We start from the raw sequence: 144,179 nt of genomic DNA, 5'->3' as shown, positions 1-144,179 counted from the left end.
ATATCGCAAAAATGAAAATGGATTATCAAAGCTGGTACTAAGCTCTATTTTTTTGGCGCAAAAACAATTTTTGTGAAATTTAGTTGATTTTCCGAATGTATAAGGTCCCTTGTCCCCTTAAGAGGTTTTCCATCTCCAGCTCAGTCACTTTCCTATGCCGGGCTGATGAGTGCTAATAAGCACGAAACTACAGTCCTCGACTGGAAATGACTGAGCTGCAGTGTATTTCATGTATTTCTGCTTTAGCCCTGGTTAATGGGCGGTAATTTACTGAACATGTACACTGTGCAAACTCGAGGTAAAAACTCGTGTCACGACGTATTGTCGAAGACAAAAAAACAGTATATACAGTGATCTCGCGCGACAACGCGATTCGATTTACGCGAAATGGCTATAACACGACTTTGAATATTAGAGCTGACGCGAATTCCTCGCCCGCAACACGAAAGATCTCGGAAGAAAATCGCTGGGCTTAAGTGAAGCGTGTACGGTAAAGTAGGTACCTCCATTAGCAATATTTGAGCAAATGTGTTTTTTTTTCTGTGCAATACTAAGGTATCCAAAAACATGCATTTCATTATTATTTCTGCGCACTGTACGGACAGAATTATATTATAAGTCTCTTTCTCCTATCAAGGGCGCCCCGAAGTAAAATGTTTGAGAGGGGGAATTTCCCGCTATATTGACATGTTCCATGCTATGATAATTTCGTTAAAAAGTTTATTTGAACTGAAAATAAACCGCAAAATGAATAAACGAGCCATATTAAAATGGATAATAATAAAAAGTAAAATAAAAGCTCTGTTAACAGCTTTGTCAATCTCGCCAAGCGACCATGTAGAGTTTCCTTGACTTTGCTTTGAATAATGTGGCGAAAAGCCTCGGGGAAATGCGCCAAGTGCCTCCAGGGGCGTGCATAGAAATTTCCATTTTGTTTACTCCTATATTTCAAACCTAGTTTTAAAAATATTGGACCCCCTTCATGCTCGGGCCCAGGTCAACAGGTGTCACTTCTCTCCCCCCCCCCCCCCCCTCCTTTTCTCTGTGCACGCCCCTGAGTGCCTAACTTTACAGTAATTTTCCCAGAGAATATGTAATTTTTCATATTTTTACAAGTTTTCGAAACCTTTTAGGTGGAGGTATTGGCAAATTTTCGGCTGTAACACGTAGCATTCCAGGCCTAATAAATGAACTAGCTTCGCTTTGACTCAATGAAAGAGGAAATCTATTTTAATAGACATCATTTACAAATTTCTCTGAATTGATAATTTTTGGTAATGAGTTCCTAAGTATTGCACTTTGCGATTGGAGGCAATTTCTTTGGAGGTAAATCTTCAGTTCTTTTCGGGATATTTGTCTCGTCTGATGATTTCGGATTTAAATAAACTGAAAGATCATTTTCAAAACCCCAATCCTCTGACAGACTTTCGCCTTCCAAATGGTGAAATTCCATGTTGTTCCATTCAGCATCTGAGTAGATGGACTTTGATTTTATGAACTTGATTTTGTCAAAAATAGATTGCTTTCTCTTGCCACCAATCCTCAATTTATCCTCTTGAGTCACGGCAATACGGTCAGACAGGTAGTGATCTCTTGTAATTAAAATATCTTTAGCATTTTTTCTTTGTAAACAGTCTACGCTCTCCCGTAGGCATGAAACTGTAACACCCATAGTATAAATCTGCTCTGAAAAACTGTTGTGCATATGAAAATTGAAACCATCAAAATGACAAGACACCAACTTGAAGATGAAATTTTGAACAATCATTCTGAAACTCAGCTTGGAAAACTCCATGCTTTTTAAAATGGCTTACCTTCATTTGAAAAGAAACAGGTGTGCGACATAAATATTTAATGAGAGAAAGGAAAATGTCATCTTTACTAATAATAAAGCTGAAAGTCTCTCTGTCCGGAGGATGTCTGGATGTCTAGGATATCTGTAGGATGTCTGTAGGATGTCTGTGACGCGCATAGCGCCTAGACCGTTCGGCCGATTTTCATGAAATTTGGCACAAAGTTAGTATGTAGCATGGGGGTGTGCACCTCGAAGCGATTTTTCGAAAATTCGATTTTGTTCTTTTTCTATTCCAATTTTAAGAACATTTTCCGGAGCAAAATTATCACAAGATGGAGGCGTAAATTACTAAGTTATCATAACGTGGAACCGTAACATGGGAAAGCCAATTGGCGAGAAATTCACCATACATTATTTGTAAATATACAGGCGAACCAAAAGACCTTTTAATTTTCTACTACGGGTGAAGCCGTATGGGTGCCACTAGTTGAGAAATATTTGCTAAGAGTACTTTTATCCACGCATGTCAATTCATTCGTATAAGTGTGTTCCAATTTCTGCAACGTTTAGATACAAGCAGGGTTGCTAGACGTCCCGGATTGCAAGGGACAGTCCTATATTTTGAAAAATTTTCTCGCGTCCCGGGGAACTTCCATACGGGACGACTAAAGTTCCGTATTCTAGTTAATAACGATATTTAACAAAACGAGACATTATTTTAAGGGGAAAAAATAAAGTAAAACGGCAAACTTGAAACAAAGAGCAATAAGAAAATCATGTGGCAGCAAACATAAAAATTATTTTGTTTAAATTTAGTTTTTCTTTTGGTGGCAGACCATGAGGAGCCGAATGATTGCTTCCTCTTTGCTCATTGACTAATGTTAGAAATATATCGTCAATCGCAATGAAAACAATTTTTATACTTTGAACGGCGACATTTTGTAAGATTTGATGCTTTATTACGAACACGACTGAATATTTCAGATTTATCATGAAGAGACGTTCTGCGTCGGAAAGCACCCCTTAAAAAATACACAATAACATATCCAGTAATTGCCCTCAACCTCCAAAATATCCCCCCCCCCCCTTCACACCTAGAAGTCTGTCCCGTATTTACTGTTCTTAAATCTGGCAACCCTGGATACAAGCCTTAGTCTATGCCCTTTCACCGCGCGTACCAAAAGGTCTTTGCATAGACTAATCATAAGAGCATAGATCTATGCATAGACTAATCATAAGAGCATAGATCTATGCATAGACTAATCATAAGAGCATAGATCTATGCATAGACTAATCATAAGAGCATAGATCTATGCATAGACTAATCATAAGAGCATAGATCTATGCGTAAACTAATAGTAATAAGACTCAATGGGGATGACGGAAATAGCATTATGAAGCTGTATTATGAATTAGAGTGTAGATGTCTTGGTTAACGAATTTTTATTTGGTCAAAAAAGGTCAAGTTAAATTACATATGACAGCTTTAACTCAAAAAGCATTTTTTTTTTTAAAGAAAAAGTGTTTTGAAACCAATTTATATCAACGTTGCATTTTTTGAGACATCACGAAATGCTTATCGAAGTTGATGTTGTACTGATTCTTCAGATTGCTATAACGACAAGAATAAGCTAACTCGTCGTCTTAATATTTATTAAGAGGATAAATTTTCGTCGCTATGGTTATAAACCGCTTGTTTTCATTCAAGGCTTAACTTACGTAGATTTTACTTTTAAAGGGGGGGGTACATTTTTTCAGGAAAAGCTTCAACATACAGGGTTTGTCCGGAAAGTAATAGGACTGATTTTTTTCCGCCGTGACTGTACTTCGGAGCGTGCACGCGCCGGCTGGATTCGGCAGAGGACGTTCCTAGCTAACGAACGAGCGGCTAGTCGATTGTCTCCGAGCACCTGGAGAGTCAGGACAGGCATTTTCGCGCGACGTGTTTCTGTGAGTGGTGCAAGCCGAAAATGCAGCGTTCGTTAGAGCAGATTAAATTCTGTGTCAAACTCGGTAAATCTGCGACAGAGACGTTTGATATGATCAAGCAGGCTTTCCCAGATGTTGCTTTAGCAAGAAGTGGTGTGTTTCGGTGGCACCAGATCTTTTTGGCAGGCCGGGAAGAGGTCGCCGATGAAGACCGTGCTGGAAAACTCTCGACTTCGACAAACACCGACAATGTGACTCGTGTGCGCAAAGTTTTGAACTGAGACCGTCGACTAAGTATTCGTTTAATTGCCCAAATGTTAAATTTACCAAAAGCTGAGGTTCATGGTTGTGACAGTGCATTTGAACATGCTCAAGGTGTGCGCGAAGTTGGTCCCAAAAGTGCTCACTGACGACGAACAGCTACCTGACCAAGGCCGGCGTCCCAACGCTTCCGTAGCCGCCCTACAGCCTAGATGTGGTCCCCCGGACTTTTTTTTGTTTCCTCGCCTGAAAAGGCCGATGAAAGGCAAGCATTTTGAGACGACAGAGGGGATCCAAGCAGCATGCACCGCGGCTCTCAAGGCTATTCCGGAGAATGCCTACCGTGACGCCTTTAATGCTTGGAAATCACGCTGGCAGCGCTGCATCCGCGCAGAAGGAGCCTATTTTGAAAGTTTTTAAAGAATTGTAACAATTGCCTCAATAATTTTTTTTTAATCGACTCAGTCCTATTACTTTTCGGACAAACCCTGTAGATCAACTTTTAAGGGGGAAACCAGTTTAGACCGGTAATGCCCACCAGCAACAAGCTCTGATGGCGATCGCCCATGGACTGCAACTTCTTAACTCCACTAATTGTGGTGGAAAATACTTCAAAAAATTACAAGGTGTACTTCAAAAGATGAATGAAATATCCTAGAAGTTTAAAGAAATTATGATTATTTATTTCCTATTTAATAAAATCACAAAAACCCTAAAATTTCGGCCTCCTAAACTAGTCCCCCCCCCCCTTAAATAGCAAAACTGCATCTCAATACAAAATTTTCAGATTACTATTCCATATCATTTACAGTTAATAAGAAAAAAAAACCATTTAGGTATGCACTATAAATTTATCTTTATAATGAGTATGGGTATACGAGTGTAAATTTGCCATAATAACCAGATCTTCATTACCGCATCCTAATGACATTTTTTTTCCTTCTTTTTTAATGGATATTCCTCGTATTACCTAATCTAGAAAATCACCTGAAAAAAAAAAGGACGGGTGCAGATCTCTTCACCATTTCCGTTTCAGTTCATTTTTGTAGAAACTCAACCAGTAGGGTCCTATCGCAATGCTTGATTGCGATAACATTATACAATTCAAGACATCAAAATTCAAATGAATGCTCGATATTTTTGATTTAAGGTTGCTTTTCTTCTCCTCAATTTAAAAATTTTTGTCTGCTTGATTCTTCCAAATTCTTATTCAAATATTGTAATTATGAAATATTTCTTTTTTTCTTTTTTTCATTCCATTAGCATAATTGAGTAGTAAAATTATCTACATAAAAATATATTTTTCTGCGAAATTGATGAAAATACATTTTCAAAAGCACATGCATGCGATCCCAAAAAGATTAATATGTATCATCAATAACTCAATGTTAATTCAATGTTTAAACCCATTTTTAACTATGTTAAACGCTATTTTTTATCCATTTATCTTTGAAAACATCATATTTTGAGACATTTCAAAAAATTACATATGTTCCTGAAACATAACAAATGAACTAGCGCCTGCTGCAAAACACAAGCTAATGATATTTCTTTCCAGGTGCTAGTTCGAACTTTTTTGCACAAGCGTTCGAGTTTTTGCAGGTGTACTTCTCATCTGCCCCACCTCACACCAACCCTGTTCTGCTGTAAGTAGCTGGCTTTAAGATGTTCTTGTTATTGATATGATAACTAGCAGCCACCGCATTTTCAGGTTCAAGTTTAATTCGGAGGTCTTTCACCTACATGAATAGCTTTTTGAAATATGTAAAAGACTACCGCTCGTTCATGCACAAAAAGGAAAGCTTAATAAGTAAACCATTAATTTAAGGGTATAAACAGATTTTTTTTTTAAAAAGAAGAATCAGTAATGTGTCTGCAACATGCCCCTCTAATAAGTCTAGGATGCAGGGGCGTAGTGGGGAGAAGTCAATTCCGTCCAGAAAATATATACTACCAATAACAATACGTTAGTTCAAATACTGTAGAAACACTGGTTTTCGCGAGTCTTCACAAGTACGTCATAACAGCAAAATGTTTTTAAATAAATTTAATTATTTTTATTATTATTATTATTATTACTATTACTATTTTTTAATACAAATTCGCGAAATTTTAAGTGTAAATTTTATGTAAAGGGAAATTCACACTTAAAATTTCGCGATGGAAATTTTAAGTAAAAATTCGGGAAATCAATGACTTCTTTATTTGACAAAAAATTAAAAATAATGCTATTATAGTACCGTATATTTACCTCCCCCCCTCCTGTGCATAATATGGCTATGCTAGTGTACGGATTATAACAATACGGATTGTACAATATTAAATTTTGCTGGACGAGCATGTAACGAGCAACATTATAATTGTAAAGAAATTTTAAAAGACTATAGTTGAGGTCTTAAAAGTTTTTTTTAATTTTTTTACCCCCCTGTGCATAATATGGCTATGCTAGTGTACGGATTATAACAATACGGATTGTACAATATTAAATTTTGCTGGACGAGCATGTAACGAGCAACATTATAATTGTAAAGAAATTTTAAAAGACTATAGTTGAGGTCTTAAAAGTTTTTACTATATTAAAATGTAAGCAAAGAAACATCATAGTCCATTGCACTCGCAAATTCCCTATCAATTTGTTATACGCACTTCACTTTTTAGAAAAATGCAGCTCTTAGAGATAATGAGTGCGCAATTTTACTTCCTTTTACAAAAAAGGAAGTATTGCATTCGCAAAAACATTTTCACTCAAAAATCGGTCTTAATTTCCATTTTTCTCACCCCCGAATGAATGTTGAGTTTTTTTCGACCCGACCACACGTGAATATATGCCTAGAAATCTACAGACACCCGAAATATCCATTTTGATGACCCCCGAGTTAATTACAACGAATTTTCCCGTGACGTCCGTATGTACGTATGTATCTGCGCATGTGTGTATGTATCAAGCATAACTAAAAAACGGTATGTCTTAGAAAGTTGAAATTTGGTACGTAGATTCCTAGTGGGGCCTAGTTGTGCACCTTTACTTTTGGTTGCATTTAGAATTTCCTAAGGGGATCTTTTGCCCCTTTTTGGGGAGAAATCATTGTTAATTTCGATGTAAACTCAAGTGGTGTTATAATTTGTCGAACACTTGGCAATATATCGCCGGTCTTTTGGTCGCCAAGTTTTGTCGCCAACTTGGCGACAAATTTGGTGGTTTATTTATTTATTTTTTTTTTTTTTAATTTTTAAATTTGGTTTCAATTTGGCCACTGTTGGTGATATTTAGAGAGTAAACAATTGAATCACATTAAAACTGCCAATAATAGGGAATTAAATTGGAGTAAAAGGAAGTCATGTGATGCACACACATCAGCTCGTTTGCACAGAAATACTTACCAAAAACGTGCTAAAATTTCCATCTGAAACTTCTAAAATTAATGATAATAATAACCTGATCACTAGGGCCTAATTTCTGCCAAAAAAAAGTGCATCCACAACTTATTTTTACGCGTGAATAGCCTGAATTTCATATAAAGTGCTAAAATTTCTATAAAATCGAAAAGTGCGGGAGCTGTGAGCTCCTATGCACAGGGGCGTGTACAGGGGGAGAGAAGGGATACCTGTTGGCATGGGCCGAACTTGAAGAGGGCCCAATATTTTTAAAACTAGGTGTGAAATATATCGATTAACAATAGGGGGCCCGGAAAAGTCATTTGTTACGGGCCCCAAAATTTCTGTGCACGCCCCTGCCTATGCACATTATGTTCTACTGATCACTAGTGGAATTATTTTTAACTAGCGGTGCCTGCGCGGCTTTGTCCGTAGTAGAAAATTAAAAGGTCATTTGGTTTGCCTGTATATTTAGAAGTAATGGATGATGAATTTCTCGCCAGTATGGCTACTTTATTTCGCTCGCCCACGTTATGATAATTTACTCGTTCACTTTATGATAATTTGCACTGTAATATTTTCTAAAAATTGGAATAGAAAAAGAACAAAATCGAATTTTTGAAAAATCTCTTCGAGGTGCTTCCCCCTATGCTACGAACTAATTTTGTGCCAAATTTCATGAAAATCGGCCGAACGGTCTAGGAGCTATGGCGCGTAACAGACATCCAAACAGAGATCCAGAGAGACATATCCAGACTTTCAGCTTTATTATTAGTGAAAAATACTATACTTAGAAACACATATTTACAGACACAGAATGGTGCTTGTATTTACAGATTATAATTACGTACACTGCCGTGGAAAGGTAAAAGGTAACCGCAAATTTTTCCTTTTCTGTTATCAATGGGGCTGTTAAAAGCTTTTATTTTCCCGACAGTTTTTTTTTTTTTTTTTTTTTTTAGATCCGCTTTTGGAAATGAGGCATGGTCTTTATGACGTCACAAGTGATGTACTTTGGCACGTTACTCCGTTGGCATCCTGAATGTTCACATATTGTTAAAAGCAAAAACAAAAAAGTTACAATCAAACAGTAATATTAATAACAATCATAATGAGAATTTTTAATGGAGGCTTTTCTGAAGCAAACATGACATTCATTGCTATTCCACTGCGATATAGTATTTTTATCTTTATCTAATGCCAAAATATTGCACTCTGAGCTAATGACATCAGTGAATGGCATTTAATCACTCGTGATGTCATGTACAGAAGCGTAAAAAATAAAATTGAAACTTCACAGCGATTATTATTTTTTTTAAATTATTTTTTTAAATATTAAACTTTGTCAAATTATTTCAAAATTGTTAAATCCCATATCTTTCAGAAAAAAAAATACTTTTAAATTTTCAGAAACAACCCAATTGTACTGTAGCTTTATTGTACTAGCTTGCTTATTTGGTTCCCGCTGAAAATAAAGCGCGAAAGAAAAGTCAAATTCCAACATTTACCTATTATTAGTTGGAATCCGAAAAACGCGTTTTTTAAAATATCTCAAAAACTCATTTCTGCAGATACTGCCCTTTACCTTCCCACGACAGTACATGCTTGTGATTTTTGCAGTTATGAAAACAAAAATTTCCTTTCCCTCTATTTTTTTCAAAATTGCGAGGGGTCAGTGGCACAGCGAGAAGTTTTTCATGGGAGGTTCACGGGGGATCCTCTATCGATCCCCCCCCCCCCGGCTTTGCTACTGCTTACACAATTAATTGCCAGAAACGAAATGTGTTGAAGAAGTTGATGAGTGGATGACTTATAATGTCTGGAGGAAATTACACTTATGAAGTCCTAGCAACGGATGGAGAAAACAAAATGTATGACAATGGAAACAAGGTTAAACAATTACGATAACGAAGAAAAGCTACTATTAAACCAAGCACGCCACTTGCACGAATCAACAGCCGATAAGCGGGCTCTAATGAACCAATATCCTCTGTGCATCAAGAGATAATCTAATTGTTTATTTCCTCTGGAACATCCTGTGGAGTTCAGGAGGACACTAATGGACTGGATGTTTCTCATTTGCACGCCACAGAACGAAAGAAAACCAAGTGAGTGTGACAAGTCTACAGAGGAGTCATGGGCCAGTTGGCCTTCACCAAGCTTTCAGAAGCCTTTGTCGGGATCCGAAAGAATATGGAGGGGGGCAAGAGGGAAGGTGAAAAGAGCTAACAATGGACGCCACGCGACCTGTATTAGAGGATGAATGGCCCATTCAATGGCCCCGAATTCAAGCAGTCTCCTATTGTTGTTCAAAGCTTGTAGGCTCGGACGGCTCAGGGGATCCTAGGTTAAGGCCTGCCGCTATCCTTATATTCTTAATACATTTTTTTTTCCTCTCATGCTCCATCTTTGGAACGAAATCTGTTTTCTTCTATAGCTAACAATGGGTGCTCGCACCTATTCCCTCTCTCTACACAGGCGAGTTGCTAGACAATTGCTTAAAGAATGGTAAATGATTCAATAGGTAGGTCAACGACGTATATGTTTAATATATTATATGTAATGAAAGTTACTGTAAATCGCTCCATCGGAAATTCGTACATATGACAAGTAATGAAATCATTGCAAGATTGCCAGTCTAACTGCAGCAGAATTTTATTTCCCTACAAAAGAATATAATAATCAGAGACCTTAATTGATGCAAAAATACTTTAGAAATTTGTAAATAAGATGATCTTTTAAAAAGAGAATAAATATAAAACATAAACTGTAAATTATTAATGAACTTCAACTTTCTCAATTAACTCAAGCGCCAATGTTAGATTGCGCAGAGCCAGAGGGGGAAAAATGCTGCCCGAATTTGCTCAACATGCTGGAGATATTTCGATATTGATGATGTTGGCTCTATCGTCTAATTTTGGGCATTAATCGTTATTTTTGGCAGTATCAGCAAGGACGAAATAGATAGCGCCAAATGTTTTGGCATTGAAGAATTTCTCGACTATTGAAAAGTTGGCAAGAATCTCAGAAGTGGAAAACTTCTCCCGGAGGAGATACAGCTTCCCTTTGTTACGGATGTAGAAATGTTTTATGTGACTTTGTTTCATCAAAGACTACTATATCATAATTAGGGTCAATAAAGATCCATGATGTGAGAAAAGAAGCCAGTTTTATTATTACCAATTGCTGCATTTTACATTTTTATGTATAATCACCAGCTGTGGGTACTCGATTTTTGTTGCGCCAAATTTTGAGCAATAATCGTTTTACCATAGTAATATCAGACTAGCTGAATCACAGCTCTTGGAAATTGGAGTTGAAAGTTTGAAAATTGGAACAATTGCTAAGATTCCCGATTCTCTGCTCAACTACACTAACTGGCTACTAAAATGTGGCAACTTTTGAAGTTTCACCAATATCCCGGGGGGGAATTATCATAACGTGTAAGACTTGGCACGTTTTCAGAATTTTTTGCTTAACAATGCCCAACAAAGCACTTATCTGCTTATTAAGTGTTGCTTAAAGCAGTGTTGTAGAAGTTTAATGTTTAGTTATGAAACGAAACAATTAACGAAGCTGGACTAAAAGTTTGGTTTAAAATGAAAACAATGCCTCCAAGTGATCAAATTAAACCTTTAAGTAACCCACTAAATAAATAAAAACAAGTAATGAACGAAAATAAAAGGTTGCATTAAAATGAAAAACGAAAAAACGAGGAACAAAAATGGCGACAACTATTTGAGCACTGGGAAAATTTTTTCGCCAATATGGCATGTTGCAAAAAATGATAATTCCTCCAATACTCCTCAAAACCAAACACAATTTTGTCATAGGATGAAGATACGAAAAATACCGCATTTAAAACTCCTAATCTTTTATTTATTTACTCTAAATGAAACATAAGATAGTTTGAAAGATGGAAACATGTCAGCTGAAGTACAGATACAATAACTGAAGAAATGCCCATAATCAAAAAATGAGTTTCATAATCTCTCTGTACAGGGTATAGACAGCCTTGAATGTCAACATTTCTCATGTTGTCTTTATTGCACTCTGAGGAACTTACTCCAACTTTGCAACAACTAGTAGGAACCAAGTTGTGGCTAGTTCGGTTAGAAACCTCCTTCGCCCAAAGACTAGTATCCCAGTCTGTGTAATTGAAGACACCGCAGCAAAAGTATTTTGTTTGTACATCATCCAAAGCAATGAACTTGGGTGTTCCTCGCAGATTTGGGACGTACTCTTCTTGGACAAAATGTGTTAGTTCTTTTTTCAAAATGAAGCCAATCTCTTGTCTCCAAGTAAAAGATAGCGCAGCTACAATGCACTGTAAAACAAAAACCAGTGTCACTGAATATGTAAAGGCACACAATGTGAGGCTCTTCTTAAAGTAAAACCCGAAGCAGCTCAAGAATGCAAATACAACAGTCAAGCTGCCAGAAATAACAAGAATGACGTTGTTAGAGTAATATACCACAGGACCCACAATAGTATTAGCAGTCGACATGCTAAGGTTAGAGAACGTCCCTATAGAAATAATGGCAGCGCCGGTTAGCCACAGCAGCACATTAATGGCAAATAGAGCTCTTTTGTAACGAACAACTATATTTTCATTGCTGTCTTCGCATAAAATGTCTGTATCTGCTTTCCGGAAAAGTTTAATCATGATTAAAGCTACAAATAATACAAATATCACATCAATACGACTGAATTCAGTATAATGCAGAGTATATTAAGTAACTGTAGTTCGGACTTCAAAATGATCAATAATAAATGTTGCCACGAAAAATGTTCTAAACTTTCACAATATATTTGCTTAAAATATAGCATGGATGCACTTGACATGCGCTTATGCTTATCAGCGCCATCTAGTGGGGTCACGAATAGAGCTTTTCAGATATCAAAAATAGCTTCCAATTTGATTTAATTTAGTTTCAGTGCAGATAAAGCAAGACTCCACACAATTGTATGGACGTCATCATTATTTGAAGATGACACTAACAATAGTTGTTTTTTAAACTTTAGTAATTGTTGATAGCTGGTAGTGGACAGTATATGTTTAATTTCAGAAGTGAGCTGAGGATAACTCGAATTGAGTTTTACTTCATTAATTTTGGAAATTTCAAATTGAAAGCCCCATACAACCACTGGCGTAGGTAGCGTTTCTCACAGCATGGCCCCACTAGATGGCTCTGACGCTTAACGGGCCTTGACAATTTATGATTTTTCTGTGTTTAAACCGATGCAGCTCATGCATCCATCAATCAATGTCAGCGTTTCAAAGTTTGTTTATTTTTGATTGGACGTCGCTATTTTGACCGCAAGAGGCGCTGAACGGAACCCCTGCTTTCAGCAATCAATGGCAACGTAATGGAAACAGGGGTTCCCTGTAGCGCCCTCTTTGTCGCCATGAGTTTCAGCGATTGTCATGGCCTATAAGAATTAACTGGGGCCATGCTCTCAGCCATAGACTAATAATAAGAGTAGACCGAGCTTTTCCAGACTTGCTGATGAAAAAATTGGTTCATGGATACACCATGTGACTTGTGGAAGGCTTGGCGAAAACTTTGGCTGCATGGTTGCTAGATGGCAACATTATCTATAGTTTGGCACTCGACATGTATTTTAAGTAATGTGTTTTCATTATAATTTTTTTCCAGGTGCAGAGATTGAACTGCTTTTCTTTTAGTTATGAATTATTTTGACATTAGTAATTAGTTTTTGATCACAGTTTTCAGTAACTTTTATTTCATTTGGAACTGCTACGTCAGCGTTGGCGTGAATGTAATGGAGTAAACGTTTTGCGTTAACGCAAAAATGTACTAATCGGAATCTTAAATTGAGATTGTAGGTAAAAATCTTATCGTTTGCCGATTCTTTTTGGGCGCTCGCATCTTTAATTGCTTAGAGATTTATTGAAATTGACTAAAGAAAATGCAAAATACTATCTAAACGGAAAACTCACTATATTAACAAAACATTTACAACTTAGAATAACAAATTTACAAATAGGACTCCATAAATATTCCGCGTTCTATCAGTTCTATTTATTATATTTCTCACGGGCGTTGCTCGTCTACTACGATCAACGCTCGCTGTTGCTAGGATATCCATTAGTCACACGGTTTGGTTCATGAGCAGCAAAGGGTTGCCATAGCTCGGTCTATCTTATTATTAGTGTAGTCTATGCTCTCAGCTTCACGGAGTCTGCCATAGAGTAAAGAAATTTATATAGAGAGGCCCCTATGTAAAAAGAATGATGTAAAAGGAGTCTATGTAAAAAGGAGATGAAATTGGTACCGGAATTATGGGATACAGCGGTGCAATTATGGGTGGGGTCATGATAACAACCAAATAAAGTAGCTGGCGGATTGGTTTATGCTTTAATTCATGTTGTAACGCGATTTGAGAAACGTGCCTCATAAATTTGCAGCAATATCTAAGTTTAAATTAACAACCAATCGAGATTCAGTAATGGAATGTTTTGAATCAAAATGTATCTCAAGTTATTTAGCAAGAAGCTAAGGATCTTGGGATACAGCGGTGCAACTTCCGGCTTCAATTTCTTCGTATAACGGGGCCTCTGTATGTAATTTCTTTACTCTATGGAGTCTGCTCGAAAACCAATACAGTAGACGCTGCCACAGAAAAATGCAATTAGGTATGCATTAGGTATGCAAATGCAATTAACATACGCAACACTAATTAACAGTAATTTTACATTTTCTCTCTCCCAGCAGGTCTATAAATGCGAAGTAACTGGTTTCAGCTGCTTTTACGTATCATATCGAAAGTTACTAAAAGCATTTAGTTGTGAATTTCACCTCGCCATTTGTTTTTTATGTAAAAGTTAGGTCTTTCCATTTACCCCATAAATCCTATGCTCTGGAGCAAAAGGAAACAACTAAGTTTTTCGTTTTTCTAATTTTTTAGAAGATTAGAATTTGGTGTAAATTACACCTTTTTTGTGCAGTTTACATGAATTCGGCACACAATTTATTTATTTATTTATCTATTTTTTGCATGATTTTTCATTTTTAAAGATGACAAATTACATTTGGACGATTGCTGGTCGCTTGTTACTTACGGGTTTGATCATTGTTAATGTTGATTGTGTATATTACGATTCTCCACCTCCACCATTTTTATTAGGAAATAAATAGGGTGTTTCCATTAACCCCCCTTGTCTCTAGGGTAAAAAGGAAACTCAATGGAGTAAAAGGGAATATGGTTTCATTCCTAACAAACAGTCACAAAGTCACATTGTTCATACAGGGTTCCTGTCAGAGAGTGTAGTCTTGGACTCAATGCACAAAATTTTATCGCTCAATTCATCCGAAATAAAGGGAAGGATCTAAAGTTGAAGCATTGAAATTTTGTTTTGTTTTATCTCTACATACGTAAGTTCCTTTCAGCTTTGAAGATGTGGTGTATACGGAAAAAAACGTTCAAAGATGTTACACACATAATTTAAAATTCTGTTTAAAGTTATTTTAATTCAAAGAACTGTAGAAGAAATTATTCCATTTTTTAAAATTATTCTGCATATGTTTTACCTTGATTTTGTCCATAATTTTAGATATCAGGATTTTAAGTCATTAAAAAAATTCAGACACGAAAAATACTTAATGTTTCAATTTCGTATTAATTCCACAGACACTAGGTTAATAAACCGAAAGTATACCAACCCGAACTCAGTAGTTAAACCAAACGTTAATTGGTTCAAAACGAAACTACTCTCCAAATCCCAACTCCCCCGTCCCCATATGCAACCACACGACCCCTCCGTTTTCCGCACTGTCAGCTGTTTACTTCAAGAAGGTACGGGTACTTTCTACAAGGAGCAGCAGCTGACTGTTGATGGGCACTTGGCAGATGAGGGTTGCGATGAGGGATCCTTGTGGGGGTTACGGGGAGGGGGGGGCAGGAGCCCGATGGCAGCACGCCGTTTCGTGACGTCACAATGTGCGAGTTCCGCACGCGGTGTCTTTAAGGACCAGCTGTTCGTCCCTAAACTATCGCCTGTTGCATACACAATCGTTGTTACAATCTGCAGCATGCTTTTATTCACCAACATCTGCTTAGATACTGGTGAAGAGTATAAACCATTAAAAAACTACCATGCTAACAAAAATTCTGATACATGGTGATTGACAACAGAGAAATCTAAAAGAGAATTTTTTAATTTGATACTTATTTTCAATCGATGTAAATTAGAAAGGTCCCAATCAATACCTCATCGTATTTTTTTTACTATTTTTTTCATATTGTTGTTGTCTAGTGCCAACTCGACTGGCAGCTTGAGAAGCGGTGCTTCATTTTTCCAACCGTACCGTAATTTGGTGTTATGTCCGACTTCCAGAGCACACACATGCAATAAGGACATGTTTGTAGGGTGGACAATCATGCACAGCACAACACATTCACACAAAGAAAGGACATGGAGAAGAGAGAGAGAAAGTACATCCATGTCCGAGCCGGGATTCGAACCCAGAACCATCTGCAGTCAGACTTTTCTGACAACTTGACAAGGCGAGCAAAATTTTTCAAAAAGCACTGAAATTCGCATTTCGTAGGGTAACTGAAAAAAAATCATTTGCACATATATACTTGCGCCTTCGTGATTATGTCATGTCGACTCGGCAGTAACATGCAGCTAATTGCGATTTCAATAATTTAATTTACCAAAATATTTGAACAGAAAAACCATTTAGCTCAAAAATCAGACACGAAGCTAAACGAAATGTAAACAATGCATGAAGAAAATTTTGCGCATAAAACAAGCAGTTGAAAATAATGAATCAAGAACCGGAACATACCGAACTGCTACGCTAAAAAACACCATGGGATGCTTACTATATGTTATTTGACCCTTGTGCTAAGAAATAGTAGTGAACACAGTCACATTGAAAATAAAAACATCGTTACGTGGTGATGGGTGATGTTGATTTTGATTTCGTGCAGAAATTAATGGAATAAAATTGGTACTTGTGATTACAGACTGGTTCTGATAAGTTCAAGCTTGACCTTGAAAATGTAAATTTCATTTTGGAGAGATCTGTGAAAAAAAGATGTGTTATTGAAGCGGATTCGAGGTACAACCTTTCCGCAAAACTACTACAAAAGTAACCCAACTCAACTCAGAGCCAATCAGCCTTCCCCATAACCTTAAAAATAAGTAAATATTATCAAGGTCTGATCAGAACCATATTATACCAAAAGACTTTGGAGCTCTTCAAGAAAAAATTAACCATTGTATTTAATTTAAATGTCAAGGCCCATTTGCTGACGCTTTGTATGTTTTTCACTTGCGTTAAGCAAGAATTATTGATTTGAATCACTTTCCTAAATTTTCTTGATGAATACAAAGTCCAAGCAACTGAACTGTTATGTAATAGAATATAATTTCTTAGATGTGGTGAAAAGATGAAAGAACACAATGAAAGACAATTTTTGATAGAGCTAAAAGTTCGCCCTGAAGTGAACGAACTTTCCCGCATATTAACATCGAACTTGTAAAAACAACCAACTCTCCTTTAGCCATGTTGCTATCGAAACTCAAAATCATTTCATTTAACAGTTTCAAAATTAATTTTAAAAATAAATACATTTATTTTGCTTGAAAATAGAAGACTAATACTACTTAGTGGTATCCGCACGGTTTTGCTCGTAGTAGAAAATTAACGGTCATTTGGTTCGCCTGTATATTTACAAATAATGGATGATGAATTTCTCGCCAAATTGCTAGGTTAATTTGCTCGCCCATGTTATGGTAATTTGCTCGTCCACGTTATGATAACTTACTCGTCCGCATTATGATTATTTGCTAGATAAAATGTTCTTAAAACTGAAATAGAAAAAGAATAAAATCGAACTTTATAGAAAAATCACTTCGAGGTGCTCACGCCTACGCTACGAACTAAGTTTGTGCCAAATTTCATGAAAATCGGCGGAACAGTCAAAGCGCTATGCACGTAACAGACACCCAGAGATCCAGACATAGAGACTTTCAGCTTTATTATTAGTAAAGATAAAGATTAAATAAACTTTTCCTTTTATAATCAATCAGCCTGTCATCGTTGCAGTTCAGGCTAAAGTCACTACAGACCTTCTTAGAGTAAGTTTATTTGTGTAACTTTTGAATTGTAAAACTGATTTGCACCCTGAAAAGACTCTGTAAAATCTAATTCATTACAGTGTAGCTTTTTTTTTTTTTTTTTTTTTTTTTTTGTTAGACTTGATGACTTTTGCCTCAACTCTGATGAAATTACTGATCATATTTATTGAATTTACCCAATGCAATTATTGTTGTGTATTTTATCCATTGCACCTTATAACAAATAATTTCATATCAGTACTAAAATTTTATACTAAATATTTTCTCTGGGTTTCTACGTTTAAATATCGAAAACATATGCTCAGTTTTAAAAATACTCCAACTAAAAACATTAATAAATATAAATTACGGGAATATAACGCCTAACAGTTCAAGTGAATGAACGTCAGTGGCGAACTTACCGTGTCGCAATTGTGTAGAACTCTCACAACATATGGACCCCAAAAGGGATCTAAAACTGCACATGAAATTTTTTTTATGTTAGTTAGACAAAGGGGTCCCTAAAAATGCATTCCGACGGGGCCCCAATGTGTAAAACAGCCACTGCTGAATGCAATCTCTTTTAATAGAATGCACACCAGGTTAGGAATATCATAACTGAGTCCGAATACATCCCAGTGAATGAGCACTCCTTTTTTACATATATATAAAAAAAAATATGATTTTTTTTATCAGATAAATGCAAAACAGTAATTTTTTCTATGCAAATCTATTATTATTATTATTATTATTTGTATTATTATTATTATCATCATCATCGTCTTCCTTTTCTTCTTCATCACTTTCGTTGTTATTATTGTTATTGTTACTAATATAAATATTTTCATTATAATTATTACTACTATTATTATTATCAAGTACGTCTACATCAGTAAAAGTATTTTTACTTTTTTTTTTTTTTTTTGAGAACTGCTATTAACATCGAAAATATTTAATTCATTTGAAGTATTTGGTAAGAAATGCTTTTTCTAAACCAGATGCCTTATCTCCATATCTGGATCTTTCTTTCTAAAAGTCCAATGTTATAAAAATAATGGTTAAAATTTAGCTAAGATCAGGACTTAATTTGCATAGGCGCTCATGGAAGCTGCGCTCCTGCAGCTCTTTCCAATTTTATGCAAATTTGAATCGTTTTGGTTAAATTCAGGTTATTTTAAATTAGCTGTGGGAATAATAGGGTTCCTTCAGTTCTTTTGGTAGAAATTAAGAACTGGCTAAGATCTGTAATAAACTTTAAGTTTGTTCTTGAACGTTTATTGTTTTGGAAAGAAAAAAGGTTAATCATAATTAATTTATGTTTTTATTGAAAGTGATACATTTTTAAACCTTCATTTTATTTTCAAAAAACTTTGCTTATAATCATTTAGTGCGTAAACTTAAAACATTCATCATTATTATTTATTTTTACTTAATATAATTAAATCATGCATTTTATACACTGTACCCGCAACCAATGACGATAACGTTAATTTGACAAAATAAGTTAATAAAATTAAAAATAAATAAATAGATTAAATAAAATACAACACTTCGCAAATGTTCTGCATTTTAAATAGAATATAAGCCATTCTACGGAGAAGGCAGATTTTTTGTCCTGCACGTGATAGTTCTATTTTTCATTGGAAAACGTGATGTAAATAAAATATTTTTCATCAAAGAAATCATGCATGTATTGTGATTTCTTAAGCAAAAAATATTTCGAATACATCTTTTATAAATTACTTTTGAAATAAAATATAAAACTATCACATGGAAGACGAAATGATTTTCTGTTTCACAGCTCACTAGTTTAGAGTTTTTTTTTTTTGGAACAAATACTGAAAAAATAATTAGTAGTAAAACTAAGTATTTAAAAAATGTCCTGCACGTGACAGATAAACTTCATTCAAAAACTAACAATTCAAAAGACCAAAAGTATAGTAGGAAAATATTTTTGTTTAATAAATCGTGCAGTTAAAGTACTCTAACAAGAGTTCGGGCAAACCTAACCTGGGAGTATTGTGAAGGCTACGCAGATCCTAATCGCAGCAATACAAAGATGCCTTAAATTTTGCTTCGACAAATTTTTACTTTCAGCTCCAACATACCATCAGCCCCCACTGTATCATTAAAATGCAGGGAAAAATTAAGTCTATTTTGTAACAAACCTAACGGTAGAATCATCCATACATTAAGGTTGCAATATTTTATTTCATGTGGGGGAAGGGGGGGGGACAATCTTGTTATTATTTAATCCAAGAAAGAGCAGAAAACACTATTAGTGCATTAAAAATTAATAATAGCACCTCATGTTGCTCCTTGGTTGATTAAACAAGATAATATTTTATTTTCTACTGTCGGTACCCGCACGGCATTGCCCGTAGTAGAACACTAAAAGGTCAATTGGTTCGCCTGTATATTTACAAATAATGGATGATGAATTTCTCGCCAATATGCTATGTTCATTTGCTCGTCCATGTTATGGTAATTCACTCGCCCATGTTACGGTAATTCGCTCGGTATTGTTGCAGAGGAATCAAATCGACCAGTGGTGGCTTAAAATTGGAATACAAAAAGAACAAAATCGAATTTTAAAAAAAAAATCTCTTCAAGATGCACACCCCCATGCCGACAAATAATTCTGTGCCAAAATTCATGAAAATCGGCCGCACGGTCTAGGCACTATGCGCGTCACAGACATCCAAACATCCAGAGACGCAGAGTTTCAGCTTTATTATTAGTAAAGACAACGGTTAATATAAAGTCATCAATTGAATCCTTTCAGAAATATGTTGTTACTTATAAAGGTCACGGCTCCCAATGGATGAGAAACCGGTCTGACGACGAAAGCGTGACGACCGGTCATTATGCAGTCGCTGTAACTATTTATTCGAAAGCGATTATTCCAAAAGAAGTCAAATAACGAATAAAATAAACGGCACGCGTCGCCTGTCGGAGAATTTCCGGTCGGAAACTCCTCTCCCCCCACCGGCCGACATGTGCCAAAAGTTTAGAATCATCTGCGGGCCTCTCAGGGCAGATGAGTTGCATAGTTTAACAAGTTGTAAAAACCCCTTCAGCTGTCTGGGACGCAGATGCTGCTTCCCCCCAGAAGCGTTTGAAATTCGGGCTCTTCCACCCTTTCTAGGTGTTCTTCAAGAATGAAAGGAAGAAGACATCTTCCTCCAAAGGAAATGGAATAACGTCTGACGTAACCAAAATCCGCTTTTGACTGAAGAGTAACAAAAAATTCAACAAATGTAGAACATGTTTTAACTCCATTCTATGCACTGAACATTTGTCGATTAAAAGATAAGTGACGAAAAATTTGTAATGCAGTTGAAGTTTCAATGTCTATCTTTTTCCTCAATGATTTTCTTCCTCTCGAGTCATATCTGTACGGTTCTTTGCGTTTTAGAGGTCGTAACAATTAAAATCGTCTCTTCTAATTTTTTCACGTGCCACTGGTAACATTTGTGAATTTCATTTTATATTCGTTATCTTTATCTTTACTAATAATAAAGCTGAAAGTCTGGATATCTGGATGTCTGTGAAGCGCATAGCCCCTAGACCGTTTGGCCGATTTTCATGAAATTTGGCACGAAATTAGTTTATAGCATGGGGTGTGCACCTCGAAGCGATTTTTCGAATTTGTTCTTTTTTAAATTCCAATTTTAAGCCCATTTTACCAAGCAAGTTATCATACCATGGATAAGTAAGTTCCTATAACATGGACGAGCGAATTACCATAACAAGGGCGAGCAAATTACCATAACAAGGGCGAGCAAATTACCATAACAAGGGCGAGCAAATTAACATAGTATATTGGCGGGAAATTCGTCATCCATTATTTGTTAAATATACAGGCGAACCAAATGACCTTTGATTTTTCTACTATGGGGAAAGCCGTGCGGATACCACTAGTAATTCAATAAAAGGGCATACCCAGCTTCTAGCTTCTGATTTTGGAGGGGAAAATACTTTAATACGAATGCGAATAAGTGTGGATGTCATATTTGCAACAAAGGGAGAGGGGAGGGGGTTGCAATGTCTTCCAGAAAAATTGTACTAATTTTAGGCTATTTTAAGTCAAAAACTTATTTACTGTGAAAGCACTTATTTTTGTGAGACTTTAATTTTTCTCGAGGTCGTCGTTGTTGGGAAAATTTGATCCTCGCGAAAGATTTTTCGCGACGGATTTTTCAACTTTCAGTTCTTTTCATGCAAAATTTGTGAAACTTTTTTAGTTCCCGAACTTATACCGATATCTTCATTTTCGTGAAAAATGCTTTTACAGTATCCATTTTTATGGAAAACAAAAAGTTATCCTTTTCCCCTTTCAATAGTTTCCAGAAAGAAAAAAAAAAGCAATAGCAGGCACCCACTTTGAAAACACTCGGTACATGAGATACTATATGTATCATCAGGCTCAATATATGTGTGTGTATGTGTGTGTGAGAGAAAGAGAGAGAGAGTTATTACTTGCCTAAGGAGTATTATGGCTAAATAATTAGGAGTCTTTCTTCTTTTCTATTTGCAGAAAGAAAAAAAAAGTCATTTAGAATTAAAGAATTGTTTTATTTTTATTATTTGCTCACAAAAGATATTCAAATGTAAAGCTAAGTAACTATTGTACTTTTTCACACATAAAAAAAGAAAGGGAAAAGAGAGAGAGAGCTCTAATAAATGTTTCAGCTCAGCAAGTATAGTAACAAATAAAAACCTGCAAGTAGTTCATCAGAAAGTGAATGGTAAATATCATATTGTATAAAACGAGGAAGTCTGATAATCTAAACACACGTAGAAACGATAACGAATAAGACATGTGTAACATCTGTGATACATCAAAACGAAGGCTTTTGATCCGTCTTCCTCCGGTCCAGACGTAGGAAACGAAGAATAAATATTGAGCACGTATCTGCTTTTTATCAATTTGACAATCATGTGGCATTTGTAATGGTATACAGTGCGTAGATATTCGTTTTGCGCGGGGGTTACGTTCCACGGAAATGCCGCGTAAAACAGCGTAAATTGAGACCTAATAGTAGTGTTAAAATAGGGGTTTGGTTCCGTAGATAACAAAATACTTCATTCTAGTGATGACTAATTGTATAATAAGTTTAATGTGTACTTATATCGACTTTTATGCACAACATGCATAAAGAAAACATAAATTAGTTTAGTGTCCTGTTTATAATGAGGAGCTGACCAGCTGGCTATGATAGTCTTTTGGCAGTCATTAAGAATTTTTCTCTGTAGTTCTTTGCAGAGCATTAACGCATCCATGATCACTTGCGTCATTTCCATGATAGAATCTTCCTTCACTAAAAAATCAGAAAGATAATTTCTGTTGTCTAGGAATGCCTCAAAATTTTCAATGTGAACGTTTTTGGTTGTGTATCACCGATGTCGTTATCCTCGTTGGTTTTGTCCTCATTTGTCACTCCTAAAAGCTCTTCTTGCAGTGAGTTCTGAACTATGTGAGTGTAATAACTTTACTTCCGGAGAGAGCTCTGGAACCAATCGCATAAAATGTCTCCAGTGACCTAAGCTCGATTATTAGCACGCCGAAAGCAGTTTATTACGAGTGATGTACCATTTTTATGAGTTTGGATTTTGAAAGAGGGGAAAATTTTATCAGTTTGCATTGCCGCATCAGCGTAAAACCGAAACTCATCCGCGTAAAATAAAATAAAGGTTTCAAATCTTAAACCGCGTAAAATAAACCCGCGTAAAACGAGGGTCTGTACTTTGAAGCAGTATTAAATCTACTTTAACAACCTACAAGATTATTGAGTACAGCAAAAGAATGAAGAAAGTTGACGATGTAACAAAGCTACAAATCAAATCAATATTCTAATTCAACTTTCTTTATGACCAAGATATTTTAAAAAATCATGTTCTAGCATTAGTTTATTCAAAACGTATAGTACAATATATTTTTCATTTCCATGTACGAATTACAGTCGCACGCGTTTATTGCTAAGTTGATAGGACCAACTAAAAATTTCGTTATAAAAAGATAAATAATACACAGTAAAACGTGAAGCTGAATTGAAATTATTACGTTATAGCCATAAATTCACTATATTTTTATTTTTGAGGTTCTGAAATAACATAATCTGAACGAAAACTTAAATGAAATGCAATTTGACGGAATTCTATTCGACTCTTGCTCTATTTAAATGTGTATTTTCTTAATAAAATTTTTTCGTGCTTCCCAAACCTATTAAAATATATATTGATATTTGGAGCAGTTTAAAATTTCAAATGCTTTGAGAAGTTTTCAATTTTCAGAATTTCTCAGAAAAACGCATTTAAAGCACAGAATTGTAATAATCAATACTAGAAATAAGAAGTCTGATATTAAATTTAACTTGCTTTTGATTTTGATTGAAGTTCGGAAATTCAGTCAAAAGTTGCAATTTTACAGATTATTTTAAAACGTTTCCCAAGGCGTGAGCAGGCCCGACGAGAGGCAGGGCCGTCCGAAGAGCTGAAGGCGCCCGGGGCGAACGTTTCCTGGCGCCCCCCCCCCTATACTCACAGAATAATCAAGTTAGTTATAACACCAATGCATAATACATACTTAATTTTTATTTTATTTTTTATTTTTTACATATTGATGAACAGAACAATCAGAAGGCTATGCATAATACAAATTAAAACACAAGCAATGAACCTGTTTCGAATATTTATAGTCCAGTTGCATACTTAAGGAAAAAGACCCTCCGTGGGAAATTTCGTGAGGAAATTGTGAAACCAATTCTAATACATTCCTTATGGCCTATTTAACTATGCCTCACCGGGTGTTTTGCTTGAACTTGTGTCAGATGGCCTGTGTGACGTCATTAATCCAAGATGGCGGCTGCACTAGATATTGATGAAAATCTTCCGATTTTAACTGATTTTTGGGGCATATTAAGATATTTTTTCAACTTAGCTTACATATTTAATATTTTAATACTATTATATTTCAAATTTGAAAACTAATTGCCAATTTAAAATAAGTTATTCATTTAGTTTTTTTTTTTCTTTTTTTTTTTTTTAATGCAAATTTTTAGTAACCAATAACAGTTAAAAAATATTTTGGAAAGCTTGTCGATAAAACCAAATTTATTATTCCAAAAAAACTGCAAAATAATTTGCATACACGCGTTTCGGGGTTATAAGACGCATCTTTTTTTCAATGCAGAAAAAAATTACAACTTCCGTTACTTAATATTAGAGATAATGATAATTTTATTTATGTACTCAAGTAATGAATGATTGATTTCATTATCTAAACTCTGATTTTGATTCAGAATATAGATTTAAAGGTAAACAGTTTTTACTTAAAGATCTTCATCTGAAGCGTTATCAATATCGCTTTGTTGGCTATGATTTTCACATAAATCCTCATTATCTTCACACACAAAGTTCAGTGCATGAAATATTTTGAGATTTGCATTTACATGAAACAATGCATTTTCCCTTTACGCAGCTGCATCGAACTAATTTTAAAATGGACTCAGAAGCACAAAAAAGTGTACACATAACTGAAACATAGAAGTTGTCTTTCTCTTCCCATCCGAAGTCTGACAGTGATGTTAAATTCGGGTGCTGCTGATCAGCAAGATGCCGTTCCAATACCTGATAATGCGCTCTTAAAATGTAAGGGGACAAAGATGCTCTTGCAGGAGGCAAATTTTCATTTTGAGTCTCTTGCTTGGAAAACTTGAACCAAAGAAATTCTCCAATATCAGAAATCTTTGTCAGCGGCACATATACAGAATAAATAAAGCCTTCTTTCAATAACAATTTTATAATTTGCAACAAATTCTTCAGTTAACCCCCAGATGAGTCAGAGCGTCGAGAGTATCTTTGTCAGTCATCTTATAAATTTTCCAAAAAGAAGGTTTTCCCTTCTAAGCAAGTGAGCTAGTTATATTACTTCCTAACCAGAGCATAGAGTCACAATATTCCTCGTTTTATCTAGTCCTAATGTGGTCATAATGCTGGTCATTCTTCGGTTGCTACCTACCCCAGTCAAAAATGTGCATGGACAGCGAAATGATTTTAACAAGAACAATGCTAGAAAAAATAAATCGGTGTCAGGCGAATATATATGAGTACTGGTTGCTCTTTTTCTAGAAGCATGAAGATAGTCCAGTACTATTTTAACACCCGCCTTTCAATGACTGCTTTGCAGTACAGTCACATCAACTTTTAATGATGATTTAGCTTCATTTCTCCAGCTTATGATTAGGTTTTTTTCAATGCTGCGTGCGTATATTAACGCTTTATTTGCCAGATAAGCTGTTAAGTTATCCTTTGTTTTACATGAGAAAGTAAGGTCTTCATGTGTACGTTTTTAATATTAGTACAATAGGTTATTTTGAACTCAGTGGGTGTTAATGTACTTCTTTTTTCCGCATGGCAGATTGGCAGATTTTAGCGAGTTTCAAAGTATGTGTCACACACAAAGTGTGTTTCATTATAATTTAAAAGAATTTCCTTGATTTTATTATTAAATTCTGCAGCTAAATCATTACATGTTTTCACTTGCTTTTTTTTCTTCTGTGATTGTAGCTGCGCCATTCCATAAAGAACAGCAACATTGTAAGATTTTCTGTTCATTTGCTTCGATATGCTTGAGTCTTTCATGGGGTTCGGCAAAGAATCTTCGATGCTGCTGTCTACTTTTTCTAAGCTACATTCTTCTAAAACCTTCATTAACTTTGATTTGTTTTATGATAATTTTATCTACCCATCCAGATTAAACGTAGACTGTGGAACAGCCTAAAATTCATATGCTGTTTTTAAATCAATATCTGCTCGACTCCTCGATACAACTAGCAGAAGTTTAAATAACGATCGGCTTTTAACTGTAAAACAGTGCCAGCTATATTTGTTGCAACTTTCTTCGTGCTATTTTTACATAGATTTAGCTTTTCTTTTTTCATTGTGGCCCAGAAATTCGTGTTTTCAGTTTTAATTCTCTCTTGTTTGAAAGTGGCGTACATGTCACGGCCTTTGTTTAAAATGCCTTAAATACATCTGTTTGTATGGCTTCATTACGTTCAGACTTTGTTGTGTTAATAAGTTCACTTCCTTCATATATTAAAGGGCTTGTTGATACTCTGATGGCACTATATATACATTGCACATCTTCATGTATAGTCGCTTTCCTTTTGAACGTGTCAAATGATAATGTTTACTCTTTAACGCTAAACTTTTTTTTCCCTATTGAGTTATGTATTTACTATTCTACCAATTACTTTCACTCTTTTTCTCTTGCTCCAAAGCTTCGTCTGACTCTAAAGCACAAAACGGAACAAAAGACTTTTTAACAGCCCAATTGCCTTCCATGAATTCATTCCGAAGATTTTGTTGCTTTACTTTAAGCCGCTTCATATTAGTCAAGTACCATGATATCCCACTTGCATAATTTGTTAAATTCAAAGCAAAGAAATGGGGAACGGAACCTTCGAATGAAGAAATGTGTAATTCCCAATTTCCTGATCTAACAGACCGTATAAAAGTAACATGGTATCCATCATATGCATGTATAACAAAGCAAGTTCAAATGTTGGTCTTCCAATTGATTTTGTGTCTTCAAATATTTCATTTTTTCATGTATTTTAGAATCTAGTAATACTACACTATACTTGAGGAAAGTTCTTTTGTTTCATCATACATTTTTCTTAAAAGCAGTTAATTTTTGCACTCTATCATCGCATTGAAATTTCATTTCTTCATTGTGTGTATAAAAAGCATCGAGGTAACATTTAAATAGTGCAACCCTTAATATAAAATGTGCTTCTGTAGCCCGTCTAACACACTTTCCTGCAAGAATTTTTGACACTAGAGATTCACTGTATAACTCAGTCAAATTGTCGTCAAGACCTGTACAAGTTTTTGTTTGACAGGGCACAAGTTTTAAAACTGGTTTTTATAATCCAATATCCAATGTCACTCCCTGTTGATAAATTTTCCCCTAAAATATATTTAGTTACATGTACCAGTTTCTGCATGAACATAAGCTACGTTGATGAAATGAAACGAGCGTAATAAAAGATGCAAGAAAAGCTCCTAAGGCATAATTATACAGGTTATAAGGAATTCTGTTAAACGATTATACAGTCGAACCTTGTTAAAACGAACTCAAATGGACTTTAAAAGTAAATTTGTCTCTACTGTAGCTCGTTTTATTTGAAAAAAATAGTTTAAGTGTAAGTACAGTAGGACAGGGATCGCAAATATAGTTCGCTTTAGCAGTAATTCGTTATAAGCGTGTCTGAATTAACGAGGTTCGACTGTACTAATGTTTAATGATTTTATCCTGAAAATTAACAGTATTTTTTAACTGCAAAAACTCACCCGAGGTACTTTTAAACTAGCTTATTCTGAATGCCAAAGTCAAAAATGAAGACTTTAGAATTATTTTTTTTTAAATGAGCTAATGAACAAATAAATTAAGTATTTCACTTTTAACTTATAATAAGAAAAGTAATAGAATATTAATCAAACAAATTCACCAGAAAATTATCACAAAATACCCAAAACTTGAGTCATAATTGCAAAAACTCATTACAGCCGCCATCTTGGATTGATGACGTCATACAGGCCATCTGACACAAATTCAGGCAAAACACCCGGTGAGTCATAGTTACACAGGCCATAAGGAATATAATAGAATTGGTCTCACAATTTCCTCACGAAATTTCCCACGGAATGTAGTATGCCCCCCTACTATTATGAAACATGGTTGCCCCAAAAACTTTTCGAAAAATGGAAATGTTGAAAATCCAAATATTTATCTAGTAAATTTGTTATCTCACTAGATAAAAAACAAACAAATAAAACTGAGTTGGCTATTCATATTGAACAAATTAAGAACACGAATAAATAATTTGTTGATTATAAATAGAAAATGTATTTATCGAAGTAAATTATATCAAAATTAAATTTCCATCTGGACTCATCCAATGATTCAAGAGTTTTTTGGTTTTACTTGTACCTACTGAATACCAGATTTCATATATGTTATAAAAAAGATGTTATTCTTTTGCATCAAATATTTAAATTTTAGGGAGAATCCCACAAATACTCAACAACATTGAAAATCGCTCAGAATAGCGTTTTTGGAGCTCTAATTTCGAAGAATCACTGACCCTCATATTACAAAATATGGCCTTACAAATTGCATTTTAACACTTGAGTTTAAAAAAATATTCGTGCAAGGTCCCCATGCCTCCTTTCTTTAGTATCACAGGCAATATGTTTTTTTAAACGAGAATTACAAAAAAATTAAGTTGAATAGCTCCTGAATGTAAAACACTGCTTAAATTTTTTTAACCATAATTTTGAACTTTTTCCTGGGAAATGCTCCAGATCCTCCTATCCATAAAATTTTCAAAGTTTATCTAAAGTTGCGTTTTTGAAACTTCAATTTCGAAAATTTGCAGGGGATGAAGGAATAGATTTCAATCTATTTTCAAAAAAAAAAAAAAAAAAATCGATAGGAAACAGTCTTAGAGCTCCCTCCCTTACCGTAACGTCAATAAACATGGCCTATAAAACATTTACAAATAATGTATGATGAATTCTCTCGCCAATTGGCTTGTACCCATGTTATAGTTCCACGTTATGATAATTTCGTATCTCGCCAATTGGCTTGTGCCCACGTTATGGTTCCGCGTTATGATAATTTCGTAATTTCCTCGTCCATCTTATGATAATTTTGTTCTTAAAATTGGAATAGAAAAAGAACCACATCGAATTTTCGAAAAACCGCTTCAAGGTGCACACCCCCATGCTACAAACTAACTTTGTGTTAAATTTCATGAAAATCGGCCGAACGGTCTAGGCGCTATTCGCGTGACAGTGATCCAGACATCCAGACATCCTCCGGACATCCAGACAGAGAGACTTTCAGCTTTATTATTAGTAAAGATTATTTTCTAGTAAGCAGTTTTGAGATTTTCTTCTCTTTTTTACCCTTCTTTCTCTTCCTTTCTTTTCTTTTTCTTTTCCCTTTTTCTTCCTTTCTTTTCCTTTCTTCTTTTTTTTTTTGGGTCGGGGTCCCGGCGACAGAACTGACTAGGGACCCGTCTTGGCTCTCTGTGGCCCTGAGCGTGAGGTAATGTGGTTAAGTTTCCCAGTGATTCACCACACAATTTTTCAACTAACGCATCACGGATCAGTATTAATTTTAATGTTCAGAAATTCAAAATATGGTATTACATGCTCTTTTCATTTTCAAATGTGGAAATACTTTTCACGTGGAAGAATAATGTATCCAATTTTTGCACCGTATGTCAAAATAGATTTTGTACATCACATGCAAGGCTTAATTTGTATGAGAACTCACGGGAGCTCAGCTCTCGCATTTTTTGATACATTGGTAACCCTGGCAATCACCATGTGCCGTGATTAATTAAACTGAGTTAAACAATGAACCTTTATTTCAAGAGTCCTGCTATTTTAAATCGTTTTAATGAGCAGAATGAAAATTAAAAATAAATTTGTTTTAGGAAAAGCTAAGAATAGAACAAGCTGAACTGGTTTTAAACCAGTAGATGCCTTTAACAAATATAACTCTTCGTGATGTCGATTAAAACGCAAAAACATTTACTGAATCACTAGTAAATTCATTCAGTCAACTTTGCTTTAAATAATAATTATTTTAAATTCAAAACATTAATCATAAACAATTCAAAATTTCGCGTCGTTGCGTCATTGAATCAAAAAAGAGAGTAATAAGATAAATCTTTCCTAATGTTATAAAGAGAGAGGGTGGATTTTTGTGTGTTTATATGTTCGAGGTAATCTCCGGAACCACTGCACCTATTTGAAAAATTCTTTCACTATATGAAAGGTGCTTTCTTACTGAGTAACATAGGCTATATTTCGAAAAAAATCCGATAATTTGTTCTTTTTTATTCAAATTTAGGACCAAATTTCACGCAAATTGCCTATTATTGGCTATTAAAGGGGTGAAAAATTACTTGCACATATTAATATTATATATCGTTGAAAAGGGTAGAATTTTCCGCGTTCTAAGCAATTTGTTTCATTGCTCTAACGTCATTACGACGGGAGCAATTTGCGTTTTTATCTCGAACTCTTTTAGGCTTAGCTGAAATTTTAGCAATACTTTCTACATTAAATCTATCAACAAAAAGTGAAGGAATCTTCCCACAGTTTTCTTTTTGACACCGTTGGAAAAAGTGATTTTTTACTCCAGATATATCTCGACCTATGGTCGAAAAAATAACCTTCTATCTCCAAAGGAAAAAAAGTTACAAGCCGTTAAAAATAAAGTTCGAATAAATCTAATCTCCATTAAAATTACTGATATTTTGTTTCGCATTGCCATGGTTACGTCTTTTAGCTTCGCTTCATTTTAATTTCTTAAAGGTCCACAAACTTGGCACCGCGGAATTATAAGCAATGGGGAAATGTTTTCGCCAATTCTGCATATTTTACGATCTACGTTATGATAATTCCCCCAAACAATGTAGAAATTGCGGGAAGAGTTTGAAAACTAGAAGTCTTAGCAATTTTCCCAATTGTCGCCAAATTTGTGGATGCCAAAGACCAAGGGCTAATGTACTTCGACAATGGCCTTGCTGATAGTGACAAAAGCAAACAATTATAGCCCATAATTGACGATAGCGCCAAGCCCCCAGTTAATAACCATGGAAGGATTGAGGGCCATTGCCTCGAGATTTTGGACTTCTTTTATTTATTCACACATAAGACAACGTGAGAAAGATTTTCAGCGTAAAGAAAGGAAATACACCACTCACAGCATCCGAGGTTATCGAACCGACGTTTACTGGCATTTGAAGCGAAGCTTCTACCACAAAGCCACGAAGGCCCCCAACACATAATGAATGAGGCATAATGAGTGATATAGTTTACATTTTTCGTTGCCAAAGAAAAAACATCCGCTTCACTTGCAAAAGGTCTGGGTTCCGATAGCGTGGTCGCTTGGCGCGTTAGGCGCTGAGCAGTTCAGTCTAGGATTATTGCTTTAAAGCAACCGTAAATGTAATTCATTGTTTTCGCGATTTGTTTTGGAAGAAAATAAACTTTTGATTTGTTTTTATCCGAGTGAAATGTACGACATTTTCTTCTTTTTTCTGACGATGATTTTTAAATGTTCCATTGAGTGTTTTTTTCCCCCCGTTAGACGGATGTATTATGAGAGCGTGGTTGCTGGGTGAGTTTGGCGATAAACAATAGAGTTGCGGAGCTATTTTTACATTTGAAAAATATTATTTGATGTCTTTTTTGTTTATGAGGCGAAATATTTTAAATTGCATTAAAAACCGCTTCACTCGCTAAATACAGTTTTAAAGTAACTGCAAATATAATTTAATGATTTGACGAAAAGTTTTAAATTCCAAAGAAACTTTAATAGGTTTTTTTTTCCTTTGAAATGGTGTGTACGCATTTCATACAAAGAAAAATTATCATTTTACATCAGAGGGGGAGGGGGCGTCAATTTTTTTTTATTCGACGGACTTCTATTAAATTTTTAGCCCGGGCATCGCTGTGCGGGTACTGCTAGTAAAAACATAACTTCGCTTTTTTACAATATTATACATAATGTAAACGTTGTTACACAAATTATTCATGATCCTTATTTAAAAAAACAAACAAAGAAAAAATAATAGTAATATTTCCGCTTCACAAGAACAACGTAGTCGAGTGTAAAGCTATACTTAACATGGTACATATTTTACAAATCATGCAAGTAACATTAAGGAAAATTGTCATACTTTTCTGAAAAACTATTCATTTCCTTTAAAAAGTAGTTTCTAAATTCTTTCTGTATATCCTCTAGACTTCGTCCCTTCGTTTCAGGGAGACAGAAATATGTGAATACAGATGACAATATCGAAAAGGACGCGTACAGAAAATAGGTTCCATAATCATGAATGGAAGACTCAAGATTTTGAAATGTTTTGGTAATCGTAAAAGCAGACAGCCAGCAAATTGCAGTGCCTGCTCCACAAATTAGGCCTCTGTACCTGAGAGGTGTCAGTTCTGCAGCCATCATAGGTGGAATTGGTCCGAATCCAATAGAAAATGCCGAAACATATCCAATAATACAAACCAAAGGAATCGATCCATAGTTGTTTTTGTAAGTGACATTCGTTGAGCAAACATACACATGAGTTCCCAACGCAAATAGACTGATACCCATACATATTCCTGATATTATTAGCAAAGGTTTTCTCCCGGCTTTATCTATAAGAACGCAGCTGACAGCAGTCGAAAGGGCCAAAACAGCATCAACAATTATAGTTGCTATGAATGGATCAAGCGAAGTGCCAGTGGATTTTAGTATATCAACTGTGTAGAATATCACTGCATTTGATCCACAAAACTGTTGGAAGAAAAACAGAGCAAAAGACAACAACGCTGGCAGAAACGCTTCCGGGCTTTTGAAGTCTTTGAACGTGATCGCTCCTTCTGGTTGAGCTTTCAGATCTTCTTGAAGTCTTGAACATTCTAATTTTCCGTCGACGTTTCCATTCTGGAGGAATTCAATGGCAGAAGCAGCTTCCTGATGCCTACCTTTTTCAATGAGCCATCGCGGTGACTCTGGAATGAAGCAAACTAAACACGTTGCAAGGACCAGAAATGTGGCAGCTGGAATATTCAGCCATTGCCAGTTGAGAGTTGCTCCAACTGCACTAATGATGAAAACGCCGAGCATTACGAAAAGCTGAAAGGATGCTCCAAGAAGACCTCGCACTTCAGGTGTAGAAATTTCAATCAAATATGCCGGAGTCACCACGCAAATTACGCCAACACAAAATCCGATGATGAGTCTTCCGATATAAATGCTTATCAAGTTTTCGGCGTATGTTACCAAGAGCCATCCGACTAGAAAAGGCAACGCAGAAAACAGCAAGCTTCCTTTTCTACCAACTTTGTTCGACAGAAACACTATAAATAAAAGTAAAAGAAATTAGAAAAGAAGCATGAGGAAAATAAAAGACGTGCTGAACCCAGCCACATAAATATAGTTGGTTGGATTTACTTTAAAATAGCATTTTTGAAGTTTCGCAGTAGTGACTCATACAATTTTGGGCCTCCTCTAACAATATGGTAGTTATATCGTGTTTATTCTATATTTCCTGTAACGGCATAACAATATAGTAGTATTTCTCACAAAGGGAACTGGACTGGACATCTTGTCCCTTAAATAGAGGTGTCCCTTTTCGGATGTAGATGAATTGATGCATGATGTGTATTTAACTCAGTACAATTTAAACATAAACGTAAACTAAAAACATAAAGCATTGTAAATGTTTCATATATACTAAAATTCAGAATTATTCAAATAGGAGAAAAATATTTTTAAAATTTAAATTTTATCAAACTTTTTGCGGTCAAACTTTTATAACTGATTTTAATCAATTACAACTTTGAATTAATGTGTCATGTAATTTATGATGCAATACAAAGCAAAAAACTGTAAACACATTTCAAGTTTTCTATACAAAGCTTCTCATGGGCAGTGCACTATCAGCTGAGCCCATATGAAGAAATTAATGAAAGGGAAAAGCTTGAATGTAGGTCTCAGCAAGAATATGAGAATGCATATTTGTTTCTCTGTTAATGCTATGACATATTTTTATTAGTTAATTTTTGGACAAAAAGTGATCTTAGAATTTCAATAAACTCAATGTTACTAATGCATTCATGCAATATTTTTTTTTTTTTTTTTTTTTAAATGAATGCTCTTTAAGGAGAGGCAAGCACGTCGAGGTTCCTATTCTCAACACCTGGGACCAGAAAGACTGTTCCTTACATAGATGTGTCCTTAAAGGAAGTACAACTATTAATAATCAACTTAAATGTACTTCATTCTTTGTGATGATGATTTTAATAGCAACTTATGATGTTACGATAATTAGCCTTTTCTTTTTTTCTTTTCTTAAATTCAAAATCAATAACAGTTCGCTTTTAACATGCACGTTCTTTCGAAGTATTTTATAAAAGCCTGGAATCATGGAGGATAATTTTAAAGCTGGATTTCGAAGTCTTTTTTGCAGACGTAAAGAGACCAAGAAATTTCTTGAAATCACTCGTTACAATTAGCGATGCTCTAGTGAAAATCGACTGCATGATGGATACATTTAAAGGTAAAATTAGGTCTAATGATGCGATGAAAAAAATTTCATTTCAAAGACTTTTCCTGCAAACAAATTAATAAACATTTCAAGTTGTAAAAAGTGTTTCTACAGGTTGATTTTTTTTTTATTTCTGTTGAAAACATGTACAAAAAAGCTTAACACTATCCCACTACATGAGGTATAAATAAAACAATTTCCATATGTTATTCGTTAAAGAATTTACTTTAGTCATCACATTAAATGAGACCTAAAATATTAAAGCCTAAGAGTCATTTGCAAGAGTGTAAGGACGAAGAAACCCTTAATGTTTCTGTCGTATTTGAAAAGAACAGATGGAAGAAATGGTAAAATGAATTATTTGCAATAAACTTCCTAAATGCAGCAAAAATTTAAAAAGTGAATCAAGTTTGATGTAAATGCAATGCCCGATTAAATGAGAGAATTCTAACAGATGAATTATTAAAAAATAATAATAATAATTTGTCAAGATACTGCGATAGTTAGAATACATGGTAAAACCACCAGTAAAATGACACTGCACAAGTAGATGACACTTTCAAAAAATAAATAAATTGTTTAACAAAAGAAACACAGGTACTAAAAGATCAGCTAAGAATAAACCGAAAGGTAAGCATCCCAAATTCAAACACCACTTAAAATGTTTTTTATTTATTTATGTACGATATTATATAATTTCTCACTCTTTTTTTTTTTGCTTTATAAGTGTGTCAGCTACTTGTGCAGTATCAACTACAGGTTGGTTTTCCTTATACACGGTGCTATACTAAATCTATTTTGACGCCAGAAATATCTGAATGATCAATAAATTGTTTTAGGATTTGTAAGGCAACTCTAGGGGAAAAAAAGAGTTTTTACAGAGTTTATAAAAAAATACTTTTCTTTTTCCGCCACTTACGATATCATAAAATTACCTTCTTTCTTCTCCGTAATTTCTTTCCACGTCAAACAATTGAAAAACCGTTGGAAGTAGAATAAGGGAAAATCAAAATACTTTAAAGTAAGAAATAAACAATGTCAGAAAAGCACAAATTCGCAGAATTTGTGCTTTTCTGACGTTTTTTATTTTTTACTCTACATTTTCTGCACAAAGGTATTTATTTATCTCAAAATACTTTGCTTTTAAAGTAGAAGATCGGTGAATATTGTGGAAAATAAACATAACAAAAATTACATTTTAAGAATTTCTATCTCTAAAGTAGGGGAAGCTGCTGTACCCACGGACAAAATTTACATTTCAATTTTTGCTGGTCTCTGGGAATGGATAATCGATCGGAAAAAATTTCTGCCAGAATCTACAACTTATCAACTTATCATCTAATTTGGCAATTTTTGTCAGGTGAAAATCTGAAAGCCTTCAACCTCAAAATTTTTTTCTTAAAAACCATTTTTTTTTTGTCCGTGGGTAGAACAACCCGTTCACCCCGCGGACAGGTGCCTTTGTACCCATGGACATGTAAAAAAATATATATATAAATAGGTCTGAGAAACTCAATTATACTCAATACATTTTCATAAGCCATTTTACACTGAAATACTTCAAACATCCATTGAAAATAACATTAAATAAAATTTCCAACAGAAATTAAACTTTGAAAATTAATCGAAGCTTTTTTCCCCCTTTTTTAATTTTCCTTAATCTTTAACATCAGTGAACTCTTTAAAAAAGTTATTAGTCTTAAGAGAGTTAATGATGTTATAAATAATTAATATGTTTTTGATCAAAAAAATAACTAGATTCATGATAGTATGACTCTCTATGTATCTACATAATAACTTCAATTTATATGCAGATTAAAACCTTTAAGCAAAATTAACCCACCACAAAAAACTCAGTTTAGATTAAACAAACAAAAATCTAGAAAAGTTGACTTCAAATGAAAACAGGTGGGTTTGACGGCCTGTAGATCCTACAACAGGTGGGGGTTACTTCAACACTATAACTTCAAGCCCTATTTCAAATTCATCATCATTGTTGAAAGCAAATTTCGGACGTTGATGACAAGGCACTATTTTGAAGTACTTCACATTGTAAGAAGACTCATGTGTGACCCAAGGAGACTAAAAATTGCTGTCCGTGGGTACACATGGTTGTGTGTTCTTGGGTACAAAGGTATGCCATTTTGGTTTTGCAAGGCAGTCACATCGACAAGACCACAGTTTTACAACATTAAAATTCAGAAACAAAACCTTCAAAATATAGAGAAACATGATACCTACAACAAAAATGAATAATACAATCCACGACGGACGGAAAAAAAAGAAATTGCGGATGTTTTTTTTACTTAGACCCTACTAAAAACAAACAAACAAAAAAAAAGATAGAATCTTAAATGTTCGTTTGATGGCGTTGAAACTTCCTGGGGTACTGGGGAGGGCTGTGACACACACGTTGAACCCCAATTAGGATCTCTGTCGACGATACCCGGAATTTCCCGACCAACGTCCGTAGGTACAACGGTCCGTGGATACAGCATCTTCCCCTAAGATACATTTTTGAAGTTGTTAAATATTCAAATATACTCCTCTTACCTGCAACAATTCCACCAAGAATTACACCAAGGGCCAATGTACTACCAATCCACGAAATATCATCATCATCAGGATGGATAGGACTTCTGTTGCTTTTCATATCTGCTGTAGCACTGGCGGAATACCCAATTGCCATGCCAGCTATTATTGTAAAGCATAAAGAAACCAGGGTTGCAAAGTACATTTTACGAATTCCATTGGATTTAACGGGAGCACGTGATGCTCCTGTTTCATCTTTGCTATGCATTATGTTTTTCCCGTGTTTCAAGTCAGCATCCATGCATTTCAGTGCTTCTAAATACTTTTACCATGCTTTTAGAGAATGGCTATGTCATTTTATGTACACTACACATACACTTCAAATTACCAGAAGAGCAAAATCATCCAATGAATTATTATGGAAACGAACTTATCTAAAAAAACTGTTCCAAGGACACAGCACTATTTGAAACTGAAAAACTCTTCCGTAAATAAAATCAATACCATACCATTAAAACATTTGTATTAACAAACTCATTTGGAGCATTGACTGACTCGTAGTTTTAAATTTGAGTCTTTGCCAATTGTGGGAAGGTTAAATATTGTGTTTCAAATTTTTATCTTAGGTTTCATTTAGATCATATTATTTAATACATGCCACATTATCAAAGAGTGTTAATCAATTTCTCACACGTCTTATCAGATAAGGAGCTAGATAATAATTGCCATAAAAAAATTCCCTCCCCCTTATGTTTCAGTAGCATTATTTTGATTATTTTACCGGATCACAAATAATGGATGTTTTTATCAGAGGCGTAATATGGTTACGTGAAGTGGGGGGTGGGGGCAAACATTTTTTTCAAGGGAAATTTATTTGATTCACATTCTGCCATCCAACTAAAGTAATGAAAAAAATTACTTTTTCAAAAAATAAATGAATACATTTAAGAAATCATAATAACTTTTAATGCAATGTATGTTATTCAGTTTAAACAGAACCGAGCTACAGAGAGTAATGCGCATATACACCTGGAGAAGTTTTTAAAAAATGAAACTTCTCTCCCAAAAAACATGCTGACCCTCTTCAGCTGTTGTCTCTATAGTTTACACGATCAATGGCACCAAACAGTTGCGCTTATGTTTTGCAATCCTCAAGTACAGATTTCTTTTTCTACGTTGCGTTAGTTTTAATTCGCGAATAATTCCACGGACTATAGAAAGCTTAAGAAATTCTAAGTACTTAGGATATGATTTTTCTTTCTTCCGAAGTTGTTTTCTAGGATCCCAGGAATGAAGAATCTGTAGAGATGCTCTGAAGCAAAGTGATATTCTATTTTAATGACACAACCAGAAAAAAGTAAGGGGGAGGACACATCAGGAAAGAAAAGAAAAATTGAGATCTGATAGGAAAGGGAGGGTCCGGGGGCTCTCCCCCGGATAAATTTTGAAACTTGTAGCTTTAAAAACGCAATTTTAGACTTTCTTCGTTGATGTTAGGGAGAAAAAAGGTACAGGTGTCTCAGCGGAATTTCTAGAAATTGAAGCTTTAAAAACGTGATTATAGGCCATATTTATCGACGTTAAGGTAACAGATGAAACTCAAGGGCTGTCCCCGATCGAATTTTGTTTAATAAGTTGAATTCAATTCCTCCTCCTCCCCTGATTTCGACATTGAAGTTTCAAACGATATTTTAGACAACCGTTGAACATTTTACGGAAGGAGATTCTGGAGCTCTTCATTGGTAAAGTTTTCAAAACTATGGTGCTAAAAACTAAAGCAATGTTTTATATTCAGGGGCTATTCCACTTAAAACTTTGGTAAATGCAGTTTAAAAAACATAATTGCTTATGATGTTGGAGAAAGGCGGTATAGGGACCCTTGCCCGAATATTTTCTGAAATCCAAGTCTTAAAAACGCGATTGTATTGTAAGGCCATATTTTGTAATATTAGGGGCAGTAATTTTTCGAAATTAAAGCTCCAAAAACTATAATTTTAAGCGATTTTCGATGTTGTTCGGTAATTGGGGTATTTTCCCTGCAAAATGCGCGAAATTGAAGACCCGAAAATGAAATTTAATATGCTCCATAATGCTTCCAGTGTGTGAGAGGGGAGGAGGGGGGGGGGCTTCGGAGGAGCAGTATTTTGAACACTATCTTATTTTCAGACGAACAAGAATAAAAGAGAAGAAATAGGGGGGGGGGGATAGCTGATCAAGAAGCTGTTACTTTTGAATATTTTTAATTCAAAGATTTATTTTAAAAAGAAATTAAGATCTTCCCCTAACATTACTATTAATTTCTAAAAATCACTTTGATTTCCAAAGACGTGTTTCTTTTCTTCTCGTCAATAATAAAGGTTTTGAAAAACATTCAACTCAGCATTCTGGGGGAGGCTGTGAGCCCCCTTTCTGGTTGCGCTATTTTGACCTGTCTATTACATGGTTGGCTGTTCATTCATGTCAGCTCCAGTTAAAGGATTAAAAGTAAATTTCGCATTAAGAAAAACTTCGGAAATGCAAAATGTCCGCACTTTTTCGAAAACACTCATTTTTTGGGCATTTAATCCTCGTTTACTACCTAAATTTAGTAAACTAGGATCACATGCCTATATATATTGTGAGGGGGGAGGTTCATCATCACTTTGGGATCAGGTACACGAGCCTCTTCTGGGCTTCAGATTGCGCTGCTGTGGTGAAGTTTAAAAACAGATAAACTATAGGTTGAAATTACTAATTGGTGGTTGAAAACAAGAATACAACTTCGCATATAATTTATAACAATTGCATTGGTAATATGCAAATTAAATTTTATTATCGTTTGAAAATAAGGTATAGATCATTTGACAAACATTTAAAAAAAATCCTTTGCTCAAAAACTAGGGGGGCAGAGTAATAACTCTGCCCACGGCTCAAAAAAAGTAGGGGGGCACTTGCCCCCCAAGTTTACGCCAATGGTTTTTATCTAATTTAGTGATTTATTAAAGAAAATTCACTCTCATGATGCCCATCTGAAATAGTTTTGTAATTTAAGATGAGATAATAAGATAGATAAAAGATAGGAATATCTTCGATTTCATTGCATTATACGTACATGTTTTTCATCAAAAGCTTTTTCCTACAAGTTTGTTTGAAGCAAATTCGCCTCTAAGTTCGGAATTGCCTTGAATTTCCCCGTAGGCGCTAATGTTAAGTGTTTTTGAACTGTTCAAAATTGAACGAAAAATAATTCAAATCAAAAAGGGAAGTATAGGAATGAGGTGTCCACGACGAGATCTTTCGAGCAAAAAAAAAAATGTTCGAATCGGACTATTCACTCAAAAATTATTATCAAAAAAAAAACCTAATTTTTTTTTTTAATCTGTTGAAATGCCGCCCCCCCCTGGCTGCTGCGCCCCTGGCGAGAGCCACTCCTGCCAACCCCTAGGTACGATACTGCTGATACACTAGATGGTTGCACCGTATTCATGGGTCGCAGCAAACACACACAATATCAGTTTTACCCTCCTAAAGTACTTATTATTTAAATCCGAACTTCTGTTACTGAACCCTTGTCTTTTACTGGTGCCGTTACCCCCCCCCCCCCCAAAAAAAAAAAAAAAAAAAAAAAAAAAACATGCCATACATAGTGGGATTCTTTTATGATAATTTACTATTCATCTCTACATAGTATAAAATGAAGTCCCCAAAAAGCGTCTGTGTGTTTGAACTCGCAAAACTCGAGAACTACCCGGCCGATTGCGCTGAAATTTTCCCAGTTTGTTCCTTTAAGTCCTGAAAAGGTTTGCAGACCAATTCGAATAAAATTCGATGAATAGTTCCTTTTTTTATTCCAATTTACGTCTAATTTTCACATAAATACTCAAATATGGAGTGAAAAATTACTTGCACATATTAATATTACATATCGTTAGAAAGGGTAGAATTTTTCGCGTTCTACGCAATTCGTTTCAATGCTCTAACTTTATTACGGCGGGAGTTATTTGCATTTTTAGCTCGAATTTTTTTAGGCTTAGCTGAAATTTAGGCACTACTTTCTTCATTAAATAAATCAATAAAAAGTGAAGGAATTGTCCCACAGCTTTCTTTTTGACGCCATTGGAAAAAGCAACCTTTTTTACTCCAGATCTAACTCGACCTATGATCGAAAAAATAAGCTTTTATCTCGAGAGGAAAAAAAGTTACAAGCCTTTTTAAATCAAGTTTAAGAAATCTTGATTCCATTCAAATTGTGAACCATTTTCTTTCGCATTTTAATTCCTTAAACTTATTTTATTTTGTGTTTCCATGGTTACGCATTTTAAATCTATCTTTCTGGATTTAATTTCTTAAAAGTATTTTAATATCTGTCGTCACTGTTTGGAAGGGAAATCATGATGTTTTTTTTATTAATTTTTTACGCCTGATTGTTGAATATACGTCACCAGTGGCGTAGCTAACACTTTCTGCCGCCCGGGGCGGTTCCTCAATTTGCCGCCCTTTTGATGGGAAATAATTAATACATTATATCGGATCTCTCGCGACTTTCTAATTGTGTTGGTGAGCTTTTTGCGCTGACAAAGAGGCTACAGTGGCTCCCAAAAGTCTTCGTACACCTACGACTTTCAACGAAATAGTCCCAATCCATTGGTTAGAACTAATATTTCGGAATAGGTATTTAATTATAAGATCTGTGATCAATTATCAACAAAAAGGCATAAATTTTTTTAAAAAATATTAAAACTTAATTTTTTAAAAATCAAAAAACAAAAAGTGCCGGAAATTTTATCTCACAAAAGTCTTCGTACACTTTAAAAAATGTCTATATATGTCTATATATTATTGAACAATCTAACTTTTTATTAAGTTATTATTTAGTAGAATATCATGCAGTATCAATAACACCTTTTAAACGTCTGGGAATAGATTTCATTCTTTTTTCTTTCTTTTTTTGCGTAATTTCTGAGTAAGTGTTCACACTGTAACAAATTTCGGAAACGTTTCTAGATATATCGGAAACGTTTCCGAAATAGTAGGAATCCTTCATCCAATAGCGAACTCCTCAATATTCAGAAAGCTTTTTGTTATTTCAAGATATCTAAAAGCGGAAGTGATGACGCAACGCTTCAAAACCTACTTCATCCTTCCAACACAGGCGCCAATGAGTCGGAAATAACGAGAACTTCTTTTTTTCTTATCTATGGTTGCTGCAGTCAGCAACTGTTTAGCATTGGATTGCTTGTTATTTCATGTCTAGAGAGTAGTAAAATGTGTCAAAACTAATTTTACGCCTTTGCATTTTGGACTGCCCTTGATTTTTCAGACGATGTACGCAGCTATTAAGTTAGTTAATAACCATTTGCTTCTTTACAATTTCCAATGCGACCATAATTAGATATATATTGTGTGTTCAAGCGTGAATAGTTTCAACACCCGTGTTTATACTTAATGAAACGAAACCCTTTGGATTACTTATTCAGTTGTAATGGAGGTACTTAGATTTTCTTCCGCTCATGTTCACTTGTAAGTATTAATGACTATTTTAAAACATGTTGTTATATACATTTATATTTTTGTTGATTTGCATTTGATGAGGCTCCAATTGTAACTGTTTTTGGGTTTATCGAATTAATTTAAAGTTATCCTACATACCTATGTGCGCGGTGTACTATTTGTTGTAACCAACTGAAACTGATTAATTACGCAAAAGAAGTAAGATTTATATTTGAGAAGCAATCACAGAAAAGTAATTTCGAAATACTTGGATGTACATACATTTTGGTTCAAAAAGAAAAAAAAAATCAATTGTTTAATTCATTAGAAATATGGTAATTCAAATATTTTCTAGTATTGTAATATGCTTCACAAAAAATGTGGCGGTATAATTTATCTTTTTTTATTATAATTTATTCATTCATTTAAAAATATTTATACCATTAGAAAATGACCATGTTATCTATTAGTAAGAACATAGTTATGAAATTAATTCATCTGCTTATTCATTTTCTTAAATGTGGTTAACAATAAAAAAAATTCCTTGACATTAGTTCCGAAAATAACATTTCCTTCGTGGATATACTAGTTTAATGTAGGACACTCAGGAGGAATGAGTCAGTGGCAAAAATGGAACAGCTGCATTTACATTCTGAAATAAAAAGTAATATTATTTCATGTCATCGTTTTAAAAGTGATCAGTTTTTAAATACTATGTTATTAATATGCAATGCACATATGGTGAGAAGACGAGGGGCGTTCACCACGAAAACTGTGCCATTGACATTTTCAAGGGGTTGCTTTTTTTAAGGTGGGGGGCGCTTTATATCATTTTATGGGTGCACCATCACTCTTATGGTGTGTGGGGGGGGGACTCTCGTATATATGAAATGGAATAATCATGTAATAGAGTTCAATGTTTTAATAAATAAAATATATAATGCATTTTGCGCACACTAAATCAGTAACCTATTTTGATTAAGTATCTATATTTGTGATAAACTGGAAAAGGGCAAGAACAGAAGAATAAACCCGAATGGTTCCAGCAGGGGGACTTTGGTGTCATATTTAAATTCATCAATTTCTCTGTTGGTACTTTTCGGTACACTTTGTTCGTCAAAGAAATTGACTTGACGTGAACGAATTTCGGAACGCAAAGTGTAGGTAAGTTCTGTCAAATTTTATCCGAAAATAAAAGCTATCAAGTTTGATACAAGATATGTTTTTAAGTTCTGCAATAAAAATACAATAGTTGATAATTTTATCTTGAAAATATTGAGAGAAAAACTGAAGTTTAATATTGTTTAACAAACAATCCCACTTTTGAGAAAGTACTCCCCTTCCCTCCCCCGACGATTTTGTGATTATGAATGAAACTACTATATTGTTTCATAAATTTTCAAAAATTTATAACTGTGCATATGTTATGCTGTTAACCATGCTATTTGTCATTAGAAATTCAGAAAAAAAAAAAAAAAAAATCCACGAATGATTCTAAAATTGCTTGTTTCATTGCTCTTAGATATGAAAGAATTGAAACTGATATGGCATGCAATACTATAGTAAAGAATTATTTTTTAGAAAAAATCACGGAAAAAGGATTCCGAAATTCTCAGAAACGTTTTTGAAAATTGTTTGGAGAATTCCGAAATACTCGGAAACGTTTTCGAAACTTTCATGAACCACAGCTGCACGGAATACTCAGAAACATTCCTGGAAATTACGGAAAGAGGATTCCGAAATACTCAGAAACGTTTCTGAAAATTACAGAAAGAGGATTCCAAAATACTCAGAAACATTTCTGGAAATTATAGAAAGAGGATTCCGAAATACTCAGACACGTTTCTGGACATTACAGAAAGAGAATTCCGAAATACTCAGAAACGTTTTTGAAAATTTCATGAACCGCAGCTGCACGATATACTCAGAAACGTTTCCGAATTTTTTTTACAGTGCAACTACACTTCGAGTCTTATTGTTACTAGCTTTATTTTCGTTTCAAAGAAGTATTTTCGTAATCTAACCTCCAGATATCTCTAAATATGTTACATTAAGTTCAAATCTGGAGATTGAAGGGGTATTTTCTAAACTTTAGGACTATTTTGAGGCACTAGACGCAAACGTTGAAAACCGTGTGCTTCTTATCGTTGTCTTGATAAAAAAAAAAAAAAAAGTTGTTTCCGATAAACAAATTTTTGTCTAATAATTTAAAATTGGTTTTTAAAATATTTAAATGAACAGCATGATTCATTATTTCATCAAAAAATTACAAACTACCAAGTCCTGATGCTGATATGCACTCTCACACTAAAACACCTCAACCGTCCTGATTAACTGATCCAACTAAGTTCTTAAGATTAAGTTCCTATTTTTTTCTTCTACTTACAGTGATACAGCAATTTAACCAAAAATGTTGAATTAATTTTTATCTGTAAGTAAGACGTGATTCTAAAACGTTTTTAGCTTATTTATCATTGATTTTGCGACGAAAAGCGTAAGCTTTCTGTTTTCGCTCGACCAAGAAAATTTCTGCGGGAAGAGGTCCCATTTAATCCAGCTAATCGGAGAACTTGGAGAACAATTTTAGGTGAAAATTAAATGTAAAATGTTTCATTTAACTCAGCAGAAACTTTTACAGTACTCAAATGTGTATTTTTCATAAATATTTTAACTTTAAATCTACGATCACGTTTTGTCAACTTTGCCGGTTGACCTTTTCTTACCTTGTTTTCGGTCCGATTCCTTTCTTTAAAGCATTTTATCAAGCATTTTACTGTACAAACAAATAAATTAACTAATTTAGAGACATTTCAAACCAATTTACCACTACTGTGGGAAAAAAATTCAAATTTTGAATGGTGTTTTCAGTTTTTTAGGAATACCAGCCATTGTACAGTAATAAGCACAATATTAAGGAATAAATAAACAAAAAACTAAAGTTAAATGACTTATAAGGGTCAACACAATGCAAAAATATTAATAAAACGGCATATGATAATTTTAATCATGTATTTATTCGAAAATATTTGAGTGTACGATGACTTTTGAGGCGTGTTATTTCTCCGTTTCTTCGTTTTCTGACCCATTTCAAAAAGAAGATCCGTCAATATTTTGAAAAAACCAATGGGTTGTATTTAGAATGACATAGGAATGATGTGAAAAAATATTGGACTTTATATTCGAATTCAGTTTCGAGTTATTTTGTTTTTACTAAAAAATTTCAAAGTGTACGAACACTTTTGGGAGCCACTGTATATTGTAACCTTGAAAAATCTATATCCTGTATGTATTTTCTTCAGAGTTTGTGTTTATTTTACGTTGGTTTTGCACTTTAATCATAGTACATTAAAGAGTCAAAAGTATTTTAATAAGATTTTGATAAAGAAATATTTTTTTTTCTTCTTATTTTTCTTGCAGAACGAAAAAAAAAAAAGAAAAGAAAATCAGAACCCCACCGAAAAATTCCAAAAGTTAAGTCAAAATTGTCAATTTTAAGCAATTTTTAGTAACGCTTATATAAAAAAAAAGGTTGGAGCTCCTTCCATTTTTTTTTCAAAGTTAGTTAAAAAAATTAAAGCTAGTGTTATGTTTCTTTGGTATTTTTGGAGACATAGGATGAGATGGGGATTTTAAAGTTCGAAGTTGATGTCCTAATTACACATTTTAGACAGGGGAGGTTACAGGAAGGGTCAAGGCTTGACCGCTCTCAGGAATTTGTTGCCATTGAATGTTTAAAATCTCAATATTAGGCTAAAAGGGGGGTGGACGTTATCACTTGGAAATGTTTCGAGATTCAAGGCCTAAAACTGCACTTTTTGGCTGTTTGGTAACGTTAATGAATAGGATAGTTCAGTTGCTCTTCCCAAAAATTGATTGTTGAACCCTCAATAAATCCTCAATTTATTGAGGGTTTATCAACGCAGTTTTAAGCTTTTTTCGGTGGGTCAAAATTCTCCGTCGCCAAAATACATTTTAAAGCTAGCTTTGACAATGTTAGACAGCAAAAAGGAGGGAGGGGGGCGGAGTGAAAATGGAGTCCCTCAAAACGCTGTTTCAGGCTTTGTTTAGCCAAGTTAAAAAAGGAAGAGATGGTAAGTGGCTCTCCCCCATAAATTTTTCAAAATTAAAGTCCTGAAAATGCATTTTAAGCTTTGTGACCGTAGGAAGGAGCGTAAAGATCGGGGAAATTTTTCTAATTTAAAGTATTAGAAACGTAAATTTAGGGTCAGTTGTGTTTCTCAAAGGGGGTTATAACTCCCTTTTGGATCCGTTCTTAGTGTTGAAAAAACTCAGAAGTATACGAGCAAGACTCATCCCCTTCCCTAGATCCGGTACTGCTCTATTATCAAATTTGGATTATTCTCTTTTTCACTGATAGAGGACGAAAAGATAAAAAAGACCTTTACATACGATCAACCATACTGTGATTCATGAGATGAAAAAGTTGTGCATCAAAAATCATTTCTTTTGATGTAAATGTGAAAGGCTTTTCTTAGAGATCACTTTACTGATTAAAAAACTTTCCTTAAAATGAATGACTAAATATGGAAATCATACTTTAAAGGAATTTGTTAATATAAAATAGTAACACAAGTAATTATTATTCGAGTTGAGAATAAGTGTTTTTATAAAATGAACATAAAATTCATTCTGTCTCTGTGAAAATCTTGCAATCAATGACCAATCAAAGCGATTGCTGAAACAGATAATGCTATCCTGAAAATGAGAAGTCGCCCACCATTCGAGGCCTCTTTTCTCTCCTTGTTGTCACTTTCCTTAAAAAAAAAGTTTTTTTTTCCCGCCAATAAGGTGGTTTCCAAGGAACTTCCTTAAAATCAAGTGGTAACTTCATCATATAACGAAAGATTATGAAATTTATTGTTTCCTTCGCAGTATTTAACTTAACAGTAAAAAGAAAAATAAGATGGTCCCTTGACTTTACAATACCACCTCCATCATTCTGTAACTTCAGATGATTGAAGAGAAAAAACAAACAATAGTGCTGAGATGTCTTCAAGAAAAATATATGTTCTGTGTTAGAGTAATTTTACCATCATAATAGTACTAAAACCTTGTAATTCGAACACCTTTTTTCTTTTTCTTTTTTTGCCTCCAGTAATACATCAAAGGCATGATTTCCTTATTGGGAAAACGTGTTATTTTTTTCGAATCAAAAGTGTGAAATTGCCGCCCCCAAAAAAGTGCCGCCCGGGGCGGACCGCCCCCTCCGCCCCTCCCTAGCTACGCCACTGTACGTCACTTGACACAATTTTTATTTTCAAGGTAGACCGTGCAAAGCCGGGCAACACAGCTAGTTCTTTATAAAACAAGTAAAAAACAGCTTTTCCTAATACAAATACAAATGTGACGACCAGCAACAGGCTCTGGGCCCAGCTAGGCTGGTCCTAGTCAATTAATTAGTCCCCAATGAAGATCAATGGCCCTCTTAAAGCTATCCACTCCCTTGCTCATTACCGCCTCTTCCGGTAAGCTATTCCAAGTGCCCACGACCCTGATAAAGTAGTAGTTTTTCCTGATTTCCAAGTTAGCCTGAGATTTAAATAGCTTAAAACAATGACCCCTTGTCCTGCTTTCCCCGCAAAAATTTAATCCATTTACATCTTTCATTTTGATAAATTTAAATAACTGAATCATGTCCCCTCTGACTCTCCTTTGCTCCAGGCTATACATGTTAAGCCTATTAAGTCTGGTATCATAATCTAAATCTGAGAGTCCCCTTACTAATTTAGTTACCCTTCTTTGAACCCTTTCCAATACAAAAATATCTTTATGAAATATGATCTCTACCAAACCTTTCGACCGGGAGGTTTTTAATATAAAATATTGAATTGGAAAATACCACGTAAGAATGGGTTTGAGCCCCCCACCCTCTCCCAAAGTAAGGGTATGTAGAGATTTTTCTAACCTCTCCCTCGGGACCCTTACGTAATTAATGAATGGCCCCTTACGCATTGAAAGAAGAAAAAAAAAAGGTTGCCATAAAACAGTAATATTGATAGAAATATTAATATTACTGTTAAGAGATTATGACAATTTTGAATGAAGTCTTTTCTGAAGCAAACATGAAACTCATTACTATCATTTGCGCTATAATATCTTTATCTTTACCTAAAGCCAATATAATGGGGATGTTTCCTTCAGTCAAAAGTACTACTTTTAGTCACTGAAATTGATAGAATAAGCAAATAATAATAATAATAATAATAACATGAACCCAGAAAATACTTTAATTTTCCCAACAGTTATTTTTTAATTAATGTTAAATTTTTAAATTAACTAAAATGTTTTTAAATTAATTAAAATGTGCGATTCTTCAAACAAGGCGTGTCCTTAGAACGTCAAAAATGATGTACTTTTGGCTCATGTGTCTGCCGCGATCCACGTATGATAATCAAGAAGCGAATTAAATATTGCGCTCTACACTTGCTATCAACCCTATCGTTGCCAGTACACGTGAGTAAAGAAGCAAATTAAATATTACGTCCTGCGAATGGCATTTCATCATTTGTGATGTCATCGGCAGAAGTATAAACAATGAAAGCTCACTGATTAAAGTAATTTTTAAAAATATTAAACTTAGTCAAATTATTTTTTAAATGGTCAGATTCTATGTTTTTAAGCATGCACTTTCAGAAAAAAATACTTTTAAAATTTTGGAAACGACCCCATTATCTTTATATCCAAGAAATTGTGCTCCGCGCTAATGGCATTTCATCCCGTGTGATGTCATGAGCAGAAGCGTAAAAAAATAAATTGAATTGGCGTACCTATCAAAATATGTTTTTTAAATATTAAGCTTAGTCAGATTATTTAAAAAATGGATAAATGCTATGTTTTTAAGCATGTTCTTTCAGAAAAAAATGCCTTTAAAATTTCGGGAACAACCCAATTGTATTGTTACTGGTAGCATTACAATTTCTGACAGTTTTTACCGCATGAACTTCTTTTCCCTTTTGAAGTATATGTGTGGAATCACCTGCTTCTCCACATTATATTTCAGATACAAATATTTTTTAACAAAATTGCATGAGTGTGTTGATATTGTTTTTCACAGTATGTGATGACTACCCCAAGAACTGTACTGTCTTTATGAATTACTTGATCTGTTGCATTTAAAATGTAGAAAACCTGACAAGTTCATTTCAGAGAGAAAAAAAATCAATTCAGAAAACCTCAAAACGAATCGGAAACATTTTTTCTGCATTTATATAAAAAGAGGAAACTAAGAATTAACAGCACTCGAAAATACCGCCGAACGTGGGACATCTGCCTTCAACAACCCGTGCGCGCAGAACGGAAACTCTTCCGCTCCCCCCCCCCCCCCCACTCCAATGTGTAGAAACTTCTTCCCCTCAAAAGCAACAGGCCACGCGCGTATGTTTGCCGTCAGCCAACCAGAAGTTACAGCAGACGCGTGGCCTTCTGTTCCTGGGAGGGCAGCTGGCACGCGTCACATGTTACTTATGAATAGCATAAGGCAGGCCCTCAATGGGGTGGCGCGTGGCGAACACTATATATAGGAGGAGGCGAGCAGCTCCTGCCATAAACCATCAGTTTCTCTTTCCGTGCGCATCTTCCTCCTCTTCGCTCTTTGGATTATTTCACGTGTTTTATACTTTGACAATGGGTCAGTACGGCAGTTGCATACAAGGACAGCCGGTAAGTTGATTCAGAACTTGATATATCTTTCAGGATCCAAATTAATTCAGCGATTTTAAATTTAAATAATTGAAATTTATCGTAGTAAAACTTCAATTATAAATGTATTTCATCGGAATTTTAGTTAGGTAAAATAAATTTAAATCACAAGATTCTAAACCAATACAAATTATCTGTATTAAAAAATATATTTTTCTAATCTTTTAGTAGTGTTGAAGTTTCTTTAAATTTTTAGAAGTGAGATTTAAAATCACAGAAATCAAATTATTCTAAATAATTCATAACTTTCAAGAATATTTTTCACTAATTGCTTGCAATATATTATTGAGTTTTTCTAGTTCAGTGTAATTTAAAATTACAAGATAAAAAAGAACTATTTTAGAACTTGAGATTTCACAATGCTTGAATATGAAAAAGTGTCTGTTCACCCAAGATTTAAAAAGCTTGTACTGTTTACGTTTCTTTAAGATTTTAGAAATGAGATTATAAATCACAGAAATCAAACTATTTTAAGTAATTCTTGAACTTTCGAAAATATTTTTCACTAATTTCTTGAAATATATTATTGAACTTAATTGTTCAGTGAAGTTTAAAGTTACAAAAATTAAAAATAATTAGAATTTTGAATGATATTGAAACAGTTTATTCACCAAGATTTAAAAGCTTAAATTATATGCAGTAATCGCTTCCTATATATGTCAGATAACTTAACATTAAGAGCTATCTGATTTAATACACTATCCAATATATTTATAACAGTGAAATGTTACCCAATTCAAATTTGTTGATTAAATTTAATTTTATTTGGCAGGATTGGCTGGGACCTTATGAGAAAGCATCAGCTAAAAACCAAGACTCTGATACTTATGAGCAAATCAGGAAACTTGCTGTTGCAGCTTCCACTTCAAAGGATTTTAGTGAGCTAGAAAACTTTTTGAAAATTAAGATCAACCCAACTTGTCCTCAGCATGGTTCTAAATCAGATGTTTCTCCAAGAAATTTCACTCTGCCTGCCGCCAGCAAACTGGAAGATATTTTTAAGAAAGAAAGTCACTGCAAAGACATAAATTTCAACCAAACCCAAAAGGAAACAAAAATGCCAATTGTCAAGCCCATCATTGTTCCCAAGAGTTCGTGTGCAGTTCATGGACACAAAGTACCCCATCAGGCTCCAAAGCCATGCAAAGTTCACGGCTACCAAAAACAAGAAGTCCGTAAGGTTGAAGTGAAAACTACATTGCAGGAGCCCAAACTCTCATCTCCTCCGGCTTACAGATATCCTCCAGTCATCAGCTCAACACCACCTCAAGCAACAACAAACTCACCAAGTTTCAACACTTATGAAGATTTGGATCTTATTCAGGAATGTGAAAACTCCTTTGAAAGAACCTTTTCCTGTCCTGATTTTCTATTGGACCTTATACTACCCACAAAAGAATCTGAAGTAGTGGATGTACTAGCATCAGTTGGAGTTCAATCTGCAAAAGGTAACTATACACTCTATTGTAAAATTTAAACTAATCTCTAAACATGTAAAAAGCATGATAGTGGATGCATTTCTATACTTTTTTTAAAAATTAAATGTTTAGTAAAAGTTGTAAATTTTAGTTTACTAATAAAATTTTAAAATTCTATTACATGCTTAGAATAAATTCTTATTCAATTTTTATACTTTTACTGAAATTTTCCTTTAAACAAACACTAAGTTTTTAATGAATAAAGATATGTCTAGCAATTTAAATGGCACGGGAGTACCTATGGCTTTAGTACAAAATCAACTAGGAAATAAACCTATTTTTTGAATAATCTATCTTTGAAATAAGTTGTAGGAGTCTGTTTTGAATTTCCATTTACTCAAAATATCACTTATTTTGTATTTGCAGAAAACTGTTCAGAGGCTAGAAGATCGAGCTGAGAGTATCGTGGAAACCTTTAGCGTTGTGCTAAAACATTTGGAGCATGGAGACTGGTCAACATTCTGCATCAGTACTAGTCGCCTTTGTGATGATATCAGACGTGTTATGAGAGATTACCACTTGAGCTCTGAAGTTGTTGACCCCGAAGCAATTAAGGTAAATTTAAATAACATATTACATTCCTTTTTACATGCTAAAGCTCAGATATTAAAAAATATTTATCACATTCAGGTGCTTTTAAGGAAGAATTTTTTTTTCCCTCTTCTAAATTGATGTTTAAAAGCAATAAAAACTATGCATATTAAAATTATATTAGTCCATTAAAAGCTATTTATATAAATTTGTAGACTAGCACTTGAAATTCAATGAAATTAGAGTAGCATCCAACTTGCAAAACTGTAAGATTCAGATGTAGTCTGAGAAAGCCAGCAGAAATATCAAAGACTTGCAAAAGTATTTAAGACTGAATGTTTTAACATAAAAATGGCGCTGTGATACAAATTTTAATTTTAAAGAAAATGTAAGAATTCAGCATAGAACCTTATATTTAAATTAATATTATTAAATTTAAAATGTAAAAATTACATAATCTTATGAATCTGAACTTTCCCCAAATGTCAATCATTTACTGATTAATTGCTTTTAAATTTTTACCTTGTTCCATCCAACTCCATCCCAATTTTTTTTTAAAGGGATGGAAAACTTTTACCCATGTAAAACTAGATAAGTTATTTATACTTATATATGCAGTTGAAGCAAATTATACATGAATATTTATTTTTACAGATTAAGAATCATGTATCTGGAGCTTTGAACCAGTTGACAACAAGAATTTTAAGGTAAATATCACAATTTACATTTATTTATTACCATCAGATTAACTCTACTTAAAAAAAATTTAAAATACACAACTAAAAAAATGAACTATTGCAAATAAATGCCTGTAATAAATGTTTATTAGAGAACTATCAGGTTAATAGCATCATAAAAATGTATGTAACCATTTTTTTTTTTGCATTATAACTTGGCATTGGTTGCAAGTTTTAGAAAAGAGAAGCAAAATTCATTATTAATAGATACCTAAATAGTAAATATGCTTATGAACAAAAGTATCAACTTTTATTAACAATTCAATTTTTTAAAAATATTTTTCTATTGCAGCTTGAGTCAGAACTCTACATCAGAAATCAATCAAAATGTTTTGCTGCCCTCATTCAAAGTTCTTGGCGAAGTTTTGCATGAAATGATGGAATTTCTCATCAGCAAAGAATTGAAGGTATGTATATATTATATTCAATTAAAAAATTTATAGTACATTTTTCATCAAAAACTAATGAATAAAAAAATATTTCTGTAAAAGTAACTCATTTTTCCTTCTTTTCTTTACTTAGGTTTTAATTGACTGCATTGACAATGGAGCCAACAACATTTGTACTCAAATGGCTATTTGCGCTGTGGCTGAGATGTCCCTATCTGGAGGATTGATGTGCAACCTTATTGTGCAAGTATGTATAATTTTGTTGCTAGAACTCAAAATATCACTCTGACAAATGTAAACTGAGGCATTTTATAATTTTAATTAGTTGAAGCTTGTAAGGGATCTAATTAAGTTTTATATTGAATAATTATAATTTTGTTGTGCAAGAACTGAAAATCTTTATCACTCTTACAAATGTAAACTGAGACATTTTATAACTTTAACTTGATTAGAAATGCTTTCTGAGTTGAAGCATGTAAGGAATCCAATTAAGTTTTAAATTGAATAAATTGTACATATTTTGCATGATCCAATAACTGAATGCTTATATTCTGTATTTCTTTTCCAGACTGGTGCCATTCTTCCTCTCTTAAATGTATGCAAGGCTCGTAAATATCACTATTTACATCCACTTGTACTACGTACTTTGACTGCCATAACTTCTTCAAAAAAAGCTTTAGAAGAACTTGAAAAAGTAAGTTTAATTTTATCAAGTAGTTTTTTTAATTGAACACTACAAAAAAAAAGGAGCAAAAGTAGGGATCTTCAACTATACAATGCATACTTTAAAGTAGCAATAAATAAAGAACTTTTTTTTTCCAAGACATAAAAGTGCTCCTTAAAATTTTCTAGAGGAGCAAAATATACGAAAACTGTCAAGATCATAATGGTGATCAATTCCATCAAAAAACTAACTTTAAGGATGAGATTAAAACTGGGAAATAAAAAGATTTTTAATATACTAGAATACTTTAGTTTGAATTTGAAAAAAAAAAAAAAAATTGAAGTAATTTTAAAATTTTAATTTTTCCCTCTCTTTTCCGAATTTTTTATTCAAAATACAAAAAGTGAAAGGTTTTGAAGCATTATCTCTGTTGTGTGTAGCTTATCTAAATTTTCCTCTTTTTTCCTCCAATAGCTTTCTGCTTTTGAAGCCATTATGCTCATTCTGAAAGAGGAAAGTGATGAAAAAATCTTGAGTGAAGCAGTAGGCTTTTTGGCACAAATGTTAAAGCAATGGACTGAAAATGGATCTTCGTTATCAGAGAAGCTTGGACAGAACATGGAACAACTGACCAAATATCTAAGTGGTAAGCATCTTTTTACTGTTCTTTTAATAGTCATGAACATTTTAAAGTTCATAGCAATACTTGCACACATCAATTGTTAAAAATTGAAAAACAAGCAGAGTTAAGACCTTCAATAATTCATCTTATATAGCTTACCAGAGGCTGCTTCACAATTTGATGGATTGCAATTACCTTCTGTATCATAAAAATATATTTAAAAATATCATTTAAACATTAAATTGTGTCTTAAGTGTTACAATCTTCCTATTCTCGTAATAACCAAGACAGATATTAGAGTTGGACTTATCAAAATCTTTTTCAGAAAAGGGGGTTAAGATGCATTTGTGGGCTAATGTATAAAATTATATACCAGATTCTTTTGAACTTAAGTAGATAAATTAAGACATTTAAGCAAATAAAAATATATATATATATATATATATATATATATATATATATATATATATATATATATATATTAAAGAAGGTGTACTTCCTTTTAGCTCCAGAATTTATTATTTTGCCATTCCTATGTAGATTGGCATTGCAAAAAAAAAAAAAAATGAAAAGTCTCCCCCCCCCCCCCACCCCAAAGAACCTTAATTCACAGCTAAAGCAGATGATTGACATGTTTATACTTGCTTTGAAATTTAAATGTAGTGAAATATCAGACTGAAAACTAGTTAAAAAGAAAAAAAATCAAACATTGATTGAGGCATTGACATGGGAGAGGGAGTAAATTAAGAGAGTAAATTAAGAAAGAAAAAAAAGGTATTCACTTGCTAACTTCTTAAAAATAGCAGATGTGTCCACATCTTGAGATTTATGAAAATTATACATTGAAAGAATTCAAACTTTTTTATGAAATGCTTTTAAATTATTTTTGTCATCAACAAATATTTTATAGAAAGATAACTTTGAATAGTTTGTATAGTACTTAAAACATTTGTCACTTGCAACTTATTCCCTTCCCATGTAAACTCCACAATTAAAATATTCTCTATTCTTGAATGTTAAAAACCAAACAAAATAATTTTAATGATATTCATATAAATTTCTAATTAAGATCAGGCGGAGATTCAATTGTTTTTAGACAGACTACAAACAACTTTTGGTGTTACATCATTATCAATAGTTTGCATCAGAGTTTTATTTAAATTATGCATAAAAATATAACTCCAAAATAAATATTAAACATGATTCTTAACAAAAAAAGAAAGAAAATGATTGGGGAGAGCAAAGTTTTCATTATGCGAACAATAAGCATTTCTATGACCTTCGTTTAAAAAATTACTTCCAATAGTACAAAAAATTTACTCAATTTTTACTCGAAACATTTTATTTCAACCATTGACTCAATTCAATTTTATTCATTATTCTTCCTCTAAAAAGGAGTTTGATCTCTAAGGCTATGCAAGTATTACCTTTTTTATTTTTGGTCTGAATTGTATTTTAATGATTAGCATAGAAAAAAAAAAGCATTTTATAAGCTCAATTATATACATAAAATTAAGGGTGAAATAGAGAATCAGTACTCATGCACGACCATATTTGTAAATTATATAGTTTACACTGCTTACCTTATGAATTATTTAAAAGTTAGTTAACGCAAATTTTGGAAACTGATTCTTATGTTTTAAAGAACTTTTAAGTTGACATGTTCCTCATACTTGACATTTTCATTTTAGGAATAGCACAGAAAGCATTATCTCCGGAGATGTTCTTGCTGTCGGCTGCTTGTTTAGCTACTCTTTCACCATGCAGCAGAGAGGCATCAAAGTGGTTAAACCAACATGCTGAAGAAATGAGGCTGCTGGCCCACAATACAAAGCAAGAAAGTTATGTTTAATATCACAAAGACTTTCAATGTGAACTAGTCAAAACGGATGTCTTTCATGTACAGCAATCCTAGTCAGGTGATTTTAAATCATGTGTAAATAATGCATTAGAAATTGGTGTTATCTTTTCCCAAGGATTTCGATTTTTCATTGATCCATTTTCACACAAATGCATATTGATCTATTATTTAAACTATGTATCTAAGTCTTTCATTTATGTTATTTAAGAGAGATGCCACTTGTAAAATTCTGCATTTGCAATAAGAGTGAGTGAGAAGATAATTATAAAAATTGTTCATTGGCATAACTTTAGCTATTCCAAACACTTGATAGCACTTGATTAATAAAAAAAACATTCTGATGCAGAATCTTTCATAATGAAAAAGTCTCGAAGCTCCTAATAGTTAATTCTGCATAAGAAAGACTTTTTAACATTAGTATTCTTACAATTTTGCAAAAATTATAAGTTTCTACTTTTGCAATACATATTTAACAAATATTTTGTAAAATATTTAATCAGATATAGCTTTTCAATTATTTTCAACAATCTAGATCTGTTTAAAAAGGGTCCCCTTTTTTTTTTCTTTATTTGACATTGAATAAAAAAAATTTTAAATCAAAAAATATAAAGTTCTAAACCCTAAAAATAGCATACAAAATAAGTTTTAAAAAAATGGTAAGCACCATTTTCCTTTAAAAATTCTTTAACCTTTTCTCTCTGGAAACACTAAAGAAACAAAAGCACTATTAGCATGTATCAATGTTTGTTAACATATGGATTTCAGCCTATTTAATAAAAAATTAATAGAAAACATGGTTGCCATAAAAAAAGGGGAAAAAAAGTTACGTTTGGATAATGTTTATTGTTGTTATAGTTTCAAAAAGGAATTTTAAAGTTATACAGCAGTTGTACTGCTGGCGGAAAAGAAAAGGTTAAAGAACATTTTGCATAAGAAAAGACATACCACTAATTTATAAATTACTTTAAGTATGCTTCGGCATGAAAATATAAATAAGCCCTATTTTAGTCTACACAAATTTACAATTTAAGAAAGTTGTAGAATTTTACTTTAAGTGATTTTATAAAAATATTTGAATTTAGTATTTTTAATTGTTAAGTTTAATTTTCAAATTCAAATCTTCTCACAAATTGTAGATTTCAGAAAAGTCACAGGAAATACAAATTTACATAAAACAAGCTGGCATCTCTGCTTCATACTAGTCAATCGACAGCAATTCATGTATCTAGTTCATTTGTATTATAACTATTTGTATATATATATATATATATATATAAACTTATTTTTATATAATGAATTTAGCAGACACTGCAAATGCTGCTGAAAATGTTTGTTCATAGTTTCACATTGAAAATATTATGAAAGGAAAAACATGCAATAACATTAGTGGCAATTTTGTTTCTATATTGAAAAATTATTATCAGTTGGTGTAATTTATATGAATCAATTAATGACATGATAGAGTTTTAAAATATCCTGAGAAGTTAGCAGGCATACATTCAGCTAGCTTAACCAAAGTTGAAAAGAAATTATTCATTTGAGAATAACACTTATGTTTTTGTATAGCACTATTGAATATTTGAAAAATGTTACACATGTTTGTTACTCTTTGTTACTCAAGAAATAAAATATGATTTTGCTTTAAATGTGTTTGATATTTTATTCTGTTGTATATAAAGACTTCAGTTTCATTGCATATTATGCATGACTTTAACATGAATGGTAGAAACAAGTAAGTCCAACAAGATTTATGGTTAAAATAAAAGACATTTATTTTACACTTCTTCAATGTTGAGTTTTGAACTAGTTATATGATGAGAAAAATCATAAGAAAATAATCAAAACACAAATTTAGTAATATAAATTTTACATTCAATATCTGTGAAGCATTGATCTAGTTTTAAAATTTGGTTTTGATTGCCAAGTAAAAAAACTTTTTAAACATAACAAATAATATTCAATAACACATGTAGCAAATTATCAACATCACAAGTCAAACATCAAACTAAAATGATACTGGGCAGTATTTATGGTGTTAAGTTCCAATAAAAGTTTTGCACAAAGTCTTTTTTTCCTGTTCAGAGCAAATCATAGCAAAAAATATATTTTCCTCAAACTAGATACACTAAAATCAATCATTCAGAAATTTTCCAGTTTACATGAGAGCATTGCAAAGTGTATAAAATAAATTCAAAATCCCCACAAAATACTCCACTCAGCCTAATTAGTACAAGACAAACAAAACTTCTCGTTTTGTCTCATAGAATCTGCAGTTCAATAGAACATTGATGCTATGTGATGAAATTTACAACCTTGTACCAACACTAAAAGTTCCAAAAATATTTAATGCATTTTAGAGAGAAAAAAACTACAAAAAATTTGCGGCAAATTAAAAAGCTTACCCTTTTAATTATTATGACAAAAAAAAAGATAAAATTTCAGTTTTTGTAAACTTCACCACCCTATCTACATTATTTCTAATCAAACATAACAGAATTTTTCTTTCTAATTATGCTAAAAAGCAAATTCTTAAAAAATAATAATAAATGCATAGCAACAACTTGCTGCTTCAAAACAATCACGAAATATTTTGAAATAGAGTGGTTCTATGTTACTAGAACAAAAGAATAACAGAAAATATCAGTTTATATTTGAACTATGAGATTATTAAGAAGAACACTATAATCAGTAAAATATCTCCCGATAAAAGTATCTGACCAAGAGATACGTAACTGTCATAAGACATGACCAACACTCAAAAGCACCATTTCTTAATTAACGTTGGCAGTAATAAAGTTCTAATTAAAGTCTGAAATTAAACAGTATGGCAGAATGATGAATTAGCTTGCTTTCAAAAGTAATATTTTTTTGTTCAACATTGACTGCCCTTAAAGTTTTTTGGCCACAGTCACATAATTCAAGGCATTGCAACAATAATTAAACAATTCAAACAAAAATTATATACATGCAATTCAGGTACAAAAGATCCAAAATATTTTGCATCAAGTAATTTACATTTTTTTTTACATTAGTAGGGCAAACTTATTAATTACAGAATCACAAATTTTTAGAAATGTGAGAAAGAACAATTCTTTCACAACTGTATTGGCATCAACAAACTTAACATTGTGGTTTAAATCTGATCACAGAAAAATTAATATGTTTGCAGTGTTCCTGATATTGAACTTCTAAGATGTCAAACGTTACTTATATTTTCTTTGTTATTCATATCTATTTCAAACACAAGCAATATTTCTTTGAGCTTTTCTATTTTTTCCTTAGTGATATCAAATCTTTGGAAATGTCTTACTAAATTTTTGCATGGTACTGCTGGAGGGGCAATAGTATAGTTTGTCAGCTCACACAAGGTATCAGCCAGATGTAGCACAATTTTTGCCCTATTAAAAAAAAAAAATTGAAAAAAAAATCAAATTACTACAAATTAGATTTAAAAAAAAAAAAATGTAACAAGCAAACATAGCAGACTATATTCTCGCTTCACAGTAACGAATCCAGGGGACGACTAGACTACAGTCGTTCTCCAAATTTCGGAAAATTTACCCTACCTGTTCCAAAAATTTATTCATTTACTCATTGAAAGAAGGAAATGAGAAAAAAGTGCAGATATCATAGACACTTGTTTTTCATTCTCTCTCTCTCTCTCTCTATAATTTTCATGCTTAGTATCAAATCTTAAAATTTGTCTCCTTTCTCGCTGTTTTTTCTTCTATTTCGTTTACATCACCTTGCCATGCATAATTTTTGGAAATAATTGAAATTTTTGCCTTGAAATTGCTTAGAAAATAAGTCTAAATGCATGAAAAAGTTTTAAATATACATTTAAATTTTAAAATCTTAACACTGAATACCAAATTTTAGATGATTTATACCAACAAAACAAAATGACAATATCAATGGATTCATTTATAATAGGTTATTCAAATTTAATATTTATTGTGTTTATTATGTAAAATTATATGAGGCAATGAGAAGCAAAAGGATGTTATCGCCTTATAGCCAGGCCTAAGGCAGAAATACATGAAATACACTGCCAGCTCAGTCAATTCCAGCCGAAAACTGCAGTTTCGCGCTTATCAGTACTGCAGTCCTCGGCTGGAATTGACCGAGTTGGCGGTGTATTGCATGTATTAATGGATTTAATGAAGAATTTCTACAATAGGTTATTCAAATTAAAAATTTCTTTTATGTCTCTTATACAAAACTATAATTGCAAATTATGTTATGCATATTATATAAAAGTATTTTTTACACCATACAAAGATATCAAAACTGCTGTATTCCCTAGTTATCGCAAATGACTTATCTAAACACAATTCTTTAATTCACAAATTCGTTTGTGACAATTCTTTGACGCCATGCAGTTTTATTTATTTACTTACTCATTTATTTTTGTTTAAAAAAACCCCACCAATCCAAAATTCTTTTTGACCTGTTTCTAATGGTATGAGAGTTGCTTTTTTTCTTTTTTTGCTAAGAAACCAAAGGGAAAAAAAAAACCTTCACAGGTTTGAAATTTTTTGCTCAAATGTTTAACAATGAACGAGTAGAGATAAAAGGGGGGGGGGACCTCGCCGTTTCTCGAACATTTTGCAAAACGTTTTGCCGGTCCGCGGGTCACAAAAGTTTGATAAATGCTCTCTGTTTTAGAGATCGGTGTTCCGTAATCTTTTTTAAAATCAATTTTGCTAATTTTCTGTTGTCACGTCAATTGTATTTATTTATTTTTTTATAGAATAAAATGTATTTATTTAAATTTGTACCAAGCAGAAATCAATGTAAGACTTTTGAAAAGGAAAAACAGAAACCTTACCACTCATCTAATGATAAATATCTTGTAAAATGAACTATAATTGCGTTATACATCAAAACCTAAATAAAATATTTTTTGATGAAATTTTTACCAGAATGTTTTTTTCTTTGTAATAGAAGCTTCACAATTTTAGATGGTTTTTGGAGGTATTAGAAGAAGGGCAGGGGGGGGGGGGGGGGATCTTCGGCAGTATTTTTACAACATTGTACTTCCAAAATAGTTTCAGAAGAATTAGAATTACGTTGGGAGAGGGAATTTCGAGACGCTCCCTGACACCATTTTGAAATATGGAAGGCCTATAATCACGATTGTAGACCACCTTTTGGTAGTGTCAGCTGTAGAGATAGAGTTTGGAGACTCTCCCATGTCAGTTTTTAGAAATCGAAGTTCCAAAAGTGCAATTTTTAGACGATTTTCGGAAGTGTTACGTAAAGAGGTCTATGGGCTTTCCCCCGGATATTTTATGAAATTATAGGCTTGAAAACGTGATTGCAGCCCATCATTTAGCTTCAGAGATTTTCAAAAATTAAAGTTTTGAAAATGTAATTACAAGTCACATTAGGTGCCACTAAGGGAAGAAATGATTTCAAGTGCAGTTTCTCTTTGCTCTCCTTTGCATTTCTTTTCCAAAAGCATTTAAAAGTTATTTTTTTCAATAGAAATATCTCTGATTTCTCTCTTTATATTTTCAATTATTGAAATACAATAAGTCTCTAGATAAAGTTTTGTTTTACTTCCAATTTTACCTTTGAATATTAAACTATTATTGTACTAGTGTGACTTTTCATTATTCTTTAATTCCCTCTACCTTTCTTCTGTTAGAAACATATTCCTTACATCCATGTGTTTTTTTCTCTACTTTCCTGCGATTTTCGATATATTTTCATTGAAAAAAAAAGGGGCAGAGAGAAATATAAATATGCCAGAAGCTCCTATTTAACCGTTATAATCATTTATCCGTTCATTTCAAAAAAAAAAGACTTGCGATCGGTTTCTACATTGCACTGAATGCTTCAAAAAGGTTTGAAACCTACATTTCGGCCATCTTTAGAAAGATGTTTCCATTGGCCATTTGAAAAAAAAAAAAAAAAAATCGGCCATCAGCCGACTCTGAACAATTGGCATCGGCCAAAAATTGCGTTGGTCGAGCCTTATTTGGCATATATGCACAACTTTGGCAAGTTTTCAAAATCAAAACTTTTGCACTTCTATTTTTTGATTAACTTTGCAAATTTAATCATTTTGGGAGCAGAATGTAGCAGGATTTCAAAATTGGAGCAGCTGGAGCAGATTTTCCACCCCTGTCGGTGGTTGCACAGTGCGAACACACCCACAGATAAATGGAGGCTTGTAGATATTTTTTAAATCGACATCTTTGCTGTTTTTAGGGTCATAACAGTTAGAGTAAAGCTTTTTAGTTAAAACATTAATGAAATGTCACATCCATTAAAGGGTTAAAGCCCAAACACTTTGGAAATTATCAAAGTATACTTTGTCAGAAACTCATGGAGCAGAAAAATATACCCTGGCAACAGAAAAAGTTACAGCTTCATATTTCGACAGAAGGAAAGATGAAAGGTTAATTCTGGGAAAAACAAATATTGCTGAAGAGTATTTAACTCTTATTATGGAAGCAGAGTCAAAGTTTTTGTTGAATTAATTTGCGATACTGCTATATGTAGAATAGCATGAAATTAGATTTTATTCTGGAATAGGAAATACAGTAGGCGCCGCTTAATATGATCACTTTGGAACAAATACAATTTGATAACAATAACCGACTGATAACAATAACCGAAAAGAATAAAGGAGACGCAAAATAATGATTTTTTTTCCAATTAAGGTGCATTTATTTTGGCAACCTCAAATTAAAATCAGTGACTCAACTAAACGCACTTTCAAATTATAAATTATTAAATAAGCAGAATGGAAATATCTGAATTACAAAAAGTTAAAGCTAAATTACGCAAATTTTAATCACATAGTAATAGGTGAAGTAAAATATGACCGTTTTCCCTGACATTCGTAAACCAGTTTCAAAGCACATTCAGCTTTTCTGTCTTTTCCAGCATGGTTTTTGCTTGTTGTTTAAATTTTAATTTAACTTCGCTTTGCTTTTAATCTCGACACAATTCTTTAATAGTTTATAAAGCAATGGCAACAGTGGAGGTTCAACATCGATGCCATGTCCAGCGACTGAATTTTTTTAGGTGCAAAAGAAAGTTTTCTTAAGGGGAGTCTGTGGTCACTGGGGGGCGAACTTTCTGTAGCTTCATTTTTAGAAAAATTTTGAACTGCTATTGAAAACCACAAAATACTACACAGAAAGTTAGTCTGGTCAGGGTTTGCCTATGTATTTCTGTTAATGTAGGAACAAAAACGGGGAAAAAATTTAAAGTTTATGAAAAAGTGATAACAATAAACGAGGACGCCGATTACAATATTCAACATTTTTAACGTGTGTTAACATACAAGTGTTCGGGACTTTGTGATTCTGATAACATTAAGCGAATGATAACATAAACCGTGATCACATTAAGCGGCGTCTACTGTATCTATGAAATCCTCGATGGCAGGTAGGTGTGATAAAATAAACGTCGGTACATATGAGGGCATATATGCGATTAGAAAAACCTTACTAGGGCTTATATCGCTACTGCATATGAAAGAACTGCCCTTTGGCCACTTGTTTTGACATACCGTTTGAAGCACAGTGGGAAGCAAGACATATTCAAGAACAATCCTTTAAAAATGTACACATACATTAATGTCGTTTGATTTACACCCATTTTGGTCGACTAAGACAAGAGTTCCAAATTGAAGATTAATGCTAATTATAATTGTACATCTCAATAAACATTTTTGTAATAACCAAATGATAATCTAACGTCTATTTACTTCATATATGTTTAAAACTTTTTCAATATTTCAACAGAAAGAGAATATTTTTTTGAAAACTGTTTTTCAAATTCAATTTGGAGGCAGAAAATCTTATTTAAATCAAAAGAAATTTTATATTTAACCTTGAAACATCTTTTGGCGCCTTTTCATGCTGCACCAGATAAAAATCTAGAAGCTTTTTTGTAACACCACAGGACAGAGACTTACCCTAATAGCCACATACAGTGGTGGTAAACAAAAATTGCATCACTCGCAAAATCCAAATATTTTTAGCATTTATAAGTAATTATGAAATATTTAACGGTTCTTGCATCATATAACATGAATTGGCACTGGTACATGACCCAAGCTATTACGTAAGATTGCATCATCCTTCTAACTGAATAAAAAATACCAGTTGAACGTTCGATGCATTCATTTACGACCTGGACTTACGAGTTGCAGTATATTGAAATACGTTCAACTGACACCACAAAGGATGAGTGTTGCCATTGCATTGGACAAAGGATTGTCGTCAAGTTTCATAGCAAAAAGAATAAACTGTTTGCAATTGACTGTTGTTCGACTACTGAATAAGCTAAAGAGCACCAAAAGCACATTAAGAAAGAGCGGCAGTGGTCGTCCACGAATATCCAATACAGTGCAGGACAGGTACTTGACTCAATCTTTGGAACAGACAATCATCTTCCAGACCTTAGAACAGCATGGGAAAACGACTGTGTGGTGCGGGTTTGGTGGCACGTCGACCACGAAAGAAGCCATTGTTGACCAAAAAGAAAGAGGAAACAGCGTCTAGACGGGGCAAAAGCTCACCAAGGGTGGACTGTGGATCAATGGAAATCAGTTGTGTTTTCGGACAAGTCCAAATTCAATCTGCATGGGTCCGACGAACAGCACACAGTTAGATGCCGCAAAGGAGAGGAATATCATCCCGACTGTATTCAACACACAGTCAAGCATCCCGTAGCCCAGATGATTTGGAGATGTATTTCTGATCAAGGAGTTGGTGGGCTTCACTTTGTAGAAGGGAAAGTAAACGCTCAGGTGTATACTGGCATTTTGGAGGAGAAATTGCTTCCTACTATACGGGATCACTTTACTTCAGTTCCAAACGCTATTTTCCAGGATGACTCTGCTCTGTGCCATAGGACAAAACTGGTAAGTAACAATTTAAAAACCTTTATCCTGTCATTAGACTTAAATTGACATGGGGATTAAGTATTTTTTTTTTCTCTAAACTCACAGGCAGGTTCAGAAATTGAAAAATGAGAATGGGGTCAGCAGTTTGCCTTGGCCTGGAAACAGCCCCAATCTAAATCCGATCGCAAATTGTTTGAACAGAATGGGTGTAGAAGTGATGAAACATAAGCCAACATCACTTGCAAAACTCCGGGAATCAATAATTTGTGTCTGGCACCATGAACTCAGTGAAGAATACATTCAATCACTCATGCGTTCAATGCCCTGTAGATGTCAAGCTGTCATTAAAGCTAGAGGCGGTCCAACAAAATATTAGGTTATATTTTATGATGTTCAAACATTTTCATGTTACTTTTGTTTATTTTTGAACAAAAAGAGTGTTAAAATTAATTACTTTTTTGTCATCCACTTGGCAACGTGGATGCACTTCACATTGTACTAGTTACAGTTTTGCCATGTATTTCCATAAATAAAGTAAACAAATATCGGATTCCTGCTGTTAAATGTTCATTTCATAAGTTTTGCAGAATTTCACATACATTCATCATTAATTGGTTCACCAAAACTTCTCACATATCCCATTGTTGTGAAAATGCAAGGGTGATGCAACTTTTTTTACCAGCACTGTACATAAAGTTTATGTAATGTATAAGAACAGATTTTACTTAAGGTGCATCAATTATAAAATTCAGACACTTTTAACTTACCATCTAGATTGCAAATCAGATTCAACATTTTCATTAAAACAATATAGAGCTTCAGATCTTGTTAGTAAGCTGCATATCACAGATGATCCAAACTGTAACAGATGAACAGATATTTAGCATTACAAAGCATTTAAATGACAAAAACTAATGGGAGACCAGAAAATTTTTAGTTGTTTGAGAATAAATTAGCTTTAAAGAAATATTGGAGACAAATGTGCTGTATTTGTGCAAGTTTAACACTAGGTGTTTACCAGGAAGTCACTTAGTCCTTCTGTGAAAACTTATAGTCTAATTTGATTAATTTTAAAGAAAACGTTTACTGTATTTTATGAGAAACTTTCAATTAGTTTGTTCAGTTAATTTTATAAGACACATGATAGCCAGGGTTGGCAAGTTTTTGACAGTTGGTGGTTTTACCCAGTTTTAACCATGGTTTGTAGGGTCGTGTCAATGGTTAAAGCTAAATTTCTGTCCAAAACCTGTCTAAAACCACAACAAAATTACCTAACAAAGTGATCCATAGTTTTATAAACTTTGATTTCATACACTAAAGAATGTTTTTGACTGTTTTAGATTTTTTAAAGGATGTGATATAATAAATCCCAAACATTCTTTTGACTCATCAAGTTACTTGTCTGTAAAATTAAAGAGCTATTATAAAAAGGTATCATGAATAGCAGTATATTTAAAAAATAAATAATTAATATGGGCATATTTAGTTAACATTTACATTTAGTCCCGATTTTTTTCCTTGAGGCATGTAGACAAAAATGCGACTTTTAAAACTTTTTGCATACCAAGTTTATTTCTAGGTTTGGAAAGAATGAATCTAAAACTGGAGAAAATCTTCAACTGATGCCAAAAAACATGAGTAAGTAACATGCATATCAAGCATGAGTGACACATGGTGTGGTAATTTGTGGTGTCACTCAACACAAGCATGGATTTTCAATTTTCCTTCTTGATTTGGGGGCACGGCAGTGCCCCCGCCAAGTCGAGCGCGAAGCAAACACTGCCGTACCATCCTTTACTGGAACCATTTCGCCGCATTTTCAGGCCCCTATTTGAGAACCTTCTGATGAGACTAGAATGCAGAAATTTTCGTCATCCAGTAAGCTATAATCACATACTTAAAATCCGAAATTTCAAGTCTGTAGGTCATTTAGTTCCGAAGTTGAAAGCAAAGTTTCGTATTTATGACACTCACTCACTCATAATCAAAATAGAACTAGTACTTCCCATAAACTCAGAGAGGTGAAATTTGGTACAGAGTTAGGGTTTGATGGCCACATAAAGGGAAAACTATAAAAACTAGGCTAATTGAAGATCTGGAGTGACCCTGATTAGAAAACACAAGAGCCCAACCAAACTATTAGAGATCGACATACAACCTTTACAAAAATATTCAACTTGGCGGGCCGCTTCATTTGACGTCAAAAATCGAAAGCTGAAGTATCTAATGAAGAACCCTCAGGTGTATTAGAGATATGGTAATGCCCCCTTCTACTATTGGTACATAAAAAAATCGACTATCATTGCAAAAGTCCATCGTAGTGGGACACCATCTTCTAACTTAATCTAGCCTAACTTTAGTCTACTCGAACATTACACAAATTAAATGTTTCTACAAAAAGAAGTGAAATCCCACCAAAAACATTCTGTAAAAAACTAGCCAAGTCTCGATGGAGCTGCTTGTTTATCTCTAAAAAGTAGTGAAATCTAGACAAAGTCATGACAAGTCTAAGGTTCCTTACTGCGATTTCTTTATTATTATAGTTAATGTTGTGTGACTTGGCCGTTAAAGGGTACACAAGGGTACAAAACCAGGTGCTCCATGACACCATTGCACCAATCTTTCGCCAGAACCACTACCCATTGACGATGGAAAATTGCCACTTGGAAAACTTGTAAACAAAATTGACCTGTACCCACTAAGGTATAAAGAATGTCTAACGGCCAAGTCACACAACATTAACTATAATAATAAAGAAATCGCAGTAAGAAACCTTAGACTTGTCATGACTTTGTCTAGATTTCACTACTTTTTAGAGATAAACAAGCAGCTCCATCGAGACTTGGCTAGTTTTTTACAGAATGTTTTTGGTGGGATTCTTCTTTCGTGAATGGCAAAACTTAGTAGCTGTGTTTCTCTCTCCTTTTTGGTGTTTTCAGATGCTATATAGAAATATTTTTTAAATATATCTTGGTTTTATATGCGTTCTGGCCTGCCAGGCTCATTTTAATATCACCTGAGACAGTCAAGGTCAGATTTATTTTTTAATTTTTAATTTAACATTATTTTTTGCAAAATTATTAAGACTTTAAAAGAGGAAAACAAATAAAGACTTGAAGTACTGTACAAACCCTGTGAACTGTGTTATAAGGGGGGGGGGGGGGACAGATCACACTACCTATATTTGATGTTTTTAAAATAAAAACAAATATGACTTAGTATAACTATAGTAGTTTGTTAAAACAAAGTTAAAATTTTGAATTTATTTTCAACATAAGGGTGGGAGAAGTACATTTACTAAGAATCTTTTTTTTTTTCTCATCACAATCAAATACAAATTGATGCACTTTCAATCTTGCAATCAGTGCTGAATATAGGGGAGAGCAAGATGAGGTTCTTGTGCTGGACAGCAACTTCTGGTGGTGACAAATTCACCCGTTTTGCGCATTTTTTCATTGGAGCCTGATATAAAAACTTGAAGGAAGATAGGTGACGGCGGAAATTTTATGATTTGACCAGGCTCAAATCGAAAATCTAGCACTGCTTGAGGTTATAATTTGAAATTGTTTTTATGAAACTTACTTTATTTTTCAAAACAGCAACGAAGCTATTCTTGTCTTTCGTAGATGAATGTAATTCTGATGCATCATTACCTTTCCAAAGGGCTTCACTTAATTTAACCAAATACCCTAACTCACACCTGTTGACAACGTCAACAACCGTACTGCAGTGTTGAACAAAAACAAGATCATTTTGATCTCGCTTTAGAACTGCTGGTAAATTGCGAAATAAAGCAGAGAGACAATGCACTTGCTGCTCCTGTAAAGTAAAAACATATAGATGTAAAGCATTTTAATAACATTTTCTTAAATTTTAAGTAAAAGAAATAATTCTTTGAAAGTTTCACCTGCTTGCTTATTTGACAATTAATAACTTACGTTCAAATTTAGTATTACCCATTTTTTCAAATTGAAAATTTAAAAATATTTCAATTTTTAAAAACCTTAAGTGCTTTTTTTTAGTTTAATTTTATTTATTTATTAAATTAGTTATTTATTTTTGCACCTATTACAAAGCCGTCTTTTGCATATATGGATATGTAATTTACTAATTTGGCCCCTTTTGACGTTAAGTACATATAAATGCATCAAAAACGTAATTTTTTTAAAAAATGCATATTACTGCGTTTTTCAAAAGACTTTTTTTTCACTTCTTTCATTATGTAAGTTTGAAAAAAAAAGAGCAACTACTTTTTTGTTTTAAGGGCATTTTTTAGAGTTTAGTGAATATTTTAAGTATTTTTAGTGCATATATATACATGCATTTTTTAATGATTTTTTAGGGCACATAATCCAGGCTCTAATCATTTTCCTTGTCTTCTTTTCCTGTGAAACTTAGTGAGGGTTATTGTTCATCACTATTTGCAATTTTTATTTTATTGCATGTTATTGTCAGTCAAATGTGTGACAATTTAATGAAACAAATTTAGACTTTAGAAGGAGCAATTCAATGAATATTTGTTTCTGTAACTGTTCTTAGCTTTTTAAGTAATTTTTATCACAGGATATTCATGCTTTGTTGCATGCTTTATAAATTTAGAAATTTCTTATGCATTTGAAGTGTGACGGAGGACCATCAATATGAAACTTGATAATATTTTTCTTGCTTACAGTTATTTTGTGTACATTTTAATGGTTAAGAAATATTTTCATCAATTTTTTTTTGTATTTTCCAACAAAATGCTGTTTTTCATCATATTGCAGCACTGTCAGATTTTTGATCTGTTACATTTTTATAGAAATGATATAATGAACCGGGAGTGTTTTTTAAAACTCATATTGTCCCGCCCGTGGATGAATACAGGGATTTATTTCAGGAGGGGCGGGCAAGCCACAACATGAAGGTAACTTTACAAATTCATAATATAAAATTATTCAGAGTTGGTAATTTTGAATTTATTTCTTGGGGGAGGAGGGGAAGGTGCAGTGCATGTCCTACTACTTAAATATGCCCTTGACCCCCTCTGAACTCTTAAAGTACACAGCCCTCTTAAATACGCCTTTGCCCCCCCCCCCCCCGAGCAAAAGATTTGAAAGAAACACTGGATGTCAATTACAAGTTAAGCCTCCACTGCCCCTGACCGGAACAGAAAAGGGGGTTAAAGAATGAATGTTTTCATAGCTGAGTGGTGAAATGTCAAAATGAAAAGGTTGAAAAAGGTGGGAGAGCCAATAAGATCAAGTTGAAATTTCCTGGAGATGTTAGAAACAATGCTCCTTATTAGTGACTGAGTGTGGCAGGGGGCGAATTAAACAGAAAAAAGATAAGAATTCTGGATATTTTAGATGGTTGGAAAAAAAAAAAAAAACTTTTGTAGTATCAAACTCATTTGGTAAGCCGCTCAGGAGTGCCCACCAAGGGGGAGTCATGGTGCAGACTGTGGCATTGAAATTTTTAGAGGGGTTGTCTTAAGCGGCATTTCTCAGTTTTTTGGAGAGGAGACTTTGCAATATTTAGGGTTCCCTTGTTCTTAGGGGGGTGGGCACCCCTGGAGTCACTCAAATACCTGCAGCATATGAATGAAATTTTGCTTCTTTCTGGGTGAATTTAGTTACTAACTATACACTGTTAAACTCATGAAATTACAGTAGAAAGAAATAGTCTAAAATTAATTTAGCAAAACTTTTTAAAAAATGAAAAATAGTTTTTGCAACCAAAACTCATCCTTCACTACCTATCTTTTTAAATGCTACAAAAAAAGGTATAAACTTTCAAGAAAAATACCTAAGTAATCAAATGCAATACTTTTAAGAGAAAAAAGCAAATAAGTATATAGTTTAAACTTACCAAACTGAACACTTCTAAAGCTCGCATAAAAAGATTACGGCCCTTTCGAATTGCTAAAATATTTTGAAAATTTTCATCAGATGAACTGTCATTAAAGAATCCAGTGAAGACTTTTTCTTTCAATGATAGTATTTCGGACCGATGGCCAGCTTCTTTACAATCTGGTTTAGCAAGAATTTTTCTTTCCTCATCCTCTATCTTCAAAAAGTGATTATATATCTTTTCAATGTCAAAAAGTAGTCTGCGATGGCGGCGCATGAGAGATAAACTGGGAACAGTTTTGCTATCTTCCTCTTCTAAGGACCGAGCTACAGTGATATCTAGAACTTTTCTGGGAAAATTGACACTAACTGCTTGAAGTTTACCCAAAGATCCTGCAAACTGTGCTGAAAACAGAAAAAGGCAACATTAGCATACAGAGTTTGAATTAAGAAATTTTTATTTTATTTCGCAATTCTAGCCATAGCTGAATGCACAGAAAATAAATCTGCACTTGATCCCCTTTTGTATCCGAAACTTAATTTTACAAGTAATATTAGCAAGCTAACTTATTTGCTCTTCATTATTGAAAAATACAGTCAATTTGCGATAACTCTGAGTCCAATAACTCGAATATTACTATAACTCAAAGTTTTTATGAAGACCAGACCCCTTTGTCTTTAATTCCATGCTAATTATTCTCAATATCTCGAAATTAACTTCCTTTAACTCGAAGTTTTTTCAAAGAGGACTCTAAATTTATTTTGAAAGAACGAAAAAGAAAAAAAAGAAGGAAACAAGTGACTATGAGAGAAAAGTTAATTCACCTCCACTTGCAATTCTTGCACAACAGACCTTTAAAGCAAGAAGAGCACCTAGCCAATGTGCAGTAAAGGAGTTACACATGCGGAAATAAGTTAGCTTTTTTTTTTTTAAATTTGTATTGTACTGTTTACACTGACATGTTGATGAACTACGAATTTGCTTTTAAGCTGTCAAGTCAACTGACAGTACCTTTATTCAAAGGCTGACCTAAGTTAAGTTGCGTTCCCCTTCAATCTTCAGTTCGATCATTTGTTGATAAGTGCCTGAGAGACAGAGTTTTCTTTACTATTAAAGATGTCTAAGCAAGTACTCTGTCAATGATATTATAAAAGAAAAACTTCCAAAGCGGTAGAATCCATGAAAAAAACGAATGAAAATGTGCCCCTTTCCTGCAGTAGAATCAGCTCTATTCAAGTGGTTTCAGCAGTATAGAAATCAAAACCGTAATTTTGATTTTTTCTCTCAATATTTTGGATTAAACTGTGCATATTGTACTTAAAAACTTTTAGGTTCTGTAATTTGTCTGTTATATATTCATATTAAAATATTCGATGGTTTTTAATATTAAAATGTCAAAATCGAAACTAGCGGTAAGTCGAACTTCCAATAAATCTAAGTTTTTTGACGGTGCTTTTAGATTTGAGTTATTGCTAATTGACTGTATAAAGATAAACTACCGTGCTTGACAGGAAAACTTCCATTTTTACTTTTTTGTATGAAGTACAAAAAATATCATGTTAAAAAAAAAATTTTTTTTGAAAAAGCTCAGTCCACACACACCTGGGTTGATCAAATAATCGAGTTTTTTTGGTCTTTTGAAGAAAAGCCCAGGGTTTTTTGAAGAATCATTTTAACACTAGAATTACGTCAGTTTTTGTATACCTAGAAATATGGCGGGGGTCATTTTGATCCCCTCTAAAGAAATCAGCGTAGTTTCCTACATAATGTCATATACTTTTTAAAATGAAGTTAAAATAAACTAACTTATAATAAATAATATTTTTTTGAGGATAGAGACGTTTTAAATCTATATGATGAAATATTTAAAATATATTTTTAAAAGTGAGATTGAAATATCTAGCTTGTTTCGGTTTCATTAAGAACATTCTAGAAATCTCCAATAAAGTAAGTGAATAATTGAATAGGCGTTACTTCTGAAAGATGCGCTCCTTTATTATATCCATAGAAAGTAGCTTATCAGAAGATATATTGAGAACATACAGAAGAAATGTTGATTCCGATCCTACCCCTACTAATTGTTTGGAGAAACTAATGAAGTTCTGAAAAAATGAAGTTGAAGCAGAACAACGAATTTCTACGACAATGGACGGTTTTGGGTAGAGACGTACCGAGTAGCCCTTTGGCCGAGTAGCCGAGTACTTGGCCTTTTATTACTCGGCCTTTCACTACTCGGCCGAGTTCCGAGTACCAATTATGTTTTAAGAAGAACCACCGACACACATGTGATGAATTTTGAACTTATTGGAATAGTAGTATAAACCTCCTTGTCCATATAATAGTTTTTAAAACTAAATTCCTGCTGAAATTTAATTACGCATTATATATATACAATTTTGTTTGTGTCAAAAATTTTACAAAAAAATAATTTTTTAAATTAAAAATAAATAAATAAAAGGTACGATTAATCAAGTTGGAATTAAAACAAATTACAGTAAAATCCCTCTAATGCGGACACTAACAGGACAAATTTTTTTTCTGCAATATAGAGGTGTCCGCAGGACAGGGGTTTAATAATGTTATTTGCATTGGAACTGGGGAATTAAAAATTGTCCGCCAGCGTTTAAGTCAAGTTTAAAAATCCTTTAGCAAAAAAACTAAAATTGGGGGGAAAGTCTTTAGCAAAATGCTAAAATTCAGGCTTGACATCTTTAAAGAAATAAATGCACATTATGTGATATCTTTTAAAAATTTGAAATGAAAAATTCAAAATTGTTCTTGATATTGAGAGAGCAAACTTTTTTTTTCTGAAAACCACCAATAATGTATTTATTGGGGGGATAAAATGCCCATTAAGACGAAATATTGTTCAACTTAATAACAGTTTATGCATGTTAGATATGATTTATAAATACGATTAAGTTCAATATCGCTTCCTCTCTCTGATTGTACACTTTCCCCCCCCCCCTTCTTTTTCTTGTTATATTGGAGCAAAAAAGCGAAAATGCTTTGTTCCACTTTCGCAGTTTAAATAGTATTTTCGCATTTTGCGAGAAATGCGACCGTAGCGGAAACCCTGTTGTCCGCATAAGAGGGGTGTCCGCCTTTGAGGAGTGTCCGTTAGGAGGGGTTTCACTGTATACCAATCAATTATAGTTCTAATCTGCCAAACATAAATAATTTTTAAAAGCAGATAAAACAAATGTGCAGGAACACTCCAGACACGTGTTTCTGCCCCCCCCCCCCCCTGTTACAAGGAACGTCTTTTTCAGTGCATAACATGTGAGCTAAAGAATGTAAAGACATTCAACAAAAAAATAGGACTTTTGTCGGATGCCTTTAAATCTACGAGCCCCATTTTGTGCATTGAAAAAGGAATTCCTTGTAATGCCAAAACACATGTCTGCAGAGTTCCTGCACTGTACTTTTAAGGTTGTTTTATTTTTTAAGCAAAGGTATTTTTACATTTTTTATAACTAATTTTCTGATGATTTTTGCAGAGTTGCTCAAAATTTGCAGATCTTTGCCTGTTGTTACTTGCCAACCTTGCTCACATTTACTTTTTTATTTTACTTGACAACCTGCGTTCAGCTGCTGTTAAAAAGAGATTCCAAGTTACAGTTTATCAATGCATTTTTTAACCCAATGGAAAAAAAAATCTTCAAAATTGATTGAAACAATCATTTTGGTCTCATAAGTATTTCCAAAAAAAAAAATGTTCAGAAAAGAAAGTGGCAATTATTTCTGAACTTGATATTTGTCAGCATAGTTATATTTAGCCACCAAAGGGGACTACAGTGGCCGCCGCTTATATGAATCAAGTTTGTTCTAAATGGTATTGATTCCATGAAGCGGCTGATTTAATAATGTGGCTAATTTAATAAAGCTAGATTTCGTTGTTTTAGACAGTTTGATTCATTAAAGCGATTGATTCAATTAACCGGTGTCCACTGAAGTATATATTTGAAAATCAAGAACTTTTAAATATAACTGATTTTCCATCAGGGAATTACGTAAAGAGGAAAAAAAATGTATAAGAAAAAAGCGTTAAAAAAATTATTTAACTTTCAAACCAAATTACTTAAGCATTGAATTTCTACAAGTATGTTACCCAATTAACAACTTATGTTACAAGTTACCAAATTATTAGAATTTTGAAGAATGTGCAGTATGTACTACGAAATAGTGCCAAGCCATACTTAAAAACAAATAAAATAAATAAATACTTATACCAACTGAAAGCAATTCAAAATATAAAAAGGCTTTGAAACTTACTGGGCACATAAGTCTTGTCATGTTTTGACATTTCTGGAAGAATAAGCTCAGGAGCATCTCCACCACCTTTCAAACCACTTTCTAAAAACTTTTTTCTGCATCTCCTAGCTACTTGTGTCTAATGAAAAGGAACATTTTAACAAATTAATACAATGATGACTAGAAGCATACGTCGTTCTTATGAATAGACAACCAACAACTATTATAATGATGAACTAAAATTAGTCAAAATAAGATAAATGAATGTTATTTAACCGTAATTAAAAGTACCAGATTAAATTTAACAAAATATCCTTAAAAAAATATAAATGATAAATAAATAAATAAAAACAAAAGGAAAAAAAATCATGAATAACACCAGACTATTTTTAAAATCCATAAACAGATTATACTAAATGTTAACCTAATGTAGTTGAAGACAAAATACAAAAGTTTTCAAATTAAATGGGACAAAGATATTTTTCAGGAACTTTCACCTTGGTTACCAGCTAGCTCCAGTGGGTTCCCCTAAGCAATTCTGTCTATTTTAATGTCATCTGGATGTCAGTTTCGACTGATTAAACTAGTTTAAATGAGAAATTTAAAATATAAAAAAATTCTGTAGTTTATTTCCATGAGAGGAGAAAGTAACATTTTCCATTCTTTCATTATAGTGTGCATAATAGCGATCCTATAATATAGGGATCCTAGAGATCCTATAAACAGAGAGATTGGACAATGGCGCGCCGCTGTCCGCCATGTGCATAATAGGGATCCAAGTGTTGTTAGCTCGAAATGCTGCACTGTGTGAATTTCTAGATTTCCCACAAAATATAGGACATGAAATCTTTGAAGAATAGACTGATTTTTCTTCTCCTCATATTTTCATCAAATGGAGTGAGCGTCAAGTCTGGCAATTTGGTGCCAATCGTTTCGTATCGTCACAGCACTTACAAAGAAAATTTTTTTTCTCTCAAAAGTTTGTTCATAAAGATAGAAAACAAACATATATTTGTGATCTGCACATTTCATTTCATAATATCATAACTAGCTTCTAATTTTTTCGATACAATGTACAGTGATATTTGGGACAGAAGATGCATTACGATCTACGAGGAGCGAGCATTTTGGATTTGGACATAAAATGGCAGCCGCTCTGAAGTTGTCCAATCTCTCCGCATTCAGGATCTGTACTAATGCCTAGAGAGTTACAGGGGGTCATGCCAAAGATAATCAGACTAACGAGCACAAACAGAAGAAGGTAAAAAATATTTCCTGTGGTTGATATTGGAAAATCAAACTTTTGACAAATTCTCTTCTGATTGTCAAGAGAAGTCTTTCGCTGCAGTCCCAAACTATGAATATCAACATTAATTGGCAATAAATACCTAATAAGGTATTGGCTAGTTTTTTGTAGGTCTAATAATACTATTTCAGAGTAGGAGTTGATCCAACTTGAGTTTTTTTCCTTTCTCCTTCACATTTGCCCTTTCTTCGAGGAAGAATGGTTCAGTTACATCAGTCATTTCTTCAGACACCTGGAGAACCTCGATTATCTAATACCAATCATAGACGTTGTGTCTTTGACAGCTATAGATGTGTGACTGTTAAGTACGATTATCTTTGCTAACTTTTTAGGGATTAGGGGCCATTCATTAATTACCTAAGGGGGAGAGCGAGTTTGAAAAATGGTCAAACCTATTACGTGATATTTTTTAAGTCGATATTTTATATCAGAAATTGTGCGGTCAAGTGATTTGGCAGGGATCATATTTCACTTACATTTGAAAGGTGAAAAACAAATTAGGACGAGTTGTTTTTTACTTTTTACAAAGAATTAACAGTGTGACATACAACAAAAGAATCGCACTACGTATGCCATGTTTTATTTTTAATTACTTTCACATCATATACAAAAAATGTTGAAAAAACATTAAATCTAGATGATCTGAATTGATCCTGTTTTAACTGTTTTTATTTTCTTTGAAATTAATTAAAAAATAGTTGATCATTATTTTAAAAGTGTTATTAGTTTGTAGATTGTTTAACTGATTTATGTTTAAGATTCTTTAAAAACTTACTTTTAACTATTGATAAATGGTATTCTTAAGAATAGATATTTATCAAAAGAAAAAGTTATATATAGTTAATAGCAATAAAATAACTTAACTGTTGAAAAATAAAAATCTTTGAATTATGTCAAACCAGGAATTTTAGTGTAAGTGATCCTTTTCTAACAACATTTTATGATTTTGAAAAATGAATTGAATTTTTTATTTGGAAAATCAAAAATTCATTTCTGTATCAGCTTTGTATCAGCAAAAATGTCAATTTTATATCAGAAGAAAAGTTTTGTATCAGTAAAAACGCAGTTTTATATCAGAATAATCAGCTTTGTATCAGGTGAATTCAAGGTTTCATAACAAAATCTTTAATTTTGTACACTGTTACGATACAGTTTGAAGTAAATACAAAATGTTTGTAGAAAAAAAGTACATAAACAATTTTTAAACCCCAATTTGGAAGCAATATTGTCATTTAGAAAAAGTGTGTAAAAACTACTTTTAGTAAATGTACGATTTATCATATTACATACCTAACTAGAATCTTAATTTAGTTCTGTGGCTATTTGCCAAAAGTTGATAGGTCAAATTTGACCATGTTCTTTACTGATCATGATATATGTTTAGACTGGTATTTTCTTATGCTAGAATTTGTTAAGCAAAAAAAATATGAACTAGCATACATGATATAATAAAAATTTTTATATAAGGTGCACTTTTGAACAAATTGGGGAAACTTGGAATGCTATTTTTTCAAATAATGTGCTAAAGAAACTACTTCTACAAAGATATTTAGAAAGAAATGGATGGATGGATGTGTGGCAGAGATTATATTGCTTGAATGCAGTTTTGTAAAAAATAAATTTTAATATTTTTATGAACTCTTAAGAAACTTTTTCTACATATAAGTAGGGAAATGTGGGGCAAAGTGAAATAGTTAAGAGAATTTACTTTTTTTCAAAATGAACAAATTGGAAATATGTGCAAAAAATTACGATACATAAAGAAAGAACAATGTATTTGAAAATAAAACCTGCATTGAAACTTCATTTTTGGCAGTAAATTTGTACCTTCAAAAAAAGGTGAATAATTTTCACTCCTTTTTTTATGGGGCCAAGAGAAAAATAACATTTTTTCTAAAAATAATATTTATTTGACTGTTAAAGATATGATCAAATAAATGAGGAAAATTGAAGAAAAGAATTCATAATTTAATGAAAACGAAATAAGACAAACAAATAAAAAAAAGTTAATATACAAGAGAAAGTAAAAGGAATAAAATTGTGAATTAATAAAAAAAAGAAGTAAATGGATGAATAAATAAGGGAAATATTAAATGAAGGACAGTAAAGGAAATTAATAATGAATGAATACAAAAGTGATTTGATAAAGGATTGTATAAGTAAAAGAAACAAACTATTTTACTTTGCGCAACCGCTTTGCCCCGCATTCACTTGACTAACTGTACAAAGCATTTAAATTCTAAATAAGCATAATATTAAGCAAAGAAATACTGCACCAAATATTAGTAGGTCTAATTTAATATTTAAAATGTTAATAATGTGAACTTGATCCATTAAAAATAACAAAACTATTTTTTTACTTACAACAAAATACAGTCAATTCTCGATAACTCGAATATTACTATAATGCTAAGTTTTTATCAAGTCCCGACCCCTTTGTCTTTATTTCCATGCTAATTATTCTCAATATCTCGAAGTTAAATTCCTTTAACTCGGAGCTTTTTCGAAGATGACACGAAATTAATTCACCTTCACCTGCAATTCCTGCACAATAGACCTCTAAAGCAAGAAGAGCACCTGTTGATTCAATGTGCGATAAAGGAGTTACACGTTCGGAAATGAATTAGCTTGTTTTCTTTTGTGGTAATCTACTGGTTACACTTCGACATGTTGTGGAACTACGAATTTGCTTTTAAGCTGTCAAGTCAACTAATTGTACCTTTACTCAAAGACTGACCTTTAAGTTGCATTCTCCTTCATTCTTTAGTTCGATCATTTGCTGATAAGTTCCTGAGAGATGGAGTGAGTTTTCTTTACTATTAAAAATGTCTAAGCAAGTACTCTGTAAATGATATTAAACGAAAAACTTCTAAAGCGGTAGAATCCACGTCAGAATTTGAAACAAATGAAGATGTGTACCCTTCCTGAAGTAGAATCAGCTCAATCCAGTGGTTCCAGCAGTATCAAAATCATGCTTTTGATTTTTTTTTCTCTCAATATTTTTAATTAAACTGTGCATATTGTGCTTAAAAACTTTTGAGTTCTGTGATTTTGTCTGTTATATGTACATATTAATTAAAATATTCCATGGCTTTTATTATTAAAATATCAAAAACCGAAACCAGGGGTAAGTCCAACTTCCGATAATTCGAAGTTTTTCGTCGGTCCCTTTAGATTCTAGTTATCGCATAGACAGTATTACAATAAAAGGATCAATTTTTGAAAATGGCTTGTATTATCATAGTCTTTGATTCTCAGATGTAATTTTTTCTTGATGGGAGCAGAATACATATGTTACTACATAGTTAAACTATTGCTATACAGGTGGCACTAAAAGCAGAGTAAATATTTCCACATTCCACTTTGACCCGCTATTTCACTTTTTCCCACATCTTAATTTTATTCAAAATACGAAACAATTATAAAATAAGAAATAAAGTAAGTCAATTTAAAGTAACATAGGTGAAAACAACTTCCACTTTTCAAAATTGTTGAAAATTTTACAGGATGCTAAAGGATTAAAACTTAAAGCCGAGCACACAATTTTCGGCGAATATAAGTAATTCTTTACCCTCTCTTTTACTTATATTTTTTATTTTTCAACGACAAAAAACGAATGCAGCAACTTTTTTTAAATGTGGTGTAAGTTTTTGGGTAATAAAATCTCATTTTTGGCGCAGTCTGACGCAAAAATCGCGAATTTAGACATTTTGTATCAGAATTTGAAAATTGGTGCAGTTTGGTGCAGATTTTCCACTCCTGGAAATGGACTCTTACGTAAGACTAGGGGGGGGGGGAGGGGTTTAAAAAATCTTACATACCCTTACATGGGGTGGGGGGGGGGGGGGGGGGCGCGGGTAAAAAATTGACAAAACTATCCAAACTTAATAAGTAGCCCTTTATATCCTTTTTCAGCGTATTAAAAAGAATAAAAAGCAGAAAGTAACTTCTTTTTCTCACAGAAAAAATCTGAAGAATTGTTCAATATTCATAGTTTCTCATCTGACCCAGTTCTAAGCAATCAAAATTGACATCCATAATGCCGCCTTAAGGCAGATAGAACAGCTTAGTGGAACCAGCTGGAGCTAGCTGGCAATCAACTTGAAAGTCCGCATAATAATAGCTTTGCCCCAATAAATTCGAACACTATAGTGCATTTAAAAAATTAAAAAAGAAACCAGTTCTCTGAAACAATCACTGATTATAGTTTGGTTTTGTTCTTTAGTTTTTTTAATAGTTTTCCCTCTAAGGTTATTTGATTCACTCTTCGGTTTTCCTCCTGAATCAAAGAAATATTTTATAGTGTATCATTCTATGAAGGACTTAACTTTTCTTCAAAAATTTGTATCAAATACCTCTTTTTACAGTATACTCCCGATTATCTGCGGAATCGGGTGGCACAAGTGCTGCGGATAATAAAAATTGCAGATTAACTGCAAAAAGACTAAAATTAGGGACAAATAAGATAAAAATGCCCTTCCTCAAAAACTTAGCAGTATTGATGTGTAATACTTTCTACAAACAGTAAAAATATATACAGAACAATAAAAATGTTTTGTACTTTTGTATGACAGACTTTAACATCATCAATAAAGGAAAAGTATGTACAATGAAAAAAGCACAAAACATAAATAAAACACAAAAAAAAAAAAAAACTCAAATTTGCAATTTTTTTCACAAAAAACAGCTAGTAGTCTTTTTTTTTTTTTGTAGAGAAAGTACATGTTATCAGGAGTCGAATGACTCGTGGATAATCCGCCTTGCGGATAAACTGTTCATGGAAAATCGGGAGTTTTCTGTAATTAAAATAGTTTAAGTTTACCAAGATGAATTTAACTATACTTACATAAATCTTTAAAGGGTAATTTTTTCAAGTGAGAAAGAAAGAGAGAGAAAAGCTAAAATAGCCATTTATACATTGTCAATGTAAAATATATGTGGCAAGTAAAATTGAAGAAAATTACGTGATGATCACATGCTCATGCCATTCACCCATCACACAATTACAACTTGTGTTTCTGTCTATAAGACAGACGAAAAAATATTTTTTCATTTTTCAAATATTTTAATTATGAAAATTTACTAAATAAATTTCCTCCTAATTTGTTGACCCTTTTTCATTTTCATGATACATTAGCCATTTTCATAATGCTAACTTGTAATATCATTTTAAAAGAAAATGGTAAAAATCATTTTTTGAAAAGATACAATGAGCATAAATCATACAGTTCTTTCTAGTTTTTAAAACAATATTGAAATCAGAAAAAAAGAAAAAAAAATATGCTCACTGTGAAATAGTAATCTTCTACATAAGGATTATCAGACTTCAGTAACATAATTTGTATTCGAATAAGCCATTCCTTTTCTTTCTGAGTCATCAGACCAGCATATTCATCTTCTACATCCAGAGAATTATGAGAATATTCATTTTCAAACTGGGGGTGGTGATTTTCATATTGCTTGTTGTTTTGAGGAAAAGGGAACTGAAACTGTCTGCAAAAAGAATTTTAAATTAAAATAAAACGTCTTTCAATATGTGAAAAATAGCTCCAACATTTTCAATCAGAGCAAAAAAAAAAAAAAAAAAAAGCTGAGAAACTATTGGATAGTTTAAAGAATCCATTTTCATTTTTTCGGAAATATGCAAAACATAGTCAATCTACCTCAGGGTTCAAAAATATGTTTTCGAAAATATCCGATATTTTGATATATATCCGGTATTTTCAATCAGCACAAACTCAAGTCTTCAAAATAGTAAATTCATCCCCAAATCACCATTTATCTTCTTATATTACAATTACAATATGTAAACTTAAAATTAAAGTTTCTTTCATTATCTATACCTAATATTTCGTTCTACATTTCTATCAATTTTAATGGAGTTAATTTAGCATTGGCTGTTTTACTCATTTTTCTTCTGTTACAGTTATATGATTCATCACAAAAAAATATGTATTATTCGGTGCACAGTCATAAGGCATTTACTTTTTTTCTGAGCAATGTTTAATATTTCATCAAGCACTTTTAATATGAATTCAAATTGCTACATTACTAATAATTTTTTGAAACCTGAGAAAAATTCTTTCAGGGACCCTAAAGTATGGTAAGAAGTAAAGCAATTTAAGCTAAAACTTAATTTTAAACTATTTAAAGAATTAAAATTTTGTTAAATTTCATATCAATCTGGCAAATATAAAAACACAAACTTACTTATGCATTAACGGATGAGGTGGTAGATTATATCCACGCATATTACGTAGTAAAGGCTGCACCATTCTAGGGGAAAGAAAACAGTGTTAACATCTATTCAAATGCATTGTTGAGTTTTAAACTGTTCAAAGCTTTTTTTTTTAACGCAACATACTTGGCATTGGCAGGATTAAAATGAGCTGACATTGGTTGACAATTTTGTGACATGAAGTTTTCAAGATATCCTGAAAAGAAGCATACTCATCTTATACACATGCATTAGTGAAAAAACAAAAACATTCTAAAAAAGTTTATTAAGTTTCAAGCAGATTGTTTAAGAAAACTTTAAGCATTTATAACCCAAACAAGACTTTACAATCCTACAGAAAAAAAAACAACCACTCAAAGAAAAGTAAAAAAGATTATTTATCTAAAGGTGGCTAACCTAGATAAAGAATGAAATTTGTCATCAAAAATTAAGAAAAGTTTAGACAAAAAATAAAATTGTGTTCGTCTTTAAGTTTTTTCCCTTGCATCTCCAACATACAACACCACAAAAGGGATAAGTAATTTTGCAATTAATTCAAATTTGTTTGATGGGTATTCAAGGCAGATGCTGGCTTGAAGTTATCACGGCAGCGATGCTACCAATACCTCAGCCTGAAAATTGATTTATTAATATTTGGTTTAAAAAAAAAACTAAATTCATGTACAAATTTTGCGCAATCATCATGACAGAAACAATAAACTCTAAAAATATCTACTTGAGTCATCATTTTCTGCAGTGATTTTTATGTGTTGTAGAACCCTGTATTGAATATAAGTATGTAACAACCCCTAGTATATGAATTTATAGTATTGTGTACACTGCAAAAGGTTTAAAAGTTTCAAATACATCAAAACACTTACTTCTTCTTAATTCCTCTTGAAAAGGATGTATTCGTTCTGGCACAGGGACATTATTACCTACATACAGAATATATAAATTACAAAAAATGTGCAAGAACAGTTTACAGAGCGACAGCACAAAATATGAGAATGATATTGATATAAAACCATAACTTAAAATATCTAGAAAAAAAATAAGTAAAAAAGAAGGCAACAAATATGAAATAAAAATGTAATGACAGTTAAAATTACCATCACATATATAAAAACATGTATTAATATGTTGCAAAAACTTACTTATATATGTATTAATTGGATGCTTCACGTGACGTATCAACTAACTTCATAAAACAAAAAGTAGAGAAACAGAATGAAGAAGATGATGTTAACCATACAAGTAAATAGGCTCTCATGTTATATTTTCTGCCATCACATGGTCAAAAATGTACTGAACCAAAACTTTAATATAAATTCACATGCTAAGCATTGATAAAGCACTATTAAGGCAGAAATGAGATTTTTTTTAAAGTGCAAGTTAATCGATTTGGCAATTGAGGCAGCCCATTATTATTGATCACTATTAATCTATTACTAAACTGATTGCATATGAAAAAATTTAAGAATTTCTATCGATAAGCCTAATTTACACGGAACATTGTAATTATTCAGTCTTCTGCAAAAGTTGTGGTTTTTTCCCAAAGTGAAATGCGTTTTTAACCTACAATTTTTCAACTTCCGAAAAAAAGGGATAAACAGTGATGCAGATATGTACAATTCTGGAAGTAAAAACAAACGAAACTCTTTATTTGAATTCTATTTCATTGACGATACTTGCCATGTGGAAATTTATCAAGAATAATGGACAGACTAGAAAGTGTCTCAACCCTCGTTTGAGTTATTGACACCAAAATTGAATCAGCACCTGTTCCTGTTAATGGCAACACATGGACCAAATTTTTTTGATTCTGCCAGTTACTTCCTGAGGAATAGCAAGCACGCGTAACTCAAAAAACGTCCCATTGCTCCACCCCCCTTGGAGGAATTCGTGCCAAAAAACAATGGGCACAAGTTCACATAGCGGCACATATGTGTACCAAATTTCGTTCGATTTCATGCGGTAGTTTTTGCTGTAGAGCGGCCACAAAAAACTGGTCACACACAGATGTGCCACACATACACACAGACAGACATTTTCCAAAAATAGTCGAAATGGACTCAGTACACCTCAAAACGTTCGAATCGGTCAAAATTCGAAATTCGAAAATTTGCACGAATCCAATACTTTTTTTTATATCAGGGTTCATACCCTTTAGGCAGAAAAAAATTCAAGCACTTTTCAAGTACTTTTCAAGGTAAAAAATTTTGTTTTCAAGGCAATATCATAAATTTGTACTAAAAATATTGTATGCAGATTTCATTTACTACAAACACATAGAAATAAGGCAATAATACAAAAAGTATAGGAAAACAAAATTGCTTTTTCTACAACGAGAGACAATTTGATGAAAGATCTACTGCGTTGAAAGTTTTTCTGAAAATTTTGAAAAGTTTGGTCATAAAGAGAAGCAGATACCAAGAGGTTTAATTTTGGGGTTTTTTAAAGGTTGCAGCAGTCAGTGGTTTGTATATTTTCCAGAATCAGCAAATTAATACTTTTAAAAAAAACTTTCATAAGTACTTTTAACTTTTATGGGAAGAAACTAAAATACCCAAGTTCAATGGCATTGCCAGAGAGGAGTTTTTGAAGTTACTCCCCCCCCCCCCCCCGGTTTCAACAATTATTTCCAATATCTATACAGTGGTTTATTACAATATAAGGGCGGTTAGGACAAAAACACTACCCAGAAAGTTATTTCAGTTTGCACTATTAAGTTCTAATAATATTAGGTTTGCAAATCATTTATAAGTATGCAAATCAATTATTCGTATGTATTTATTAGCTGTTCAGCCAATAAGGCATTTCAACTGTCCTCAAGTAAATTTAAAAATTAGGAAGTAAGAAAAGTTTATGAAAGTCCACAGTCCAGTCTCTACACCTCAAAATATACAAAAGCAGCTTAAGCAGTGATAAATACTCTGAATGCAAACTTGAGCCTATTCAGCTTTCGTTGATTAACTTGCAATAGACAATAAATGTGCAAGTTCAGATTTATAGAGCCATATTTCGAAATTGAAAAGATTCACAAGAAGTTGACATATATTATGACAAAAGTAGTTTTATTTTGGGAAAAAATGGGTTATTGTTGAAATTAGAATTTAAATTTAGAAAGGCAATAATATTCAGGTGTAATTGTGATTTGTGAGTTCATAAAAAATTACCTGAAAGTTTCAAAAAGCAAAATGGGGCGAGGGGGGGGGGGGAATAATTTTTAAAACTAAAACCCCTATTACTTGAATATACATATGTACAACAATAATGTTTGCTATGCATACAATTCATAAAATAGTTTATTTAGTCAAAATATTCTGTATTATAGAAATACCATGCCCATTGCCCACTGCCTGTTGATAACCAGCAACAGGCACTGTGCCTAGCTAGGCTTGTACTGGTCAATTTATTAGATCCAAATGAAGATGAATGACCCTCCTTAAGCTATCTACCCCTTTGCTGATTAAAGCCTCTTTCGGTAAGCTCCAAGTACCCACAACCTTAATAAAGTAGTAATTTTGAACATTTGAGGAAAAGGGGAAAATTGGAGATACAGGGAGGTAAAAGCATAAAAACGAACACTACTGGATTTCAAGTGAATAATCATAACACAACCACCCCTGTTATACACCTTATTTATTTTAGCAGACATAAAAAAATGATGTACTTATAAATAAAATTATATAAATCAACTTTATATTTAAAATACAAACTTTAAGTTAATTTGTTAGGTGCTCAACTGCTGAAATTTAAATTTTTTAAAAAAAAATCTGCTATGACCAAAAATTAGGTAAAGATAATCATTCAAAATTGCAAAAATAAATTAGCAAATAATTAAACAAGACCAAGGTAATAAATTCTTTAGTTATTAAAATAAAAAATAAAATAAGCTAATCTGATGTAGCAGTGTCAAAATAACTACTAATTGCCAAAAATATAAAAATATTTACAAAATGCAAAAGGATTGAAATCTCAAACAAGGGAAGCAAATTTTCGCGAATTAAGTTTAATGTTGTCATGTTTCCCATAAAATAAACTTATATTTTACTGAAATTAAACATAAAATATACTAATCTACGGTAGCAAATATGAAAATAACATCCGATTAGTGAATATATTTAAATATTTGTAAGATGCAAAAAGATTGAAATTTCAAACACGAGAAGCAATTTTTCGCAAAGTCTGAGTTCGTTCGACGTGGCATGTTTCCCATGAAATAAATTTATTTGTTTTTTATTAAAATTAAACAAAAAATATACTAATCTAAGGTAGCATATGCGAAACTAACATTTGATTAGCCAAAATATTTAAATATTTGCAGGATGCAAAAAGATTGAAATTTCAAACACAAGAGAAATTTTCCGCGAAACCCGAGTGAGGTCAATGTTGTCATGGTTTCCAAATTAATTTCTTTGTTAATTAATGAAATTAAACAAAAAATAAACTAATCTAAGGTACCATATGTCAAAATATCTTTCGGTTGTAAAAAACATCAAAATATTTACAAGATGCAAAAGGATTGAAATCCCAAACACGGAAGCAATTTTTCGCGATGTTGCATACTGAACACATGTTCAGAAAATTGCATTGGTGAAATACTTTTTTAAAACTTCTAAGCACAATTCGTTGATTTTTGGGAGAATTTAAGCACTAAGAAACTTTTTCAAGGTTTTAAAACTTTTTCAAGGTTTTCAAGCACTTGAAAATGAACTTTTTTTTTTCAAGCACTTTTCAAGGTTTTTCAAGGGCGTACGAACCCTGTATATATTAGATATAGAAGAAAGTAAAAATAGCCAAAACTCTTATGTGCTATTAAAAATCGTTGTTTTGAATCCAATTGATTAAAAATTCTTATACTTTTTAGTAACAGCTGAAAAATAGCCAAACGTTATAATGCTATTAAAAATACATGGCAAAACATCAATTGGAAAAATTCTTATATTCTATTAAAATTCAGGAAACACAATTTGACTTTTCACTATTAAAGGGTTCCAAAACGATTCAAGTCTCAGACACTCAGAAACACAGTTTCAAAGTTTTCCTACCACGTGAATTTTGGAAAACACTTTTCCCCTTGTCTACAAAATAATCCCCAATTGGGACTTTTCTTGTTTTGAGATATATTTCCTTTTTTTTACATTGTCGAAAAATAGCCCAATAATATGCTGTTAAAAATCCTCGCCCAAAATCTAATTAGTTAAAATTCCAAAAATACTAAAAGACATTTTCATACAATTACTTAAAATTACCTCCTAACCCAGCGGCCGAATTGTTCTCCAAAGTAGAAACTCCAACAGAATTGTGCATTTGTTTACACGGCGCCATGATGTGCATGGGCGGATTTATGGGGGGTCAGAGGGGGGAAATGCTCCCCCAGTTTTGGGTGGACTTTATGTAGCAACAACACATCTTCCAAAAATTAAAAAAAAAAAATCATTATTTTTTCGTTTTTGAATAGTTCAGAAGAGCATGGGTGGATTTATAGGGGGGGGGACAAAGGGGACAATGCCCCCCAATTTTGCGAGGAGTTTATATAGTAACAACTTATCTTCCAAAATCTTATAACAAAAAAAGATCATGATTTTTTCTTTTTTGAATAGGAAATTAAAGTTTATTTTTTCTTTTAAACTTAAAATAGCCGATTCTTACAAAGTTTGAACAATACTGTACAACTGTATAATCTACTACTCAATTTCAGAGACTGGAAAGTGCAAATTATTGATAGGTTCTAAAATCCCTGAAAATAATTGGCACAGTAAAGCCTACAAGGGCTCTTGAGCCAAAACCCCAATCTAACCAACCAAACCTTGAAAATTATTAGACAAGTCTTTGAAACTCCTAAGCAAAGAGTGCTTCAATTTTATTTCTTATCAAGTGTATAAATTAAGAATTGTTCAAATGGGTAGTATGTTACTCTCTTGATACCTATTCTCTTAATCGTGCACCATTTCTTTAAAGTATTAACTTGCATCACAAAGCACTTTTAAAGCGTAATACTTAAAAAAAAAAAATTGCCTATTATTTCCAATTAACCCTTATAAGACTTCAAAATGCAAAATTTTATAGCCATTTTAGATAATTTCCTCCGGGGGAGTAACCCCCGGGCCCCCCTAAAACTGGAGATATTCTTTATCCCACTTAAAAGGGAGCACTGCGTCACTCTCTTAATACCAGCCCCCTCTCTTTTAAGGTCAATTTAAAAAGGAGAGCATGATTACACACGGTAATGAAAACGACACATAAAAAAGTAAAGAATGGCCTTACGCATCACAGAAACTAGGCAAAAACATCGGAGGGGGAGGGCAATTAAAAATCTTGTTAAAAAAAAAAATCCTGCCCCCCCAGGAACTCAGTCCTAAATCCGCCCATGATGATGTGACCGTCACTGTTAGAGTTGAGTAACTTTCTGCTGAGTGCATGTGAACAACTATTCAGGGTTGCCACGGAAGTTCAAGAATGAAATTCCTTGACATTTCCAGGTTTTCCAGGTGGTTTTGAGAAAAATTCCAGGTTATCGATCTCCACCTTCATTTTGCAACATTTATATATACATCTCAAATTGATAAAACTTATATCATTTTCAAACTTTACAAACAATGGTTACCAAATTTAATTTACTCAAGCTGAAATAATCAAAAATATGTACTAAGGGTGGTTCAATTTTTTTTTCTCTTAGCTCGAGTCCAAGACACCCCTTATTTTTTTGAGACTTACTAATAGTATTGTGCTGTAAAAGTTTTAGCTTCTTACTCAAATTTTAAGAGGGTGCTCAATGACCCCATAATTTAACATTAGCTCTAGCATAGAAAAAGTCACAAATTTAGAAACATTTAATTTCCCCAGCAGTTTTTTTTTTATGTAAGTAATTATTTTATTGCAATGAATGTGCATATAACTTGTGTAGATTATAGTATGTAACATTGTTTTTTCAGTTCAATGTATTTTTTTAACCCTCTCCTCATACTTATGAAGTTTGAGGGAGGGGGTCGAGCACCCTCTTTCAGTTGAAATAGGAAGTTAAAATTCTTTCAGTATTTTACTATCGACAAGTCTAAAAACATTGAGTGGTGTCCCGTTTTCTAGGAGAAACTTTTTTTTTAAGTGTATTTTTGAACTACCCTAATGTACTAACACAAGTGAAGCAAATCACTGTAATAAACAATTAATGTAAATGTAGCATATCTAATTTTCAATAACGAGGAGCCACTGCCTTACATCAACAAAAAGAACTGCAAAATGAACAATTGTGACATCTGTATCACAAAAATCAAATTAATTTCTAAGATAATCTAAACTAAAAACTTATGAAACCTAAACTTTTGAATTATTGCCATCTACCCCTCCAATCCATTGAACTCAAAGCGCTTTTAGACTTTGGCCTGTAAAAAAATCATGCATTGTTTAGCTTCACATATTTCTTGTTTGTTGCTCATAAACAGGGGGCTCCCCCCCCCCAAGTTCAATGCCACCCCCCCCCCCCCCAATATTTTTGAACGCCTTAGCGCTTTTTTTATTTTTAACCCTCTTTATTTATTTTTTTACCTATTTATTTATTTTTAATCATTATTGTTTTGAAATAAAAGTGTGCTCGCTCCCCAATAAAATACACACACACAGATGAAAATAATAAAGTAAAATAAATAATTAAAAAATCCCCCCTCCCCCCCCCCAAAAAAAAAAACTTTTGATGGCGCAACTTGCGCCATAATCACTCCTGTGGGCACCCTGTCATAAAGTTAAATTTTGAGCATTGATCAGAAACTTCTCTGATGTGCAGATTTTTTTTTAATCGGATTACTTTTATTTTGAAAGAAAGAAGCGCATTGGAAGTCTTTAAAGATCACTACCAAAATACTAAAAGATTAGTGATACTTCTGTAAAAATGAAACTTTCTAAGTTTAAAATTGAACTAAATTTACAGAACAAAATTGTTTAGAATAATACGATTTCATTAATTAATTCAAAGAAATAATATAGAATATGAAAAGATTATTGCAGCTCATTAAAAACTTCAGTCGCACTCGCAGACAAAACAATGTACTGTGCATCATAACAACTTCAGAACTGCTGACGTAAACAAGCAGCTTTTAAACAGAGCCGAGCCCGCAGGAAGAAAAGAAGTACCTTCTGCACAAGGAAGAAGAGGAAGAAAAGAAGTACCTTCTGTGCATGTCCGCTGCCGACTGCTATGGTGCACTGGCGCAAACGCCAATGGCAGAGAGTTGATAAAAAGAACTGCAGGGGGAAGAAGAAAGAGGGGAATGACAAAACGATGAATGGGAAGGGAATGGCGGCGAAAAAAACAAGGTTGAAAGTTTTTTTTTTTTGACATCATAGACCGCGAGCCGCGCTAAGAACGATCGGAAATATGCAATTTTTCATTTTCCCTGACATTTCCCTGATTTTCGGCCATTTTCATTTTCCCTGACAATTCCAGGTTTTCCCAGTGCATGGCAACCCTGTATTTTAAAAGGTTTCACAGTTAAAATATAAACGGTGTTGTGTTGTTTCAGTGATAATTTATGCATGTGATTCGATAAACGTCACATCAACACGTGGTGGGATTGGAAAATGTACTTAAGTGAGTGCACCCAATCAGTCAATCTCTTACTCTTATCTAAGAAGTTCTGATGTCGCCGTAACTGCAGTTCGGTGTGTTGCTGGGAGCAGCGTGCTCCAGTTTATCAGTTCCACATTGTCGAGTGAACTTAATTTTTAAGATGTAGGAAATAAGTCTGTGGTGCCTGGCTAAAAGAGTGGATAGGGTCCATTGGTCACCTTGAGACATTTTGGTGGTGAAGGAAATGAACGAGCGAAAGATTGGAATTTCTTTCATGGAAGTTGATGTTGCTGGATATAGGCTTCACAAGAACATTGAAGGTTCATACTGTATTGGATTAAAAGGTGTCCTGGAGTCTGGCTGTCTGAATGTAAGGGTTCTTCACCGGATGTGGCGGTTCTTGATGTCTGAGAGGTCAAGTCTATGGGAGATCCAGCATGGCCAGGGGCAGCATTTCATTCTGGGGGTCGAGTTTCTTAAACATGAATTAACTCAGTATAGAACAAAACACATATTGGCTAACAGCTAGTAATCATGATTGAGGGGGAGAATGTATAGTTACAGAGCCCCCAGAAGAGATTTGTTGATGTGAGATATTTCTTTTTTCAAAAATAATATGTATTTCTAAAGAGTATCTATGAAAGCATACTATGCATTGAGCAGCTGAAATGTGTTTCAAGCAGAAGAAAGTGATGAACAATCATTAAATAGGCACACTTAAAACATGAGTGTAACAATGAATGTAAAATAACAAGGCATTTTCTTGTGAAAATCATGCAGCCACACCACTGCACGGGCCTCTCATAACCATCGTTATACAGAGCACACAAGAACGAGCTATTTAGCCCATATGACAAAATTACCTCTTTAGTTAAAATTAACCATGAAGACCTCATCAGTTTTTTCTGTTCTGAAAAGGCCGGTAAAAGCTTGATGAATTTCTATTAATTTAAAAAACGGAAAACACTTGCTCATGTCTGAAAATGGGTCAAGTTTCATCAACTATTATGGATAGCAAGCAAGATTGTTTTTCTTGAACATTGATTTGCGATTTACATAAATTAAATTTGCTGATTTTTATCATTCCTCTCAAAGAATTTAGGGGTGCGACTGCCCCCCTCAACCCCCCTATTTGCCGCCCCTGATCATGGCGGCTGGCCACAAGTGGTATGGGCTGCAATCAACTTTCACGCAAGATCCTATGGATGGATCAGGCCTTCACAATTTTATGGCAAGTATTAAGGACGGAATATCCTGAGTAGTATGAACTTTCATCTTAAGTTTTACCAGGACTATTCTATTTTAGGTATTGGACTCAAGGTGGACTAGCGTTTGACTAGTCTGTAAAGTTTAGGAACTGAACGATACTGTATTATGAAAAGTGTTCCTATGAATGTTTCTTGTGTGTGTGGGGGGGGGGAGGGGGATATTTTTAGTCAAAATGTTTATGGGTTTAAAAGTAGCATATTTACCCTTGTTGATATTACTAGTTTTAAGATATATTTATCGTTATTGAATAAAATTGTTTTCGACTGCTAAATATGTGTTTTTAATTCCATCCCCCCCCCCCCGAGCAGATCCCTCCACAATTTCCGTTGGGCTTGCAGCAACCTGTTTTAGTTCCTTGAACTTCGGGTGTTTCATCCACGGTAGCACGCAAGTCCAACTGTTTGCACAATCTCATTTTAAATTTGCGTGAAAACAATTCAGAAGGTTGTCACTTTTTTTTTTCTCAGCTTTGACAAAATAAAATTTTGTTTCTGTTTTGAGGTAAAAATTTCCCCTCTTGATTATAGTTGTATTTAAGGAGGGTTGCTCTTAATTTTTTGGGAACTTTTGATTTGCCGTTTTCTTTGAGAATGATTATTTTGAGGAGAAATTTCATAGTTTTTTTTTCTCTTATTGAATCCTGATTGTTGAACATGCGTCACTTGACAAAACTTTTATTTTTGAGGTAGACCATGCAAAGCAGCTAGTAATTCATAAAATAGAAACTTCCTTGCAAACTGTACAAAGACATTTATTACATAGAAAACCATACCTAGTAGAGGAGGGCCAATAGGAGGCGGGACATGCAGCACATGAGGTGGAAGAGGAGAAGGCAGATTATTTGGCTGTACAAAATAGAGCAATTTGTAGCTATTAATATATAATTGATAAGTGTCAATAAAAAGTTAATAAAAGTGAACAAGTTATTCCACATAAAGAATAAATACCTTTGTGTTGAAAATTAAAAAGTTAGTAATCCAACGTTATTAAGCACAAAAATTTGCAAATGATTGCAGACACGTGTTTCGGTGTTACAAGGAAGAGAATTTCTCGGATGACTTTTCATTCAAAAGCTCACACTTCTATGCATTGAAAAAGGTGTTCCTTGTAACACCGAAACACGTGTCTGCAATCATTTGCAAATTTTTGTGCTTAATAACGTTGGATTACTGACTTTTTAAGTTATTCCACAGTTTTTGTTTTTATACCATTTGAAAAAGTAACTGTTTGTACTCCACACACACACACACACAGAGATCTAATCTGGACTGTGTTCTAGGATCCTAAGCTTCTATCTCATTTAGAAAAAGAAACTAATAAGCATTTTAACGCAAGTTTGAAAATCCTACCGCCACTCAAGTTATTAATTTTACAGGTCGAGGACTGCTGATGGCCTTTGAAAAAAGTGAGAAAGGTGACAAATTTGAAAACAAAGGTGACTAAAAGGTGACAAAAAAGTAACTAAAAGGTGACCAAAAGCAATTTGTTAAGAACTCAAAAAACAGAAAAGGATTATCCCTTTTTAGTGACTTTTACCAAAATAGCCCTATATGCTTTTTGTGAAGATTTCTAGTTTCACTTTCAATATATGTTTTAATTTTTTCCATTTTCTTAGTTTCTTCTTCACAACCCTTTCCTTTTTGCTCTTCTTTCTGCTTCTGTTTCAATTCCAAATCCTTTTTCCTTTTACATTCATCCATGTGTGTTGTGTAATTTACATGTGCTTGTTGTGCACATTTAATTATTTCTGGACCAATTGATAAAGAAAGCAAATGAGGATATTCTTTTACAGTGTCTTTAACTATAAGTATGCTGTTTAAAAATCTTTCAGTCCTTGCTGTCGTATTTTCACCAAAAAGGTGCTTTGAAATTGAAAATAGTCTTCCAATGTCAGCATTACCATGTGATAATGCAAGTGAAGCACGGTTGGCAAGGTTTTGGACACTATGGTAAAAACCCTGGCTTTTACTGTCCTGTCCAAAACCTTAGTGTCCAAAACTGTTCGAAAGTGTCCAAAACTATATTTTAAGAAAAATAGTATTGTGTGAGAAAACATCAAAAAAGATAATAAAATGTATCAAAGTAATGTTTTATATTGAACATTTATTCAATGAGAACATTCAACTTACTTAAGCAGCTGATTTTAATCTAGTTGCACAGCAGTTGAATTCTTGATAAAAATTTCAATTTTTATGCATAAGTTTATTTATTTTTCATAATAGGAACAAAATTTCCCTATGTTTATGCATGTGTGCAAATGAAAGCAGGGTGGCAAGGTTTTTACCATCCTGTTCAAAATCCTTTTGTCCGAAAATGTCCAAAACTATTTTGTGAGAAAATATCAAAAACAGAACAAAAAGTGTCAAATTATTTTATTGACTATTTAATATATTTATTCAATGTGAACATTCAGGTATAAATATATATGTAACTTATTTATGCAGCTGATTTTAATCTAGTTAAGTAGAAATTATTAAATTCTTCATTAAAAATTTCAATTTGTATGCAGGAGTTTTTTTTTTTGCATAAACTAAATTTTTTGACATTTATGCATGTGTGCAAAAGAAAGTGTTCAAAATATAATTGACTTAAATGCAATAAATTACAAATTTTTTTAGTTACAGAATGCATATTAAAAATGTAAACTAAAAAAAGAATAGTACAAGTTTTATAATATAAGTGTTTAATCATCAATTTCTTGTTCTTTAATCTAAGATTTAAAAAATGATTTTTGTTAAAAAATCATGTAAAACTTATTTGCAAAAACCATCTAAAAAATTTAGCTTTTTTCTTGCACCTAAATATTGTACATTTAATAATATTCCTTTGTGTTATGAATGGAACTAAAATTAGTTGTCTTGGTAGCAGGGTCGGATTTGGAAGTGTGGAGGCCCCGGGGCAAAGAAGGAGTGGTGACCCCTAATCAGGGTTCGAAAAGATCATATTTTCGAAAATATCCGATACTTTGATATATATCCGAATATTTTGATACATATGTATGTATCCGATATTTTCGACTCATGAAAGTTAGGATATTTTGTAAAAAATTTATTGTGGGGGCCTCTTTGTTGTGGAGGCCCCGGGGCAGTAGCCCTGCCTGCACTCCCCTAAATCCGGCCCTGCTTGGTAGTGTTGTGAATTTCCTTTCAAAACTCTACCGACTAAGTTTTTGTGAAAAAGTTATTGGCAATTTTTTTTTAAGTAAAATGTTTTTTAAATGAACATTTTGAAGAAAAATATTATCAAATACTGATTAACTAAACCTCATTAATATCTTTATTTATGAATCATGAATATTGCAGTGAAAACGAATTGATTAGATTACACCCCTTTAACTTTAACATAGTTTTGGACAGTTTAAGGCAGTTTCGGACAGTTTTGGATGGTAAAAACCACCTGTCCTGTCCTAAACCAGTTTTGGATAGTCCAAAACCCAACCCTGAAGTGAAGCTTTTATCACTTTAGAGACATTAGATCATTGGAAGTTGAGTCGTTTTTTGAAATGTGCTGCTGCCAGTAGATATCAATGGTTTTATTTTCGGATGCTTCATCATCTTTTTCCAGCTGCAAAAGTTTCCATTCATCTTGCAACTTATCGAGTGGAACATTAAAAGGCATGATTTTGGCAACCTTTATCAAATCCTTACAGCTTCTAGATTTACTTCTCTTTTTTGGATCCAAAAATTTTAAACTTTTCAGTAACCCGTTTGATATGCAACTTTTTTCTATTACATTCTTGCATGCAGTCACACAATGCTTTTTAACAGCTCTTAAAAACATAACATTTTCAATTTTCTTTCAGTTTTGACAGTTCATCTGTCACCTCTCCACTAACAATGAGATTTTCAAGAGGTAGTCTTTTACCAACTGCAAACAGTTCATCCGTGTCTACGTTTAAAAAATCAACTTACTTTATGACAGAGGCTTTTATAACCCGAGCCATAAAAGTCTGAACAATGGTCTCTATTTCTTGGTACAATTTATGTATCATAGGTGCTTGGCATTGAAAACGTTTCGTGAACTGCATAAACAAATCAGCAGATGAAAAGATAAAATGCAGCTCAGCTTTTAAAGAAGGTCTTTTTAAAACATTGGCAACAGCTTTATATGACCTGCATTGCATAGCTGAATTCTTTTTTAAAGGCACATGTTTAAAAAAATAATACTGAAGAGCATCCCACTGTTCCAGTAGTCTGTTTGCTGTAGATCCAAGGGTAAGCCAATGGGTAGTTGTATGTTTCAGGAACTTGCGATGAGGTGTATTTAGTTAGGAGGATTTCGAAGAAGTGCAAGCTCAACGGGAAGGCCAACCATCAAAATAGCTATAAGTAAAAAGTACTAAGAAGAAGTTCAGATGCTTCTTCACCTAAATATTGCAATGCTTTGACATATGCATTATGCATTGTATGACCAATATTTATTAGGCTTTTTTCTCGTGTCTCAAGGATAATAGCGTCAAACAACCTAAAAATCTTTTTATTAACATAAGGACCATCCAAAGGAAAGCATGAGACATTTATTCATGGGTAATTACTCTCGGTAAGTGCTTCACATAGCTTCTCAATCGAAATTTCACCAACTGCCTTGCCCAAGAAGAAAGTTTTGAGATGCCTTGTTGTGATGCAACATTGGCTTTCAGACCAATATTTTATTGTTCGTTGTAGTTCTTTTTTGTCTTTGACATTGGTAGTTTCATCAAAGCTCAAAGTATAATAGGATAAACATGCTTCCTTTAACATACATTCCCGAAAATAAGGAGCAAGTCCATCTGTAGAAGGGATAGAAAGACTGGTTCTGCTCATAGGGTGCAATTGCAAGCAATAAAAAAAATTCCTTAATTTCCCGGAAGCATAGCTATTTTTCTTAAACAACAACAAGGTGGGGGGGGGCACATTTAAGGTTATTTTTTAATTAATTTCACTGTTAAAGCTATCATTCAGATACTTTTCAAAGATTTAATTATTTAAAAAAAAGAAAAAATCCTAAGACGCATTTCAAGAAAGGTGAGAAAGGTGACAAAAGTTGCAAAAGGTGACTAAAAGTAACCAAATTTTCAAAAGGTGACTAAAGGTGAGAAAGGTGACCGACTCCTCGGCCTGATTTTAGTGCTATGGTTACGTCTTTTAGCGCCTCTATTTGTTTCTTCTTTCTTATTTTAATTTCCTCACAGTATTTCATTTTATAGTAATCCATAGCCCTTTTATGTTGATTATAACAGGGAAAATAATGCCTCTTGGATCACAGTTCTATGTGTGGCAGACCTTTGTGACAAAAAACAAAGGTTTCAGTGATTAGTGAAATTATTTTCATTGAAACTAATTTTTTCTCTGCATTTCAATAACATATGAAAGACAAGATCGAAAAAATACATACAAGTTTTTGGACAAAGCACTAAAACTGATACTTGAGGTTTAATTTTGGTACCTTCACATTCAAAGAAATATATTTTAAAGAATCTGCAAGCTAATACTATAAAAATAAACCTTTCAGAATGCTTTTAACTTTTATGGTAAGAAACCAAAGTAAAATACCTAAGTTCAATGGAATAGCTAGAGAGGAGAGGTTTTGAAGTCCCCCTCCTCCAGATTTGAGATTCATTTCCAATAATGATAGTGATTTATACACATTTAAGGGCAGTTGGGATCAAAAACACCACCCAAAAGGAAATTTCCGGTTGCACCATTAAGTTCAAAAATAGTAGAGGTTTGCAAATTATTTATAAATATAAATCAATTACTCGTATGTATATGTTACTTGTTCAGACAATAAATCATTTCCACTGTCCTCGAGTAATTGGTAAGAAAGATAACATTTTATGAAAGTCACCATTTCAGTCTCCATATCTCAAAATTCATAAAAACTGCTTAAGAAGTGACACATACTCTGAACGTACACTTGAGCCTGCTTTTACTAAATAATAACTTGTAATAGTAAATAAATGTGCAAGTTCAGATTCACAGAGCCATATTTCCAAATTGTTCCATAAGTTTCCAAAAGTTTCACAAGAAGCTGACATACATTATGTCAAAAGTAGTTTTATTTTGGGAACAAATGGCTTATTGTCGAAGTTAGAATTTAAATTTCGAGAAGCGATAATCTTCAGGTGTGATTGTGATTTCATAAAAAATCACCTGTAAGTTTCAAAGAGGGGAGGGAGGAGGGGGGGGAGTAACTTTTAAAACCAAGACCCATATTACTTAAATATACATATGTATGACAATTACTTTTCATATTCATACAATTCATTTTTTATAAAATAATTTATTAAATTAAAATGGGCCTAGTAAGGCTACTATTATAGGGCCTAGCTAAGGTTATTATTATAGAGTCTAGCATATATGTAATTAAACAAAGCAAAAGTAATTAATTTTTAGTTATTAAAAAATAATATTAAACTAATCTGATATAGCAAGTGTCAAAATAATTTCGGAACTGATGTGATATACCCCACCCTTGGCGACTTTTTCCTGTTGGCGCCAAGAAAGCGTCGCCAAGAAAACGATGTATGACGACATATGTCATACATCGTTCTTAGCGATGCTTTTTTAGTGCCAACAGGAAAAAATCAGATAAGAAAACATGATCAAAGCACTTCAGAACACAATATATATAAAAACAACATAAAAGCACAACAAAAAGCATCACGAATATATGCTTCAAAAATGTACAGGGCCGGGGTTTTTTGTAAACATATTAAAATACAATGAAATAAATTATTGTATTAATTACAAGTCGAAATTAATGCATTAATTTTTTTTTCATCATTTCTCCGGGATACGAGCCCTCGGTCTCATAGTACTTTCGTAATGAGACCTCTGGCTCGCCAGAACCTCGCTCCGCTCGGTCCGTTATCCCTCCGACTGTTAATATACATTACAGTCGGAGTATGATCACAGTTATGTATACTACAAGAACCCCTCAAGGATTTGTAAAAACAAAGAATTTTGGAAGTGAGAGGTTTTTTTTTTTTGAATTCTAAAATAAAGAACTTACCTTTTTATATGGTATAAATATTCACACTCAGTCTAAAACAATACATCATATGACAATGGCACGTTACAGATACACACCACGTTGGAGTTAACTTTTAATTAACCTTCAAGTTTGAAGAAACTGGCATTTTCTAATGTTTTTGCTTCAAAACACAACTACTGAATTTAAACTAACACAAAATAAGCATTCCTGTAAGGTATATTGCACGAAACAACACCACGTCGTAAAATCCCCCTAAGAGCGGAACATATGTGCACCTACCTCCACGGACACACGTGCGAAAAGAATTAGTTCACATCTGTACTTCCCAGGTATATTCTGCAGGGTTACTAGGGCTACCAGAAAAAGTTTTATCGCCAACGTTGGCGATTTTCGAAACGAGCTAAAAATTCTATCCTCGCCAAGGGGGGGGGGGGGGGTATATCACATCTGTACCATAATTTCTAATGGCCAAAAATTTAAAATATTTACAAGATGAAAAAGGGTTAAAACCTCAAACAAGGAAAACAAATTTTTGTGAATTAAGTTCAATGTTGGCATGATTCCCATAAATTTATTTTTTACTAAAATTAAACATAAAATATGCTAATCTAAGGTTGCATAAGTGAAAATAACATCTGATTAGCAAAATATTTAAATATTTGCAAGATGCAATAAGATTGAAATTTCAAAAACAAGAAGCAATTTTCCACGAAGTTCGAGTAAGTTCAACATTGAAATATTTTCCATAAAATATATTTATTTTTTAGTAAAATTAAACATACAATATGCTAATCTGAGGTAGCATATGTGAGAATAACATTTGAGTAGCCAAAATATTTAAATATCTGCAGGATGCAAAAAGATTGAAATTTCAAAAACAAGAGCAATTTTCTGTGAAATTTGGGTAAGCTCAATGTTGTTAATGTTTACAAAATAATTCCTTTTTTAAATATCGAAATTAAACAAAAAATAAACTAATCTGAGATACCATGTGTCAAAATAGTTTCCAGTTGTAAAAAACTTCAAAATATTTTCAAGATACAAAAAGATTGAAATCCCAAACACGGAAGCAATTTTTCCCAATGTTGCAAATCGATCACATGTTTGGAAAATTGCATTAGTGAAATACTTTTTTAAAAGTTTTACGCACAAACTGATGATTTCTGAAATAATTTAAGCCCTAGAAACTTTTTCAAGCACTAGTAAATGAACTTTTTTCCAAAAACTTTTGAAGGCCGTACGAACCCTGAATTCTGTCAATTTTCAGAATTCTACTTCAAAATTTTACAAAATACAGGGTTGTTAAAAACTTAAAGTATGAAATAAATGAAAAGCTGTGACATGCAAATATAACAAAAATCTGTAAACATTTCTGAGTTTTCTGAGTTTTTTGCAGTCCCTTGCCATTGCGATCCCAGCCTAAGTTTTGGTGTAGTGTAAGAATAGTGTTAGAGCTATATAATATATTTTTTTGGAAAAATTCTAAGGGGGCATGTTTTGAGATATTCAAGGTCAAAAGTCACAGTGAATGACCTTGAAACTTTAATCAGTCCTAAGAAAGTCATGTTTTATATCAATTGAAAGCTGTGTGCTCTATTCTTTAGCTTTACAATGGTTTTTAAATTTTTATTCTACTGTGATTGGGACAGAAGTTAGAGTCACTCGCACGTCACAACTTTCCATTTATTTTGCACTTTCAAAGTTTTTAACAGCCCTGTATTTCATAAAATTTTTGAAGTAGAATTCTGAAAATTGGCAGGATTACTTATCTTGACATATGTGTCTTTTTCATGAAATTTCATGAAAATCGGAACAGGTAAGGAGGTCGAGAAGGTGACTGACCTGACATATTGAATTCCACAATGTAAAACATTTGAACATTTCTGATTTTTTTTCAGTACCTTGCCATTGCGATCCCAGTCTAAGTTTTGGTGTTAGTGTAAGAATAGTGTAAGAGCTATAAAATATATTTTTTTGAAAAAAATTTCAGGGGGCATGTTTTGAGATATTCAAGGTCAAAAGTTACAGTGAATGACCCTGAAACTTGAATCAGTCCTAAGAAAGTAATGTTTTATATCAATAGAAAGCTCTATTTTTTAGGTTTACAATGGTTTTTAAATTTTTATTCTACAATAATTACGAGAGAAGTTACAGTCATTTGAATGTCACAACAATTTTTTTTTTTTTTTTTGCACTTTTTCAATTTTTTAACAGCTTTGTATTTCGTAAAATTTTTAAAGTTGAGTTCTAAAAATTGTCAGGATTACTTATCTTGCCATATGTGTCCCTCACATCAAATGTTGTTAAAATCGGAGGTCAAAAATTTATTCTTTTTGATTGATTTGAGGTGGAATTACCCTATTGTCTTTTTGATTGGTAAATAGCAAGCCATATGATCCATCACTGTGTGATCAATGAAACCTATTTGCTTGAATTAAATACTATTGTCCATTTTTTGCACACACACACAAGTATAAATATAGAATTTCTTTTTCATTTCTTAAAATTTACTTAGTTATGTATTTATTTATATTTTATTTTATTTATTAATATTTTTATACAATAAACCTCAACTTTGTGATATTTTCCATTTGTTGCTGTTTTTTATTGGCAACTTCTTTCAGATTACACAGTAGCAAATTGTTATTTTGCTATTCAATTTTAAAAACTTAGCTACAGTGGTTTTGATTGATTTTTAAGTGTATGTAAATCAGATGATTTTTTCTTTGGAACAGGATTTTTTATTACTTCAAGAATATGCTTGGAACTTAGGTAAAATTATGTCTGCACATTTTAATTAAAGAAACACTCTTTTGTGGAGTGGGAAGGGAAATTTACATAAGCTCAAAGAGCTTCTTTTTAAAACCTTATAGCACTGGGGTTCTCAACCTTTCAAAATCTGTTCTTATTACAGGAAAAGTGAATAAAAAGTTCATCAAAATAAAAAACGGTGTACACAATGACAACCAATTTTTACCTGATTCTTATAACTGTAAAATGTGCCTCTTAAATACAAAAATTTTACAGACTTAATTTCAAAGTTCAAGTTGGTGAGTTAGTTCTATTCTAAATGCTCCCTCAATCAGACTTATTTATTCCAAATTAAAACAAAAAAATACATAGACATCTTATTGGTTTAAAAAATAGATATAATTAACAATCTATTGCGTGCAGTTCACATAAAACAATTCAATTTCACAAAACAAAATTACTTACCTTAGTAGGTAGCATAGTATTTGGTCCAAATACAAAAGGATGTGCAGCTTTAGGGGGGAAACGCATTCTTGAATCAGAAAGCATACGTTGTTCAACCTCTTCCCTTGTCAGCATCTTTTCTTGACTTAATTTATTCAAGTTATTATTTACATTAGGAAAATGTAGAGATGGTGATTTGTTAGGGATATCAGAATGATTTGTCTTCAAATGAGGAACTGGAACATGCGGCCAATCCTTGCTAGAAGTTTGCAATGGTTTACTGGATGAAGACAAAAGATCTTTCTCAAGTTCTTCTACTCTTAATGCTCTTGGTTTTGGGGGTGGACTAGTGAAAACGTTATCAAAAGAAGAGTTGAGCGGAACAGGGGAGTCCTTAAAAATATTAAATCATTTATAAATAATCAAAATAACAAATAAGATAATATAAAAATCAAATTGAAATACACTTAAGCAATTATTACAGTGAATTTTAATTGCCAGCATTTTTTTTTTGTATAAGGTCTAAAATAAATGGTTTGCTTTGTATTGTGGTAGAAACAAGGTCATATAAAATCATTTTCAGAATAGATTTTTTTTTAAAATCCTTAATTGAAATATTTTTGTTAACATTATTCACTGAAAATTTTCTTAACAAAGTTGATAAATTTTAATTTTTTTGTTCTCTTGAAGCTAATCTCAACTAAAATTCCCAATCTACAAATATTATATAATACATACAGTACGGGATCCCAATTTTGGAATTCCTAACTCCAGAAGATCTGAAACCAGAAACTTTTATTTTTTAAACAATACTTTTTTTCTCTACTTCAAATGTTTAAAATTGTCAAAATTCGGCTATTAGTTGTTGAAAATACAGTACTTACAGCTTATTTTCTTTCAGTTTTTGCCTGCAACGTGTCATATGTAACATTAGCATTTTGATGTAATTTAAAGCAATGTTTTAGCATCCCCTTTCCGTTAACAATGCTTTTCACTTTCTTATTAGCACACGATTCTGAGCATATGCCCCCCCCCCTCCCTTGGAGGAATGAGAGCTAGAACTACTAGGCACCAATTCACACGGAGGCACATACCTGTATCTAATTTCATTTACAAGCAGCAGCTTTTGCTTTAGAGTGGCCACAAAAAACCTGTCACACACATATAGACAGACATTTTCCAAAAATGTCACTATGGACTCGAGCACACCACAAAACGTACAAATCCGTCAAAATTTCAAATTCCAAAATTTTCATGAATCCAATAATTTTTTCTATACATAAAATATAGAAGAAAGCAAAAAGGCAGCTTGAAAACTCAATTGGATAATGATCATTAACAAATCTACCCTTTGTTGCATCTCTGTGACCAATCCACCAAAGTGACATTATACCACTAGCAGTTTTTGACAGATAAGAGATTTCTACCACAGCTAACTGCTTCAACTTGAACTGCAAGATGTAAAGAATAAACAAACAAGACCAGTAAAAAAAAGTTGTTTGAATCTGCTTAAGTGGTACTTTCTTTTTTTCCCACAAAAACTAGGAGAAATATATTAAAAGTTTTATAACATACAGTAGACCCTCATTTTACGCAGGGGTTACATTCCACGGAAATGCCGTGTAAATTGAGACCTAATACTAGTGTTAAAATAGGGGTTTGATTCCGTAGATAACAAAATACTTCATTCTAGTGATGACTAATTGTATAAGTTTAATGTCTACTTATATCGACTTTTATACACAACATACATCAAGAAAACATAAATTAATTTCGTGTTCTGTTTATAAAGAAGATAGTCTAGCGGTCTTTTAGCGGTCATTAAAAATTTTTCTCTGTAATTCTTTGCAGGGCATTAACGCATCTATGATCACTTGCGTCATTTTAATGATAGAATCTTCCACCACTAACAAATCAGAACGATCATTTCTGTTGTCTAGGAATCGCTCAAAATTTTCAAGGTGAAGGTTTTTGGTTGTGCGTCACTGCTGTTGGTATCCTTATTGGGTTTGGCCTCCTTTGTCACTCCTAAAAGTTCTTCTTCCAGTGAGTTCTGAACCGTGAGAGTTTAGTAACTTTACTTCTGGAAAGAGCTTTGGAACTAATCACTTAAAATGCCTCCTGACCCAAATTCGATTATTAGCACGCCAAATAAATGCAGTTGATTATGCGTAATCTGCAAAATTTAGGAGTTTGGATTTTGAAAGAGGGGAAAATTTTATCTGTTTGCATTGCTGCATCCGCGTAAAATAAAATAAAGGTGTCAAATCTTAAACCGTGAATAATCGAAACCGCGTAAAACAAGGGTTTACTGTACACGACAAAGTTCAATATTATAACAACTCCAAGCCCTGCTAATTAATATGCTAACATAAAGATAAAAGATTAAGGCACAAATGCCGAATTTTTTAAGACATATAAGAAATATACAAAACTATATTTCTGTAAAATGTTGATGACAAAAATACTCAAATATTTCATAAATATGTTTGAATTCTTTCAGCATGTAAAATGCATAAACTTAAAGACCTGAATACACCTGCCACCTGGAAGGTATAGAGATCAAAAATTTGCTTTTCACTTGTAATATTCAAGAGTATTCAACTTTTCTGGCAATGGAAATCAGGGTTCATACACTTGTGGTAAAAAAAACTCCCAGACTTTTACAGGTTTTCCAAGTTGTTTTTTTAGAAAACTCCAGGTTACTCAATTCATTCAAGATTAAGTTTAAATTACAATAAATTCAAAATAATTAAAATTGTTTAAAGTAGCCCCAATGCGAAAGAACTAAAACTTTTCCCCTTACATTTAAAAAAAAAAATCTTGGATTTTTTTCTTTTTGTCTCAATATTTAAGTTTTTTCTCTTAATGTTCAAAACTGTTTTCATTTGTTTACTACTTGTTGAAAACAAAGTAGTTTCAACTTCATTTACGGGGTTTCTTCAATGCCAGGTGTGATGCATAATATTAGTTTTGCTGTAATCGTGCAGCAATGTTTTAGCATCCGCTTATGGTTTACAATACTATAGCCCACAATACTAGAGTCTTGAAAATCCGAGGTAATTAGTACTCGAGCCACCTCGGATTACTGAAAACTGGGAATACCCGAAAAATTCTATGGACTACATAAGAACATGCGCTGTTTACTTCCTTACACTCTGAAAATGAAATATTGCCTCCTCAAAAAAATTTTCATTCAAATATCAACATAAATTTATGTTTTAACTAACCCTAAATGAGTTTTGATTAGTTCTTTTCTTGATGTCCGCACGTACTTGTGTGTGAACTTGTAGGCAACCAAAAAATGCCTTTTGATCGTCCTCGAAAAAGTTTTGTTGTAACATTTGTGTTTATATGTGAAGCGTACGTATGTACCTCACATAGTAAAAAAATGATAGTTATAGAAGAATAAAATTTCGTACATACGCTTCGTACAGCGTTAAGTTTTGCACTTATTTTTTTCATTGGAATAGGATATTCCAAAGAGCTGTTTATTCGTTCTTTGAGGCAAAATAATGTTTTAATTTCAAGCTATTTTTTGTGTCAATCTACTTTCTCCAAGGTATCTCTTAATCCATCTCTAACAGTCAATGAATATTTCATGCCACTTGGCAAGTGTTATTGCAATGAACCTTTCAATATATTTTTACCACCTCATAGTATATTATTAGGGAAGTTCTACATAGCAAAATATTTAAATTTTCTGATTAAAAAAATTTTTGTCGATAAAAAGTACTTTAAAAATATCAACAAAGCACCTCGAATTAAGCGGAACCTCGTACTTTCGAGACTCTACTGTACTTCTGTTAATTTTTTTATTAGTATATAACACAAAACATATTGAGCAAAATACAAAGCTATTTTTCAGAATAAATAAGATTAACTTGTTGCATCGATAGGCATACCATATTATGCAAAAAAAAAAAAATTACATCTCCCTAATCATAAGCAGATGCCAATAATCATCTTTCTTTCGCTAAAAGGATGCTTGCATTGAAATTAAAAAATTTCTTTTCTAGAAAATAATTATTAAAAATTCATAATTCATTGCACATTTTATGTTACTTTCAATAGTATATATTGAGATAAACATCCAATTATGTTTTGGGAAATTTAGGTCTACTTCCATCTTGCGAATGACCAAATATGGCGACTAAGTGAAAAATTTAAGATAATAAGTAGATTTTTGAATTCGTCGAGTGAAAGTAGTTATAAATAATTAATAATCCTTAAAAAACTACAATTAAGACAAAATGGTGGGTTTTAACACACAAGCGTATAAATTGATAAGTGTGCGTTGTCTTCAACAGTTTGCATTGCAATAAACATCCAATGCTGTTTTCGGAAATTTAGACACTTAAAAAGTATTGCGTACTTCCATCTTGGGAATGACCAAATATGGCGGCTACACCAAAAAATAAGAAATATGTTTTTGAATTTGTAGCATGAAAACAATTTAAAAATAAAAAATCTTCATGAAACTACAATTCAGTTGAAGAGCTTTTAGCACATTAGCATCCAAGGCAATGAAGATAAGACTAGTTTTTAAGAACAGTATTTTTCATTTCTCAAGAAAATTACATTAAAAAAAAAACAATTTGCAGAACATTTTGTGTTACTTTCATTAGTTTTCAGTTAAAGAACACATCCAATTCTGCTTTGGTTTTGGAAACGTAGGCTTTTAAGCATCGTGTCTACTTCCATCTTGTGAATGGCCAAACATGGCGCCTACGTTTCACACGTTGCTGAAAAGACTTTCCCTAATTGACCCTCCCTTCCTCAAGCTCGTGCTTCCAAAGCAGTAAACTGTCTTCTCCCCAGTTGAGTTAGTGCATAATTCCTGTTCAAGCGAGTAATTTTTTTCTTGGGAACTATTGAGGTGCAAAAATGACGGCTGAGGAAGTTTTTGTTAAGTTGCCACTTTTTTATTGCCAGCGTTATTTCACCTCAAAATTAAAAAAAAAATTCAGTAAACAAAGATAAAAAAGAAGATTAGATCTCACGTTACAACAGTCTCTGGGGATTTTTTTTGGGGGGTGGGGGGGGGGGGGGGGGCAAAAATTGGAAAATTCCCCGACTTTTCCCTGACATTTTTACCTATGTCAATTTCTCTGACAATTCCAGGTTTTCCCGGAGCGTACGAACAGGACATGAAAAGAAGCAAAAACATTCTCCGACAAAATATCATTTCTCAAGTTTGTCGCTGAGGAGCAATAGCACATCAAGCACCCTGCATTGAAAGAGTAGGATGCAAAAAATCAAAGTCCATACATCTATCTAAACACAAACTTGATCCCTAAAATGATATCTCCCCCTCCCAAAAAGCCCTTTTTTTAAGATTCATGCATTATTTACTGAATTGGTTTGAAAAGGAATTTATCATATGCATATCTGATGTGCATTTAACATTTAAATGTTTTTATTTCTTTTCATTTTTGACCTCATTTTTTCCCAAAAGGACTCGAAAAGGTTTGAATAAATACATGAATTAAGAAGCTTTTCTTTCATAATCCACAATAAATGTAAATGATAAAACACATCAAAAGCATGAAATGACCATGTAAATAAAATACCTTGTAAGGAAAATTATCAGAACTATGACTAATAGACTTCAAAAAGGAAGCAATGCCACTATCTTTAGGGGTTGTGCTCCAAATGGAGTGTGTCTTGGGTGATCCCTAAAAAATAATATAGATCTTCTAAAATACTTCATAAAAAACTAAACAATTTAGTTTGGTAGAAACACAAATTAGTATTAACATAATGATTAAAAAAATAGCTTCAGAACATGAAATAAAAGTTACATTTTACACTCTGCTAAAATTCCGGTGTAGCAAGAAATTCTCATATGATGAACAAAATATTAATTTGAAAGAGATTCTGTAACGAATATATGTTTAAAAAATTGAATTTCAAGCAAGGTTTTATAAAACATGATTAAAAAAAAAAAAACAAAAAAATGGATTTACTTTTTTAAAATTAGATTTTTATAAATATTCAGGGTGGCATGATAGAGCAAAATATTTTTCCCTAACTTTTCCCAGATTTCTCCATGTCCAACTAAAAGTTTTCCCCAATTTCTCTTAGGGCCTGGTCTCTCGTCCTCTTACAGTTGTATTTCTACTCTACCTTGATGCACCAAGTCTTTTACTCTATCAAACAGTAAATACTGACATTCCAAAATAAACAACAATAACATGAAATAAATTTTAGACTGTGAATTTAAAAGGAGAAATGTGAATCCATACATATCATTGCTTTAATTTATTTAATAACGCTGGAATGAAAGTAGTTAACAAAAGGAATTTGTTTTCCACTTAAAACTTTTTAATTATACTGCCGCAGGCAGGTAAATGGCAGTATCTGCAGAAATGTATTTTCGAGGTATTTAAAGAAACGAGTTTTGGATTCATACTAACAATAGGGAAACATCGAAATTAAAACTTTTTTTTCTGCAGAAGTCAAAAAAAGCAAGCTTGTACAATAAAGCTAACATAAAATAAATGACAAAAATGCAAAAAAGAAAAAAAAGGAAAATTTGCAGTTACTGCCCTTTACCTGCCCACGGCAGTAAAGTTTTCCTTACTTTAGAAAAAGAGAAATCCTAAACAAAATTTTAGGAAGAATATCCAAACCCACAAGCTACAATTTATTAAACAATAGCTTAAAATTGGGTTTTTAAGACTTGAATTTCGTAAAATTTAGACAGAGGAGTCTTTTTTTTTTGCAAAATATTAAAAAAGCTATTTTTATTTAATTTTTTAAAATGCTTGTTTTAGCAAACGAAAGATATTAAATAATTCTCTTTTAGAATGAGCAAAGTTCAACTTATTTAAGCACCGCTTCTGTTGAGAAACACTGATCTAGAGTAAAAGCTCAGTAGGAATCTTTTTCATGTGCTTGTAAACATCATATTATGGTATAGGTAATTAATTTAGTCCCTGAACTAACATTTTCTCCAGACGTTTCTTCTTTTTTTATATATTGCATGGGGAAGGGTACAACTGTTTACCAGGAATTTTATCGACATTGTTTCAAAGTTAGAAGATATAAAAATATTATACACACAATCAAATATTCAAACAAATACCTAGAACTAAGGAAACTAAAACTGCGAAGAGAATAGAATCAAGAATTTTTAGAACTGCAGCAAGGCATCAGATTTAGTCACCAGGAGCAATTCACCATATCGTGTGGATGTCTCAAGCTTTGGATGTTCAAGTCTTAACTTTTAACTTTACCCGACCAGACCCTATATATACACATACATACAGGTTCGTATTTAAGGTCCTGTGAGCCTTTTTGATTAAGTAATTTGTTGATACTGAGCTGGCTACTAGTCTTCAGAGAAAAGTTTTCGAATACCTTTTCTTAAAACCACTTTTAACTGAATTTGCCTTTCATATCTCTAACATCTCATATAAATTGTTCACATCAGTGAAGATTACACTGATGAAGAATACTTACACAAATTTCACTCTCTAATATAGCGGGAGGAGGAGGAGATGGTCCAAAAGGAGTTGCTAGGCGAGACTGAAAAAAGATTTTTGCATTAAAAAGGTTATGCATAATGGGGTCGTTTCCGAAATTTTAAAAGTATTTTTTTCTGAAAGAGCATTCTTAAAAACATAGGATCTGACAATTTTTTAAATAATTTGTTTAAGTTTCCATTTAAAAAAAAAAAAACCTAAATCAGAGCCATTCAGTGTTGCCATTCACAGTGCAAAATATTTAATTTGCATCTTTACTCACTTGTATTGGCAACAATATGGTTGATAGCAAACGTAGAACGCAATATTTAATTTGCTTCTTGATTATCATAAAGTGGAAACGTGGTAGAAGGATGCGGCAAAGTGCATCATTTGTGATGTCATCAAAACCACGCCTTGTTTGAAAAATCGGACATTTTAAAAAATTAATTTGAAAAAAACTGTTGGGAAAATAAAAGTATTTTTTGGGTCCATGTTATTTTTTTTTTTTTTTTTTGCTCATTGTATCCATTTCAATGACTAAAAGTAGTACTTTTGACTGAAGGAAACCACCCCATTATAATCATTGAAAGTGGAAAATAAGATGGATATGGCAGATTTCTATAACTGAGTAACAATTAGGTCAATAGTAATCATGTGGATAGACAAGAAAACTTCAGAACTGTTTGATTAATCTTTAAAACATCATAAGTGTTTTTTTTTTTCAAAGAATTATTGTCATTAAAACAAAAACTGAAAAAGCCACACTAACAGAATATTCAGCTTATCTTAACACATTTTGGAACGGTACAACATGAACTATCATTCCATGATGAAGCAGATATGAAAATTTTCAGAGACTATTCATTTAAAGGGTAATGTGAACCTTGAAAACCAATAAGAAGTTAATTAGAAAATGTAAATGATGGGGGTGATAATTACCAATGTACATTTTGCAATAGGGAGGGTGATGTTCATGAAATCATTTGGCAAAACTTATAAAGTCAACAGAATTTTTATAGCTGGTCTACAATGTATTAAAACATTATATCAGGCTTTATTTCATTATGCTAGTGTAAACATACTGTAAATCTGGAAAAAAGCAATCAAAAACTTTTCACAATAAAATGAGCGAAAATACGACAGGTGAACGAAGGACAAGTGTTCACTTGCCCGTTGTCGGACTTTGAACCATTTTGAATCAAACACTGTAAGAAATTTTTCGTGAATCCCGTGTGCAAGTCGACATGTCTTCGAAAATAAAGGTATTTATTATTAGTTAAAATAAAACTTAAAATAAGCTAATTTAAAGTAGCTTTTGCCGAAACAACTTACGATTGTCAAAAATATTCAAACATGTACAAGGTGCAATAGGATTGAAATCTCAAGCACATGATGCAATTTCCCGCAAAGTACGATTGCAAAGGAAGTATGGGTCTATATAAAAAAAATCTATTTATTAAAATTAAACATAAAATAAGCTTATCTAAGGTAGCCTGACACAAAATATTTCCAATTGCCAAAAATATTGAAATACTTACAAGATTAGGCAATAGGATTGAAATATCAAGCGACGAGATGCAAAATCTCCGCGAAGTACGATTTCAAAGTTTGGTTTCAAAAACTAATTTATTTATTAAAATATAAGATATGCTAATCTTTCGTAGCATATGTCAAGACAAATTTTTCTTGTCAAAAATATCAAAATATGTACAAGATGCAAAAAGATTGAAATCTCAACCACGAGGTGCAGTTCCCCGTGATTTGCGATTACAAAGGAAGCATTGGTCTAAAAATAAATCCATTCATTAAAACTAAGCATAAAATAAGATAATCTAAGAAAGCCTATGTCAACATAACTTCCGATTATTGAAAATTTTTAAAGATTAACAAGATGCAAAAGAATTGAAATTTCTATCACGAAACGCAATTTTTCGCGCAAAATAGGATTTTAAAAATTCAACAAGGCTCCCTATATAAAATCATTCATCAATAATTTGACTTTGTTTGGGTTTGGGGATCATTTCTGCTGGACCATAGGGGTTTTTCACTTTCTTCCTGAATGAACAGTGTCGAGCCACATGCTGCTGGTTTTGCGCATCAAACGCCAGGCATCAGCAAGAGAAGGGCAACATTTTTACTTTTCTTGCACGTCAATAAGTGATGTCACGCCCTAGAGAAGCATGAAAAACTGCTTTTGAAACACAATGCAAGTGATAACGAAAACTTAGGAGAAGTTTAAAATTTTTTTGCTCACCCACACTGGCAATCAGAACTGAAATTTTTGGTCGCCGCTAATCTGCACCTCTACCTCTAATTGGATATAACCCAAGATTAATATTAATGATCAGGATCACATTTCATTTTATTATGTTCTAATGATTCAGAGTCTACTTTATGCTATAGATCAATTTGTGCTTGACCTGTTAAGCAAACATGCACAAAGAGGGTTGATCATTTGGGTTACATTCAAGGTTAAAAATATAAAAATAAATATAATTAGAAGCTACCTTCAGTGAATACGCGAGTTACTTATTAAAAATTTCCCATTCCTTCCAAGACATTAATAAAGAAAAGCATAGTCTTAAAATAAAGTACTTTGGTAGTTTAATTTTATACTTCCGCTTAAAGTAGTTATGGTTAATCATTAAATTTGCAATTCCAAAATTTAGCTGGTATAATTTAATATTAGATTTTTACACCAGTCATTAAATCATCAAAAGCATGTTTTATAGACTATTTCAAAATGAAATCTCATTAAGATTTAAAAAGAAACTTAAATTATTAATAACTTACCGAAGAATGGTAATTTTTTGAAATTGTCATTATGGCAGGATCATCTAAATCATCTTCCATTCCCAACTGTGAAATGCTTTTTGACACAATTTCCTTTAAATACATTAGCAAAAATTAACGATCACAAAAAATAAAGAACAAAATAATAATTTAATAAAATTAACAATAAATAACTAATAAGTCATACATTTTGACTTTCATCAGCTTCTAAAAGAGAATCGTTGAAAACAGATCGAGCTTCCACATTAGTGCTTTTTATTAACACAGCCAACTTTTCATGGGCAGTTTCCCAATCATCTGGAAAAATATACAATTTATGTTAGAAACCATACAACACTTAAAAATTCAATTCAAATTCAAAGCAGAAAATTTGGAACACAAAAAAGACGAATTATTAATTCAATAATATTGACTTTAAAAGAGTTAAAATTTTCAAAACTATCTTAATTACGCTTTCTTTAATGCACAAAATATTTTAAAACATGATCAATTGTTTAAATGAAGAGAATGTATTTTTTTGACATTTATTTATATTTGATAAAGTTACTAAATACATTGTCAGTAAGCCAAATATTGATTATAATAAGCATTGGCATACACTAGTATATATCAGAACAGGCTCTGTACACTACTTGCAGAGCAAAATCAAGCACTTTCAAGGACTTGTCATTGTAAAAATCAAGAATGTGATACAAATGAAGGGGGGGGGGGATGGAATCAAATTAAACATAACAAGTCAGAAAACTATTAAAACTTTTTGAATTAGAAGTATATTAACTGTAATGAATAAACTGCACATTCAATACAGTATGACATCCTAGACTTCAAATATATTTATAGCAGAACAAAATTTCTCATCCCCTATTAATAAATACAGTTGACAAGCTTAATGGAAAAGCCATTTACGAAAAATCAGTATAACTAGAGGACCCATCCACATTGTTCTGTTCAAACTTCGTAAATTGAAAAGCTGAAAAACTTCAATAAACTATCAAGTGTTTGAAACGTTTTGTTGAAAAAAATAAGTAAATAGAAATGTTTTAAACTTCTTGGTGTCAGAATGCATATATTTATTACAACTTGATTTATCTAGTACCCACTGAGCAGTTGCTTCATCAACTATTTTTTCTTGCGTACCCTTGAAAGATCTTAATAGATTGTATGGTTTGTTCCTTCAGCCATACCCAAAGGATAAAAATCATCTTCTGGTATTAAGTATAAAAAACTAACTACCCATGTAGAAAAAACCAGAAACCCTGCTGCAACGTCCCTCATATGAAAAAGAATAAAACAACCGAATGGAATGGATACCGTTTAAAAAAATGATAAAGATAAAAACAGTACCCAGAATAAACGAAAATCCCCCCCCCCCCTGATGTAAAATAAAAACGTTCGTCAACTAAAATGACTAAACACTCTTTAGAAACTAAAAACAATTACTTGCAATTTAAAATATTTCACCAAATGAACAAAAAAATACAATAAATTACATTAACAGTAATAAACAAATAATCACGTAACTGTATTGTTATGGCCAATGTCGCCAAGCCGCCACGTTCCTGTAATCTAGCCAATCAGTGAGTGAAGCAAACTCCGACAGATTAGTGATCCCATCTTTTAAACGAGAACTTCATATATTTGCCTAATTTGTTCTTCCCACCAAAGCTAAAAATCTTCCACTGCACTGATCTTGTGTGTACAGAGCTACCCTGTTATAATTTATCTGGACGAAAAAAAAATTTGTTTCGTCTTCAAATTCCACCATCTTTTCCTTTAATAATGTACTGATTAGTTTGATAATCCTTAAAGTATCCTGGCCATTGGTGCCAAAACTCAGATGGATTTGAACCGAGAGACAAATGTTGTTACGAGAAGTGTCCGTAAAATAAGTTCCACAAATTTTTTTACATCAAAAAACTGGTTTAATTGCAAAGAAAAGTACATTTTTGGTTCTATGGCACTTCTGCATTTGAGGCACCCACTTCTTCAAACCAGAGTCATAGAACTCTGCCGCCTGGCCAATTAGAAAACTAACAACCGCATTTTGTACCTCTTCATCTGTCTGGAATTGGGTTCCGCCAAGGTTTTTCTTCAACTCGGGGAAGAGATGGAAGTCACTTGGTGCTAAGTCTGGGCTGTAGGGTGGGTGAGACACCATTTCCCATCCAGTGAGCATTTTTGGTACCCATCTTCCGCAGACCTTTGAATAGCTTAAATGTTCAGTCAAAATCTTGTCAATTGTGGTTTTGCTGACCACCCGAATCTTTTCGCACAGCTACCGAACTGTAATCCGTTAATCTTCAAGCATTGCCGCTTCGACTTTGGCAATTGTTTCGTCGGAAACCGATCGCCGCCCTGCACGGGCTTTGTTGTGGACATCTGTTCAGCCATTTTTAAAGTCCCTGAGCCATCTGAGCACCATCCCGGAACTCATACACTCTTCTCCATACACTTGACTAAGTTCTTCGTGAATTTCCTTCGCCAATTTCTTCTTAGCGGTCAGGAAACGAAAAACAGACCGCAACTCGCAGCTGGCGGGAGATGCAAAAGGAAGCTCCATCACTGACGGCTGCTGAGCCAAGACTAAACATCGCAGCGACGCTGGCTTGGTGATGGATTTGAGTGGGGGAACCAAACAACCTGCCTCTGTTGCCTGGCCGCACATAGAAACGATCTTAGCGCCAGCGGCAGCCTATGGAACTTATTTTACGAACAAGCCTCGTATGTAGGGTCAGTAGCGTAACTATGGGGTCTAGTGCCCTAGGCTAATGAAAGTAATTGCAACCCCCCCCCCAGTATCGCGCACATGGGAAGTCACCGGAGGTCATTGTGACCTCAAAAAAAATTTTTTTTTGGAACATTTTGATTAATTGATTCGTCAAATAGGAGGCAGCATTGTAATTCTTTTTCAAGTTCTCTTTTTTAGAATAGTTTTCAATGATGCCCAATGCTCCTTCTCAGTAGATGTTATGTATGTGTATATATATTTACCCCCTCTAGCTCTTTTTCTTGCGAGGTTTTTTTAAAGCATTTTTCAAATTCTATGAGCAAAAAAAAAAAACCTTATAATTTGTTATTTTTTTTAAATCAGTCAAAATGACGCCCCCTGCTGCTGCACCCCTGGCGAGAGCCACTCCTGCCAACCTCTAGTTACGCTACTGTGTACGGCACTATCCGATCATTTGTTTAGGAAAAACCTAAAGCACCAACTCGGTCACTTTAACTATGACGAAAAATATGTGTTTTGCGTGAACCTAGCGAAAGAAATCCGATTTCTTCCAGTACTTTACTATCACTGGACCTAAAATCGTTGCTTTCAAGAAATGAAGGCTTCACTCTCTCTCTACGTTTCATATATTCTCAATTATTGACATATCACAGTAAGAAATTTCTTGACAAAAAGCAGAGCTGGCTTTCTTATTGTCCTTTGGCAATGGGTTAAATATTTATTTCAATTCTCGCTTCACAATAGGTTAAAATCAATATTAATCATTTGGGGGATATAAGCATGCAATGTTTTAACCGTTTACCCGCCAATGTTCCAAAAATGGAACATCATATTTAAGTGAAAATTTTCCCAAGAAATAACGTTAAAATAAACAAGTTTTTTTTAACACAGTTTAGTCTTATTTCAAAGTATTTTTTGATTTCCTGCTTGATTGTTTATATGTTTTCAATTATTTATTGCGATTTTTCAAAGATGAGTGTTTTTTTAGCTTTTTGCAACTTTTTCTTATAAAATTTACCAAAAATTGGTTTTTTCAGAAAATGTGATGATATTTATTATAGTTGTGAAAAATACTTCAATGTATGATTTTAAAATGCTTGTAGAAATGTACAATGATATTTCCGAAAGGTGTACTCCTTCAAAATAGCATGTTCCAATTTTGGAACATTGGCGCTTTTAGGGAGTCAAATTTCCAAGAAGTAAATCGTTCGACTTCCAAGGGGAAATTTCATTTTTCGTAATATATGTTTCTTTTTTTTTCTCATTTTGAATGTACTCCGATGTACATGTTGGCAAAACCAAGTAAGTTTATATATTGAAAGGATATGACGTTTTGTTAGCAAAGAAAATAATAACAAGTCTTCTGTTTGACGGACTACATGGCTCCGAATCCACACCTGCTCGGACAGCTGCATTGTCACGTAATAATAAAAAATAATATTAGTGAGAGTTTTATTCTTCATATTTTAAATGCAGTTCAATAATTTGCTAGCTTTGTTTTCAGGCAAAACGAAATTCTGTTTGACGTATACCAACTGTTCATAAATGTTAAAAAATGTCTACAAGATTTCTTACTGTAGAACAAGCTGTGGCTTATTTAGAGACATTGTCAGATTTGGATTTGTCAGATGTAGATATATGCCAATTACCCCCTGATGAACTAGGCAATATCACTGAGGAAGAATAGATGTTGACAGAGATGAAATCCTACAATTTTTTGGTTTGTTGCTATTGAGTGGGTACCATTCTGTTCCTTCTGAAGATATGTATTGGAGCAGTGCAGAAGATACATCTGTGCCAATTGTACTAATAGTTATGCCTCAAAATCGTTTTCGAAAAATAAAAAACAACTTTCATTTGATGGACAACCATGAATTAAAACAAAATGACAAACTAAGAAAAGTTTTCCTTATTTACGAAGAATTGTGTAAAAACCCTCAACAATTTGGTGTATTTCATGAAAAATTAAGCATAGATGAATCTATGGTTCCCTACTACGATCGGCATTCATGTAAAATGTTTATTAGATGAAAACCAATGAGATTCGGCTTCAAAATTTGGATGCTGTGCTCTTCAAGTGGATACCCATATTCCATGGAGATTTATTCAGGCAAAAAAGAAGGATCCCCTGATGTGCAATTAGGATCCAGAGTTGTAAATGATCTATTATCAGTTTTGACTGACACGTCTAAGCATGAAGTATACTTTGATAACTTTTTTACATCATATGACTTAATTTCTCAGCTATCAAAAAAAAGTGTACAAGCAACAGGAACAATTCGTGAAAACCGAACTGGCCATTGTCCACGGAAATCCAAAAAAGCCCTTTCTAAAGAAGATCGCGGAAATTTTGACTATCGATCTGATGGATCAGTGTACATGTGCAGCTGGAAAGATAATGCAGTGGTTATAGTAGCATCTAATTGTTATACACATGAGCCACTTGCATCTGTAAAATTTGAGAAATCAAATGCGCAGAAATGCAAGATAGATGTGCCACAACCTCATCTTATCAAGAGATACAATGAAGGAATGGGGAGTGTGGACGTCTTGGATAAACTTTTAGGCAGCTACAGACCTCATTTGAGGAGTAAAAAATGGTTATGGAATCTTTTTAGTAATGCTCTGAATATTTCAGTTGTAGCTAGTTGGTTACTTCATTGTGATTTACACGAAGTCAAGATGAAGCATTTAGAGTTCCGAAGAGAAATAACTCACCTCCTAAGAAGAAAAGTACGAGTGGAAAGTCCTCCAGGGCCTCGTTGTCATTTACATAAACGGTCAAGAATGTCTGACGGACATTATATTGTATCTGCATCCCAAGGACGTTGCGCGGTGTGCAAAAAAATACGACTAAGAAATGTTTCCATTGCGACAAACGACTTCACCAGCAACGCTTCCTCTCATATCATGGGCATTAGATATTTCTGTATTGGATTTTCTGAATTCTGATATGTACACAAATGCAATTTAAAATATTATTTTTTCCACAATAAAGTATGCTAAGATAAAAACCGCATTCAAAACCTCTTAGTTTAAAAAAATTCTCTGAAAAAAAAAAATTCATGCAAAACGCCAATGTTCCAAAAATGGAACACACTGAAAATCATAGAAAAAAAATATTTTCTGGAAATTTTATTTTATTTCTGTATTTACTAGACATAAATAGACATAATTTCAAAAAATTACTCAAATTTGATCATCCGTCAATAGTTCGGCGGTTAAACGGTTAATCGCGCTTCAAAACCATGCTTGACACATTAAATTACACATAAAAAATTTGATCAAAATCGGTCCAGCCGTTTAAAAGCCTTATGGTGACAAACGTCCGCACAGAAGATTTTTATATATTATGATAAGCAGGATATTTCATTACCCAGGAGCACAAAATAACAAATTACAACGGTTTGATGCTTGGAAAATGTATCACATAGTGTACATTATAAGCGGGATATCCTTTTAACTGATATTCTGATAAGCGGTCTTGACTGTATATATTTTTGCAGCAAATTAGAAACTTGTGAGGCAAATTAGAAACTTGTTGAGTACAATTGGTTCCAATTAATGAAAACAAAAAAAGGACAGGTAAAATTTTAGCACAATCTGACAAAATTTTGGGATAACTCAATGATGAAAAAGTTGGAAAAGCAAACAATATTGAGAACACATGAAAATTTAATGTAATGTTATTTTTTAAAAATACATTTATAATCACTTCAGTTTTACATTTTGATTCTAAGGATTACAGACCTAAATTAATTAAAACTACAATGAGTACAAGGAGAAAAAAAAATCAAACCTGCTATTTTCTGTATCAGTTATACAACACAATAAAATCATACAATGCAGTTTATAAAATTATCAAAAGAGAGGGTTTTTTTTTTCAATTTAGTCCAGAGAAATTAAGAACAACATTTCGGATTGAAATTGAAACTTGGAGTTATTTTTTAAGACCACTTAATTTGCAATTTTCCTAGTATTGTGATTATTAAATTTTAGCTGTAAGGCTTATTCTTTAAGAATATGATAAAATATGTAAATAAATGTATGGGACATTAACTTATCTCTGTGGGAAAGAGAATATAAATGTTAAATCCTGGGGGAGGGGGGGAGACCTCTCAATTATTGGCAGTTTCAAGATTATATCCTGTGCAAGAGAAGCTGAGACTGTCTTTGAAGTCTTTCTATTCTCCTATACACTAGACATGTTCCAAATAAAAAGAAGATAGATTCTAAGAATGTCATTGTGATAGTTATTAAATTTACTGTCACAGTAACATATAGTGCGACTCTTCTTTCAAAAACTGAAAGTTTTTATAAAAAAATAAATGAGGCTTGATTTATTACCATCATTGGCATGGCCAAATGTTTCATCATTAAGGGCATCATATTCTTCTTCAACATTATCCGTTAACAATTCTTCATCTAATCCAAGCTTTCCAAGCACCTAGGAAAAGTTACAATTTCATTATAAGCAGTCAATAAAGTTATTTCAACAAAAGTTTTAAAAACAAAATTCTTTAGTGCATACAATATTCTTTAATAACAATTTTCTTCAAGGATATAGTAAATTGGTATCTAATCAAATACACAGTTGCCAACCCTGAAGAAATCACAAGACTGAATAAAAATGGCATTATAGTCCTTAAAACACTATCTAGTCAAAAGAAGAAAAACTACTTTAAAGCACACTCAAGAGCCAAAACATCATGACCACCCCTACATTTTGCAACGAACTCGCCTGGATGACGTGGAAAACACTTGATCAGATGGAAGCGGTATATAACTGCTGCTGGAGAGTCTAAAGAATCATTCTTTCACTTACTTCTGTGTAAGATGGGAAAGGCTGCGGATCTAAGCGACTTTGATAGAGGGCAGATTGTAATGACTCGAAGGCTTGGAACAAGTATTTTAGAAACTGCACGACTCGTGGGTTGTTCGCGACCTACAGTTGTTAGTACTTATGCAAAGTGGATGAATGACGGTGAAACCAGCAGTAGACGACATGGTATTGGAAGTCCACACGCTATCGAAGAAAAAGGTCGTCGGAGACAGTCTCGCATGATGAAGCAAAACCAGAGCCAGAAAGTGGCTCAGCTGACAGCCCAATACAATACATGGCCAAGTAGAATAGTATAGGAGCACACTGTTCAGCGGACACTGTTGGATATGGGGCTACGCAGCAAACGTCCCACTCCTGTGCCTTTGCTGACCAAGTGTCACCGCCAACTGCGTCTGAACTAGACCCGGGAACATCGCCACTGGTCCATGGATCAGTGGGAGAGAGTTGCCTGATCAGATGAATCACATTTTGTCATGCATCACGGCGATGGCCGTGTCAGGATACGCCATCTTCCGGCGAACAGTTGCTCCCTCAATGTTTAGTAGGTCATACACAGGCCGGTGGTGGCGGTACTATGCTTTGGGGGACGTTCTCTTGGGCGTCTCTGGGACCCATAGTTGTGGTACAGCAGACCCTGAATGCCACAGGGTATCTGAACATCATTGCGGACCAGTTGCACCCTTACATGGCCTCTGTTTTTCCAATTGAAAATGGAATGTTCCAACAGGACAAAGCCCCGCTTCACAAGGCTAAAATGCAGGGGTTGGCAAAAACCCGGGTTTTTTTAAAAAAGCCCATGGACCCAGGGTTTTTTTAAATAAAACCCAAAAAAACCCAACTAAAGTTGGGTTTTTTTTAAAAGAAATGTGGGTTTTTTTGTCTTTTTGTAGAGAAAATGTGGGGTACTTGTAGCATATTGTAGCGTAAGTATATGGACAAAGGGCAAAAATTGTCTTCGGGTAAAAAAAAAGCTGGAAAGCTAGTTAAATTCAGCGTTTTCTGGAAAAAAGTATAAAAGACCAAAAACCCAAGAATGGTGAAGTTTCAGATTTTTTAATTTTCATTATTATCAGCAGTTAAGGCAAAGTTACTTCTCGAGTGATAAAATCAATTGTTCGTTTTTAATTACTACATTTTTTTTTTTTTTTGCATTTTACTTTATTGTACTTCATTTTGTTATGCAAAACTACTGTAGAATCTCAAGTAGTTTAAATCCCTTTTTACTGAATTCCAGCTTAATCAAGACATTTCTTTGAATTTTATGTTGCCTGTTTTTCTATTTCTGTGTACAGAGTAAGAAATATTAAACTTTTTCGTAAGATAACGAAAATACTGTACCTGTTCTGTTTTCTGTCGACCGTTTGAAAAATCTGTTTATTTCTAAAATATATACCTTGTGTTTATTCGAGATTTGTGACATGTTGGTTAGCAGAAAATAATTCACATGAAAGCCTTTTAACTTAGATTAGTTCCTCTGTACAATCTACAAATATTGAGAAAATCAGACGGGACAGGACTTGGTCAAGATAATTTGAGTTATTTATTGACCAGTTAAAGAAAAAAGTTAAATACATTTATTTAAAATCTTTGAAGTATTTTTTTAATGCTGTTAAGAGTTAGGAAATACTATTAAAGTTCAAAATTCATTTTTTATGTCCATTGTCTGTGGTGAAGAACAAATAAAAAAGAAATTTAAATTGTGAAAGCATTTAAATTAATTGATTTTTTTTAAAAACTTCTCAGAAAATTTAAAAAAACCCAAAAGTGGGCTAAATAATGGGTTTTTTTAAATGGGTTTTTTCAAAAAAACCTATTGGGTCCAATTCGGCCAACCCTGCTAAAATGTGTTGGAGTTGTTCGAGGAACATGATGCTGAATTCCAGTTAATGTCCTGGCCGCCTAACTCACTGGATCTCATTCCGATAGAACACATTTGGGAATTTATAGGACGGCAGCTCAGAGTTCAAAAACCACCAATTAGCAATATCTCGGATTTGCGTAACAATTGCTTAAACATCAGGTACAATCTGTCTCCAGCCATCTACCAAGGACTGTGGCATCTATGCCAAGGCGGGTTGAAGCTGTGTTGGGCGCCAAAGGTGGGCCAACTCGTTATTGACAGGTGGTCATAATGTTTTGGCTCTTGAGTGTATATGTATATATATTTATATATATATATATTATATATTTCCCTCAAAGACAAAAAATTATAATTTATCGCACTATATTTTAAACACCATCATATTTGTACACAAGTATATGTTTGTAAGAAATTTGGCTAGGTTTATTGAAAAAAAAAAAAAATCATGTGAAGTATTTGAAATTTAAGAATTTTCAACCTCTATGTAAATAGACTAGAATTGTGGGTGATAGTGTACTCAAGAAAAATTTCTGAAGGCAGTATGAAATTTTCGGAAACTATGAAAAAACTCGTAAAGACAAATTTAACCTTGTCTGAACAGCTCAAAGTATCCTAGTAACCAGAGTTTCACACTAAAACAGTCGTAAAATCCAGAGCCAGTCAGCATTGAGGTTGTAAGTAACAAGATTAGGATTTTAAAAAATTGACCCGACATATGCTGTGTCGTGAAATTTGGGCGAGGCGATTACAAGGTTTATGAATGTAGTTTGCAGAGGAACTCATTTTGTACATAATCACTAAAGGTGAAATAAAACGAGGTAATTAAAATTGCATGTAAATTTTGTATGCGGTAAACTAGCTACACTGCTGCAACTACTTTTCAAACTAGATCTTTGGAAGTTCAGTTAACTCCACCACTGTGTTCGGGTAACTCCAATAACAAAAACTTTTCATCACAAAAAAATTTATGCATTTCTCATACTTAAAAAGGTTAAATGTTCCTAGAATCTGTTGTCAGGACTAGGAGGCACCCCAGTGGGAGGTCACTGTGACCTTCCTAAAAATTTCATTATTCAGCAAATTTTGTCTGACAATTCACCTAGCAAGGTAAATCAGGGGTTGATCCAGGTTTTATTTTTGGGTCCCATTTTGTGAAAAAACAAAATATTTTTGTGAATTTTTTTTATTTTTGTGAAAAAGAAATTGTGAATTTTCCTTTCTTTCCCAGGAAAAAATTATATTAAGTGACAATTTAAATGTATAACACCGTTAAAAATTAAAATGTAGGTACTTAATTTTTTTTCACCAAAAAGTATGATATGATACACTAATATTCTAACAATTACTAAAAATATTGATCATAACTATTTACTCAAAAATGGAATTCCAGAATAAAAGAATCTTCATTTGTGTCAATAATGATCTACGACAGGGCTGTCCAACTGGCGGACCGCATGTGGCCCGCCAACACACATTATGTGGCCCACCAACTACTTATTCAGTGTATTTTTTTAAAATGTCAAGGACATTTTGTGGTATCAAGAAGTATCCGAGACTACCGAGAGGTTCTCCGAAATTTCCTCTTGATCGCTCTTTCACTCCTGTCATTGCATTGGGAGAAAAAGGTACAGGACATCTACAGGTCAAGGTCAAACAGTCCTACCCTGCATGCTGGTGTTTAAACGAAATATTGCCTCGCATTGGCAGGGGATGACAGAGAGGGAAGAGAACATTTCAGATAAGCAAAACCTGGCTGCAATTGGTTAAAAATAAAGACCCCCCCCCCCCCACCGACTCTACGGCCTTTGTTGATTTCAAAAAAGAAAAAGACCTTCGGCTGGCAACAGCAAACATCGATGATGACATTCCTGACCTTGTAAAGAATATGGAATGGCCTCAGTTTTCCCATTAAAATAGAAAATTAATTTATAATCCTTCTATTTCATTGTTTTCTAATTAATAATTCAACTATTAATTGTTATTGTATAAGAGGTAAGAGGTTATAGTTCAGTTTCTTCAAACTGCGGCCCACCAGTTGATCAGTGACTGGAATTCTGGTCCGTGGGCTCTGGGCAGTTCAGCGGTCCTGATATACGACATGATAAATCTACAGGCAAAGAAGGAACCACAGTTTAGAGAAAGGTGGTAAGAGCTTTTAAAATATAAACATATACAGTCAAACCTCCCTTAACAACACTCCCAGATAGCGGACAGTTTCTGAATCCCTAGACCCTCGAGATGGGCATACAGTGCCCGCCGTTTATTAAAATCACATTCGTTCTGAAGACATTTGATTTTATAAAGCGGCTGATTTCATAAAACGACACTCATGCACTGAAAAAAATAAAAGGTTTTTAAATATAAATACTCTGAAAAAAGAAATAAATTACGATAAGTTGTATTGTATTATTTTAGTTCAGTAGCAAAATACAGTTGATATTTTAACTTACATAAGGTAAATTTTTTAAATTTCTCAAGGGTCTTAAAATATTGACTTATTGTTGTTTGAATCAGAGAATTTGAAAATAATGATTGAGGAAATCCCTAATTTAATTGCAGCATCGCGCTAACTACATTTAGGAATCTTGTCATACTAATTCAAAATTTCGAATTAATCTTTCACACTCAAGTCGTCATGGCTTGCTAGCTAACAATTTTAAATCAATTGTAAAAATGAACTGTCAACCCCTGTAGATAGCTGAATGAACACGAATTGATTGACTCAGTGGTGAGTGAGCAGGGCTGCATGTCGAAACAGCTCTGCGAAGTGGAAACAGGCAGAACCAACTAAATATATGGCTCTGAAACAATTCTCTTGAGACTGCTTCATTCTTCTTTTTTTTTTTCATTCAACTCCCCCCCCCCCCCCCCCCCAAAAAAAAGTACAACCTTCACCTTTTTTTTTTGTTTATGTGGACTTTGTTATTTTATTAGTGCTGCAATGTTTTAAATCCTTGGAAGAAAAAAAAATCTTGGTTCTATTCAGAGAAGAATTAACATATGCTCTCCAAAAGTTTGATTTTATAAAACGGCGAGGATGATTTTATTAAAGGATAAATCTAACATGATTTGATATAGAAATGATTCTGTTCTTCCAGATTTGATTCTATAAAGCGGCTGATTTTATAATCCAGTGATTTTATTAGTGGCGGGCACTGTATAATGTATTTCACTCCTCGTTAGCAAACAGTAAATCAGCCGAGTTTTGTTTTATTTTTCTGTGTCTGGTAAGCTTTCGCTCAGCACTGCTTTTGTGTCAAGCATTTTTTCTACTCCTTTACGATGTTCTGGGGCTAACCAGTACCAATAAAAGGGTTAATACCCCTTTTTCTATGAAAAAAGGAGCCATTCAAGTCTAATTTTTTTGTCGAAGCTTATGAAAGTTTTGTTTGCATTTGATGCACAAAATTCCAGCGAAAAGCAAAAGAAAAAAAATCTTCCTCCATTTACACAGTACCTTGCTTTATCAGTTTGCATAGGAGAGAAATAGACTCTAGTGCAACTTGACCGTACCCCCCCCCCCCCCCTCCTACTAGATTTTGGGAGACGAGCATCAGCTCTACATCCTTTCCCACCAGACGCTAATGAGGAATTGGCACTGTATTGCCAGATTAAGTGAAAAGTAGCCGATTGCGCTAGATTTTGCTACAATCTAAAACAAAGAAGGTGCTGAAAATCAACGACATTGATTCCATTGTGCTTGACTGGTTTTGTTCAGCTAGAGGAAACAATTACACAAATGTCTTCATATTTTATTTTCTCAAAAGATTCAGCAGATTATTTACTTATTAGTTAAGTTCACTTATATAAGCAATACTCATTAATTCAGTTTAGAATTATACACTATATGTGTAGGTTTAAAATACAAAATTGAAATGCCATCGTAAATTCAGACTCCCCAATAGCAGACACTCCCCGTTAACGGACTAAAACTTTGGTCTTAACTAGGGTTTCCAATCCCGCACCGAATTCAGTCCTGCGGGATTTCGGGATTGTAAGGAGCTAATCCTGTGGGATCCCGGGATTGACTTTATTCTTCTAAAAATTAAATTTTTATGTCAAAAAGAAAACATTATGCTTTTTAGGAAGGACTGCTTTTATTACTTGAACTAATATTCTTGAAACCCGTGCAGCAATTGGTAAGCACTATAAAGTCACATCCTAATTAGCAATCATCGTTTGGTAAGAAAAAGTATGACGCTCGTATGGGATGGTAAAAGATTTTTGCTCTAAAAATAACACGCTTGACGAAAACACATGCTGTGGTGCTTTGGCTTCACTGCAATTGGTTTTACTAAAATTTAATAATTGTGTGCAATTAGAAAAAGATCCACATTAACTTCATCACGTTCAGAAACATTTTTCTTTTCTTATGCTGGGTTTATGCTCAAGAACTGCACATTTTGGATAAAAACGATGTCTGTTGGATATGTGTTTTGCTCTATCCAATTTAACTTGCATTGATAATACTCTTGTTGCTTTATTAACATTGGTCATTGTATCAGTGAATTTGATTCATTACAGCAAAGGGTGAACACTGCTTGATTTCACTGTTTCACCAAGTCATAGTCTCAGCAAAAGTGTTTGGACAACTTTGCTAATTTTACCTTTCACTTCAAAGAGGAATTCAAAAACATAAGCTGATTAACTTACTGCACTGTCATGCGAGTCATCCTGTGCTTCATACAAGTTTCTGCCGCCTCTTTCAAAGTCATGACGAATATATAAACAATGTGAAATTTTTCATTGTCTCCATCTTTAGAGTATACAGGATTTGAGTGCATTACTAAAGCTTACAGAAGTGCTTCAACATTGCATTCAGGCTACTTCAGCGGGTTTTCGAACATGTAATACGCTTTCTCTATTTTTTCTAAAGCGTAATTTAATGGATTTTAAATTTTAGTGATGGCTTTCGAAAATGCTTATAAGTTATACCCATTTTCTCAATTGCTGAATGTATGAAAACTGAAACCTCGAATGAACATACCAAATTACTCTCAGAAAAATATACTCTATTTTTATTGTGTTCTTAAATAGTAAATCCATCGTTGGTCATATGAGAGTTTTCCTTGCTCTTCTTGCAGATATACGAGGAAGAAGATTCACACTTGATGCTTGTGAAAATAGTTGTTTTATGAGTGGCAAAAGCTGGAAAACGCTTGAAAGGAAAAAAATTTGCGGGATTAGGAATCCCGCTATGTATCCTGCGAGATTCGGGATTGGAAACCCTCGTCTTGACGGTGCCCACTATTGGGAGATTTGACTGTGTGTGTGTATATATATATATATATATATATATATATATATATATATATATATATATATATATTAAGAGAGATTTTTTAAAATAAGTATTTTATTATGAAACAAAGAAAAACATTAAACAAGTGCTTATTATTTTAAACGCTAGGCAGCTTTCTAAAACATATGCAGCTACTACTGAATGCATATTAAGTACAAAAATTGAATTAAATATATTAATTGACAGAATAAATAACAAAATGAATCATTCTAAGCCAGCATATATCAAAATGACTATCATCCTTTCAAATGACTGAAATATTTGTGCATTTGAGTAAACATTTTGCAAAAAAGTTCCTCTTATGTAGGTTTGCCAGACGTCCCGGTTTTCACGCAAAATCCCAGTGCCGCGGCCAGTGTGTTTCATGTTCCGGTAAATGATAAATTTAATCACTGATGATAAAAAAAGTTAAAAAATAGTTGACTGCGAAGGATTACTTAGGATAGTTACTTTGTCATATGTAACATTGGCTTGTAAAATTAATGCATCAGATTAGCGTGTGAGGATTTTTTACATAAGATTAAAAGAAAGAAAGTCCAAAAAAAACTTGATAAGAAGTGATTTTGTTTTATGCTTTGCTTAAAAATATGGTTTCCATCATCATGTACGTTTTAGTGTAAAAGAATATGTTCAGCAATCACTTTTCTTAATTATATCAGTGATGGTGTATGAGAAAAACTGAAAATTTTTATTTGGCTCTATACTGAATTGAACTAATTTTCGAATAAAAACAATACTGCAGGAAGGAAAATCTTCTTCACACACATCAAGAAGGATCTATGAGTTTTGCTTGTTGAAGTTAAGATTGTATAATGCAGAATGCAGTGTAGTTAAATTTAGAGCAACATATTCTAAAAATGCAGAATTAATTTATAAAAATATAATGAACAGGTTTTAATTTAAAAAAAAACACTTGAATCAAATCAATTGATTTAAACCGATTTAAAAAAAATCAATTGATTTAAATCATGATTTTAATTATCATTTAAATCAAGCCGATTCAAATCAACAAACCCTGCTTATAAGTAATAACATTTAGGAAATAAAAAGCTTAAGTTTATGTACTTATATCATTTACAGGGGTGATTGTGAGTTCATCAAAAAATACCTGAAAGTGAGAACGGGGAGGGGGGGGGGGGTTGGCCCCCATTACTTAAGTGCACCTTTGCCATAGTATTAAATAGTTCTGAGTCAAAATATTGTGTACATTTGATTAAATTTTTAATGGGTTACAGTTACTTTTGAGATGGTGTTATAAAAATTATCTTGACATTTGTCCATCTTAAGGCTCTTGCAGGTATATTTGATGAGTATTATATAATTTTAACAAAATTGCGGAGGTAGGAAGATAAAAGCATAACAAAAAAAAAAAAAAAATCCGGTATTTTCAGACAAAAATACCGGAGATACGTCAGAAAATACCGGGAATTCGGTAAAATACCAGAACACAATCTCCCCTGCATTTATTATTACCCCTGATTTAGGACCATTTATTCACAGCATTAAGAGTGAACTACCATCCCAAAACACTTTAAAAACTAGTCAGGGGAGTGTGCCCTTTGATGTGATACTTGCAATGCTTGGGGGGAAGGGGGATTTCGGTGCCCCGGTTAAACCTTTAAGAAATCAGGCAAGCCTACTTTATGTGATATTAATTTTTGTGAATGGGCCACTTTCACAATGTGTAATTTTAAGAAGAGGCTGCTTTCACAAAGCAGAATTTTGTGAAAGGGCTTCAAAGTGGACCTAATTCGGGTCTGGATCAACCTCGGTAGTTACAATATTAGCTAGCTCAGATAACATTGTTTTTAAATACCCCACTGTCCTTTTTCATTAGATGCATTGACACCTATATTTAACCATTCGGAGAAATTGTAAGTGCTATCAGCAAATTATAAATTCCGCCCTCCCAAAAATTTAAGCCCATGTCAGAACTATTGTGAGTTTGCAGTTATGTTTGAGCAGATTCTTAACATTTTCATCTTAATATGTTTACAATCAGTGCTTGTAAAGAGCCTCCTAACTTTTGGACGGCTAAGACAATCACAGAAAATTCTGCAGACACTACACTTGCGGCCGCCCGGCAAAGATCTTATTGGCAAGGAAATCGGGTTTACTAGATAAAAGCAAGTATTAAACAACCCAAACTTAAATTTTTCTAAAATAAGATTGTAAACAAGTATTTAAATGTCTTTCACACAACATGCACGCTTGGCTTTTTAATATAATTTTAGTGGCTGTGAACTCAAAACAAAAAAAACCTTTCTGCCGTTTCAGTCAACTTTTAGAGCCATTGAAATGTCATTCATGATGACACACTAAATGGAGTTCATTTAACACAAAATACTAAAAACTAATTGTAGCATTAGTCTAAGCAATGTACTAACTTTGATTTAAATTATCAGAAGTAATTTAAAAACAAAACACTTACATTCATCCGAGTTGGGAACTCGGTATCAAAACCAAAAAAATTGTCAGCCATAGTAGACGATATTAAAACTATCTGAGCCCAATGTTCGAAAACGTTAAGTAATGTCTAACAGCATACCTCCCAACGAACTACTCATTAAAATCTCAGCCTATGATGCAATGCTTTAACAAGCATATAGAAGTTTCTGTTTCACAATGAATTAGGCCTAAGTCTTAGAAAATTTAAATTATGTAAGTCTAAAAACAAAAACCATGCAGTGTTCTGAAACTTTATAATAACGTTATTGTCTTTGTAATACTTTGAAATTTTAAACTATTTTTCTTTTGAAGCAAAATTCCACAGCTTACAGCATTACAAACACGATTCACATGATGATTTAAAAGCTAACAGTTGAGAATTGTTGCCAATATACCAATTCATAAGATATTTTACTACATTTTCGGGGCCACATTGCTTGCGTTCGACGAACCTCACCGGTCGACACCGGTTAACCGATCACGTGACAGCTAATGATCACTTGCTTCAATCAACCAATCAATAGCTTAAAATAGTAACCACTGCTGTTGCCGGTTGATGATAGAACGCTGCGGTTAGTACTGGTTACTTACCGGTCGACCGGTGAGGTTCGTCGAACGCAGGCATTGATCTCGTTTAGCGCTAGCACGTTTCTCATTCCTGCGTAAGAAAAAAGGTTTTTAGGATATGTAAAGCATGCAGATGGGCAATAAAGCCAAATATAGTGCATATAATTGTCTTCACATGGGAATCATTTCTTTTTTTTCTCTCTCCAAAGGCATATTCGAATGAAGTAACCGGTTGAACCGGCTGTTTGATGACGTCATGACCGTGACCTCTGTCTGTGCCTGTAACGGAACATAATACAATAATAAACAAACCGAAACTGCAGGTTCAAAGAGCATCAAAATAAGCAACGCTTAAAATTTAACTGGTTGTTCTATTGCATATTATTTGCTAATTTTAATTTCACCCCAGTTTTAACAAAGACATCCATTGTATCTTTACTAAACTACCTGTAAATTGATAAAAATGAGGGGAAGCTTGATAAGAATGTTCAGCAGGACGTAAGTAAAACAACGGAAAAATTAATATATTGCAATTGTATTGGATTATTTCTGTTATGAAGGTTTAGTTTACAGTTAGTCTTGTTGCTCAGTCAAATCATTTTACAATAGATGATGAGGGTGAGGTATAACTTTGATATACCCCCCCAAAAATTATGCGCCAAATATGGCACTACTACGGACTTTTTAGTGTTGCTGTTTCTTATTTTGGTTTTGCGAATTTAAGTTTTTTTTTCAGATTTTAGGTTTTTGCTGTTGCCAAATTTAGTATTTTCTTGTATTTTGTATCATTTTTTGAGTTTTTAAAAAAAAGTTTTGTGAAAAAAAGGCGCCAAAAACAGGTATTTCCCTTGGCGAGAAAAAAAAGTCGCCAAATTTCCGATTTGGGGGGGTATATCAAAGTAGTTCCGACAGGGTTGGCAAAAACCCGGGTTTTTTTTAAAAAAGCCCATGGACCCAGGGTTTTTTAAATAAAACCCAAAAAACCCAACTAAAGCTGGGTTTTTTTAAAAGAAATGTGGGTTTTTTTGTCTTTTTTTAGGGAAAATGTAGGGTACTTGTAGCATATTGTAGCGTAAGTATATGAACAAAGCACAAGAATTGTCTTGGGTTAAAAAAAAAGCTGGAAAACTAGTTAAAATTCAGCGTTTTCTGAAGAAGAGTATGAAAGACGACGAAACCCAAGAATGGTGAAGTTTCAGATTTTTTAGTTTCCATGATTACCAACAGTTAAGGCAAAATTACTTCTTGAGTGATAAAATCTATTGTTCGTTTTTAATTACTACTATTTTTTTTTTTTTTTTTTGCATTTTACTTTATTGTATTTCATTTTTTTATGCAAAACTACTGTAGAACCTCAAGTAGTTTAAATCCCTATTTACTGAATTCCAGCTGAATCAAGACATTTCTTTGAATTTTATGTTGCCTGTTTTTCTATTTCTGTGTACAGATTAAGAAATATTAAACTTTTTTGTAAGATAATGAAAATACTGTACATCCTATTCTATTTTCTGTCAGACCATTTGTAAAACCTGTTAATTTCTAAAAAAAATATAACTTGTTAATTCGAAATTTGTGACGTGTCGGGTTACAGAAAATAATTCACATGAAAGCCTTTTAGCTAGAGTAGTTTCCTCTGTACAATCTACAAATATTGAGAAAACCAGACGTGACAGGACTTAGTCAAGATAATTTGAGTTATTTATTGACCAGTTAAAGATAAAAGTTAAATATATATTTTTTAAATCTTTGAAGTATTTTTAATGCCGTTAAGAGTTAAGAAATACTATTAAAGTTCAAAATTCATTTTTTATATCCATTGTCTGTGGTAAAGAACAAATAAAATAGAAGTTCAAATTGTAAAAGTATTTAAATTAATTACTTTTTTTTTAAAACTTCTCAAAAAATTTAAAAAATCCCAAAAGTGGGCTAAATAATGGGTTTTTTTAAATGGGTTTTTTCAAAAAAACCCATTGGGTCCAATCCGGCCAACCCTGAGTTCCGAGGGTGATAGTATAAAAATGGGAAATTTTTGCGATAACCTGGTTACAGTCGAGTCCCGATTTACGCGAGGGATGCGTTCCAAGACTCCTCGCATAAGTCGAAATTTCGCGTTGTAGAAAAATGTACTTATACAATTTTTTTAGAAACATACCAAATTCTTTTAGACGTTGCTCAACACTCCTTAAATTGGCTTTAAAGCATTTCTCAACTAGACATTACAGTTTCTTACATTAAACAGCTGAACTTTTACTGTTTTTAAAAAAATTAAAAAAGCCGTTTTATTCAACAAAAAATACTTTAAGATGCACAAAATGAATGATCAATGGGAGGGAAAGACATAAAATAAAACGAAACAGCACTCACATTATGTAGTAATAATAAAAGCTGCACTATAATAGTACTGTACAGTTGATACAGTAATAATCGTCATGAGTTGAAAAATAAAGATGGTGATGATTTATGTTTCATGATCAGATCGTTATTCTCTTTTTAATACATTTTTAAACACATTTGCTTTGCCTTTTCTTTTATAATATTTTCATTTATGCAACAACCTCTCTTCCTTATCTCTTTAATCCACAGTACAAGAGCAGCTTCCATTTTCATAATAAATTATTTGCTTTGCTTAGACACTACTCTGCAAGCTTCAATATTGAAACTAAGTTCTGAACGTGTATGGATATCTTTTTGCTTTGACTTTTAATTGTATGTATGGAAGATTCCTCACACTTATTGTCCTGCACTACTGTCACCTGCACTAAGTTTTGTAGTTGTTCAAGCATATCGAGAAAAATTTTAACCTTCAACTTTTTTTTTTTTTTTTTTTTTTGCAGAAACTATGTTTTTTCCCTCCCATCTTCAAGCTTTAGATTAAACAGTGCACTAACCTGTCATTATATTTCACCAACTTTAATACAGTAGAAGACCGTTATAACGCACACCTTGGGACCAGAGCTATTGCGTTATACAGGTTTTTGCGTTATATAGATCATTTCACAAATTTTGAAACTAATATTCAGAATATATATATTAGCACTTCAGAATGAGTTTTATCTGCAATGAGTTATTAAAGCACCAATATTAAAATTAGTTATTCACAAATAAATATGTTTCACAATCAAAATCCTGCACTTCTGCAAGCTTCATGGTTTGCATAACAGCTGCATTTTCAAGAGCCATCTGGTATTTTCTGCTTACTATGAGTACTAATTTTCAATTTAAAAGCTTTGAAATAAGATAGAATGATGAAAAACTTTCAAAATTTAGTTTGTCTAACAATAGCAAAACAGAGGGATTTTTTAAACTTCAAAACCTATTGTTTACTTCTAAAATATAGTGCGGTTTATAGAGAATTGCGTTATACAGGTTGGCGTTACAACGGTCTTCTACTGTAATTAAAATGAAAAAAAAATAGTAATGATGCATTAACAACGTGAAGCGTAGACTAGTGTGGTGTGAGAACTTTCGCTGTCATTGATGCTAAAAAGATGTAATATCGTTTCATGAAATCAATATTTAGTAGCCAATAACAAAGCCGATATTTCTTTTCAAAAAAATTTGCGTTGTCGATGAGGAATTTGCATTAGCTCTAAAATTCGTTACTCTTGAAAAATTAGCGTTATAGCCCTTTCGCGTAAGTCGAATCGCGTTGTGGCGGGAGTCGACTGTAATTCAGTATCAGGGTTCAAATATCATGTTGAAAATATCATGATATTTTTGAGAATATCGAAAATATCAGATATTTTAATACATGTCTGATGAATCACTGCTGCTTATATACTTTTGTTACTATTTAATATGTTGGTAGACTTAATTCTTTCATTATTTATATGTAAATATACATTTTGTGTAAAAATGTATGTGCTCTTAATAGAGACGTACCGAGTAGCACTTTGGCCGAGTACCGAGTACTCGGCCGAGTACCGAGGTTACCGAGTACTCGGCCTTTTACTACTCTGCCGAGTTACTGAGTACGAATTATGTTTTAAGTAGAACCACTGACACACATGTGATGAATTTTGAACATATTGGAATAGTAGTATAGACCTCCTTGTCCATAAAATAGTTTTTAAAACTAAATTCCAGCTGAAATTTAAGTACGCATTACATAAACAATTTTGTTTGTGTCAAAAATTTTACAAAAAAAATTTTTTTTTTAAATAAATAAATAAAAGGTATGATAATCAAGTTGGAATTAAAACAAATTATAGTAAAACCCCTCTAATGCAGACACTAACAGGACATTTTTTTTTGTATATTTTTTTTGCATAATTTTTAATAAATAAGTTTAATTTACTTTGGGGACATTAAAATAAAGATTTATTCCATTGAAGCATTACAAACTTCATTATTCTCAAAATTTAAATTTGACTTATAAGTTTTAATTGTAAATGATTGCAGAATATAATGCTTGCTTTTTTTTTTATAAATTTTAGTATCTGTCTTGGACAATATTCAATTTTTTAAAACTACTCGGTATTGGCCGAGTATCTGATCAGAATTTCGCCGAGTAGGCCGAAGTACCGAGTAGTTACCGAATACTCGGTACGTCTCTAGCTCTTAATTAACATTTAGACACGATTCGGCATGGAAGACGCCAATTTTTTACAACTATTTATACTATTTGTGTCCTTGTATCAGATATAAAAGAAGGAACGATCCTCTGATGAACGGATCATTAAAAGAACGAAATTGCCCACCTCTAGTTCAGAGCCTTCCACCACTGCCTTATAAATACCAACTGGCTCATAAAATTCACTCTGATAACACTAGATGGCTGCACCGTAGTCATAAGCCACAGAAACATCAGTTTTACCCACCTAAAAGACTTGTTTAATTCCAAACTTATGACTGTCTTGGACCCTTGTCTAGTGTCTGGTTACCTTACTCTATGGTTTTTTTTTAACCACTTGGTTTAAACTAAACAACCCTGAAAAATATTATACATTTTTGTGTAAATTGTTTGTTATGTTGAACAAATAAGAAAAAGGTTTAAACTTAAAAAGACAACATAAAAAAAATGTGCTTTATACTTTGACAGGCCCAGAACAACCAAACCAATAGAAGACCAAATGGCAGAAAGAGGGACGTTGTCAACAGTCATCATTATCCTTTGTTCTGTTGCAGTGTGGTACAAGATAAACAAGAGTTCTTCGACTAGTCCTGTTCCTGTACCAAAAGAGAAATAGTGTTTTCCTCATTCTGTATACTAATTTTCAAAATTTTCCTTGCAACATTGCACAAAAAGTTTTAAATAAAGGATTTGAGATGTGTGGTATAGTATACTAAATATGAAGTTGATCAATTAGCAGCAGCAAAGGGATATTCAATTTTATTTTTGGGGAGAGGGGGGGGGGGACATACCCCATATTGCATCCTCTTCTAATGGGGTATGTTTTATGTTTACATAAAGAAAGGGAACATGGGTCGCGAGACAAAAAAGCATTTAAATATATTTAGAGTTATAGTAAATTTTCAATTATCCAACATGGTATTATCCGCAGTCTCACACTTATTTATTTTATTTTTTTTTAATCGGGAATGTTTAACTGAATGTTGATAAATGAATTCATTTTTAATGTAACAAGTGTAAAATATAGATATTCTGTTTCATTATACCCTCTCCTTCCCACCGAGATCAAACCTTTCAATGTTGTTGATACCCGACTTAGATCTACAACACAACTTTTTGATTTTTAGTAATGATGGACAAAACAGATAGTTTAGTGAATCAAATCGGAAAAACTCTCTCGCTTTAATGAAGCAGTTCTTTTTAACAATTCACCAACTCTTTTGTTCAAAAAGAATTGTAGGGGGAGAATAGTAATTTGTTCATACAGCATTGTGGCAATTAATTTGGAAATGCATTCTTCTTTTTTAAAAAATCACTTTTATTCAAGTTTTCATGAATAAATTTGGAAATTAAAAATTAATATAACATCACAGACACGTTTTGTCATAGAATGTACTACACTGGCACATATAGTCTTTATTTCAACGTCATTACAGTCGACTCCCGCTACAACGCGATCCGACTTACGCGCAATGACTATAACGTGTTTTTCAGGGGCAACGAATTTTAGAGCTAAAGAGAATTTCTCGCTCTCAACATGAAAATATTTGGAAAGGAATCGTGATGCTAAGTTTCAGCTTTGTTATTGACCACTAAACATTATTCGTGAATGTACTTTCATCCTTTCAGCATCACTGACTCCTCATCTTCTTCATTTATTTATTCTAAATATTGTTATAAGGTTCCAGTGCAACTTCAACTTTCTTGAAATGAAGACACGGTTCTTGAGAACACACAGGAGATTTATTTACACTATGTAGAGGAAAGATCGTTAACAACTGCTAAATTAATCATCAGCAATTAAGCAAATATCAATCAACACCGTAAACTCAACGGTTACACACGTATTTACATCGAAATACGAAAAACAACACAACAAAATGCCTCGCAATAAACAGAGCTAATACACTCTCGGTACAAATTCTCAATCGAAACTGACTTTTTATCATGCATAACGGCTTTTTATAACATCGAAAAGTTTCCACAATATTCCAAATGCTTCTAGTATCTTCTTTTCATTCACAAACCTTATCGATGAAAAATAGGGCACCATATACTTCAGCCAAATGTATAGGGGCTGTATATTCATTACAGGAAACTATTTACAGGTTACGTTACTACAATAATTTTAGATGAAAAATAATTTGGTAAATGCCTAATTTACAGGGTTGATTGTGTTTCGGTATTTTACCGAATTTCCGGTATTTTCGGACGTCTTTCCGGTATTTTTATGTCCGAAAATACTGGAATTATGTTTTTTTTTTGTTATGCTTTTATCTCCCTACCTCCGCACTTTTTTAATTACATAATACTCATCAAATATACCTGCAAGAGCCTTAAGATGGACACCTATCCTTTAAGATGCACAAATGTCAAAATAATTTGTATAACACCAGCTCAAAAGTAACTTTGTAACCCATTAAAAATTTAATCAAATTTACACACAATATTTTGACTCAGAACTATTTAATACTATGGCAAAGGTGCGCTTAAGTAATAGGGGCCAAAGATTACCCCCCCCCCCCCCTGTTCTCGCTTTGAAACTTTCAGGTATTTTTTGATGAACTCACGATCACCCCTGAATTTAGCTAGATTACAACAAATTAATCACAAATATAATTACTATTTACAGAATTTGTAACAATATGAAAGGTGATGAAATATTGTGGTAGCTAGGCACACTGTTTCATCTAACGTTTGAAAATGGAAACAAAAAGCGAAAGTTTGCGAGAATTTAAGAAGGTAAAGATTTTTGATATGCTTGAACAACTAGAAACTAGGTCGAAGGTAGCACGACAATTAGGTATGTGTGAATCTTTCATATGTATAATTAAAAGTCAAGAGAAGGCAATCCGTATAAGTCCAGGGGGTCTCAGAGGGTTGTTACCATAGATGTAAATTTATAAAAGTAAATGCAAAGCTACTGTGTTGAAAAATATATTAGAATGACGTTCTGCACAGAAAAAATCATCTTCAATTTTTAAGTTATTAATGTAACTTATTGTACCTATTGTATAGTACTCTTAAAATGCAGTGCTTTATTATTACTACATACTGTGCGTACCGTACTGTTTTTTTATGTCTCTCTCTCCCATTGATTATTGATTTGTGCATCGCAACAGTATTTTATGTTGAATAATGGAACTGTTTTTGAAATATGGTAAAAATTCAGCTCTTTATGTAAAAAACGGTAATATAGTTAAAGAATTGTCAAAAACAGTTTAAAGTTGTTTAAATGTCTAAAATGATTCAGTATGTTAATAAAAAAAATCATATGCACTAAACTTATTCACAAAGCGAAATTTCGACTTACGCGAGGAGTCTTAGAACGCATCCCTCGTGTAAGTCGGGATCCGACTGTATATCATATGTCGAAAACAGACGAAATTAGCTTTTCCATTGTACTACTGTCAAACTTATAAAAACATTTATTAACATTAGCCCACAAATTTTCAATCGGATTTAAGTCCGGGAGTTTTAAAGCTAACCCAGTACAATAAGTTTGTTTTTAGAGCAGAAATTAAAAATTTGTGTCAATGTGCGACATCTCGCCGTCTTATTGAAAAACGTAATCTCTGTTCGGCTAAAGTTTAGACATGGTTCGAAGCACATTTTGGGTCAATATCTGTTCTTAGCAGGACTGTTCATCAGTCCTTCTACGGGATGTCCCTGAAACGCAGAAACAACCCCTAAAACATCTTTTTGGGTAGATACTTGGGTGCTTGATTAATGTAGTGCGGACGAAAAGGTTCTCCTTTGCTCCTTCTCGCGAACCTGGATCTAAATCCCTGAACCACAGAAAATAAAAACTTTTCCCAGTCTTCCTCAGTCCATGTTTTATATTTCCGTGCCCATTCTAACCTTTTTTTTCTTCATACGAGGCGTGGCAATCGACTTCTTGTACGGTCGACGTGCTCTCCGTCCAAGGTTCTAAAATCCTGTATCTCACTGTTGAAGGCGCAGGGACCGCCCCCCCCCCCCCATTCAGGGGGGCGGTCCCTGCGATGCCATGCAGGTGTCACAATTTGGAAGGGGAGGGGTCTCAATATACACTCATGCCCATAATAACATCTAGGAGTACCGAACGAATCCTGTACATTGTCTATTTTATTAATAAAGAGTGTTAAAAAATTTTACTGTGAAGTAATTTACTTGTAAATAAAAAATATTACTTTTTTCTGACTTTTGAATATTGGGGAGGAGTTTTTCTCTCACATCCCTCCTAGATAGGGAAGTGAATCCCAAAAAATTATTGGTGATTTAATAAATAAGTACTTTTAGCTCGCAACATCAAAATATGGAAAAAAATGACACTATATTTAAATAATTTTAACAATATCTTAATATATGAAAATCTATGTGAACGTTTGTCATCATAAAGCTTTTAAATGGCTGGACCGATTTTGATCAAATTTTTTGTGTGTAACTAAGTTGTGGCAAGCCTAGTTTCGAAGCGCGATGGATCGAATCGGAAACGTTTTTGCTAATTAATTAATTTTAACATTGGATGGTTATATCTCCCAAATGATTAATATTTATTTTAAACCTATTAGGTGAGAACTGAAATAAACATTTAACCCGTTGCCAAAGGACAATAAGAAAGCCAGCTCTGTTTTTTGTAATGGAATTTCCTACTGTGATATGTCGACTGAGAATAGATAAAACGGAGAGAGAGTGAAGCCTTCCATTTCTTGAAAGCAACAATTTTAGGTCCGGTGATATACTGAAAGTTTCAAAACGAGTGTTCTGTCATCGTAGTTGAACCATGTGACCAGATCGGTGCTTTAGGTTTTCCTAACCAAATGATCAGAAAGTATCATACCTAGCAACATTTGTTTCTCGGCTGAAATCCATCTGAGTTTTGGCACCAATTTCAAGAATACTTTAAGGATTATCTAACTAATCAGTACATTATTAAAGGAAAAGATGATGGAATTTAAAGACGAAACAAATTTTATTTTCGTCCAGATAAATTACAACAGGGTAGTTCTGTACACAAAAGATCAGTGCAGTGGAAGATCTTTATCTTTGGTGGAAAGAACTAACTAGGCAATATATGAAGTTTAAAAAGTTTTCGTTCAAAAGATGGGACCGCTAATCAGTCAGAGTTGGCTTCGCCCACTACAGTAACGTGGTGGCTTGGCGACTTTGGCTATAAACAATAGAGTTGGATGATCATTTGTCTATATTTTAAAGCTACTGTTAATGTAATTTATTGTATTTTTTGTTTATTTGGCAAAATATTTCAAATTGCAAAGAATTGTTTTTCGTTTTTAAAGAGTTTTTAGTCATTTTAGTTGAAGAATGTTTATTTTACATCGGGAGGGGGGGGATGAGTGATTTTCACTTATTTAGGGAACTGTTTTTACCTTTATCATGTTTTGAAATGATATCCTTTCGATTGTTTTATTCTTTTTCATATGGAGGATGGGTAGTTAGATTTTTACACTTAATATCTGAGGATGCTTTTTATCCTTTGAGTATGGCTGAAGGAACAAACCTACAAGTATAGGAGAAAAAATAGTTAATAAAACAACTGCTCAGTGGGCATTAGATAAATTAAGTTGCAATAAATATACGCATTCTGACACCATAGCAGCTTAAAACATTTTTTTTATACTTATTTTTTTCAACAGAACGTTTCAAACACTTGATAGTTCATTAAAATCTTTTAACTTTTCAATTTACAAAGTTTGAACAGAACAACATCTGTCAGGGCCTCTAGTATATATATATATTGTAATAATTTATTTATCCCTTATTGCAGGCCACAATGAGAGAATTAAACAAACTTGAAATTATACCCTAAATTCATTGAAAATGATTATTTTAAAAGCTAATAGTAGTAGATAAAACAACAATGCACTATCTGTCAGTAAACATGAACTAACTCTTATAATTGAGTGTCATAATTTACTGCTTAGGACTTAGTTTGCTTCATTTTAATATTAAGGTGGTTATTTATTGCCATCTGTTCCAACAATTACTCACTGCACAACACACTTCATTGCTTCTTCAGCAAATGACACTTTTTAATTTTTTCTACCTCTGGACATGCTTAGCCCAAAATAAGACAAAAGCAACTCAACATACATAATATATAATTTGACAACTTAGATTGTTAATATCCACTAAAATATAAGGAGGACAAAGCGATAAGATATAGCGAGGACGAAACGGCCTTTACCTTTACACATGCTCACCAAACAAGAAATCTAAATTGCACTTGCAGTGGGGTATTCTACCAGCATATCAATGGTACACCAGGACAACTCCTGGCAAACTTTGAGGAATTAAATGTGACCGTGTCTCCCAAACGGCACTGGCAAGACTCACAAGTGGCTACCTTTAAGTCTCTCTCTTTTGAGGGTGGCAGAAAAATGTATCCCAAATGTAAAAAATGCAGTAACCATCCAGTAACTCCAGAGCATATTCTGAGATGCATATGATTTTCAAAGGAGGACTTTACAACTGATCCCCTCCCCCACTTGTCATAAATTTATAGGCAGTCAACAGCCTACTGGGGTTGAACCAAATCTTATGTCACAAACTCTAAAGAGGATAAGCAACAAAATAGAAATTTGGCTATTAGAGTAGAGCTTATTTTTGAAGTTTGAAGATAAGAATTTCTCACCCTCTACTTTGCCTGATTTTTTTTTTTTTGTAAAAAGAAACCAAACATTTAGCATGATCTAACAATATCTAGAAGTAGCTCCTTAATGGTTAAGTTGGTTGCACATGATTAATGTAGTGAACACATGTATGTAAATTTGACATGTCAACTTATTAAAAATAAATTTATTATTGCATCAGTTTTATATTTAAACTCATAGATTGCAGACTTAGATTATATATAACTACAATTGGTACAAGAAAAAAAAATGTCATAAGTGCAGTTTATGAAAATGTTGAAAGAGATTTTTTCTCTTTTGTACTTAAGAAATTATGGATATTTTAGATTGAAATTGGAAGCTTGGAGTTTATTTTTAAGGCAAAACTTAATTTGTATTTTTTTTCCCATATCAAAATTATTAAAGTTTAGTTGTAAAATTTATTCAATTGTTCTCGGAAGGACAAAATAAGTTAATAAATGTATGGAATATTAATCAATTGGTTTCACAGAAAAAAGAAAATCAATGTTAACTTCTGAGAAAGAAATTTCTCAATTATATCGGAAGTTTCCAAGATTCTATCCAGAAAAGAAGAGGCTGAGACTGTCTTTGAAGTCAAAGACTAGGATGGTAAGTAGATAATTTTTGCAGAGTGCTTTGACCCTACTAGTTCAAACACTGGTCCTATTTCTGGGACTAGTGGAAATCTAGAGCAAAAAAGTCAGTATAAAAATACTTTATGTGCTTGGAGTTTTGCTATTTTTGCAGAGCGGTTGGTAACTCTGCATATAAATAAATTACTTTTAAATAAAAAAAAAAAACCGCCTTCAAAAAATATCTAGGAACTAAAAAACAAAAAATAACTGATTACACTTACATTCTATTTCCTACCCAAACATAGAAATGAAATTTATTTTACAATTCCAGTAAAAAAATTAACTAAACTAAACACCAAATTATAAAATAAACACAGATTTAAATTACTATACAATGAATTTTTTTAAATACCTAACTAATTATATACGATCTCTTAATTTTTAATAACCTTTTGAAGTCGGGGCCTCCTATAAACAACTACATAACGTAACTGACAACCCACCGAATCCTGAATTAAACACTAATTTAACTATACGCGAAATTAGTCTTTAAAACTAAACCTACTCAGTTACGTTATGTAGTAGTTTATAGGAGGCCCCGACTTCAAAAGGTTATTAAAAATTAAGAGATCTTATATAATTAGTTAGGTATTTAAAAGAATTCATCGTATAGTAATTTAAATCAGTGTTTATTTTATAATTCAGTGTTTAGTTTAGTTGATTTTTGTACTGAAATTGTAAAATAAATTTCATTTCTATGTTTGGGTAGGAAATAGAATGTAAGTGTAATCAGTTATTTGCTTTTTAGTGGTGTAAATAACACAGCGAGCATCTCGGAGCTTCCGACGACTGTGAAGAAAAGCTGCTTCAAATGCGTAACTATGTACGAAAAAAATTGTCTTCATCATTTGTTCAACTTTATCAAAGTTTGCTTTCCGAAAGCAAATGCACGAGTCACTAAAAAAAAAACGAAGTCGCTTTAAGTTTAAATTTGTAAAATTGTAAATTTTAGAATTGTAAATTGTAATTTATGTTTCGCAATTAGTGTCATGTAACTCATGATAAAAGCCTGATGTTTCTTCACATGGCCCCTATACACTCATCACACTAAAGATGAAGATTAAAAATTCCACTTGAATGAATCCTTAATTCAAAATTTTCATTATCATTACTCTTAATAATATATATTTTTAGTACTTTCTTTAACTATAGGTAAAGAAAGTATAAACCTTTGTTTTATGCCTTTGTTTATCAATGTGTTTTATATTTAATCGTTTGTGAAAGAAATTGAATGAAATTT

At 33.1% G+C, this 144,179-nt stretch overlaps 2 protein-coding genes and 1 long non-coding RNA gene across 3 annotated transcripts; 2 read left to right on the top strand and 1 right to left on the bottom strand.

Moving 5' to 3' along the window:
• The first annotated feature begins 50,242 nt into the window (after positions 1-50,242).
• On the top strand, positions 50,243-56,649 carry LOC129217736 (uncharacterized). The gene is made up of 9 exons (XM_054852071.1): positions 50,243-50,278; positions 51,090-51,765; positions 52,163-52,350; positions 52,981-53,033; positions 53,356-53,470; positions 53,586-53,699; positions 54,021-54,146; positions 54,591-54,762; positions 56,430-56,649. The coding sequence occupies exons 1-9, from the start codon at positions 50,243-50,245 to the stop codon at positions 56,588-56,590; spliced, it is 1,641 nt and encodes a 546-aa protein (XP_054708046.1). The 3' UTR covers positions 56,591-56,649.
• A 1,703-nt stretch (positions 56,650-58,352) lies between these two features.
• LOC129217097 (protein PAT1 homolog 1-like) lies at positions 58,353-130,884 on the bottom strand. The gene is made up of 17 exons (XM_054851345.1): positions 130,516-130,884; positions 120,426-120,525; positions 113,538-113,647; positions 113,351-113,443; positions 110,553-110,618; positions 108,659-108,763; positions 103,107-103,478; positions 93,688-93,760; positions 83,959-84,015; positions 83,225-83,294; positions 83,071-83,136; positions 82,149-82,353; positions 75,576-75,693; positions 71,319-71,704; positions 69,054-69,290; positions 66,239-66,330; positions 58,353-59,997 (listed from the first exon to the last, which is right to left on the bottom strand). Exons 1-17 carry the CDS (start codon positions 130,564-130,566, stop codon positions 59,796-59,798), a joined length of 2,403 nt encoding a protein of 800 aa, XP_054707320.1. The 5' UTR covers positions 130,567-130,884; the 3' UTR covers positions 58,353-59,795.
• A 379-nt stretch (positions 130,885-131,263) lies between these two features.
• LOC129217356 (uncharacterized) lies at positions 131,264-136,375 on the top strand. The gene is made up of 2 exons (XR_008580211.1): positions 131,264-131,597; positions 136,141-136,375. It is a non-coding gene; the product is annotated as an uncharacterized LOC129217356 (long non-coding RNA).
• Positions 136,376-144,179: the final 7,804 nt, after the last annotated feature.

This window comes from Uloborus diversus, chromosome 2 (assembly GCF_026930045.1).
Source record: "Uloborus diversus isolate 005 chromosome 2, Udiv.v.3.1, whole genome shotgun sequence".
NCBI classification, from domain to species: Eukaryota; Metazoa; Arthropoda; class Arachnida; order Araneae; family Uloboridae; genus Uloborus; species Uloborus diversus.
This window is presented reverse-complemented; position numbering and strand designations above follow the sequence as displayed.

Excerpts from the sequence above, each read along its gene's own strand:
- LOC129217736 (XM_054852071.1), top strand. The coding sequence starts at position 50,243 with ATGGGTCAGTACGGCAGTTGCATACAAGGACAGCCG. Across the intron at positions 53,034-53,355 it reads TTGACAACAAGAATTTTAAG|CTTGAGTCAGAACTCTACAT; the intron begins GTAAATATCACA and ends TTTCTATTGCAG. Across the intron at positions 54,147-54,590 it reads CTTTAGAAGAACTTGAAAAA|CTTTCTGCTTTTGAAGCCAT; the intron begins GTAAGTTTAATT and ends TTCCTCCAATAG.
- LOC129217097 (XM_054851345.1), bottom strand. The coding sequence starts at position 130,566 with ATGGCTGACAATTTTTTTGGTTTTGATACCGAGTTCCCAACTCGGATG. Across the intron at positions 93,761-103,106 it reads ATACTATGCTACCTACTAAG|CCAAATAATCTGCCTTCTCC; the intron begins GTAAGTAATTTT and ends TATTTTGTACAG. Across the intron at positions 75,694-82,148 it reads TAGAAGATTACTATTTCACA|ACACAAGTAGCTAGGAGATG; the intron begins GTGAGCATATTT and ends CCTTTTCATTAG.